This window comes from Acinonyx jubatus, chromosome B1 (genome assembly GCF_027475565.1).
Source record: "Acinonyx jubatus isolate Ajub_Pintada_27869175 chromosome B1, VMU_Ajub_asm_v1.0, whole genome shotgun sequence".
In the NCBI taxonomy this organism is placed as follows: Eukaryota; Metazoa; Chordata; class Mammalia; order Carnivora; family Felidae; genus Acinonyx; species Acinonyx jubatus.
In genome coordinates, this window is record NC_069382.1 from 176,806,654 (window position 1) to 176,950,832 (window position 144,179).

The following is a 144,179-nucleotide window of genomic DNA, read 5'->3' on the forward strand; positions in this document are numbered from 1 at the left end:
ACTCTTAGAGTCACCAAGAAATGGAAAAGAAATCATGACATTCTTAAGGGTCAAGTCTATCTTGAACTGCTTTTAAAAAATGTAAAATTTTTTTTTTTTGCTTTTAACTTGAAAACTTGAAGACCTCAGTTAAAGATGTAAGGGTTATTTTATAAATGTAGAATAATAAGCCATAATGATGATGTGCAGAGTAACTAAAACACACATTACCCTGCACAAGAAGGAATTCACAGCGGAACAAATGGGAACGTTATAATTTTAGAATGATCAAATGCATGCACCTTTAAAGTAATTTATTTCAAAAAGAAATTTATTTTGCTATATTTTCTCAATAGGTGAAAGCTTTAGATTTTTAGGAAGAATGCATAGTGTATTTTTTGTTATGTTTTCTCTTTATTTTCAGCAAAGCCTTTTTGTTTTAACACTCATTTAAATAAATTTATCCTCTTTTGTATGTTTTCATTAATTCTTGCTCTAATTCTTCAATCAGTCATCCACTGTAAATAAATAATATTGAGTACCTTTACTATATGCTAGACACCGGGATAAGTACTTGAGATACAATGTTTAATATGATGGGCATGATGTCTACTCTCCAGAATAATGATTTAAATAAGAAATCAGAATGTAATGTGATCGGGACTATGATGAAGAAAGTTCCAAGTGTGGTGAACTACATAAGAGAAAACTCTAATACAAACTTGAATATATGTGGGTGGAGATAATGGGGATGGAAAGGGGTCTGGGGTCGAATGCTTCCTGGAGTTAACACTTTCAGTGAGATTTAAAGACAGATATGAAAGCTGGAGGGAATAGTGTTCCAGATTTAGGAGAAAAAAAAAATGTGGAAAGGCCCAAAGGTAAATGAGAGCAAAGAGGCAAGTGGTAAGAAGAATGAAATTTAGAAGTTTATTAAAAATCAATTTGCACAGGGCCCTGTATGACATTTAATTGGCTTTGGATTTTATTCTGTGGTCAAGGGGCAGCTTTTAAGGTACTTCATTAAAGTCTTTCAATTAAATGTTTAATTGATTTTGTAAAAATTTTATATACCTATAAGTTATTTCAAGTTTTCGAAGTAGTTAATAGGAATTAGGTAGACTTTTGTTTTTGTTTGTGTTTTGTTTTAGCCATTTAAAATATTATTTAAAAATATATGACTTTGTATATAGCTTATAAAATATTAAGTGGATTAGATAACACAACTTCAAAAGAGATTTTGTTCTATTTTTATTTTGAAAGCTTTCTAACAGTAGGTCTTTGGGGACTGGAAGGACTAAAGTTGCTGTGCGTGTTCAATAATTACTAGGACATTTCAGGTCAGATCACTGATATATGTTTCCAAATACTATGTGCTAAATAGTGATACAAATTCTGACATATAATTCCAAGAGTACCAGGTGAACTTAGTTCACGATTTGATGTAGTCTATTGCATCAGTGATCAATCTAGAAGATAAAGCTGGCCTTTGGCAGGGATAGAACAGTCTGTTAGTTCGATTTGGGGGCCAGAGAATGTGCAAGCCTTAAAATATCCTTTATGGAAATGCTATGAAATCTGAAACACTTACTGCTGGTGTCCTTTTTTTTTTTTTTTTGAAAGTCAAATGGAAGTATCTTACCTATGTGGAAAAATGTATGACACCAGGATTGCTATTCCCATAACATACCTCCACTTGTAACATGTAACGGGTGGTGTCAGTTGAAAGCAAAACACGAGAAGTAACGAGGGAATCCTAAAATTCATGAAGGAGTTAGGAGGTCAACTTTAGAATATAGTATACTATAATGATATTTATCTCAGGGGTATTCATAAATCATATGTATTTTCAGCATCAGAGTAAGTTTAAATGCTACATTTATGTTAAATTCTGTGTCCAGGTAATTTCAAACATACAACTGAGAATCAAGGTTCATTAAATGTGGGAAGACTAGTCTTCCAGCTCTCCTGTTAGCAGAAGATTTTCAGAATGTTGTATCTGAAAGTAACAACCTCTGGAAAAATTAAGATAAAGCAATATTTGGAAGGGTTATTTAGGAGAAATGAAGAGTGTCATCTCTGAGGATTTGTGCGTCCTTTGACAAGATCTCCACCAAAAAAAGATTTGGAAAGAAAGTGATTGGTTTATTTTTCCTCAACCTATCTCCCATTTTGGTTTTTAAAGATCTGAATCAAAGCATACATTTGAAAAGAACTATTAGGATATTCATTGCTGAATCTGAATATTCTGCATATGTTCCATAGTTATTTAATAACTTTACTTTCACACGAGGGAAGGCCTATATCATCAAGTTCTGAAGCTTTGCAGTATTTTTTTAATTTTTTGAGAACAATGTGTGTGTGTATGCATATCTCAAACTTCTACAGACACACCAGCAGTTGTCTTGAGAAGAAATATGATGACCTAGAAAATATAGCTCTTTAAAAACCTGATTGACATTGCTTTCCTCTTTGATCTTGTTTTGAATTAATGGGACACTGTGGCAAAATCAAATTATAAAAAAAAATTGCTTACAATTAATTAAAATTGAAGAAATTAGAATGCCTGTTTCTGCTAGACACTGGTTCAATAACAACACATTTCCATGCTACTTAGGGTGGGGAGGAATTGAAACTGTCTACGAATGCTTTATTAAATGCTTATTAAGTACATAGATTGCCTTAGAGGGATTAGGCTATCATTAGTCCACCACACTGTAGAGTGTCTGATCCGAGTAGCTAGCCTGCTAAACAACAGCAAGGCCCAGAGTCCTTTGGGTTGATAAGGAAGGGCAGGGAATGGTATTTGAGTTATGGGGACTTCAGATGGCAAATCTCAAAACAGAAATGTAATAGATTTTGTTGGTGGAACTGTTATCAGTGGAGGGTATTGAAGACAGAGAAAGGGCAAGGAGGCAAATGTCACCTGCAGTGGCAACTGCCTATTGTTATTTTCTCTTTGTTTCGTGAAAGTACTTATTTACTCACGAATCAAGATCCAGTATTTCTCTTTGGAACAATCTGGGTTAATCCCATTAGCCTTTCCCAATCTGCTTTCTGTTACATACGCTTACTCTTTTTCATTCATCAGGATGTTCATTCATTTCATTTTCCCAATGCCAGCCGTCCATGGAGGGCTTACTGTGGAGGTAATGCAAACATTTACAGAAAAGCAGTTTTTCCTAGAACAAATTTCAATTTCATAATGTTGCCAAATAACTCTGTAGGGTGTAGAATTATTATTTATGCAGAATACTAAGCCTGACTCTATTTTCTGGTCCACAAGATAAAAACAAACAAACAAACAAACATGGATTCTTTGAATTTCAGACCCCTGGATATAGTCTAAGGGTTGGCATTTAGTTATGTTTAGAAAATAACTTTAATTAAGAAACAATTTCCAGCATTATAAAAATGTTTCCTTCAGTTTTTTCACAAGGCTTCTGGTTGATCCTGATTATGGTAATGAAAGACCAATTGATCAACTATTCTTTATTAGTATTTACTCATACTATTTTTGTGACCTTATCATCTTAATTAAAACTTTTTTAAAATTAAAAGCAGGACCAGGTCAGACCAGTAATTTCATTTAACAATTCTCTTTGTGACCAAATCAAAATAATGTTCTGTTATCATCTACAATAATCCTCTGCAACCTTTGAAACTGGGGACTTCATTCTACTTGGAACATTCCTTTCTATTAATTTCCATACACTAGCATGTATTTTTTACATATTCTTAAATTCCTTTCTAGTCTTCCTTTACCCATGTTTGACATAAAATTCAGTTATTCTTAATATTCTCTTATGAGCCCTATTCTAATATTTTCTTATGTTTTCTCTCTGTGGGTCTAACCTACTCTAGCTGCTTTTATTTGGCTGATATGTGTGTGCAGATGATGATGAATCACAAATTTTCATGCTTAATGCACTCCTGAACTTGTATATACAATTTATCGTTAAACATCTCCACTGAAAGACCTTATAATGACCTCAAACTGAACTTATCCAAAATCAAATGTATTTTCTCCCTGTTTTTCAACCCATCTTCTTCCATTATTCTCTATTTTGTCCTCTCAAATCCTCAGATGTTCCTTGATTTCTTTCTTTCTTTTTTTTCTTTTTTACCAAGGCATAATTAGCCCACAATGTTATATTAGTTTCAGGTGTACAACATATTGATTCGACAATTCTATACATAATACTACAATAAGTGTAGTCACCATCTGTCACCATACAAATGTTATTACTGTATTATCAGTTATGTTCTCTATGTTCTATTTTCAATTTCTGTGACTTATTGACTTTATATATGGAAGTTTGTATGTACTTAATCCCCTTTATTTCACCCACATCCCCACTTAACTCCCCTCTGACAGCCACCAGATGATTCTCTATATTTAAGTGTCTGTTTTTATTTGTTTCTTTGCTTGTTCATTTGTTTTGTTTTGTTGTTTAGATTCCACATTTAAATGAGATCATGTGGAATTTGTCTTTATCTTACTTATTTCACTTAGCACAACACCCTCTAGTTTCAACCATGTTGTTGCAAATGGCATGATCTCCATCTCTGTGACTAATATTCTATTATGTGTATTTGTGTGTGTGTTCACATGTGTATAAATATATACCCCACATTTTCTTTATTGATCTATTGATGAATATGTGTGTGTGTAAATATATGCACTACTTTTTCTTTATCAATTCATCTATTGATGGAAACAGGTTGCTTCCACATCTTGTCTATTGTAAATAATACTGCAATAAGCATAGGGAGGCACATGTCTTCTTGAATTATTGTTTTTGTTTTCTTTGGTTAAGCACCCAGTAGTGGTATTACTGAATCTTATGGTATTTCTATTTTTAATTTTGTGATGAAATTCTACAATTTTCCACAGTGGTTGGCACCAATTTACCTTCCCACCAATAGGACATAAGAGTTTCCTTTTATCCACATCCTTGCTAGCATTTGTTAGTTTTTGTCTTTTTGATACTAGCCATTCTTTTTGATGTGGGGTGATATCTCATTTTGGTTTTGATTTACATTTCCCTAATTATTAGTAATGTTGAACATCTTTCCACATGTCCATTGGTCATTTGTATGTCTCTGGGAAAAGGTCTATTCAGGTTCTCTGCCCCCTTTTGAATTGGATTCCTTACTTCTTTATTGTTGAGTTGTATAAGTTCTTTATATACTCTAGATATTAGTCCCTTATCAGATACATCATTTTCAAATGTCTTCTCCCATTCACCAGACTGTCTTTTGTTAATGGTTTTCTTTGTTGTGCAAAAGCTTTTTATTTTGGTATAGTGTCAAGAGTTTATTTTTGTTTTTTTTTTCCTTTGCCTCAAGAGACCTATGCATAAAAATGTTGCTAAAGGCAATGTTCAAGAGATTACTACCTATAATTTCTTTTAAGAAATTTATGGTTTCAGGTCTCACATATAAGTCTTTAATCCATTTTGAGTTTATTTTTATGTATGGTGCAAGAAAGTGGTCCAGCTTTATTCCTTTGCAAGTATCTGTCTAGTTTTCAGCACAGCAAAGGAAATAATCAATAGACAATGGGAGAAGATAAAGATGTGGTATGTGTGTTTACACACACACACACACACACACACACACACACACACACACACTGGACTATTACTCAGCCATAAAAAGTGAAATCTTGCCATTTGCAACAACATGGATAGAGTTAGAGTGTATTCTAAGCAAAATAAGTCAGAAAAAAATGAATACCATGTGATTTCTCTCATATGTGGAATTTAAGAAATAAAACAGATGAACATAGGAGTAAAAAGAGACAAAAAAAAGAGGTGAACCACAAAACAGACTATTTAACTGTAGAAAGCAAACTGAGGTTCGCTATTGGCTAAGTGGGGGGAGGGGCGGGAATGGTCTAAATGGGTGGTGGGTATTAAAGGGAGCCCTTGTTGGGAAGAGCACTGGGTGTTGTACGTAAGTGATGCATCACAAAATTTTAGTACTGAAACTAATATTACACTATATGTTAACAAAAACAATAATAAACTTAGTGTAAACTACCTCATAAAAAATAAAAAATAAATAAATTTGAATTAAAAAAGCATTGAATTAGGAACACCTGGATGGCTCAATCAGTAGTGCATCTGACTCTGGGTTTGGCTTCGGTCATGATCTCACAGTTCATGGGTTCAAGTCCCACATTAGGTTCCATGCTCTCAGCACAGAGCCTGATTTCGATTCTCTCTCTCTCTCTCTCTCTCTCTGCCCCTCTCCAACTCGCTCTTTCTCTCAAAATAAATAAAGTTAAAAAATTAAACAAAAACATTGAATCTGTAGATTGTTTTGGTAGAATGGACATTCAAATAATATTAATTATTACAATTCATGAACATGGTACACCTTTCTATTTATGTTGTTTTTAATTTCTTTAACTAGTAACTTAAAGTTTACAGAGTGCATGTTTTTCATCACTGTCGTGGATTCTGGGTCTAAAGTTCTCTCTTGTCTAGCAAGAGAGTGGGATGCAGGATGAAAAGCGAGAGATGGCTAATGCCTGGGAAAAGACAAGAGCCCCGAATAAGGGTCCTTGCCCCGTATTTATTAAGATCAGAAAGCTTACAAACATGATGGGTGTGCACAAAGAGACAAACTATGAACATTAACTTGGGGACGTGAGGGAAAAGGGGAATTTTGAAGATATACAGTGTTTGGGGTTTGGGTCAATGTAAAACAAAATCCTGGTGCTGGGCAGATGGGCAGATGGTTGTTAACGGGTAGACAGGAGGCGCTGTGTCTGTTTATCTTTGCTAGCCTAGGGGATGAGACATGGGAAATAACTTCACGGTTAATAGGGCACCTTTTCTTTTATTAACCATCTCCATTCTGGGCTGGTTTGCCTGCAGCACAGCAGTGAATAATCCAATTCACCAATTTACCTAACCTGGCCCTATCCTCCTGTGAAAGCAGCTTTTCTGCTGTAGTACTAAATTAGGGGTGCTTCCACCTTGAATATTTAGTCTTGTTCATTTCATATACAAGTATTGGGCACTTTTGCACCTGTTCCTATTTTAAGCCTTTGCCTCTCCCTCTCTATCCTGGGGGCTTTGCACCCCCTCTCTATTTTGGGGTGACTTTGCACCTCCCTATTCTCAGAGTGCCTTTGCACCCCCCTATTCTTGGGGTTCCAATCTGGTTTACCCAAATCGGGTGTGAGCATTTTATGACTTTGTATTTCTTTATGCCTTGTTAATCCATTGGTGTAAGCGGGAGGGATTCCTAAGCTTATCCCCCACACATCACCTTGGTTAAATTTATTCCTAGGTATTTTCTTTTTGGTGCGATTGTAAATAGAACTTCTTTCTTAATTTCTCTTTTTGCTACTTTGTTTTCAGTATACAGAAATGCAACAGATTTCTGTATATTAATTTCATATCCTGCAGCTACACTGAATTTATCAGTTCTAATAGATTTTTGGTGGAGCCTTTAGGGTGTTCTATATATCATATAATGTTATCTGTAAATAGTGACAGTTTTACTTTACTTTTGTTTATTGTTTTTTATTTATTTTTCTTTTCTAATTGCTGCATCTAGGAATTCTAGTACTATGTTGAATAAAAATGAGATTGGACATTCTTTTCTTGTTCCTGATCTTAGAGGGAAACCTTTCAGTTTCTCACCATTGAGTGTGATGTCAGCTGTGGATTTATCATTTGTAGCCTTTATTATGTTGATGTATGTTCCCTCTAAACTCACTATGTTGAGAGTTCTTATCATGAATAAATGTTGGATTTTCTCAAATACGTTTCCTGTGTGTACTGAGATAATTACATGTTTTTTTTATATTTAATTTTGTAAATATAACATATCACACTGGTTAATTTGCAAATATTGACCCCCCCCCATTACATCCTGGAATGAATCCTATTTGACTGTGAATTATTTTTTCAATATATTGTTGAATTTTCTTTGCTAATATTTTGTTGAAGATTTTTGCTTTGTTCATCAGAAATATCAGCCTTTAGTTTCTTTTTCTGTGGTGTCTGTATCAGGTTTTGGGATCAGGGAAATCATGACCTGTTAGAATGAATTTGTATGGAAAAGTTTTGGAATTTTTTGTAATGGTTTGAGAAGAGTAAGTATTAACTGTTCTTGGAATGTTTGGCCAAGTTTGCTCATGAAGTCATCTATTGTTTGTTGAGAGATTTTAAAAGATCAATTTCACTACTAGTGATCAGTCCGTTAACATTTTTATTTCTTCCTGATTCAGTTTCAGAAGATGGTATGTTTCTAGAAATTTATCAGTTTATTATAGGTTGTTCAATTTGTTAGCATTTAATTTTTCATAATATTCTCTTATAAAATTTTTCTAAAAATTTTTTATTCATTTTTGAGAGAGAGAGAGAGAGAGAGAGAGAGAGAGAGAGAGAGAGGGAGTGAGCGAACACACAAGCAGGGGAGGGACAGAGAAAGAGTGTGACACAGAATCCAAAGCAGGCTCCATGCTCTGAGCTGTCAGCCCAGAGCCCAATGCGGGGTTCAAACCCACAAACTGGGAGATGATGAACTGAGCTAATGTGGCATGCTTAACTGACTGAGCCACCCAGGTGCCCCGTAATATTTTTATAATCCTTTGTATTTTTGTGGTGTCTGTTATTTCTTCTCTTTCATTTCTGATTTTAAGTTCTGTCTCTCTTTCCCTCTCTTTTTTTTGATAAATCTAGCTAAAAGTTCCTCAATTTTGTTTAAATTTTCAAAAAACACCTCCTGGTTTTATTGATCTTTTCTATTTTTGTCTCGATTTCATTTATTTCTGCTTAATCTTTATTATTTCCATCCTTCTTCCAGTTTCATGTTTTTTTTTCCCCCTTATATAAGGTTCCTTTAGTGTAAGGTTATGTTGTTTATTTGAGGGTTTTTTGTTTTCTTTTGTTTTGTTTTTTGATATAGATCTGTATTGCTGTAAAGTTCCCTCTTAGAACTGGTTTGCTGCGTCCCAAAGATTTTGGACCATTATAGCTTTATTTTTATTTATGTACATGAAATTTTTTATTTCTTCTTTGTTTTCCTGGTTGACTCGTTCATTGTTTACCAACATGTTGTTTAGCTCTGTGTATTTGTGTTCTTTCCAGTTTTTTCTCGGAATTGCTTCCTAATTTCGTATCTTTTTTTTGTCAGAAAATGTGTCTCATATGGTTTCAATTTTATTTAATTTATTCAGACATGCTTTGTGACCTGGTGTGTGATCCATTCTAGAGAGTGTTGTATGTGAACTTGAAAAGAATGTGTATTATTCTGTTTTTGGATAGGATGTTCAGCACATATCTGTTAGTTCTATCGAGTCTAATGTAACCTTCAAGGCTATGTATATTGGATACATAGATATTTACAATTTTTATATATTTTTATTAGATTGATTCCTTTTATCATTATGCACTGCCCTTCTTTGTCTCTTGTACAGTCTTTGTTTTAAAGTCTATTTTATCTGATTTAAGTATTCCTACTGTGGCTTTTTCTTCACTTCCATTTGCATGGAATATCTTTTGATCCATCCCTTTACTTTCAGTTTCTGTGTGTTTTTAGGTGAAGTGAGTCTCTTGTAGGCAGAATATAGATGGGTCTTTTTTTTTTTTTTCTCATCTATTTATTCACCCTGTCTTTTGATTGGAGCATTGAGTTCAGTTACATTTAAAGTAATTACTGATAGGTGTACTTCGTGACATTTTGTTAATTGTTTTCTTGTTGTTTTGTAGTTCTTTTCTGTTTCTATTTCTCTTGCTCTCTTCCTTATGGTTTGATGACTTTCTTTAATGTTATGCTTGGATTCTTTTCTCTTTATTTTTTGTGTCTCCACTGTAGGTTTTTGATATGCGGTGACCACTAGGTTCATATGAAACATCTTATGTGTATAACAGCCTCTATTAAGCTGATGGTCATTTACGTCTGAACACATTCTAAATGCACTAAGATTTTACTCTTTCCTTTACATTTTATGTATATGTCATATTTTAAATATTTTTATTTTGTGTATCCCTTAACTAATTTTTGTATATGTAACTGATTTTACTATTTTTGTATTTTAATCTTCCTACTAGCCTTATAAGTGATTAATCTACTACTTTACTATATGTTTACTTTCACCTGTGAAACTTTTCCCCCATCATTTTCTTTTAGTTATGACCTTTTCTTTCCACTCAAAGAATTTTCTTTTTTTTTTAATTTTTTAACGTTTATTTATTTTTGAGACAGAGAGCATAAACGGGGGAGGGTCAGAGAGAGGGAGACACAGAATCTGAAACAGCCTCCAGGCTCTGAGCTGTCAGCACAGAGCCCGACGCGGGGCTTGAACTCATGGACCACGAGATCATGACCTGAGCTGAAGTCGGACGCTCAACCAACTGAGCCACCCAGGTGCCCCAGTTTTTTTTTTTTAATTTTTTTTAACGCTTACTTATTTTTGAGACAGAGCATGAACGGGGGAGGGCAAAGAATTTTCTTTAACATTTCTTGTAACGCTGGTTAGTGCTGATAAATTCCTTTTAACTCTGGGAAACTTTCATCTCTTTCTATTCTGAATTACAACCTTTCAGGATAAAGTATTCTTGGTTGTAGTCTTTTTTTTTTTTTTCTTTCACCACTTTGAATATACCATTCCACTCTCACCTGGCCTGCAAAGTTTCTGCTGAAAAATCCATCTGATAGCCTTATGGAGTTCTCAATTTACATAACTGTTTTCATTTCTCTTGTTGCTTTTAAAATTCTCTTTATCATTACTTTTTGACATTTTAATAATTAATGTGTCTTAGTGTGAATCTTCTTGGGTTAACCATGGTAGGGTCTCTCTGCATTTCCTGGACCTCGATGTCTCCTTCCCCAGATTAGGAAGGATTCTTCAATTTTTCTTACCCCTTATTTCTCTCTTCTTTTGGTGGATTTTTATAAAGTAAATCTTATTATTCTTGATAATGTCTCTGAGTTCCTATAACTTCTTCTCATTTTATATTTATTATTGTTCTTATTATTCAGCTTTGATCTTCCCATTACCCTGTCTTCCAGTTGGTTGATCTGTCTTTCCACATCCTCTAATCTGCTATCAATTCACTCTAGTATTTGTTTCATTTCAGTTATTGTCTTTAGCTCTGACTTGTTCTTTTAATGTTTTCTGTTTCTTTGTTGAGGTTCTCATGGAGGTCATCTACTCTTTTCTCAAGCCCAGCTAGGATCTTTATGACCATTACTGTGAATTCTTTAGTAGGCATATTGCTTATCTCTGTTTCATTTCACTTGATTCTTTTGTTCTGGTTTTGTCTTGTTCCTTTACTTGGGACCTATTCCTCTCTCTCCATTTTGTCTGTGTTTTGTTTCTGTGTACATCTCCTGTTCTTAAAAGCAGTGGCCTTGTGTAGAGGAGTTCCTGTGGTGCCCTGTGTCACAGTCCCCCGTGGCCACCAGTTACTCCACATGTGTCTCCCGTCTGGACTTCATGTGCCCTAATGATGTGGCTGCGCCCCCTTTGCCTTCAGCCCACGTGGCTGCAATGACCTGCTTTGCCTGCTGTGTGGACTAGGCAGGCGTTGTTTCTCGTGCTGTTGAGAGGCCTGTGTGAGGCCACCGTGAGCTCATAGGTGGGTAGAGTCATGGGTCAGACTAAATGTCTGCAGTTAGCCTCCCTGCCCCACTTTTCAGCTTTGCCAGATGTCAGGGCTTGCTCTCTGAGAAGCGGGCCGAAAAGACCGGCTGGTGGGGCTGCCCGCACACCGGTGTGAAGTGTTGTCTTTGCCTCCGGCCAGGGCAGGACTTACTTTGGGTCAGCCCTGGTCCCTGCCAGGGCTTTTTTCAGGCTATGGCAAGGCAGGGGCCACCTTGCAGGGATGCCTGCAGAAGCGGGCAGGTTGGGTGGGGCAGGTCCACAGAGGAACGGGGCGGGGCGGGGGGGAGGCCCACCACAGTGCTGGCAAAACACATGGAGAGCATTGGTCTTGACTTCTCAAAGTGTCTGGCTATCTAGGCTGGGGGGAGGAGAAAAGAAATGAGACCCACCAGCACGTTCGTTCCTTGAGAAATCTCTTGGAGATCACCTCTCCTGAAGTGCACCTTGTGAGGTTAGTAAATAAATCTTCACAGGTACCTCGTATGCTTTTTGAGTTCCTGCTCCTGTGCTGTGTCTCCCTGATTTATTTATTACGATGGCTTTTTTAAGGGCAAGGACTCAGTTTCCCATCACCCTCAGTCTCTCTCCGAGTCAGGCCTCTTGATTTTTGAAGTAGCTGGAGCTAAACTTTTAAAGTAGCTGGGGCTAAATTAGCCCCACTAATTTTAAAAGCTCCTGAAGGGAAGCCTCACTGGTTTCCACAGCCAGACGTTATGGGAGTTCATCTTTTCGGTGCAGGTCCTGGGTGTCCGGTGTGGGATCTGATCCTCTCACGTCTCTCTGCTTCTTTGCCCCTCTCATTAGCGATTGGTCTTGCCAGGGGTTAGGTTCCCAACTTCATCTCTACCCCCTCTTACCCTTAATGAGTAATTGTTCAAGGTCTATCCTGTCCTGTGTTCAGTTAGTTGCATGTCACTATTACATCAGTGTGTTTGTGGAATCAGGTGACCTCAGGATCCCCCCACACTACCATCTTCCCTGAACCAAAGAAAACTTCCTTGATTTATTTAGTTCCCTCTTCTATGCGTAACCTATTTTTATTTCTCAAATATGTTCACCTATTTTCTTTCAAAATCATCGTGTCACATGCTCTCTCTCGGGTTTATTTAATTTATTTTTGAGAGAGAGAGTGTGCGTGAGTGGGGGACAGTGGCAGAGGGAGAGAGAGTGTGTGAATCTCAAGCAGGCTCTATGCTCAGTGTGGAGCCTGACATGGGGCTTGTTCCCACAACCCTAGGATTATGACTTGAGCTGAAATCAAGAGTCAGTCAACACTTTACACCAACTGAAATACCCAGGTGCCTATCACCTGGGTTTTTACGTTTACTTGCTCAATAGTTTCCAAATTTGCCTTCCAATTTATTTATCTTGTTAAATATTAATTATTTTAATATTTGATCCTTTTAACTGCTTTAAAGATGTCGTTGGCCCTATCTGTTAGCTCTAACATGCCTGAATGGTCTTTGGTCTCTGCTTATATGTTCTGTTTTGCCTTCTGCCCTTCCCACCTACTTTAATGTTCAGCGAAACTGAAAGTGTTGCTATCTCATGCATAAGCATACCCTTGCTGACTTTGTAGACTTTGCCTGTGATTTTCCTCTAATTGGAACTTCTTTTCCATTTCTTAATATGGCTAACTCTCCTGAATCTTGAGGGTTTTTTTTAATTGTAATGTTTTTTTTTTTAAATAGGAAATTTATTGTCAGATTGGTTTCCATACAACACCCAGTGCTCATCCCAACAGGTGCCCTCCTCAATGCCCATCACCCACTTTCCCCTCCCTCCCACCCCCCCCCTCAACCCTCAGTTTAATCTTGAGGTTTTGATTTAGACAGTAAGACCTCTAGAAACCTGGACTGTTTCTCTTGGTACCTCCTAAGAAGCTCTCCAGAATTTTTTCCTGTATTAGCACTTTTTTTTCTCTGTATTAGCACTTATCTTATAATCTGGAAATTGCTTTCTTTTTAAATTCTGTTTTCCACTATACACTGTTGGAGGGTAAACACTCTGTCTTTTTCATTATTACAGTCACGAAAAGACAAACACGCTGTCCGTACAATAAATATGTGTTAAATAAATGCGGTCACTACAATCCATTACTGTAAAACTAAAACCCATAAATTCTGGCTAACACGGAGGGAATTTATGCAAAAATTAAGAAAAAAACAAAACCTTCTTCAGGGCCTATGGATGTAAAGATAGGAGAGCAAGCATGAGATAGAATTCAACCCCTGTTTCCTAACCCCCTGAAGTTAGGAAGAATTTGAGAGAGTACATTTCACACAACCACACACACAGTTCAGTCTGGCTGGTCTTGTCTAGGACTAGTCGAACGTGTGAGGATATCTATGCCCAGGGAGCATGAAGTACACAACTAATCGTGATAAAACAATGAAGGTAGTTGATGGGTCAGTCTAAGTTTTGAAATTGGCATTGAGTTGGGGTCATTATGAATTATTTATCTTTTGGAATCTCAGAGTTGATTTCATTGTTATTTCAGCTTACTTTTGGGGTCCCTTCTGTCTCTGGTTCCTACTAATAAGAATAATAATGTGAAATTTAAACAATGATCTTGAGTTTAGTTCAAAGGCTAACGATCCATTAACCCTCTTGAGGGAGAGTAATTTTTAGGATTTTTCCATGTTAGAAATCCTATGAATGAGAAGACAGTCAAATTAATATAAAATCATACTGAATAAGAGTGATCTGGAAGTCCAAGGACAGATGTCCTTAGAGAAAAACCATGTGAGGACCAGAATCAGAGGAAAAAAGGCTATATGAAACAGGCAGAGATTAGAGTTTATGTAGTTGCAAGCCAAGGAACACCAAGGATTGTTCTCTCAGCTTTCCACCTCGGATTTTTCTCTTTCCTAACTTCTTGCTTGCTAGAAACTGAAAGGCAAGCTTCTAAAATACATAGTGTTTTCTAGTCACCATCCCCATTTGCTCTCAAATCAACTTCCATCAGGTTTTTGCTGCTACCATTATAGTGAAACTGCTTTCTCAAGGTCACAAATGACCTTCATGTTATTTTTAGAAGTGAATTCTTTATCGTTGTCATCTTTTATCTCTTAGGAGCATTTTCCATAACCAATTACTGCTTTTGTTTCACCACCTAACTCAATGTACACTCTGAAATCTTACTCCCTGTCCCCTGCCTGTTAATAGGACATTGGGTTTTTTTCTCCTCTCTAATTCACTCGTATGGTGAATTTTTCCAGTCTCATGACTTGAAATATCAGCTATATCTTGATGACTCCCAAATGTATATTTTTCAATTCAGATATCTCTCTTGAACCCCGGACGTATGAACTGTTTGATATTTTCACTTGGCCATCTGTTACATAGCTCAACATATATCTGGACTCTCAGTTCCTTTTCTTTTCCCTTACTCCCCTTTTGGCCTGAAAGACAACCACATTAATAAGAAAACCAGAAAAATCATCTCACTCCTATTGCATTCATCCCAGGTCTTTTTTTCCCCCAATTCCTTATAATTGCTCAGGTCAAAGAACTTAAAGTCATTGGAGACTTTTCTATTTCTCTCACAATCCACATCTTATCTGACAGGCAATCATATTGAATTTATGTTTAAAGTATATCTCACATCTGACTCTGTCTTTTCCTTACTATCACCCTTTTTGGGGTCACCAACATCTCTCTCCTGTCCTACTTTAATAGCCTCCTAACTGGTTTTTCTCTCTTCACACCCTTTAGTCTGTTCTTAACAGAGTATCTAGAATGCTCCCAAAACAAATATGGGGCACCTGGGTGGCTCAGTTGGTTAAGCAACCGACTTTGGCTTGGGTCATGATCTCATGACCCGTGGGTTCGAGCCCCGCATCAGGCTCTGTGTTGACAGCTCAGAACCTGGAGCCTGTTTTGGATTCTGTGTCTCCCTCTCTCTCTGCCCCTCCCCTGTGCGCACACACACACACTCTCTCTCTCTCTCTCTCTCTCGCTCGCTTGCTCAAAAATAAATAAATATTAAAAAAAATTAAAAACAACAACAACAAAAACCAAATATAATCATGTTACTGCTTTGAACAAAACCCTAAAATTGTTCTTCATATTACTGAAAGAGAAATTCAAAGCCTTCACAGTGACTGACAAGGTAGTAGCTGATCTGGGCCTCCTCACCTCCTGTTCTTATCTTTTATTTCTCTCTGCTTTGCTGGTCCTGCTTCAACTGCACTTGTTTTTGCTCTTTTAGGATCTCTGCACCAGCTATTTCTGATGCGTGGCTTACATCCACACCTCCTTCAAATCTTGCCTCAAAATTCACCTTATCAAAGAGGCATATGCCTTACTTAAAATTGCACTGTTCTCCTCTCCCAGTTCCCTTTATCCTAATCTCTATATTTTTTCCTATCACCTCTATCCTTCTGATATGTTACATTATTCCTTTAGTTAGGGTATTTATTTCCTAATGTCTGATAGAATGTTTGCTCCATGGAACTAGAGATCCATGTCTGTTTTATTTACTTGCAGACTTCAAGTACCTAGATTTATGTTAGCACATGATAGATAGCCAATGTATACCTTTTGAATGAATTAATGAGCAAATGATCAGCAATATAGATTAGTAGTAGTCTCACAGTAAATGCCTGGGATAATGATATTTGTTCCTTGTTTTGCGTTTTACTTATGTATAAGGTAACAGAGAACAAAAGTTATTACAGTAGTCACCGTGGCTATTGTTTACAGTGCTTTCCTAGGTGCCTAGGCATTGTTTTACATAATTCAATTTGATGATACTTTTCTATGTCATTGCTATTTCGAAATGAGACAACTGAGGTTTGCAAGATTAAGCGAGTTGCTCAGGCTTGAACAGTTTGTGCCTTGGGAGAGTTCGGGGTCCTCACTAGATCTGAGTGAACGGAAATTCCACTCCAACCATTCTGTGCTATTAGCACTTTTTTTTTTAAATATATGAAATTTATTGTCAAATTGGTTTCCATACAATACCCAGTGCTCATCCCAAAAGATGCCCTCTTCAATACCCAGCACCCACCCTCCCCTCCCTCCCACCCCCCCATCAACCCTCAGTTTGTTCTCAGTTTTTAAGAGTCTCTTATTATTAGCACTTTTATAAACACTCGGAGAGCAGACAGGAAGTTGCTGTCTTTCCTCATGTACATAGGCTCTCTCATATGTATTTGAGTGTCATCTGTGTATGTACTGCTCATCCAGCCCTGAATGGGTTAGTCTTGATTTGTTAAAACTACCACCGATACTGTTGTTGTTTCTTTTCTATTGTCATCAACTTCTTTTTTAAAGCGATTGGTGGCACATTGAAAAATGCTAGGAGGAAAGGGCTCTGCAACTTAAGAATAGCACTTCAGAAATAAGAAATTTAATATTTCACAAAGGAAGGTACTGAAGGCACCAATTTCCTCAGGGCTTTAGTTGGACTCACAGAAGTGACAATGTGCTACTCTATAGTAGGTCTTGAGCTTTCTTCAGAATAGGCTTTTTCTATAGGTGGCCCAGAAATCATTGTGACCTTCACCTTAGGAGGGAGGGTTCACTAACTTTGACTTATTTACCTGGTTGGTGTTTGTTTGTTTGTTTGTTTTGTTTTTTAAATACATGTGTTGTTGTTACATGAAGCTGACTTTCTGCAATAATTTACTTTTCCATATATTGGCATGGCTTCTTTCTGAAATTCTTTGCCTATGAATGGTTGTAATCGTAAATCTTATGCATTTGGGCTCCAATTCATATTTGCATTCTATTGACAAACTTTTTTAAACAAAACTTAATGTTTATTTATTTTTGAGACAGAGAGAGAGACAGAGCGTGAGTAGGGGAGGAGCAGAGAGAGAGGGAGACACAGAATCGGAAGCAGGCTCCAGGCTCTGAGCTGTCAGCACAGAGCCCGACGTGGGGCTCGAACTCACTGACCGTGAGATCATGACCTAAGCCAAAGTTGGAAGCTCAACCGACTGAGCCACCCAGGTGCCCTGACAAAGTTTTTTTTCTTTTTTAATTCAAGTATAATTAACAGTGTTATATTAGTTTCAGATGTACAATATAATGATTCAACACTTCTACTAATAAACTTTTTAAAGTTGTGTCTACATGACTTCAACTCTTGGATAGGAATGAAAACCCTAGCATCAATCTGATAGAATGTCCTATATCTAAATCCCCTGAAGACCATGTGGAAGTTTCCAGCAGTGACACCAGAAGTAGCAGGAAATATTGGAGAAACTATATGCTCACCATAATTTAATTTCAAATGTTCACACTCTGAAGTTTTTTGATTAACAAATAATCACTTTTATAAGATGACATGTGCTAATTATAGCCTTCAAAAGTAAAGAAAAAATGAAAGCTCAGGTAGGGCACTGATGCGTTTGTTTTAAATTTGGAGAATATATACTTAAGGAACTCAGGTTGGGTAAATACGTGTTTACTTTTCATAGTGGAACTCTACATCAGTGGTGCATTGTGTCAGGATACTTGAGAAATCCTTACATTCTGTTTAATTTTTCAAATCTGAATTTACACCTTATTTCTGTGGGGAAAGGAAGGGGACACTTGAGGGTGAGGACGTGGATAAATGACATTTTTTCTCAAGACAACCAAAAGCTTAGGATAGTCGTTGAACTGTTTTGATTAACTTGAGGCTCAACTATCAAGAGCTGTAACTTTTTAATAAAAAAAATATTAGTAATTTAAAAAATATAGTCAAATCTTGTAAATATCTCAGGAAACTTGAATCCCAGATGCACATAGTGATTGGGCTCTAACATTGGGGACATTAAGATATAACTAACTTATCCTAACGGAAGTTATTATTTATTTAGCTAAGAATTTTGTTATTTAGAATAAGGTTATGTGGTTGGTAAAGTGTCATGTGTTGAATATCAGCCTAAAAATTGAAACCTCAAAATTTCCATTTCCATCTCCTTAGATATTTTGGTGCAGTTACAGGTTACAGGTTTTTGCTGGCCTTTTTTTTTTTTTTTTTTTTTTTTGGATCTCAGTCTAACCAGAAAGATCTGAGATATCTACATGAGAAATACAGTATCTTGTAAATCTTTTTCAACATCCCAGGAGAGTCTGCAACACGGAACAGAAAGCTCCAAGAAATGTGAGCTGTTCCAACCCAAAGAGAAAAGCAAACATTTAACTGAAGTGTGCATATACCAGCTGTGAAATTACTGGGGAGGAAATTTCATGTAGGATGACAAGTGGGAAATAAAGGTTGGGAAGGGGCACTGCAGAAGACTATTCCCACATATGGACTTGTAGTAAATCTGATCGCTGTAATTTTTAATTTACATATTGAATTGTTCATTAGAAAAGTGTAGGGGCTGAGAATTTGGACCCACAAATATAATTCCTTCATGTACATAAGACATTACTCTGCAACAATTTAAATGCTTTGCAACTAGTAGAAACTCATCTGGTAGTCATTAATATAACTTTTTAAATAATGACACACAGCAGCTTGTTACTATACTTAGGCAATTACAAAAGGCAGACTAGTTCCTGCTTATACAACAATATATTAATCAGATATACAATTTATTTTACCAAAGTCACTTTATTTGCATTGCAATTGTAGAGATATTTCTAGAGGAAATATTTCATATGATAATTTTAAAGCTGAATGAAACTTTAGACATGTTTCATAAAAATGGGAGCAGAGAACTAAAATCAGAAAAAAACACATATAAGTTAACTCCACCTAAGGAACCAAAGGGAATAAAATAGAAACATTCTATGTGCTATAAAATATCAACAAGATGACTAGGTAATAAGCAAATGGAAACAAATATGCACAGTTTTATTAAATAACGTCATGAACATTTTATAGATTATAGAATAAAAATAAAATTAGCTGCTAAAAAATCTATGCAATAATTTAACAATAGTAGGCACTATGAAATTTGTAAGGAGAAAACACACTTTTTTCAAAGATGTAAATAAACACTTGTTAGAGAAATAGAAGGGAATTTTGAATTTATAAAGATTTCATATCTTATTGGATTTATAAATTCAATAACATTCCATTGGCAAGCCCCGTGTGATTTTGTGGCGACTTGATTAAATCATTCTAGAGTTAATCTGGAAATGCCAATTGTTTCTATATTTGAAGGACACTTATGCTTCCACATATCAAAATATTTTTACAAAGATACAAAAACTTGAAGAGTATAGTAAAGACCAAGCATTGACCACAAATCAATATCTCAGACAGACAGGCGCACACACACACACACACACACACACACACACACACACACACAATTTATACACATAGACATACCTATATTTTCATTGAGTATAATGATGAATTTAGCCACCAAGTCAGCAGCGAAAGAAGGATTAGTTGGTCATTGATTCCTGGAGTTATAACAAACATCTTGAAAACATCAAATAATATTCATATTTCACTTTAAATGCAGATATAAACTGAATAAGCATTTACACTTAAATGTATATTTGGAAACAGAAATTGTAAACTAAAATGGCAATCACTCTTGGGGAACCTGGATGGCTCAGTCGGTTGAGCATCTGACCTCAGCTCAGGGCATGATCTCACAGTTAGCGGGTTCAAGCCCCTAATTGGGCTGTGTACTGACAGCTCAGAGCCTGGAGTCTGCTTCCGATTCTGTGTCCCTCTCTCTGCCTCTCCTCTGCTTGCAGTCTTCTTCTCTCTCAAAAATAAATAAACATTATTTTTTAAAAAATGTCTATTTTGTCATTTTGCAACATAAGCGTCCTTTCCAAGCTTAAAAGCAGTGAAAGAAAGCAGCAGAAGAGCAACAATAACAACAAAAAAACCAACAAGAGGCAAGTCTGACTTGAAATTAAAAATAAAAAAAATCATCAGTTGCATGATAAATAAGATAGAATGTCAAACAATAAAGCCAAGAAAAATATCTGCCCAAATAAACCAGGTCAGTGGTTGAAATTCTTCATAAATAAAATGTGATGATAGTTCAATAAGAAAAGCATAACAATTCCAATAGAAAAGGATCAAAGCTCACAGAATATTCATAGAAAGAAATGTTAATTTCTCTTTGAAATATAAACTTTTTGTTCTTAAACTTGAATGAGAAAAAATACAAATTATCATATCAAGAGAATAAAAGAAAATATAAAATGACTATTGATTTTTATTTATTCCAGTTTGACCCAGAAAATATACTGCTTTCTTACCCTTATATAAGATATTCACATTATTTCCTATTCAATGCTTATTCGCCAATAAAACACAATTGGTGAACTTCTCTAGTGAGCAGTAAGTTTCACTTCAGAAAACAAATACATTCTTTGTCGCATTAATAAACTTCAGTATTTTGCATAATGGGACTTATAAGACCTGTGACAGAAATTTCTATCACAATCAGCACAAGATTACTGTTGACTTGATTAAAGCAATATATCTGGATCATGTTTGCGTGTTAATTTATTACATTTGAAAACTTCAAATATATGTAAAATTTATATCGCTAATGAGTCATAAACACCTGTCAAAGAGACAGGTGTTAATCTGGGTCTGACTTCTTTTCAGGACACCGCATTAATATTCTTAACTATGCAGGATGAGAACAAAATGTTTGGGTTTACATAAAGCATAAATATGAAAATTATAACTACATTTTAATCAGCAACATTTTTGCACTGCAACATATGTCTCTGTGTACCTTTCAAACTATAAGAAGTTGGAAGTACATATATTCTCCTTCTAGTTATATACTCATTAAATATCGACCAGTCATGATAATTGTTTACATTTATGTTATACTTAGCATTAGGGATCTTTGCAATGATTGACCTCTAGAGTTAACTGTGTAGAATTCCTCCAATTTGCAGATGAAAATATTAAAGTTAACAGAAGTTCTGTGGTTTGTTCTAAATCCTAAGACTCTCAGGTGGTACAGCTAAAACTCAAGGCTCCTTATTCTTGGTTGGTGTTTGAGTCCTTAGACAACTTTAAATAAAAGGTTTTATTCAGCATTCTTTTCGCCCAGTGCCAGCCTTGGTACCAAGCAACTTAGCAGGATGGAATATTATTGAACTGCAAATTGGTCCAATTTTTCCCCATTATTCCTTAAATGTGCCAACACGCAGAGGAAAAACATTGCCATTGAGATTCTCCTGGTGATGCTCAAGAGCCTTTGTACAGACATTTATCCATATGTGTAAAGCACTATTTTTTACATCACTAAACTTTTCAAGGAGTTTTTGTTGCATACTAAATATTTGGTTGGCACAGTTTAGGTACAAAAGATAGTGATACACAATTCTCTGCATTCATAGATATCGAGCATTACTGAAGTCAGGCTTTAAGCCGTCATATACAGAACATTAACTACAATTATTCCAAAGGAGTATGGAGGAGAAATATAAGAAGCTATGAGAACATGCAATGAACAGACTAGTTTAACGTTTTGTAAAAACCTGAATATTGATTAGATATCAGTCAGGTAAATGGGATTTAGGGCTAGCGATACTGGGTAAAAGAAGAATTTTCTAGGCTGAGGAAAATGTTTGAAGGTCCTAAGGTGGGAGAGGGAACAGGGATGTCATGTAACTGAGAGACCAGTGTGGCTTGGGTATAATAAACAGAGGGAATTTATGACAAAATAATGCAAGATGCATAGTCAAGAGGAATGTCATTTCACTAATTGTACCCTTGAACATGGGTAGGAAAAAATTGTTTGAAAACAATTCAACCACTCTTTCAATACAAGACTTAGACTGAGTTATTCCATGATCTGGGAGGATCAACAACAAAGTTGACAGTTACCAAAAAGGATTCCAAGTGTGTACTGTGTTCTTTAAGGGCCATCTAATTCTAGATCAGATACTCTTAGATATTCTCAGAGACTCTTAAACAATAAAGTCTCTTTTACAGTAACAGTTGAGAGAAGAATCCATTGGATATTCCATTCTTGCTTTAGTAGAGATGAAACTTTGACAGTGTCCCAAGACTTTGGATATTACCACAGATTAATGTCAGTCTTAAATTACCTGGAGGTTGTCAAAATCTCCACCTGCCTTATGAAAATGCTATTGATTTCAAGTATTAGCTCAGCATTCTAATCTTCCTCCTGACAGCCCGGCTGTTACCTCCCTTGTTAGGTTATGAAATCCTTTCCTTCATACCCTAATTTAAGATTGAAAAAAAAAATTAGAATCCTATAGCAGCGCTTAATTTGAGAGGTTCTGTTCAATATCTCGGAATTACTTGTACATTGGCCACACACTAAAATATCACCCTGTCATATAGATGTTTTCTTCTGGACATCTAATTCCCCAAATACTCCCCGTGGTTCACAAGGTGAAACATTTATTATTTGAAAAGGAGAATGTCAAGTGAGATGTGTTTGTCAGCTGGCTTAAAGCTGTGACAAAGAGTGACTACTATTTTCCCCCACTTGACTTCTCATGTCCCATGGGGAGGGTGAGGTGACAGACCTTAAAGACATGCTATCTTGTGGCTTTTGTCTCATTCCTCAAGTCCTTTGGCTCTCCCTCATGTAACACATCAATAGTTTCCAAGTCCTTTAATATTTTAAAGGACTTAATATTTAGTTAGTGATGGATCAAGCTACTAAATTGGATCTTGGCAGGTAGAAGGATTGAATTCAGTCCAGATGAACAGTAACAGACTTGTTGCACTCCTGGAAAACAAACAAACAAACAAACAAAAAACAGACACAAACTGGGATAAATTGCATCCCTGGTCATGATCTCATTCAGTAAAGTATGTCATAATTTCACTGACTTTGTGACCATTGTTTTCCTTTTTAAAGGGATCATTCGCAACCTTTCTTTTCTAAGGTCATGTTGTTATTTAGAACTGAAATACATTTTTGTGCCATGATTGGTCTTTTGTGATAATGAGGGACATGTGTCAGAGATGATGTTAACTCTGCACTCAAGACCAGTGTTATCTGTAGAGCTACTTTCTCAACTGACCTGTATTTAATTACCTTTTTTTTTCCTTCCTCAAACTTCAGGCTACAAAGGAGTCTGTAAAGCTACAGTGTAGAACAACAACATAAATAATAGTGTTCATACCTATTAGTTTCCAGAAACTTGGATCAATTTTCTGGGCATGTTTATATATGTTTTTTCAATAACCACAGTGAAACTGTTTCCAAAAAAACGAGTCTGTTCCAATGGCTTCGTTTGGCCACTAATTTGCCCTCCTTATGGATGTGTTTACTGTTTAGCTACTCCTTTTCTAAGAAATTTTCTTTTCTCTTTCTTCCAAAACCATGCTTCTTAGTTTCCTCTATCACTCTGCGTTAATGCTTAGTTACTGGTGATTTTGTTATTGTTAATTTTTGTATAGCTATTCCTAATCTTTAATTACCATCATTATAACAATGGCTCCCCCAAATCTGTTTTTATCTTTCTCCTATGCTCAACTTTATTCACAACTGCTTTCTGTTTAGTCAGACCATGGATATCAATTTGCCTGAGTAAAGTTGTGATTATGCTTGTTTCATAAAAACACACTATTTGGATAATACAACGCACCAAACATCCAAAAGTCCACGTGTTCAGACTTGGCTGATGGTCTAGAGCCTACATTACCCATTAGGACAATGCAACAAAGATCCCACCGCTCCCACAACTGAGAAAATCCACTGTTCCTGACTTGCCGAAGGGGAAAAATAGAAGCTAAAAGCTATTTTTTAAAAATTTTTTTAATGTGTGTTTATTTTTGGGAGAGGGAGAGACAGAATGCGAGTGAGGGGGAGGGGCAGAAAAGAGAGAGACAGGGAATCTGAAGCAGGCTCCAGGCTCTGAGCTGTCAGCACAGAGTCTGATGCAGAGCTCAAACTCATGAACCACGAGATCATGACCTGAGTTGAAGTCCAGCACTTAACTGACTGAGCCACCCAGGCGCCCTGAAATCTTTTATTTTTTAATTGAAGTATAGTTGATACGCAATGTTACATTAGTTTCAGGTGTACAACATAGTGATTTGACAAATCTACTTATTATGCTGTGCTCAAAAGGGTAGCGATCATCTGTCACCATACAACACTATTACTATGCCTTTGACTGTATTCCCTATGCTGAGACTTTGATCCCTGTGACTTGTATGTTCCGTAACTGGAAGCCTGTAGTCCCCACTCCTTTTCACCCATGGTGCCCATCCCCCACCTCCTTCCCTCTGGCAACCACCAATTTGTTCTCTGTACTTTTGGGCTTGTTTCTGCTTTTGTTTGTTCATTTGTTTGTTTTTTAGGTTCCACATGTAAGTAAAATCATATGATATTTGTCATTTTTCCATGACTTATTTTGAAAACTGAATCTTGCTAAACACCCTTTCCAGAATGGGGTTCCCTGCACCACCCCTTATATTATAGGCTTCCAGACCCAAACGTCACATGATTGCTTCTGACTGACAGAGCCTAGACGTGAAGAAGGCTAAGCAAGGGCGGGTTTTTTTTTTTAATTTTTTTATTATGTTTGTTTATTTTGAGAGAGAGAGGGACAGAATGTGAGTGAGAGAGGGGCAGAGAGGGAGACGGAATCCGAAGCAGGCTCCAGGCTTTGAGCCAGCAGCACAGAGCCTGATGTGGGGCTCCATCTCATGAACGGTGAGACCATGACCTGAGGGTCAGCGCTCAACCGACTGAACCATCCAGGTGCTCCGCAAATGAATTTTAACTTCTACATTTGGAAGAGTCTTGAGGATATAACCTGTAATACTTCACAAGCATGTGAAAAGTACTTGCAAGCTGGGCGTTCAGCAATCACATCAGTTTATCATTAGAATAATTCCAAACTTGTGTGTCACAATACATAGAGAGAGGAGTAACTGGGGAAGTGTTCAAAGGGTGCTTTAAATTAGCTGTAAGTTTCATCTATTTTAAGCGTCTGAAAGCAACAGAAATAGGTGTAACATAAAACCAATAAGTACATAAGATGAACAAAGGAATTTGAGTTTCAATAAAGTCTCACCTCTTACCAGAGAATCAGGATCCAGTTTAAAGATGTGGATTTGAATTTTATATAACAATCACTTAATAATAAAACTGGTTTCTATTTTTATAAAAATAGAGAGAAAACCACAAACGATTTCACAGCATTGCTTCAAGAATTGATATATCAAATATGTAAGCATTTTGAAATTGCTCTTGGAGTGTTTGAATCTATGAAAAAAGAAGCCCTTTGGAATTGATGCTTTGACTATCTTAAGGTGAACTCTCCCCTTACCTCCTGCTGATAAGCCCCTTTGGCTTTTCCAATTGTTTTGCAAGTTGAAAGGGAGTTGACCTTTTTTTTTCTTTTGAAACTTTTGTTGTGAAATAAAGACAGTAAGTCAAATAATAATGTTAGATAATGATCATTAAAGTAACCATTGCTCGATGCCTATCCAATATCCATTTGCTCCTCTTTTCGTTGACAGAAACTGACTATTGCTTGGGATGGTTATGCACACAACTAAAAGAAAAGCATCTATTTTCCTACCTTCTCTTCCCTTAGGGTTGGTCATGTGACACAGCCTTGACCTATAATTTGAAGAGGGCTTTTATCCTACAGGCTCTCAATGTAGTTAAATGGGGGCAGTATAGCAAAGCAGATCTGGCTCCTTTTAAAGCTAACTCCCACTACAAAGCTTGGAAAATTGAGAGAAACTGATGGGTAAATGAAGGAGCAAAGAAACAGGCGTAAACTCTACAGTCTTATACTGTCTATATAGATAGGAACTAATATTAATGGGTAACTTTTATGAATCATAAGAGTTTTGTTATACTATTTTTGATTAATTAAATCTTAAGTCTCAAGCTCTAAGCTAATGCACTTTTCTCAGTTGAGAACATCAATTCCATATTCCAAACGTTTGTTCAATGCACAGACATTAAAAAATAAAGCTAACACTGCACTATATATTTTTGCATATCCTTTACAACAAATATTGGCAGCAACCAGTCAAGATCTGCAAACAGTAATGGCTTGGGGAATTTGCCAGTAGTTCTCAATATCAATTGTTGCTTTAATCTGGCTTAAACCATGATTTATTTTTCAGGTTTCAGCAGCCTCTAAATTATTACTCCATTAAGGCTGTAAAGTTAATCCCATGAACATACTTTTACAACCAATAAATATGCGACCTGGTGCATCATTTAGAGCATTACTAGAAGCTTTTTATATTGATACAGTAGCAAAGATATTCCATCACCATAAAGCAGTATCTCCCCAACATTTTTCGAAACTATTTAAAAACAAAGGGAGCATAGTGTCTGTTGCTGGAATGCACTGCGTGTAGTGCTTTATAAATTGTTTTCTCTCCAAACACACTCCATATTACTAAAGAATAAAAATCGTTCTTTTCTTAACTGAATTTGAATAACGCCAGTGCCATGGCACATACTTTTTCCAGTTTCAGTTTTACATGCTGCTGTTGAGCTGCATTAGAGTTCTATTTGATTTTTAAGAAAATCTATTTTGATGATAACTTCATCAAAATCTAAATGAACTATGAAATTTTAATATCTGAGTCCTCTTTCTCTACATTCATGTTCCATTTATACCTCTAAATATGCTGTTAAATTTACATACAGTTCTTAGCAGCAGTGGTTTTATTGCTTCAAGAGAAGTAGAAAACATAAAATAATGATGGCTGATAAGTTGCATATTATGGCAAAGTTACAGTAGAACTATATTTCATAATTTTAGGATCTCAACATAAAAGCAAAGCTTTGAAAAATATACAAAAGTATGATGAAGCTCATTTTCTGTTATATTTTGGGGAACAAATTCCCTATAATTTATTAAGTTAAGCTTGTTACCTTTGTTGTTGAAGTTATTTTTATTGGTGTTTCTTTCATTGATGTATCAGCTGCTGAGAGAGGTGTGCCAGAAATCAAGTATGATGATAAATGTGTCAGTTTCTCCTGGAAGTTCTATTAATATTTGCCTTACATATTTTGATGTTTTATTAGGTTCATAAAATTATAAAACTGTTCTATTTTCTAATGAATGTAACCTCTTCATTTGTATTCATATAATTCTAACTTTCTGATGCTAATATATTTACACTAGCTTTGTTAAAAAAATCTTTTGCATTATATTGTTTTAAATTACTTAACTTCAGTGTTTCTGTGAACATACATTTTCTAAGTATTTTGTTAGCAGTATCTACTTATATTAAAGCTGATTTACAAAAAAGAAAAATATGAATAGACCTAATATCTATATCTAAAGCCCCAATCCAGTTGAATTTGCTCACAAAACTATCCTAAAGAAAACTTCAGGCCATGATGGTTTCATAGATACATTCTATAAAATGTTTAAGGAAAGGGACGCTGGAGTGGCTCAGTCAGTTAAACGTCCAGCTTTGGCTCAGGTCACAATCTCACGGTTCTTGGATTTGAGCCCTGCATCCGGCTCTGTGCCGACAGCTCAGAGCCTGGAGCCTGCTTCAGATTCTGTGTCTCCCTTTCTCTTTGCCCCTCTCCCACTCGCGTTATGTCTCTCTCTCTCTCAAAGATAAATAAATATCAAAAAGAAAAGTTTAAGGAGAAAATAATACCAATCTTGTAAAAAAGTCTTTCAGAAAATTTAGGAGATGGGACCTTTTTTCTAATTTATTTTATAAATCTCATGTAATGATGCCCCAATCTGAAATTACAAACCCAGATATTTCTTGACATTATATGAAAATTACAAATCTGTGTTCCTCAATCACATATACAGAAAAATACCCAATAATATATATAAAAGAATAAATATATTATAAGAATATGGGATTTATCCCAGAAATGCAAAGTTCTTTCAATATTCATGAATCAAGGAATATAATTTACCATCTCAATATACTTTGCATCTCAATGGATGCATAAAAATTATTCTGAAAAATTTTACACCCTTTCCTGATCAAATATTCCAGCTAAACCAAAACTGATGAACTATTTCTGAATGTATAACGGACATTTTTTATGGACTGAATTGTGTTTTCCCTAAAATTCGTATATTGAAGCCTTGCTTGAAATGTGGCTGCATTTGAAGATAGGGCCATAGAGGGTAATTAAAGTTAAATTTAGCAGCCACAAGAGTGGAGCCCTAATTAGGTAGGAGTGGTGGTCTTATAAGAAGAGGAAGATCTGCCCCTCTCTCTCTCTCTCTCTCTCTCTCTGCACAAAGGAAAAGCCATTTGAGGACACAGCGAGAATATTGTTAGCAGCAAGTCAAGGAGAGAGGCACCACCAGGAACCAACCCTACTGGCACTTTGATCTTGAACTTCCAGCTTCCAGAACTGAGTAAATAAACATATGTTGCTTAAGCCATCCAGTCTCTGCTATGTTGTTATGGCAGACCAAGTCAACTAATACAACATTAGTTGTACAAACAAAACACAAATAAAAGTGTACAAGTAACCTCATACCAAATGGTAATATACTGAATATGTTCCCTCTAAAATCAGAAAAGGGAAGGGGTATTCATTCTTACCATCTTTGTTCATTATCATATTGAATGATTCAGCCAGTATAGTAAGGAGACAAAGAAAAAAAAGAATTAGGGATTGTTTTTATTTTTAGGCAGTATGAAAGTCTACATAAATTTTTCTAAATAATTCACTATAATACTAGAACTAAATTGCCAGAACTAAGTGAATTTAGCAAGAATGTGAGATACAAAGTCAACATACAAACTCAGCTGTGATTATGATAGCAACAAAAATTGGAAAAAGAAGAAGCAGAATGGTTTACAAATAGCATCTAAAACGGACACACTATAAAATATGATAGTGCTGAAATTAAAGGCCTAAATAAATGAATATATACATGTTATGGATGTCTCAATATTGTTGATGAAGTCTCAATATCGTTATCAGCTTTCCTCAAATTGATTTATAGATTAAAAAGATCCTATCAAAATTTCAGAAATATTTTTAATAAAAATGAATACATTCTAAATAAAAGTGAATTAATAATTCTAAAGAATATATATGGAAATGCAAAGGCCTAGAACATCCTAAACACTTTTGATAAAATGAAAAAGAAGCTGAGGTTTATATTACCTGATATTAAGACTTAGAGTTACATTAATGAAGGCAATATGGCATTTGTGTGAACATAGACAAATAGGTCTATGACAAATAGCTCACACCAAAAAATTAATTTCCAAAGGCTCATGGATCTACATATAAAAGCAAAAACTATAAAATTTATAGATTAAGTATAGGAGGAAAAGCCTTACAACCTTGGAATAGACCATTTCTTAGATTGTGCAAAAAGAAAAAAAAAGAAAAAAGACAGTAACCTTATTGTAAAAATAAAAATACATAGATATATTTCCAGTTTGTAGAAGCTTAATCTGGCTCAGCTCTTTCTCTGCAATGGGCATGATGGAAATATTTGCCTCATATGGAGAAACTCAGAGGACGCAAACTCACATCTGCCTTTGCCTGATTCTGGGCCCAGATCCAGCAATCCTACACCTTCAGTCCAGACTTGCTCCTCTGTATGTCTATTCCCCTTCACATCCACAGAAATACTATTTTGTTTTTGTGCAATGCTAATCCTATTTTCAGATACCTTAGCATTTGATGTTCGAATGGGAATCATAAAGCATGAGCTTACAAAGCCATCCTTGACTGGAAGTTTCAGCAGTATTCTTAGACAAATTACATGACAAATTTCTACCTGAAAAAAGAAGAAGGTGCACTCTTTCCCATGGATAAAAGCATGAAAGCCACTTAAGGCACAATGATACGGGTCCCAGGAGAGGCACGGAGGCAGTGATGTGAGGACTGTGTGTGCTTGCTAGGCTGCTTGGATGTAGCTGGATCAAGAGAGACATAAGGAGGAAGCAAAGACCATTTGTCAGTTTCATAGCTTGGTCCAAGGCGGTCTTTGGCCTTTTGGCCATTCAAGGCACTTTGCATGACTCAGAGGGTTGGACCACATTCCCCTCAGCTGCCACAACTTTAAACCCCGAATGGCAATGCAGGTTATAAATGAAAGAAAGCAAAACAATCCAAGACTAGTTAATTATTAAGCAGCACTTTACACAAATCCTTTTTAGTCACTCAGAAATTAATCCTGTTAAGTTTAAGGTGTTTGATTTCAGCCAAAAGGTAGGATTTCTTTTATGCCATCAGGGTAATCAGTTGAACAATTTTTGATAAAAACATATGGAAAATATACGCTTTCTCCCACTTCGACAAATAGGCGTGCTGTTTCTGCACACTGACAGCTTCAAACCAGAGCAAAGAAGTATCTCTTAAGCTTTACCGTGATCATAGGTTTTGGACAAGAATGCTTCTAAACAAGCACATTTCTGAAGCAGGCTAAAAATATTTCCACTTACTTACAATTAAATTTACATATCGTGGTGGAGACAAATGTTGCCAAATCACAAACTCATGCCTTTGTGTTGTTAAAAAAGCAGGTAATGAGACACATTTTGTACCTGGCTGGTCTGGGAGTAAATTACACTCTTTTGCTCCCCTTGTCATTTTCAGTCAAGCTAAAAATAATGACTGAAATGAGCAAGTAAGGAAAACTTGAAGGGGAAAGATTACAAGAGAACAACTCTGTGGCGATGGTGTTCTGGAGTGTTCTATACATGTCTGAGCAGTATGATTTTGATGTTCCTTTTGACGTTCCTCAATACTACTTTAAGAAACCCTTGGTATAAATCTTGGTGTGAGTATTGGATTTCTGAAGAAATAGGCTCAAATTTGCATTTGAACATCAAGAAAAATGTGATTTTAATAGTCTGTTTAGTGCTCTATGAGTAGTTATTGCACTAAATATCCCATTTCTTTGTTTTAATTTTTATATCTCAGAGTGTATTCATTTCCTATTGATATACTAATAAACTACCATAAACTTTGTGGCTTAAAAAACCTCACAGATTTCTTATTATCCTACAGTTCTGGGGGTCAGTAGTCAAGAAGGGGTTTGGCACAGCTCTCTATTGCTTCTAGAAGCTATAAAGAAGAGTCTATTCCCTTTCCTTTTTCAGCTTCTAGGAACGTGCTGCATTCTGTGACTTGTGTGCCAGCATTAGTTCAACCTCTGCTTATATATATATGTGTGTGTGTGTATATATATATATATGTGTGTGTGTGTGTGTGTGTATGTATATATACACGTGTATTCTATATAATACACGTGTATATATATGTGTGTATATATACACGTGTATTATTTATATATACACGTACATATATATACACACACATACATAAGCATATATACGTATATATACGTATATATATGTGTGTGTGTATATATATAGTGTATATATGTATATATATATGTGTGTATATATATTTTTTTAATAAACTTTATTGAGGCATAATTTCTATAGAGTAAGATCCCTTTTACTTGTACTGTTCAATGAGATTTCTCAAATGTATACACTCATGTAACCAGCACCACAATCCAGAGAAAATATTATCACCACAAAATGTCCCTTAGTCTCCCTTAAGGCAGTTCTGTCTTTCAGGCCCCAGGCAACCACTGATCTGAATCTTATTACTATAGACTAGTTTTACATTTACTTAATATAAATATAAATGGTATCGTAGAGTATGAATTCTTGCCTCATCATAATTGGCGTCCATCTACATTGCTGAGTCGATCAATAGCTCATTTGTTTTTATTGTTTTATAATATCCCCTAGTATACCTACCACAGTTTGTTTATCCATTTGGCTGTTGGTATACAATTGTCTTGTTTCTGATATTTTAGCTGTTGTGAACAGAGCTTTGTGAATGCTATTTTTTTGCACGTATAATCTTCTCTTTATTAAAGTACATTGGCATGCAATATTTTGTTAATTTCAGGCATACAACACAGTGATTCAACATTTATATACATTAGAAAGTAATCACCATGATAAATCTAGCTATAATCTGTCATAATACAAAGTTGTTACAGTATTATTACTTATATTCCTTATTAGTTATATCCCCTATGCTGTCCATTGCATTCCTTTTATTATGTATTTTATAACTGAAAGTTTAAACTTTTTAATCCCTTAGCCTTATTTTGCCTATCCCCCCCCCCCATTCCTCTGGCAACAATGCAGATTGTTTTCTGCATCTGTGAGTCCTTCTGTTTTGTTTTATTTGTTTGTTTATTTTTTTGGATTCCAGATATAAGTCAAATCATATGACATTTCTATTTCTCTGTATGACTTTTTTCACTTAGCATAATGTACTCTAAGTCCATCCATGTTGTTGCAAATGGCCACATTTCATTCTTTGTTTATAGCTGAATAATATTTCAATGTATATATTTATACCACATCTTTATCCATTTCATTCACTGATGAACATTTAGGTTGCTTCCATATCTTGGCTATTGTTAATAATGCTGCAATAAACACAGGAATATGGTTATCTTTTAGAATTAGTGTTTCTGTTTTCTTTGGGTAAATACCCAGCAGTGGAATTACCGGATCATATGGTAATTCTATTTTTAATCTTTTGAAGAACCTCTATGCTGTTTTTCACAGTGACTGCACAAGTTTGCATTCCTACCAACAGTGCATGACGTTTTCTTTTTCTCCACATTCTCACCAACACTTGTTTCTTGTGTTTTTGATTTTAGCCATTCTGACAGGCGTGAGGTGATATCTCATGGTTTTGATTTGCATTTCCCTGATGATGAGTGATGCTGAGCATCTTTTCATGTGTCTGTTGGCCATCTGTACATGTTCTTTGCATAAATGTCTACTAATTAGATTTTTTAATTAGATCACCCATTTTTAATTTAGGTTCTTTTTTAATATTGTGTCATGTGAGTTCTTTTATATTTTAGTTATTAACCCCATATGTTTATATAATTTGCAAATATCTTCTCTCAATCATTAAGTTGCCTTTTTGTTTTGCTAGTGGTTTCCTTCTGTGTGTGAACACGTTTTAGTTTGATATAGTCTTAATCTGTTTATTTTAGCTTTTGTTATCCTTGCCTGAGGAGATAGATCAGAAAAATATATATATATGTGTATAAATGTATATATATATATATATATAGAGAGAGAGAGAGAGAGAGAGAGAGAGAGAGAGAGAGAGCTCAGACAGATGTCTAAGAGCATACTGCTTTTGTTTTATTCTTGGGGTTTTATCACTTCTGTATTTACATTTAAGCCCTTAATCCATTTTGATTTATTTTTTGTATGGTGTAAGAAAGTGGTCCACGTTCATTTTTTTCCCCAGGAATAGTTGGCTAGTTTTTTCAGCACCATTTATTGAAGAGACTGTCGTTTCCCCTTTGTATATTCTTACCTCCTTTGTTAAATATTAACTGACTGTATAAGCATGCTTTTATTTTCACGTTTTGTTCTCATTTCTGTTTCTGATTTATAAAACACTAACATTTGACTTTGTTTGATATTTTTATTTTCCTTGTTCTTTTAGGTATAGAGTTTCATTGTTTATTTAGGTTCTTCTTGTTGTTTCTTGAGGTGGGTCCATATTGCCATAAACTTCCTTCTTAGAACTACTTTTGCTGCATCTCATTGATTTAGGACAGTTGTTTTCATTTTTATTTGTCTCAAAGTACTTTTTGTTTTCCTTTGATTTCTTCATTGATACATTGTTTATTTATCATATATAGTAACATGTTTAGCGTCCATGTGTTTGTGTATTTTCCAGCTTTCTTCTTGTAATGAGTTTTTAGTTGATGCTGTTGTGGTCAGAAAAGATACTTGATATGATTTTAATCTTCTTAAATCTGAGATTTGTTTGTGGCCTAACATATGCTCTATCTGGATAATATTTTCTGTGCACCTGAAAATAATGTATTTTCTGTAATTTTGGATGGAATGCTCTGTATATATTTCTTAAGTCCATCTGGTCTAATGCGTTGCTTAAGGGCAATCATTCCTTATTGATTTTCTGTCTGGGTGATTTATCTATTTATGCACATGGGATGTTACAGTCTCCTACTACCTTTTGTATTCCTAGTTCTCCCTTTATGTCTGTTAATATTTGCCTTTAGGTGCTCCTGTATTTGGTATATTGATATTTCCATTGTTATACCCTCTTTATGGATTGATCCCTTTATCATTATGTAATGCCCTCCTTTGTCTCCTGAAATAGCTTGTTTTAAAATCAACTTTGTGTGGGGGCGCCTGGATGGCTCAGTCAGTTAAGTGTTTGACTTTGGCTCAGGTCATGATCTCATGGTTCATGAGTTCAATCCCTGTGTCTAGCCTGTGCTGATAGCTTGGAGCCTGCTCTGGATTCTGTGTCTCCCTCTCTTTCTGTCCCTCCCCCACTCTCTCTCACTCTCAAACATAAATAAACATTAAGAAAAAAACTTTTTAAAAAATCAAGGTTTTTTTTTTTTCTGATACAAGTATTGTTGTCCTAGCTTTCGTTTCATTTCCATTGGCATGGTATATCTTTTTCCGTTGCTTCACGTTCATTCTGTATGCATCTTTCCATCTAAAGTGAACCTCTTGTAGGCAGCATATATAGGGTCTTGTTCTCTCCTTTCAGCCACCCTATGTCTTTTGATGTGTAATCCATTTACATTTAAAGTAATTACTGATAGGTGTGTACTTGTTTCCATTTTGTTGGTTATTTTAGAGCTGTGTTTGCACTTCTTCTCTGTCCCTTTCTTGTTCTCTTACCTCACGGTTCCCTTAGGGTTATGTTTGTTTTGCTTCCTATTTTTTTGTAGATCTAACATATATATTAGATTGTGGTTACCATCAAATTTCCATGTAACACCCTATGTATATAGCAGTCTATTTTAAGTTGATGTTTGCTTAAATTCAAGTGTATTCCAAAAGGACTACATATTCACTCCCCCCCCCACATATACATTTTATATTTTTGCATCATATTTTAGACCCTATTATTTGGTGAATCCCTTGACTAATTCTTGCAGGTCTAGATGATTTACTATTTCTGAATGTATGTGTGTATTTATTCATTTATTTATTTATTTAACATTTATTTATTTTTGAGAGCCAGAGAGAGCCAGAGTGTGAGCAGGGGAAGGGCTGAGAGGGAGACACAGAATCTGAAGCAGGCTCCAGGCTTGAGCTGTCAGCACAGAGCCTGACGCAGGGCTTGAACCCATGAATCATGAGATCATGGCCTGAGCTGAAGCAGGACGCTTAACCAACTGAGCCACCCAGGCACTCTGAATCTTTTAACTTTTGTACTATATAGGTGGTTGCTACCGTATGTTTAACTTTATCAGTGAGGTTTTCTTTTTCATAACTTTCTTATTTCTAGTTAAGGCTTTTTCTCTTCCATTTAAAGAAGTCTCTGACATTTCTTGTAAGGCTATTTGGTTATGATAAACTCCTGTAGCTTTTGCTTATCTGGGAAACTCCTTATCTCTCCAATTCTGAGTGATGTTCTTGCCACACAGAGTATTCTTGGTGGTAAATATTTTCCTCTCTGCACTTTGAATATTTTGTGCTGCTCCTTTCTGACCTGAAAAGTTTCTGCTGAAAAATCATCTGATAGTCTTTTACAGAGTTTCCCTTGTATGTAACTAATTGTTTCTCTTGCTGCTTCTAAGATTCTCTTTTTAACCCTTGCAACTTTGATTGTGATGTCTATTGGTGTGGGTTTCTTTGGGTTTACCGTACTTGGGACTCTGTGTGTGTACTAGACTTGGATGCCTGTTTTTTCACCAGTTTAGAAAAATTGTCCAGATATCATTTCTGTCCCTTTTTCTTTTCTCCTTCTGTATCCTCTGCAATTTGAATGTTAGTATGCTGATATTTTGAGAAACCCCTTAAACTATCTTCATTTTTGAAATCTTTCATTTCTTTTTTTCTGTTCTGATTGTGTGATCTTCAACAGCCTGTCTTCCACGTCGCTGATTTATCTATCTGCCTTATATAATCTGCTGTTGACTCCTTTTAGTGTATTTTTAATTTCAGTTATTGTATTCTTCAGCTCTGATTTTTTTTTTATTTTGTCTTTGTTGAAGTTCTCTTTGTGTTCATCTTCTCTTCTCCCAAGTTCACTGAATATCTTCATGACCATTATTTTGAATTCTATCGAGTGGGGTGCTTATCTCCATTTTTGTTTTGTTTTGTTTCGATTTCTTAGGTTTTGTCTTTTTCTTTCATTTGGAACATTTTCCTCTGTCTCTGCATTTTGCCTTTCTGTTTCTATATATTAGATAAATCAGTTGCATGTCCCCATCTTGAAGGAGTGGCTTTCTGCACACAAAACAAAACAAAACAAAACAAACCTCCCCTGGTCACCCAAGCCAGTTCCTTAGGGGTGTCACCTATGTGGTCTTTGTGTACCCTCCTGTTGTGGCTGGGTCACAACTGGTGCTGACTTGCTGGCATGCAGGGCTATCCCCCAGCACTACTGTAAGGCCTGGCTGCAACTGCTATGTGTTCACTGGTAAGCGGGTCTGGCTCCTGGCCCGTCTGGCTGGGACTATTGTAGGTGTTGTAGTGTTGCAAGGATTCTAGTCTGGGCCAGGTAATTGCTTGGGAGGGGTTCTGCTGTCAGTCTTGTGTGCTTGCAGGGTGGGATTCTTCTTGGATGGAATTTGGGCTGGGGTGAGTTTCGTAGGGTGGGTCACAGGATGCTAGGGCAGGGCAAACAGTGCTAGCACAGTGGATGGAGAGTGTTAGAAAGATGGCCACCAGCACTAGGCTACCTGGGTAAAAGGGAAGTAAAAAAAAATGTATATATCTAGATCTAGATCTATAGATCTATAGGTCTATAGATCTAGATCTGTAGATAGATAGATAGATATCTCTATACATAGAAATAGATATAGATCGATATAGATATGGTTACAGCCTACAAGTACTTCTTCCCCAGAGAACGATTCAATAGATCACTGTCCCTCTGGCCTATGCCCTAAAATTAGTCAATGGATCTCCTTTACATGAACATAGGTGCTTTTAAAACTGCTGCCTCTGCTCTGGTACGTGGAACAAGTGAAATGGCACGTATGACCTTTAAGCCCACATTCTCAGTTTCCTACTGCCCCCTTCTCTCCTGGACACAAGGCCATTGGTTTTCAAATCTTGATGTTATGGGTGCTTTTATTCCTGCTGCAGATCCCTTGGGCTGTGGAGTCCAATGTGGGGCTTAAGCCACTCATTCCTCAGAGAGGGCCTCTACAGCTGTGCTATCCTTCATGCCTATGAGTCACCTGACTGAATTGCCTCTCTGCCTCTCCTAGCTATCTTGATGTGGCTTTTTCTTTATATTCCCTGTTCTGCTACTCTTCACATCATTCTCAGAGATTGTTGTTCATATAAAGTTACTTATTTTGATGTGTCTTTGAGAGGAGTTGGGCTCAGGATCTTCCTACTCCGCCATCTTGATACCCAATCCCCCCAGTCTCTGCTTTTTTCATCACATTTCCTTCTTTGATTATGACTCTTCTGCCTCACTCTAATAAAGACCCTTGTTATTACATTGGACCACTTTGATGATCCAGAATAATCTTTCTGTCTCAAGATTTGTAACCTAATCTCCTCTGTAATGTCCTTTTTGCCATGTAATGTAACATCTTTATAGGTTTGGGGGCTCAGACATAACTTTTGTGGGGAGGATCTTTATTCTGTCTGCACCAAGAGGATTCAATATTAGAATATTTGTGAGCAGATATTTTTTTAAAATATTTTGTTTATTTTATAAAACTAATGAAGTATAGATACCTCAACAAAATGAAGGAAGCTTAAAAATAACCTCTAATTCTACCGTCTTGAGTTAACTATTATTAATTTTTTTAGAAAACTTTTCATATTACTTATTGGGCACATGTATATCCTTCTATATTTTATAAAATTGAAAAGAAATATTGCATATTTATTGTAATGTCTTTTTGACATAGTAATATTAAGAATATATATCTTTCATCTTAATAAACATTTGCCTTTATTTTTTTGCCAGTATTTTTTTATTTTTATTTTTTGCCATTATTTTTGCTGGACAAATATTGGCTCTTTTCTTGTCTCTACATTTAATCCTATAGTTTAGTGCTGAAGTTTTGCATTGGCATATACTTAAATCACTTTCTTAAGGCTAAATATCTAAACATACTATTGCTGTGTCAAATGTAGGATGTTTAATTTAACATTAAGCTGACTTAAAGTACTTATTTCTTCAAACCTTCCTATATATTGGTAACATGGTTCATTTTATCTTTACCAATTTGTTAGAAGAGAAGTATATCTGATTGTGGTTTTAACCTGGTCCGGTCATGACACAAACTGTTTGCAAGTGTTAACTTTAAAAAGGAAAAACAGAGAGAGAGAGAGGGAGGGCGGGGGGAGATTTACAAATAGAAAATTGTCATACAGGATAAGCAAGCTCTGGAAAAACTGTAGTCAAGTCCTGAGAATAAAAGAGAGAAATGCTCTTTTATAAAGGAAAGGGAGAATTTGGGAGGATTGTTATAAACAAAAGGTTCCTTGGAGTAAACTCTTAGTTTGAAGTACAGTGGCTTTTTGTTGACTGATTTCTGACCATCTCTCATTGACTGGCTGTTGCCAAGGGAGGAGAAAAAAACTTTGTTCCTCCTGTTGGGATAGTAAAGTAGTAGTTAAAGTAGAATGGACTTGCAAGGCATGTCTCTTCCTGTTGTGTTCTGCAATTGATGATGAGTGGTAGGATGTGAGAGCTCCCCCTGGTGGCTTCCTGGTTCCATTCTAAGCGAGGTTTCCTGTTATGGCCATCTAAGTCAAAAGTATCAGGAATTCCATCACAGGGACGAGGAGGTCAATTGTGTAATTCTAAGAGAAGAGGGGAGTTGGAAATCTCTATTCATTTATTCTTTCATTTATGACTTCATTCATTCATTTATTTTTTTTAGTCATCACAGTTAAGAATATGGGTAATATGGCAAGGAACAAGATCATCAAGTTATTATTCCCATTATTATACTCGTGTGTGTGTATGTGTGTCATAACCAATGAGCAAACATCTAAATGGATCAGATAATTTCATATAACAAAATGTGCTATAAAGCTGAGAAAGGAGGATGGTACAGAGCACATCTATTTGAAATGGGAATAGACTGACCATAAAGGAACCAGGTATGTGTACAGCTGGGGGCCAAATTTGGGGTAGGGAGATCTCCCTGAGTTAGGAGTGAGGGAACTGAAATGAGGTCAGTATGGCTAGAGTCTATTGCCTTGAGCTGGTTGGCACCAGAAATCCTCAGCACATAGTTGGAATCTTCCAGACCATGTTAAGATATGTATGTATGTATGTGTGTGTGTGTGTATACATATATGTATGTGTATATATATGTATGTATGTGTATATATGTATATACATATATATGTATGTATATATATGTGTATGAATATATATGTGTGTATATGTGTGTATGTGGGTATATATATATGTGTGTGTGTGTGTGTGTGTGTGTATACACACATATACATATTTTTTTCTCCCAGTTGCAATGAGAAGCCACTGTGGGATTTCAAGAAAAATGTATATGTTCTAAATTATGGTTAAAACAATTTGCCTTGACTGATATGTAGAAAATGGTATGCTATGTTTTCAAAGAAGAAATGGGAAGACCAATGAGGAAACCATTTCAAAGGGTTGCTGGATTGGTTTAGGGTGGCAGCACAGTGAGGAAGAAAACTAGCTGGATTGGGGATAGATTTTGGATCTATTTTGGTACTCCTCACTATACTATGGGTACCACACTAAGGATCAAAATAAGATTCTGTTGTTTCTTTTACAGGCTCCATATCCCCATCCCCAAGCTGAAATTGGTCTTGAGAATGCTTCTGACATTCATTTTAATGATATGGAAACAGCTACTCTCTGATGCAGTGGCAGTCAGAGAGGGCTGATAATGGAAGTTAGGACCGAATAATTAAACATGAAGAATAAAGGAAATCGTCCTGTACGATATTTTTAAGAAACCCACATTCATGGTTTGTTGCTCTATTTTGCCTGTTTTTTATCGGTGCCTGTAATAACCTCCAGCTTCTTTCATACGGAGGCTTTGTTTCCAGAATTCCAGTGTACAAACACGAAAAATTTATCTGGAAGTAACAACCCACTATCAGTCTCTAATATTTTAGCAAAAAGTAGATTAAAAGGATGACTAACTTTAAAATTAGAAGGGTCTTTAAAAGATCTTCAATATTGATGATTTCAGCTGAGTTTCCCAGAAGCAAACCTAAAAAAAATATGTGAAAGAGAAAAAAACAAAAGTTTAAGAAGTTTTCTTAGGAAAAAGCTTGTAGACAAATGAGAAGGAATGGAATCTGAACAAGTGTGCAATATTATGCCCACATACACAAAGACAATACTGAGCAAAACTCACACCTTATATGTCCCATGTAGAAACCAATAAAGCTAGAGTAGCCCCCCACCCCCCAATTCTCTCCTAGTTGTTAATCATTGTGACTGCCTGAGGGATACAGAACTGACTCTGACTATGGCAGACATATCCTAGGATGACTCTTTTGAGTCATGCTCCGTATCATTTCCTTTCCTTGGGTGTGGGCACAATGTGTGAATATGATGGATGAAGTTATGTTATATGACAAAGGTCAGGCATTTTGCAAATATCATCAGAGTTCCCGATTAACTTTAAATTAATCAAAATGGAGGCTGTCCTGGGTGTGCCTGACCTAATCAGGGAAGTCCTTTAAAAGAGAGTTGAAGCAGCAGCAGATGCTAGCTTATTCACCTTGAAGGAGCAAATTATCATATTATGAAGAGGGCCAAATGGTAAGGAATTAGGGGAAGCTTTTAGTGGCTAAGGATCTGACTCCTACAGCTGCAAGGAACTGAATTCAGTGAGATTGGAAAAAGACGTCGATATCAAATGACATTGCAGCCTCTTTCAACAGTCTTTTGAAACCCTGCCTTTTGAAAGAGTTGTGCTGTATCCAAACTCCGACCCATGAAAACTTTGAGATAATAAATGTGAGTTGTGTTAAGTTGCTAAGCTTATGATAATTTGTTAAACGACATAAAAGTCGACTGCATAAGTAAACTAATAACCCAGTCAAAAGATGAGCAAAAGATCTGAACAAACACATCATGGAAGAAGATACACAGTTGGATAATAACCATAAGAAAATATGTGCTCACCATCCTATGTCATTAAGAATTATAAATTAAAACAACAATGAGGTACCACTACAAACCTATTAAAATGATTAAAAACCAAAACACTGAAAACACCAGATACTGGCGAGGATGTGGGGCAACACAAACTTTCATACGTTGCTGATGGGAATGGAACATGGTGCAGCCACCTGGGAAGACAGCTTGGCTGTTCCTAACAAAGCTGAGCATACTCTTAATGTTAATGATCCGGCGATTGTAACTCTTGATATTTACCCAAATGAATTGAAAACGTATATCCACCAAAACCCTGCATCTTTATGTTTATACTGCTTTATTCATTTTTTTTTAAACTTAAGACGACAAGATGTTCTTTAGTAGGTGAATGGATAAATAAACTGGGTACATTCAGACAGTGGAATATTATCCAGTGCTAAAAAGAAATTAACGGGCCATGAAAAGACTTGGAGGAAAGTTAAGTGTGCATTGCTAAGTGCAAGAAGCCCATCTGAAAATGCCTCAAACTGTATGGTTCCAACTAAATGACTTTCTAGAAAAGACAAAACTGTAGAGACATAAAAACATCAGTGGGCTTGGAGGCAGGGAGAAAGGAAAGAATAAGTTGAACACAGGGGATTTCTAGTGCAGTGAAACTCTTCTATGATAGTGTGATGGTGGACACATATCCTTATACATTTGTCAAAACTCATAGAATGTACAAAATGGCAACCCCTCATGGGAAATATGAAGTGTAGTTAATAATGGATCAGTATTGGCTTATTAACTGTACAAATGCAGTACAGTAATGTAAGATGTTATTGGGGAAAAGTGGAAGATGTGGATGAGAAAGTGTGTGGGAACTCTGTAATTTCCACTCAATACCTATATACCCCTAAAATTGTGCAAAAAATTAAATTCAGTTAATTAAAAATATATAGTCGGGATTATTACATAAGCCATCCCGTTTCAAGATTCTTATATTTCTCTTTCACCAAATTTTATTGAGATCAACCTATCTCTGTAGCTTAATAGGTTCATTCTAAAGACATTCTATTATCATTATTATCAATATTCCCCCTTTCTGTGTGTATGTACGTGTGTGTGTGTGTGTGTGTGTGTTCACCCATATTAATGATAGAGTTCATATTCTTTCCCTGGTTTGGAGGAAGTGAAGCAAAATTTTCAATTGTGTTACTTTCACATTCTACTTGGTTTCTTCATGGTTAGCTTGAATGTTTTAATACTGCATGATTTGTTACAAAAATAATTTTGACAGTTATATTTGGACTTGAGGGAGGCTAGCTCCCATGGCTTCCAAAGCTCACTGCCTATTGCTAGCATTTCTCTTTTGTTCAATCTCCCCATTTTTGTAGTTTACTAAGAGCTGGTCTAAGTGACATTAAGGTAGGTACAGTCTGATACCAGCCACTGTGCTCCAGAGGTTGTTTTTTGGTTTTTGGTTTTTATACAAGGTCATCTCCTGGACCAGGATTCTCCTATTGTTACATAGTGCCATACAAATATTCAGTGTCTTAGAGTCAGAAACCTCTCCTGGATCTTTAGAGACTGCATGTAATTTATATTTTTGACCCAAAGTGTGAGTTTCATTCCTTTTTCATTTAGTATCGTAACAGATATGTTTCATAATGCCATTATATATGAATAAATATATATCAATACATATATGTATTTTTATGCATGTGATATATATTTATGTTTTCATGTATTTATACCTATGTTATATGTGTCTACATGTATGTTTGTGAGGTAGACAATAGATAAAACCTCTTCTGATAATCTATAAGTTTTAAAGCCCTTTTTTGGCTATAATAATTATGTCTATAACATTAAGTCCTATCATTCACCCTATACCTCAGTTTTTTTTCCACATCGGTATCCAAAGAGTATATCTGGAAGTGGTCCTTATGTCAGGTGCTCTCATTTCTTTGTTTTTTTTGCTTTCCATCTTCCGACTCTAATCTATAAAAGGGTAGAATATATTAGGCCATTCCTCTCTGCCCTCCTTTGTTATTTCCTCTCACCATTCTATTCCAACTGTCTAAATTGCTGCTTCGGGATTGAGGTGGGGAGACTACATTGTTCTCGCTGATGACCTTCCAACTCATCCTGTTGTCTCAGAGGAAACCAGACCCGACAATCGGAGAGCAGCTTCCCTGCACTGTGTTGAATCCATTCTTTTCCCAGAAAAGAAAGAGGTGAAAGGGGGTGGATGAATGTATATGTTCCTCGCTTTAGGTGGAGTATATCACCTGGCATAAATCTAGGTCACTGTCAACATTCAGGGATCAAAGAGCTCTTTTTTGACAGATCATCTTTTATTTCTTCTGTCTTGTAATTGGTCAGCTGCTCTAAGTCATGTTCTCACATTAATGATTCCAGCCTCTGCTCTAAGTCGATCCCTTTCATTCTTCTGTCACAGATAGGAAGTTGTTGAGAAAAAAAAAATAAAAAAATTGTGTCTTTTTACTCCCCTTTTTGATGTTGTGAAAATGGTCCCCAAATTGGATGCTTTTCAATTTTCTTCTGTTTTGTTTTTTTTTTTTTTTTTTAATCTCCTCCACTCTTTTTTTGTTCCCTTTTTGTTTCCATTTTGTTTTGGTGTTTTTCTCTCATTTCATCTTTAAAAGTCATTGATAGGTCTTTCAGAATGACTCTAGTTTTTAATGTGTGCTGTTCTCCTGATGGGGAAAGGCAAATGGAATCATGACCTCTTAGTTGAATTCTAAAATTCATTGTTTCTGGTACTTATATTTCAGACTTTATCTAATTTTATTACTTTGCTTTTTTAAACATAGTATATATTTATTTTTTTCAATTTTCAATTATTTTTTTTGTTTATTTCTGTTGGTCTCATGTAGAAGAGTAGAACAAATGTCCATTTATTACAACTTCAGTGGATAGCTCACAATAGAATATGCACTGGAATCCCCTTCACAACTTAAGTCAGAATGAGAGGAAGAACAATCCTAAAAAACAGAAGTTGCAAAAGAATTAGAAATTACAAAATTGTATACTAGTCCCCACCTCCTAAGATACATTTTTATCCATTCTTATCCCTTTTCCTATGTCCAATTGGCAAACCATTAGAATACATTCTGAATCAAACACCCTATCCCCTACCCCCCTCCCCAAAGGTAGATTAAAGTTGGATCTGTTCAGATACTCTTGTGCAAAGGTAACGAATATTGTTTGAACATACACTTTGCATCATGCACTATTCTACGTACTTTGTTTATGCAATGCAAATCTTAATCCTAGAATAACTGATTTTGTTAAACATGATTATCTTGGGACTTATGTGAGGATAACATACTGTGATGCAATTTGAACGATGGGAAAAGTGAATTTCAGCTTTGGTTCTGGCCAAATCACTTTTAATGCAAGCCATGTTGGAGGTGATCTAATTTTCAGAGAGTTTAAAGTTGCAATACCCATGTTCTGCAGCTGGTTAGAAATGGCCCCATGTTAAAAGGTATAAAATTATTAGGATAGGTCTGGGATTTTGTGTGTGTGTGTGTGTGTGTGTGTGTGTGTGTATGCGCTGGCAGCACATAGCTCAATGTAGGACTTAATCTCACAAACAGCAAGATCATGACCTAAACTGAAATCAAGAGTTGTTCATTTAACCAACTGAGCCACCAGGGTGTCCCTGTATTGTTTATTTTTATCAATCTGTTTATTGTTTTGCTTGTTACCCTAACAGAATACAATAGACAGGTAAGATTATACTTAAACTATGTAATATTTATTGTGTAATGAAAAGAATAATTTTGTACCAAGATGTCTGCGGATGGAAAATAAAATGTATCTCTGTACACAAACATGATATAAATTTTTATTTATAAAAGTAAATGGTCTGATAGACACCATGGAAAATATGGGGGGTCCAATGATGAGCAAAAATTAGCATAAAGCATGTGCCTTTAATTTAAATAAATGCAGAAAAAAATTTGAAATAGGAACTGTGGCCAATGCTAAGAAGGGCTCCATTTCCCAATTAACACATTCTAAACCATGTATTTGTCCGTTTGTTTATTATTTTTTTTCCTATTGCCTGCGCCAACCATATGGGAAGAAATTTGGTCTATTTTATTTACTGCTAGACATATTCCAACATAGAGCCTGGTTTCTGGCACATACTAGGTTCCCAATAATATCTGTTCAATGAATAAATGATAGTGAATTAAGACGGATTCGATGTGTTCAAGGAAGTTAGTAAAGACACCCCTGAGGCAGCTGGATTCTGAGGTCTGAGGAGTGGGTTGACGTTATTTGGAAGAAAAGAAGTTGGAAGACTGTCAGGCAGAAGGAAATGCTACATAAAAGCACTGTGTCAAGAGTAAGCATAGTGAATATGAACCACAAAATAAGGCTAGTTCTGACATGAAGGGAGGAGAAAAGTTTGGTGCTGGAGAGGAGGTAGGTGGGGAGGGATCTTCTGTAAGACCTTTGTGAGTAATGCTAATACAATCCATGTATTTTCTTAGAGTATTGAAAGCCATGAAATAAGTGTAGGCAGTGGACTGAAATAATCAGATGTGTACTTTAAAATGATACCTGTTCTTAATTACTCATCATGAAAGTGGCAGGGACACTTACAGAAGCATGGCTGAAGAAGAGAGGACCTAAAATAAACCTGAGATAATTTTAAGGTCTTTAAAGGTTTGAGGTCTGTTAAAGGAGCATGAGATAGTAAGGAAATCAGAAAGAAAAACCAGCAAGACAGGAGAAAAACGGTGTGATGGTAGCGTGGAAGGCAAGTGAGGAGAGTATTTTAAGGAAGGGAGGCCACAGTGTTCAATGCTATTGAAAGGTAAGTTGAGTTGTAGAATTAATCAAATATGCACTAGATATAAAGATACGGAGATTGTCCTTGATTTTAGCAAAAGGAAGTTAAATGACAACCTCTCTCTCTCTCTCTCTCTCTCTCTCTCTCTCTCTCTCTCTCTCTCTCTCACACACACACACACACACACACACACACACACACACACAAATTCTAAAGCTATTGGATAAGAATGATAATATGTAATTGAGTCCAGGAGGAAAAATGACTACTGCCAGCAGCCAAATTCAAAAGGCACCAAAAAGGCTTAAAACCTGAATGATAATCCTGAGCCAATAATAATAGTTTATAAAATAATGGTTTTTCTTGGAATTTAAAACTTAGGATTATAACAATTATACTGGGTGCAGGAGACATAGCTTTGAGTCTGTGCAAAGTGGGCAATTGGAACTAAGATTCTTTAACAAAGGCTGGGCCTTCAGATGACTATTCCTGTAGAGAAAAAAATAAATAAAGATTAAAACCCTGCTCTCCAGAAAAGAGAGACAGCAAGGTATTTTGCCTGTGTCGTCCTCTGACCTTGCTGGGAAAATGAACTCTAGCTGAGAATCAATAACCAGAGTTCGACTTTCATTCATATGAGTGGTTTGAATATTCACTTCTTTTGGAGTCTGGAAAACCCTTGGCCAAAAAGTACTGTTTAATATGACCACAAGCACCTTGGGACAACAGATAGCATCAATGCCAACACTTTTTTTGAGAAAAAACACTTGAATAAGGCTCTCAGAATGCTCACAAATTATGCTCATTCAAATATTACCTTGTAACTCCAAATTACACCACACATGAAAAAACACACTACAATGAAATAAAGCAAAACAACACTCTTGGGGGCAAAATATATTGAAATTATTAGATTATGAATTACATGAAAAATGTAATGAATTGAAAGAGGGAATTAAAAACATGAGAAGGGAACAATAGGAAAGCAAAATTAAGCACGGAACTTTAGAAAAGAACTACATAAAACTTACAGAAATTCAAAATATACATACAGTAAAATCCTGGTTTGTGAGCATAATTTGTTCCTAAAACATGCTTGTAATCTAAAACACTTGCGTATCACGGCATCTGGGGATCTCAGTGGTGGCTTGAGCGTTCAACTTCGGCTCAGGTCATGGTCTCCCAGTCTGTGAGATCGAGTCCAGCATCTGGCTCTGTCCTGACAGCTCAGAGCCTGAAGTCTGGATTCTGTCTCCCTCTCTTTCTGCCCCTTCCCTGCTCACACTCTGACTCTCTCTCTCTCTCTCTCTCTCTCTCTCTCTCTCAAAATTAAATAAACATTAAAAACTTTTTTTTAAAAGAAGCACTTTTATATCAAAACAGATTTCCCCATAAGAAATAATGGAAACTCAGATGATTCGTTCCACAACCCAAAAATATACCTATAAAATGATTACAATACTGTAATAAATATAAAATAAGGAAATACAAAATATAAAGAACAATAAACAAATTAACCTGCACTGACCTTTGAAAACTTCTGTAACTGGTGTGAGGGAGACAAGAGAGTAGGAGGGTTATTGTGTAGGATGACTTTCACTACCACGAATGGAATCACTGCTATCTATTGGCTCAATGGAAACTTTTTCTTTTCATGCAGCTTTAACAAGGAACCTATCCAATGACACTTGCTTTTGTCTCCTCTTGAGGATTTTGCAGAAATGTGACATTTCATTGTTGTTAACAGATTCATTGCTCGCACTGCCACAGCCTTATTCGGTAGTGCTTTTCTACAAAATTGTGCACTGTTTCCCACATTTTACATATCTCCCTCATCTCATTTGCAGTGAAGAATTCCTCCACTTTTTCTCCTCCCCCTCTGCAGATGAGATGCAGATGTAGACTTCTTATAAAATCTTGCAATTTCAGCCACTCTCATACCTCATTCATACTTCCCAATGATTTCCTTCTTGACTCCCACCGTAATCATCTCCATTTTCTTACTGCCTTTCTTTTCAACCTTTTTCTGCATGGGGGCCATTGTATATACTCGCACGGATCTTGACTACATGTACAGTGTTAATAAGCTCTTGTCCTATACTGTATTTAATGTAACTGGCAATAAGGCAGCAGAGGAAAGAGGCTATATCTGCAGGCAGCCTGACCTAGAATGAAGCAAAGCATTCCCACGCTTACTCTTGCATGGAAAAGCAAAGGACTGTCCATAGGTGCTGTGAAGTCACAAAAAATACACTAGTGCCTATTATGGGCATCTTCCAACATTCTGAAAAATCACTCATTTATGCCAAACACCGTGGCCTGAGACCGAGCATCTGAACATGGGAGACAAACACCCACAATCCCAGAGAGAGAGAGAGAGAGAGAGAGAGAGAGAGAGCGAGAAGAACCATTGGCTCAGTTGTGATCAAGTAACGTTTGGCATCATGTGCTACTTGTATCAAGATGTTGCTCATTTATCAAGTTAAAATGTGTTAGAAATGTTTGCTCATCTCACAGAACAAGTTACTTGCAATCCAAGGTTTTACTGTATTTCAATTAAAACCTCAATGAATGTATTAAAATTATAAATAGCTCAAGAGAGAATGGCTTTATGGTCTGAAATATGTCTAATATATATATGTAAGTATATATTATCATGACATTTACAAAGAAGAGAATAAAAAGGGGGTAGTTATACGTATGATAGGTAAAGCCAGAAAGTTTGATATGTTTAATTGGACTTCCGGAGAAAGAAAGCCAGGAGGTTTTATACAACCTACACATATAGAGGTCATTTATTAGAATTTTCTAGAATACATGAAAGAAATGCTCAGATTTAGGAAGCACAATAAAACACTAACATGATAAACAAATGCAACCTGCGTTTAAAAACCTTTTGGTAAAGTTTTAAATTCAGCTTAATAACAAAAAGATCTTAAATTCATCCAAAGTGCGACAAAAATTACCTATAAAGAAAAAAGCCGTGGGGTCACCTGCGTGGCTTAGTGTTATTAAGCCTCTGACTCACCATCTGCTTGGGTCCTGATCTCACGTTCTCTCTCTCTCTCTCTCTCTCTCTCTCTCTCTCTCTCTCTCTCTGCTTCTCCCCTGCTTGTTTTCTCTCTCCCTCTTTCATTTTCACTCTCTCTCTCTCTCTCCAAATAAATAACCATTAAAAAAAAAAAAGGAAAAGCAATGATACTAATACCAGACTTCTCCTGAGCCCCAACTGAATTTACAAAATTGTACAAAAGGTGAAACAGAAGACAATTTAAGTAACCATCAATGTATGATTTTTTTTTTTTTTACATAGGTAAACCATCATTCAGGAACAAGGGCAAAATTGAGATAAATTGTAGAAGTTGATAAGCAATGCATCCTCACCAGGAGAACTTCTAAATCATGTATTTCAAGAACAAATTAAATACAGAGCAAAAGACATTAATTTAGAAATGAAGCAAAATAAATAGTAAACATATACAGAAACATAAAAAAAGTTGAAATAAAACAGTATCTCCTCATAGGGTTATTTTAAGAATTAAAAATATGATAGTTTTAAAGTGTTTGAAATAGCACTATAAGCATGGTCAACATTTTATAATTGTTAAATAAGTAAAAAAAAGTATATATTGCTAACATGGAACTGACATATTTGACAGAAAAATGAATGTTTCTTTAGCAGCATTGGGTACTTTGTGATCATAGAAAAATACACTAAAATTATGTTAGTTTTGGAATGGTATATAAATATTGTCTTATTTCAGAATTTAGTGTGTTTAAATATAGTTAACCACTGAAATGTACAAATAAATCATTAGCTATCAAAAAGCATGTGTGGGAAATAGAAAAGTATCAATCAATTTAAAATACCAATCAAAATATCAAATTCAGTATCAAAAATCAAAATATCAAATATTTTGTAAAAGAGAAAAACTTAAGTCAGGGAGATTAGAAGAAAACCAAGGAATAAGATAAAGCTGTAAATTTATTTTAATATCTGACAAAATAGACTTTTGGCAAAAAGTATTATTTGGGATGATACTTTCAATTTATATGAGGACTATAGAGCAATTTTACTTTTTTTTTCTTTTTTTTTTTTCCCATGTAGTAACATAGTCAAAGATGTGTAAAGCAAAAGGAGCCCCTGGGGGGCTCAGTTGGTTAAATGTCAGACTCTTGATTTCAGCTCAGGTCATGATCTCAAAGTTGTGAGATCAAGCTCCACTTGGGCTCAGTACTGGACACAGAGCCTGCTTAAGATTCTCTCTCTTTCTGGGGCGCCTGGGTGGCTTGGTCGGTTAAGCATCTGACTTTGGCTCAGGTCATGATCTCACGGTTTGTGAGTTTGAGCCCCACGTCGGACTCTGTGCTGACAGCTCAGAGCCTGGAGCCTGCTTCAGATTCTGTGTCTCCATCTCTCTCTGCCCCTCCCCTGCTCATGTTCTGTCTCTCTCTGTCTCTCAATAATAAGTAGATGTTAAAAAAAATTAAAAAGATTCTCTCTCCTTCTTGGGCGCCTGGGTGGCTCAGTCAGTTAAGTCTGGGACTTCGGCTCAGGTCATTATCTCACAGTTTAAGCCCCACATCGGGCTCTGTGCTGACAGCTCAGAACCTGGAGCCTGCTTTGGATTCTGTGTCTCCTTCTCTTTCTCTGCCCCTCCCCTGTCCATGCTCGCTCGCTCTCTCTCTCTCTCTCTCTCTCCCTCCCTCCCTCCCTCCCTCTCTCCCCCTCTCCCCTTCTCCCTCTCTCTCCCTCTCTCTCTCTAAAAAAGGGGGGGAAGAAAAAAGTAACAGATGGTAGGGAGAATATAATAAATCTACCATTATACAGGGAGATGTCATAAGGTCTAATACCCAAACTTAATAAAAATATGACTAATTTGAAGAATACAGTTAAAACCTTGCACTTGTGAACATACATTGAACCCTGAAATCCAAAATTAAAGATCATATTTTCCACTCACACATAAAAATATATATGTGTAAAATTGACTTTAAACTATAGCACAATGTAATCAAATTTTAAATAATTAGTAGCAGCAACTGATACAAAATTACTACATTATTAAATTAGAATTAAAATATCACAAAAAGACAATTTTAAAATATTAAATATATTTGGAAATTAGGTAATACACCTACAAATAACCAATAGGTTAAAGAAGAAAACATACAAAATTTAAACATGAACAACGTAATAATGAAAGTATTCCACATTAAAATTGAGCTAAATGCTTAGTTACGAAAGATAGAAAGGCTAAAAATCAGTGACATAAGCATTCGTCTTAAAAACATTAGAGAAAAAAGGCAAAAATGAACCTGAAGAAAGAAAAAGGAAGGAAAAGCAAAATATATAGCCTGCTACAGCTCATGAAAAATGATATAGAAAAAATTAATAGTTCAATGGCCATTTAAAAGTCTTTAATCTGCTTGGTAAAAACACTAATCCACATGATTTTAGGAGAAAATTATACAAAATATTTAAAGCATGGATAATTCCAATTTGATACAAAGTCTTTAAGGAAAAATATAGTGGTATTTTAACAATACTGTATTTTAAATGATAGCTAAGAAACCATATTAAAATGGCTTGAAGAGTAAACGGAGGATATGGAAATATGAAGAATAAATACTAACGAAGCTTTTCAAAATTTCCAGGGAAGTAAAAGAGAGGGAAGTAACTTGAGGTGAGGTTTGAATGAGGATTTTTCTTAAGCTATGAGGAACATGAGTATATTGGAAAGTCATAAAAAATGAAGGAAATCTTGCCATTTCAGACAATGGTGATGGATGTTGACGGCGTTATGTTAAGTGAGATAAGTCAGAGAAAAATAATAACATATGATCCCATTTATATATCAAATATAAAAATCTAAAACACCACCCCACCCCATTCAAACTCAAAGGGAACACATCAGTGGTTGTCGGAGGCAGGGGAATGAAGGATGGGTAAAATGGGCAAACAGATAGAAACTTCCTATTATAGAAATAAACAGGACCTGGAGATTTAACGTACAATATGATGGCTGTAATTATAATACTTCATTGTATATTTGAAAGTTAGTAAGAGAGTAGATCTTAAAAGTTCTTATCATAAGAAGGAAAATTGTAGTTAGGCATGGTGACAGATGTTATTGTGTGGTAATCATTTCACAATACATACACATATCAAGTCGGTGCGTTCTATACCTGCATCTAACGCTATGCCAATGCTGTGTCAACTATACCTCAATTTAAAACAAAGAAGTAAATGCAGTGGAGAGTTGGGAATGTTCACATAGTTGGGAAAGTTTGAATGTTTGTGAAGTGTGGGCTGAGTGAGATATTCCTAGATTTATAATAGGATTCTTGGCTAGGATTGGAGCAGATGATGACAATGAACAGTGAGTGAATCAGCTCATTCTGTTTTATAATTTTCTGATTGGGCATCCCTTGACATCTGGGTTCCAGAAACAGAGAAAAATCAAACTTTGGATGCATTGTTATAAGTAACAAGATACATATTTAAACACTTTACAAAGTATCATATTACCAGTATGCATTTTTTTCAGTCAACAAATTCTGAGTGTTACCTTGAGTATTCTAAGATGATCTTGGAAATGCTGAGAACAGTTTCACCTCAGTAAAAGAATCCTCAGAGTCCTAATGCAAACTACATTATAGTATTCTTTTTTTAGTTAATCTATTTTTTTCATTGAAGTGTAATTAACACACATTATCCTATTAGTTTCAGCTGTACATCATGGCTTTGGTATTTTTATACATTATGAAATGATTCCCACAAAGACTAGTTACCATCTGTCACTGTACAGAGTTATTACAATATTATTGACTATATTTCCTGTGCTGTACATTATATCCCCATGATTTATTTCTTTTATAATTAGAAGATCATACCTTTCAAGCCACTTCAACTATTTTGTCCACCTCAACCCTTCCCTTCTCTGGTAACCAACAGTTTATTTCTTGTATATATGGGTCTGTTTCTGTTTTCTTTTGTTTGTTCATGTTTTGCTTTTTAGATTCCCCATTCAAATGAAATCATAGAGTATTTGTCTTTTTCTTTCTGACTTATTTCATTTAATATAATACCCCCTAGGGTCATCCATGTTGCTGCAAATGGCAAGATTTCATTCTTTTTTTATGGCTGAGTAATATTCCTGTGTGTGTGTGTGTGTGTGTGTGTGTGTGTGTGTGTGTGTGTCACATCTATATCTATTCACCTATAGATGGCTACTTAGGTTTCTTCTAGATCTTAGCTATTTTAAATAATGCTGCAGTAAACAGAGTCAAAGATGTGTAAAGCAAAAGGAGCCCCTGGGGGGCTCAGTTGGTTAAATGTCAGACTCTTGATTTCAGCTCAGGTCATGATCTCAAAGTTGTGAGATCAAGCTCCACTTGGGCTCAGTACTGGACACAGAGCCTGCTTAAGATTCTCTCTCTTTCTGGGGCGCCTGGGTGGCTTGGTCGGTTAAGCATCTGACTTTGGCTCAGGTCATGATCTCACGGTTTGTGAGTTTGAGCCCCACGTCTTCCAACTGGTGTTTTATATACTTCAGATAAAACCCAGAAGTGGAATTGCTGGACTGTGTGGTGGTTCTATTTTTTTTATTTTTTTCATTTTTTAATTTTTTTTTTTTAGGAATCTCCATACTATATTCCCTAGTAACTGTACCAATTTGCATTCCACCAACAGCAGCCAAGGGTTCCTTGTTTTCCACATCCTCACCAGAACTTTTTGTTTTTTTGGATAATAACCAATCTAACTGATGTGAGATGATGTCTCATTATGGTTTTGATTTGCATTTCCCTGATGATTAGTGATGTTAAGCATCTTTTCATGTGCCTGTTGGCCATTTGCATAACTGGAAAAATATCTATTCAATATATCCATTTTCAACCATGTTTTTTTTTTTTTTTAAATATGAAGTTGTAAAAGTTCTTATAGAAGAAGAGGGAAAAAGAGAGGGGAGCAAACCATAAAAGACTGTTAACTATAGAGAAAAAACTGAAGAGGAAGTGGGCAGGGATGGGCTAGATGGGTGATGGTTATTAAGGAGGGCACTTGTGATGAGCACTGGGTATTACATGTAAGTGATGAATCACTTAATTCTAATTCAAAAAACCAATATTTTACCATATGTTAACGAACTAGAATTTAAATAAAATATTGAAAAAAAAAGTTATGTAAGTTCTTTATATATTGACCCCTTATAGAATGTATGATTTGCAAATATTTTCCCTCATTTAGCAGATTTTTTCATTTTTGTTTTGTTGAAGATTTTTCTTAACTGTGCAGAAGCTTTTTAGTTTATTGTAATCCTATTTGTTTATTTTAGCTTTTCTTGTCCTTGCCTGAGGAGACTGATCGCCCCGCCCCGCCCACCGCTCACACACACAAAAAAAGATTTCTTAGACTGATGTCAAGAGCCTCATATATGTTTTCTTCTAGGATTTTTATGGTTTTGGGTTTTACAGGTAAGTCTTTTATGCATTTTAAATTTTTTTTTGTATACAGTGTAAAGCAGTGATTCGATTTTATTTTTGCGTGTATTTTGTTCAGTTTTCCCAACACCATTTATTGAAGAGACTGTCATGTCCACACTGTGTATTCTTTTTCACAGATCAATTGACCATGTATGTCTGGGTTTCTTTCTGGGCTCTCTAATACATTCCATTGATCTATGTGTCTGTTTTTGTGTCGGTTCTATACTGTCTTGATTACTATATGTTTATAGTTTGAAATCAGGGAAGGTGGTAGTTCCAGTTCGTTCTGTCTCACTATTGTTTTAGCTGTTTGGAACCCTTCATGGTTCCATAAATACTTTAGGATTCTTTGTTCTAGTTCTGTGAAAAATGCCAGTGGTATTTTGATGGGGATTGCATTAAATCTGTATATTGCCGTGGCTAGTATGGAGATTTCAACAGTAGTATTTGATCCATGAGCACAGACTATATTTTTATTTATTTGGTTTTGTCTTCAATTTATTTCATAAATGTTATACGGTTTTCAGAGTATAGGCCTTTTACCTTCTTTGTTAAATTTACTCCTAGGTTTTTGTTGTTATTATTGATGCAATTGGAAATGGGATTTTTTTCTTAATTTCTCTTTCGAAAAGCTTTTATTTAGTTTATAGAAGCACAACATCATTACTTTGTGTCCTGGGATGCAATAATATTAGAAGTATTCATTCCCCTACAATATTTTGGAATAATTTGAGAAGGATAGGCAAAGCATTCTATAAATGGTTGGTAGAATTCACCTGTGAAATTGTTTGGCCCTGGATGTTTGTTTCTTGCAAGTTTCCAAATTATTGATTCAGTGTCATTACTTGTACTTAGTCTATTCAGATTTTCTATTCCTTTGTGATTCAATCTTGGAATTTGGTATATATCAATGAATTTATCCATTTCTTTTAGGTTTTTCTACTTGTTCATTTGTAGCTATTTGCACTAATCTCCTATGATCTTTAGTATTTCTGTGATGTCAGTCATAACTTCTCTTTTATTTCTGACATTATTTATTTAGATCCTCTCTCCTTTTTTCTTGATGAGTCTGGCTAGGGGATTATTGATTTTGTTTGTCTTCTCAAAGAACCAACTTTTAGTTTCAATTAGTCTTTTCTATTTTGTTAGTCTCTACATTATTGATTTTCTCTCTTATCTTTATTATTTCTTTCCTTCCACTAAATTTGAGCTTTGTTTGTTCTTCCTTTTCTTCTTCCTTTTAGTGTAAAGTTAGATTGCTTACTTGGGATTTTTTTATGAGGTAGTCCTGTATTGCTATGAACTGTCCTCTTATAAATGCTTTTGCTGAATGCCATAGATTTTTGGAAAGTTTTGTTTCCATTTTCATTTGTATTAAGGTATTTGTTATTTACTTTTTTAAATTTTATTTTTTATTTTTTAAAATTTACATCCAAATTAACATATAGTGCAACAATGATTTCAAGAGTAGATTCCTTAATGCCCCTTAGCCATTTAGCCCATCCCCCCTCCCACAACCCCTCCAGTAGCCCTCAGTTTGTTCTCCATATTTATGAGTCTCTTTTGTTTTTCCCCCTCCCTGTTTTTATATTATTTTAGTTTCCCTTCCCTTATGTTCAACTGTTTTATCTCATAAAGCTAAGTGAAATTAGTCAAAGAAAGACAAAAATCATATGACTTCACTCATATATTACTTCTTTTTTGATTTCTTGTTGACTCATTGGTTGGTTAGTAACATGTTTAACCTCCGCATGTTTGTGTGTTTTTTCCCCCAGTTTCCTTATTGTAATTGATTTCTAGTTTCATACTATTATTGTGGGAAAAGATGTTTGATACTATTTCAGTCTTCTTGAATTTACTGAAACTTGTTTTGTGGCCTAACATGTGATCTATCCTGGAGAATATCCTATGTGTACTTGTTAAAAAAAGTATATTATGGAGTTTTGGATGAAATTTTCTGTGTATATAATGCACATCTGGTCTAATTAAGCCAAAGGCACAGAAAGATTAAGTAATTTCCAGATATCACCCAGTTGGTGAATAGCAGAAGTAGAATGGGAATCTAGGAAACCTAGCTTCAGCATGTTAATCTTAAAACTACCCTAAAAACTCTAACTCTGTTGTGAGATCATAGCCCCAATGGAGTGATATATTATAAGTTAATTTTAACCCTTGCTAATTGGTTGTAATGACAACTTGGATGGGAGAAGTAAGTGATAGAAATAATAGTTTGTGTGTGGAAAGATGAGGATTTTTAGCAAAACAGTTGTCTATTGAAGCTAAAATAAAGTATATCCAGTAGGAACCATATTCACTGGTATCTAGAAACAAGAGAATCTGACAACCATCACCTGATGTTTTCCTTCATTATCTTGTATTTCTCTCTATTCCTTTCATATCTTTGAGAAAGAGTGAAAAAGAGTGTAGTCTTGTCTTAAGAGAATTAAGTAGAATAATTTGTATCTACATTTTGGGGTGTAAAAAACTGAGGAAAACCTGTCTACGATAATAATATAAGATGGGCCAAGGTGGTTAGCACAGATGTATTAGTCAGCAACAGTTCACAGCAGAGGTAATAGAAAACAACCTATTGGAATATAAATTCGTTCTAGGGCTTCATCCTTGAAATACTTTGGATATGTTCAAATACCATGTGTCTCCATCAAAATAAAGTACCTACTTCTTTAAAAGCACCTTCCCTTAGTCTATTAAACTGTTTATCAGTCTGCTATTTTTTCTCTCAATCTCTTTCTCTCTAACCATCCATCCATTCTATCAACTCCTGTTAGAATTTACAGTTTCTACAAAGCAGTTATTGCCTTCCATTTCTCTTTATTTCTTCAGTATCTTGCATAATTCCAATCATGTTGTAGAGTGTTTATAAATATTTGTTGAATGCCCAAAGACCCCACAAATGCTTTAGAATCACAATTTTATGGGGCTCCACCTTCTTTCATCCCAAAACAAATCTGCTTGAGACCCTTATCTAATGGACCTTCCACAGTACCAGTTGCCCTTTGCGTGGCTTCCATTTTCTTAACTACCAGATCTTTTGGCTAATTTGGCCCCTGTACAGTATAATGCCCTCCTTACATCCAGGAATCAATTCATTCTCTTACTCTGCTTTTTTTGTTTGTTTGTTTGTTTTTACCCCATCCAGATGTATGACACAGAACAGTGAATGGTAGAAACCAAGACGCAACCCAACTTTGAATTCTTCATCTTTTATTTATTAATGTCCTCATGTCTGTTTTGCAGCTCAAACATGATTTCCCTTTAGGACTGGGAGATTGCACATATTACTTTATTCCCTATTTTATTCTTTATTCTATACTTTAATTGTTCTCAATTATTATCTATCCTTCAAGGGTAGATAATAATTGGTTTAATAATTGGTTAATAAAAGGTTTAACTCCCATCTAATCTATGCAATACTCCATGTACAATTAAACATCCCGTGATCAATTCTTTCTCAGAATTCCTTAAGTTCACCCAAACTGCCCCTTTAAAAAATGTATATATTTATCATATAATGCCTTATATCATTAGTTAATTTTTACATGTAAAGATATCCTATCTTTCCAACATTATTAGAATTTGCCTTAGAGCATAATAGTTAGCATAATGTCTTGAAAAAACTACTTAGTTTTGCTTAGCAAAATTCAGTAGGTATTAAGGATATAGTGATCTGCTCCTTAATAGGTTATTATTTTATTCAAAATGTATTTTCCAAGGGAAAATATTAGATTTTATAAAAATGTATTAATCAAATTTCTATATATAGTCATTCACCACACTTACAAAGTTTGCAATTTTATTAAGTTTGTTAACTTCCTAAGGAAATACACAACCATTTTGTGTTTAGTCAAGCACTTAGAAAAAAGATTTTGGAAGATTTTTAATGATGATAATGCAGTTTGATGAAATAATAAGCATGTATATTTAGCTCTGTGAATGATAGTATTGATTGAATAGTAAATGGACTGCCCATATTATGTTTCGGATATAGACTTATATATTACAAGCCCAAATGTGCATGTAGAGATTGTTCTGTGTTGAAGACTGGGAAATAAGCTAATTAACCCCTAGCCTCATCAAACTGTGATAGAGAAAGTATGTCTCTATAGCTGGGGAGAAAAAAAAGAATTCCCAGCCATAATGCTCTTTCTTTAGTATAAAATGTGCACTAATAGGATGCATTGAGTTACTGACTGTTTCTATGAAGAGTCTCTATCCTTTCAAATGCAAATGTTTCAGAATCAGTCAGGTTCCCAGCACATAGATTTAAAACCAAGTCATTCTTCACTGTGGGCTAACATAATTGTACAATTGAGGCATTATATATTTATACATATAATGGGTACAATTCAAGCAGCTGCCTGCTGAAGTTAGTGGAAGTCTGTCTTTTAAGAAGAGAATGTGAAATACATACATACACACACACACACACACACACGTATATATATATAATTTTTCATTTTCTTTTTTAAATTCAATTCCTGACTAGCCTCATTCTGTGTTTTCCCTCCATAACTTGACTTTAATTCCTTTAGTTTAAACATTACACCATCATTATTTTAATTTGCATATTTATTATTTTAGGGGAGTAAGAAAGTGTGACAATTATACACATGCATCTGAAAATGCAAATCTTACCATTGCAACTAGGGTGAAACTTTTTACGTTATAAAGTTGTATGCATACCATTAAAGATAATAGATTTTAGAATAAAAAAAACTTACGTTTTTATCCTCATTTCTCTGCTTACTAGATATTTGTCATTGCATAGGTTAGGTAACTTCGTAGCTCAGTTTCCTCACCTCTAAAATGACACCTTTCTTGCTAAGGACTTGTCACATGGTAAGTACTCAAAAATTTAGTTCAATTCCATTAGTTTTGTTGTTGTCTCCTAGCATGTTATCTGAGATTATTAACAGTGCAATGTTTGATGAATAATGCATAAGATTTCCCTATAAGTTCATTATGGGGTTATCCACAGAGAATCACCTGCCAGCCATACTCCCCTTAGAAGTGCACAGAAGTATCTTCATCCTTTACTATGAAAGCAGCTCTGAATGGATTATCTTCTAAAGGCAGTCCATCAAATTGAGTACTTTAGGTTAGAGCAATTCAATATTTTATCAAATCAGAAAAAAATTTTTGTCCTTTAATGAGGTGTTAAGCTCCTGGGGGACCACCTAATAAACAGCATCTCTTTTCCTCACCTTGGTTCTGAGCAATTTGAGAAATAAAACAAAGGAGTGTCACAGAGTCCTATGTATCGCCTTTACTATTGATATGTCTAGGGAAGAGGAGCCAACTCAGTGTAAGAGATAGATGGGCCTATTATATGAGACTTAGATCTAGAGAGATTTTTTCAGTCAATTCCAGGTGAAGTGGAGCTGGAACAGCCTCTTACTGTAGCAATGGCAGTAAGAGAACAAGAGGAAGAAAGACAAAAGTATTAGGTAGGTGGAGAAAGATTTAGGGGAAAAAAATCCCTCTTCATGGAAACTTGGGATGGAGTAAAAGGTTGCAATCTAACAGTAAGCTGATTATTTTCCTCCAATCCAAAGCTCTGATTCATACTTGGAGAGTTCATAGTGCCTTAATGTGTCAAAGGGGCAAACAATGAAATTAACTTTCCTTTAGCAAGGCTTTAGATTCTGCATTACAATGTAGGTTGTCAAATAAATTTCCAGAATTCTGTTCAGGGTGAAGTCCTCCAGAAGGTATTTTGGTGATTGAAGGGTCATGTGCAAAGAGAAATAATCAAAAGATATTTGAATGTCACTATTTGGTTCCCATTATTGAACCCCCTGTGCCAGACATTGCGTTAGATGCTAATATTATCTCAATCCTTAGCACAACCCTGAAGACTAAGTATATCGATGCAATTTTATAAAGGAGAATAAGGTACAGAGAGATAAAGTAATTTGATAATCATTTATAGGTGGTAAATAGTACAACCAAGACCTCAGGTCTCACTAACTTCAAATCTTGTTCTTCCATTTCACTTTGATATCTCATGAATATATTATTTACAAACTGTGATTGGAAACAACATAAATTGACTACTGTTATCTTAAGTAGGAGAGAATGGTAGACAAGCAATGTCTTGCAAAACAAATTTTAGATTTGGAAATCTTAGAACAATCAAAGCAGCTCTGCAGGGTTAAGAACAGGAAGTACAGGGAGCATCTTTTAGTACAAGGAGCATGACCAGACTGCCCTGTGTCTACCATTATCTCCAGATGATGAAGGAGCATAAGGCAAGTGACACTGCCTCCTCCCAGGTGGGATATGTGTGATATTCCTCAGGTATTCCTGGCTGCCCAAGAACAAAGGAAAGGAAAAACAACAACAACAACAACAACCAAAAACAAATGGTTAACTGATAGAGATCACAGTCATGCAGGACAAGAGTCTCAGTAAATTATAAGAAAAAGGCAATCTTATCAATACCTTAATCTCCATAAACCTATAGGCTCAGTTTTCTGGAGCCCCAATGTCACCCCCTCTCCATACCAATGTGGGGAACAAAGACAAGAAGGAAATGGTAGGTAAAATTAAATTTCTTTATAATCTCAGCCCATTGACAAATACTTGAGGTGAATACAGAGTAGACTAGTCCTCCAGGAGTTCCCTACTGTCTTAATGTTAATGCCTTACTAGAGCAAAAACAACCTTAGCTTGACAATAACAAGACTCTGGTATCTTATGAGTCCTCTTTAGTATATGGAAATCTTTCTGGAGTCCTCCCTTTTGCCTTTACTTCCCCCAACTCCACAGTATATAATCAATCACTCTCCACAACCCCAGTAGGGCTCTTGCTGCCCATGCCTCCTGTCCCTGTGCTTTAATAAAATCACCTTTTTGCATCCAAGGCATCTCAAGATTTCTTTTTTGGCGGTTGGATCTGGACCTCCAGTACTCCAAAAATCCTATCACAGACACGACTTCTGAATATGGCTAGTTCTTGGGAGAAACTGCTTTTGCCAGGCTAGCAAAAGATCTTTTCATCTGGGTTGGAGGATAGCTACTCCATACAATTTTTCTTTATATGTATTTAATTACTTTACTTTCTTTACATACATTTAACTTACTAAGCTTATGACAACTCTGACGTAGTGCCCCCATTCACAGCAAGGGGAACTAAGACCTATAGAGGCTGAGTAACTTGCTCAAGTTTATATTCTAATAAGATTCGGATGCCACCTGTCCCAGGGCCCATGCACTTAACAACACACTAAGTTCCCTCTCAGATGTAGAGAAGACAAAGGGCTGACAATTTCATAAATTGGTACGCAATGAATAGATATGTAATAAGTAGATTCACTGAGGCTCCCACTTATTAAAATGATATTTTCAGAACTTTATACTCATCACTGTATTTCCATCTACATTATCTTATTGAATGCAGCAAACTTATGAGATAGATTGGCAAAATTATGACTGTAAAAGAAAAAAAAAAGGAAAATCTATATTATCTGCTTCTGCTCATTCAATGAATAACAACCTGCACTGTAATAAAAATGGCATGATTTGAGCTCAGTACTCCTGGTTGCCTACAAATAGCCACTCCTTTCTGTTGTGTAGAAATGTATTTTTGACCCCTGTGAGCTTAGCCAAATATATGTAAAGACATCAGTATTTTGGCAAGTTAAAAGATAACAGAGCTTTAAAAAAACTTATGTGTGTTGGTATTACAAAAAGGAGACATGTTATTTAAATGCATGCAGGAGATCTCCAAATAATGTTTACCTTAAGTTTGAGCAATTCTGGAACAAAATGATCTCTATGTATCTTACGCTTTCAGTATTTTCTGTTTACTCTTGGCTCTCATAATTTTATCTGGGTAAAAATTTCTTCTTCTTCAATTAATGTTGAGATATACCTACCAGTATTTCTTGTTTTCAAAATTAAATCCCCTTTGCTGCCACTTTTTAAAATTGTCTCTGTGGTGGGTATTTTAATAGGTAATGAAATTCATGGAGCTATGGTCTCAAGTCATAAAAAATTGTTTACTCTAACATATCATTTGTCAGACTAAGAATAAAGATATGATTCTGTCTCCTTAGTACCCCTGGGTGCTTGTTATTGGCCACAAAGATTTTCAATAATAAGGCAAGGCTCTCTTCTCTGCCTCTAAGAATTTTCTGGTTCCTTGGTTTCACAGTTTTACTTCATGTTTGTTGCTAATGTTACTCTGACTTTATTATTATTATTTTTGGTTCTAATTCTCTGACTTTGGAAATGACTTTGGAGAGCTATTAGTGGTAAAGTAAAAGACAACCCTAAAATATTGAAGTAAGAAATTATGGAATGGAATTCTTTGGTTCTTAGTTATATGATTTTGGAAAAATCACTTTACTGAAGGCTGTCAATAAAATGACAATTATGCAAAAATGCATGGATGTGGAGAATGGAATGTGAAATCTTTTCATTTAGTAGTCAAATACAAATCTGAAACTCAGAGTAGGAAGGGGAAATGGTGGGTATATTAGACTCTGGAATCCTAGGGTCTTTTTTTAAAGTTTTTTTTTTAACAACTTTATTGAGATATAACTGATACACAAAGAACTGCATGTGTTTAATGTGCACAATTTGGGGAGTCTGGGTATATGCAAACACCCATGATACCATAACCAGAATCAAATTAATAGATAATTCAACATTTCCCCAAGTTTCCTTGTGGTTTTTTTTAGGTTTTATTGTTTGTTTTTGTTTTTCTTTTGTCGAAAGAAACTTGAACATAAAACTTACCTTCTTAACAAGTTTTGAAGCACATAATACTGTATTGTTAACTATAACCACCATGTTTTTCAGCAGATCTCTAGAATTTATTCATTTTGCATAAGTTGAACTTTTTACCTAGTGAACAACAATTCCCCTTATCCCCCACTCCTTATGCCCTGGACTTACTCTTCTGTTCTCTGGTTTTATACATTTTACCATTTTAGATAACTCATAAAAGTGGAATCATGCAGTGTTTGTTCTTCTGTGACTGGCTTATTTCATTCAACATAATGTTCTCCAAGTTCATCCATGTTGTTGCAAGTAGCAGGATATCCTTTGTAAAATGGTGAATAATATCCTATTGTATGTATATACCCCATGGTCCTTATCCATTCATCTGTCAGTGAACACTAGGGTTTTTTCCACATCTTGGCTGTTGTGAATACTACTGCAATGAAAACAGTAGTGCAAATATCTTTGAGATCCTGATTCAATTCTTTTGGATATACACCTAGAGGCGGGATTGCTGGATCATATGATTTTTCTATTTTGAATCTTTGGAGGAATCTCTATACTGTTTCCCATAGTGGCTGCACCATTTTATATTCTCACGAACAGTGTACAAATGTTCCCTTTTCTTTACATAGTCTCCACCACTTGTCATCTTTTTTTGCAAAAGGCTGGTGACATACTGACTGACTTGAAGGAGCAGCAGGTTTTTATGCATAATTTTTTTCTTTTTGCTACATCTAAAGTATTCCTTTTTCTCCAGAGCTGTTAAGGGCAAATGATCATATGTAGAATGACAAGCCGCAACTCTCATTCAATCTTAATCCTGCAGAGATTCTCACTTCTACCATTTGTTTTTTATATGTTACTAAGGGTCAGTTGAACTTATATAGAACATCAGTTTTTGTACATTTTATCAAATTTATTTAGGAGATAATCAATATGGCAATCACCATATTCTTATAATTCTGAATTTTGTTCCCCTTCTTTCCAGTTATAATATGTGGATTGAATATTCTTGACAAGTCCTAAGAATCTTTTCATCTCAGTCTGCCCAAAACTATGATGTGTCTTTGCAACAATTTTCGCTACTGTTGCTCTAATGATTTGCAATGTTATTCTTTTTAAATTCTGCCATCTAAAAATTGATTGGATCTCCTGTCTATAAAATTGTCTAACCTGCTTTTGATTCAAGAACACACTCCCCTAGGGATGCCTGGATGGCTCGGTCTGTTAAACATCCACTTCTTGATATTGGCTCAGGTCACGATCTCACTGTTCTTGAGTTCAAGCCCCACATTTGGGCTCCATGCTGACAACAGGGATCCTGCCTGGGATTCTCTCTCTCTGTCTGCCCCTCCTCTCCCCATCTCTCTCAAAATAAATAAATAAACTTAAAAAAAAGTCAAGAACACACTTCCCTAAAGTTTCTTCAGTGACAGTTTAGAAATAGACTAGTATTTTTGTGGAACCATTGCGTTACTGTTTCACTTCCTTTCCCTCACAATTACCTTATTCTAGAAAAAAAATCCCCTAGTAACCACTGGATATTATAGCAATCTTTAAAATGAAGGATTTGGGGCATCTGTGTGGCTCAGTCGGTTAAGCATCTGACTTCGCCTGGGGTCATCATCTCGCGCTCCAGAGTCTGAGCTCCGCATCAGGCTCTGTGTTATCAGCCTGGAGCCTGTTTTGCATTCTGTGTCTCCTTCTCTCTCTCTGCCCTCTCTCCTTTGCTGTGGTATGTCTTTCTCTCTCTCAACAATAAATAAACACTAACAATTTTTTTAAATGAAAGATTAGTCTCTGTATTATATCACTACATTACAAGATTCGCATGTACTGAGAGCTCAATTTCTATAAACAGCTCCAAGGAGAAGTTACTCAAGTGTTCCTAAGTAGTATTACTTACTGTTGAGTTAGGTTATAAGGTACAGTCCTATACTTTATATGAATGTCTGGCTAAAAAATAAGTGTGCATATATATATATATATATATACACACACACACACATATATGTATTTTTATACATATACAGTTATATGTATATATATATTCTAGTTATATGTAAGCTATAACTATATAGTTTATATATATAAAACTATATATAATTATATATATAATACATTTAAATACATATAATAATAGAATAATTATACATATAATGATTTAAATGCTTTCCTTCTCCCTAAATTCATATGCTAAATCTATCATCCCAGAAATGGTTGTACAGGCATACCTCAGAACACATTGCAAGTGTGGTTCAAGACAACTACAGGAAAGCAAATACTGCAATACAGCAAGTCAGTGAATGTTTTTACTTCCTAGTCCATATAAAAATTACGTTCCCACTGTAGTACAGTCTATCACATGCGCAGTATTATGTCTAAAAATCAATGTATGTACCTTGACTTAAAAATAGTTTGTAAAATACCTTATTGATAAAAAAATGCTAACCATCATCGTAGCTTTCGGCGGGTCATACGCTTTTTCCTTGTGGAGAGTTTTGCTCAATGTTTAATGGTTGCTGACTGACCAGGAAAGTGGTTTCTGAAGGTTGGAGTGTCTTAAAATTAGACAATAGTGAAGTTTGCTTCATCAATTGACATTTCCTGTCAAGAGTGATTTATTTGCAGCATGCAGTGCTGTTTGATAACATTTTACCACAGAATTTATTTTTATATTTAGAGTCAATCTTCTCCAGCTCCACCTCCTGCTTAATCAATTAAGTTTATCTGATATTCTTAATCTTTTGCTGTCATTTCAATAATCTTTATAGCATCATCACCAGGAGTAGATTCATCCGAAGAAACCACTTTCTTTGCTCATGTGTAAGAAACAGATCCTCATTCTTTCAAGTTTGATCATGGGAAGGCAGTAATTCAGTCCCATCTTTGGGCTCCATTTCTAAGTCTAGTTCTTACTATTTCCACCACATTTGTAGTTACTTCCTCCACTGAAGGCTCAAACCCCTCGAAGTCGTTCATGAAGGTTGGAATCCACTTCTTCCAAACTCTTGTTAATGTTGATATTTTGACCTCTCCCTGCGAATCACAAATGTTTTTAGTGGCATCTACAATGTTGAATGCTTGCCAGAAGGTTTTCAATCTACTTTCCCAGGCACATTGGAGGACTCACAATCTATGGCAGCTACAGCCTAACAAAATGTACTTCTTAAATAATAGAACTTGAAAATTGAAGTGACTTCTTGATTAATGGCTTCAGAATGGATGTTGGTGTTAGTGGGCATGAAAATATTAATTCTGTTGCCCATCTTCATCAGAGTTCTTGGGTGACCAGGTACATTGTAAATAACAAGTTACAATTTTATTTATTTATTTATTTATTTATTTATTTATTTATTTTTTAATGTTTATTTATTTTTGAGACAGAGAGAGACAGAGCATGAACGGGGGAGAGTCAGAGAGAGACGGAGACACAGAATCTGAAATAGGCTCCAGGCTCTGAGCTGTCAGCACAGAGCCTGACGCGGGGCTCGAACTCATGGACAGTGAGATCGTGACCTGAACCAAAGTCGGATGCTTAACCAACTGAGCCACCCAGGCACCCCAAGAAGTTAAAATTTTAAAGGAATCTTTGTTTTTCTTGTTTTTTGTTTTTTTGTGTTTTTTTTTTTTTTTTTTCCTGAGCAGCAGTTCTCAACAGTGGGCTTAAAATATTCAGCAAACTACGTTGTAAATGGATGTGCTGTCATCCAGGATTTATTGTTGCATTTGTAGACAACAGAGTAGATTTTATCTCATTCTTCTTTTTTTTTTTTAAATGTCTATTTTTGAGAGAGACAGAGCATTATCGGGGAGGGGCAGAAAGAGAGAGAGAGAGAGAGAGAGAGAGAGAGAGAGACAGACGGACAGACAGAATCTGAAGCAGGCTCCAGGCTCTGAGCTGTCAGCACAGAGCTTGATGTGGGGCTCGAACTCACGAACTGTGAGATCATGACCTGAGCTGAAGTCGAGTATAGTCGCCTGCATGAATTCTCTTAGCTAGATCTTCCAGATAACTTGCTGTGGCTTCTACATTAGGGTTTGCCATTTTGCCTCGTACTCTGATGTCAGTTGTTTTTTTTTTTTTTTTTTTTTTTTTTCCTTAAACCTCAGCTTCCAACTTCTGTTCCTCACCTCTTTCAGCCTTCATAGAGTTATGGAAAGTTAGGGCCTTGCTCTGGTTTAGGCTTCGGCTTAAGGGGATGTTGTGGCTGGTTTGATCTTCCATGTGGGCCACTAAAACTTTCTCCATCTCAGCAATGAGGCTCTTTCACCTTCTATCATCTGTGTGACTCTGGAGTAGAGTTCCTTCAGTCGCGTTCAGAACTTGGTTAATGATTTGGCCCAAAAGACCTAGATTTTGGCATAGCTAGTCTTTTGACCTGCCTTCTTCACTAAGCTTAATTATTTTTAGGTTTCAATTTAAATGAGAGGTATGTGACTCCTCTTTTCACTTGCAAACTTAGAGGCTATACTGGAGGGGTATTAATTGGCCTAACATCAATATCGCTGTGTCTCAGGGAATAGGCTGGCCTAAGGAGAAAATATCGAAAGGAAACTGCCAGTCACTGGAAAAGTCAGAACGCACACAAAGTTTATTAAGTTTGTCTTATGTGTACATGGTTCGTGACACCTCAAAACAATTAAAGAGTAATATCAAAATCACCCATCCCAGATTATTATAAAAATAGAATAATAATGAAAAGTTTGAAATATTGAGAGAATTACAACACAGAGACACAAAATATGACACAGAGGCAAGGAGTGAGTAAACGCTTATGGAAAACGGTGCTAATAGATTTGGTCAGTGTTGGTTTGCCACAAATCTTTAATCTGTAAAGCACAATAGAGCCAAATGCAATAAAAGGAAGCATGCCTGTATTTGGAGACAGGGACTTTAAGAAGTCATGTAGATAAAATGAGATTATAAGGATGGGCGCCTGGTCCAATAGGATCAGTGTCCTCATAAGAAGAGATACTAGTCTGTTCATTTTCTTCCTCTCTTTCTCTCACTCACTCACTCTCACTCCACCCTGCCCCATCACGTGTGCATAAAGAAGAGGTTGTGTGCATGCGGTGAGAAGACAACCACCTAGAAGCCCAAAGGGGGCTTCAGAATAAAACCTCTCTCGCTAAAACCCTGTTCTTGGATATACCAGCCACCAGAGCTATGAAAAATTAATGTCTTTTTTTTTTAAGTTTTTATTTAAATTCCCGTTAGCCACCATACAATGCAATATTCGTTTCCGGGGTACGATATTGTGATTCAGCACCTCATACATCATCTGGTGCTCATCACAGCAAGTATATCCCCTAACCCCCCTCACCTCCTTAACCTACCCCTCCACCCCACTGTGAAAAATAAATTTCTGTTGTTCAAGCCACCAAGTCGCTCTGTGATACTGTGTTATGGCAGCCCGAGTAGACTAATACGATATACTCTATACCTATATGTTTACATGTATGTAAACGTACACATATAGAATTTTCAGATATTCAAAATGTTATAAGTCAAGGAATATCATCTAAAAGTAATTCCCCCTTGGGGCACCTGGGTGGCTCATTTGGTTGAGCATCTGACTCTTGATTTCAGCTCAGGAAATGATCCCAGGGTTGTGAGAGCAAGGCTCACACCAAGCTCTGAGCTCAACATGGCGATTCTCTCCCTCCTTTCCGTCTGCCCCTTTTCCCCACTCACGCGTGCGCTCTCTCTCTCTCTCTCTCTCTCTCTCAAATAAAAAGAAAAATATTAAAAAGTAATTACCCTTTTCCCACACCACCTACTCTATTTCCCTGCCTAAAGAGAGTGACCAATCTTATATGTCTTTTGTAAACTCTTTTAGCTTTTTCTGAAGTACACCTCTGTGTCTTTTTAAAATTGTTGCCACTGTAAAATCAAGTGATGTCAATTAGTATTTTCAGAGTAACATCAAATTCCAAGGAAAGATATTCAATAGATCTTTAGAACAGCATTGATTAAAATAGTAAGTGTATTTTCATAATAAAGTAAAGGTTACAAAACTCATTGTTTTATACTCACAGAGGAATTATAAGGACATTATTCAATTAAGTTCAATATCAATTATATTTTGATTTATGTTGAGAGAAATGCGAGTGAAGTTAATAAGTATTGAAATTAGGTTGGGGGGCACCTTGCTGGCCAGTCAGTAAAGCATGTGACTCTTAATCTCGAGGTTGTGACTTCAAGCCCCACGTTGGGTGTAGAGATTACTGAAAAATAATCCTTTAAAAAATTAGGTTGGAATGAATCTGCTGAAGGCCTTTTCTCAAGTTCAAAGGAAGGAATAGTCAACGATTATCTCTAGGGGATGGGTGGAATGTATATTTTATAGTAAAAAGAAAAAGTAAAATTATCTATCAGAAGCCATTCTAGAATATTCCCTGTTTATACATAAAGTATTATGTCATGTTTGGTCTAGATAGACTAGCATAATTAGTGGACAAAAAAACCTTATGTTTCTCAGCATAAATACCCAATGTCATAGTTTAATTGTACTGTCCCCTTGCTCCATTAACCATCTAATATAAAACATAAGCACAGTTAGTTAGGGAGTTGGAAAGAGGTAAAATAGGAGTATGAGAATAGAAAGTGGCGATTTAAGGAAATTCTGATCATCTTCAGCTAATAAAGTTCAGTTTATTTAATGTCAAGTATTGTGCCAGTAGCAGAACCAGCTCCTATCATTCTGTTAGCAGAGGGGGCATATATTAAATTGCAACATGGTCATTATAATTACAATTAGCTGAGATGTACAAGAGGTAGGAACAGTAGACCGAGTGGTGCATTCTGAGCCATAATTAACCTAGGTTCTCAGCGAGGAGTAGGAAAATGTATATCTCTGGGTTCTGAAACCCTCTGTTCACCTGGAAGTTGGTAGTAGGTAGCAAGAAGGAGACAGCGACTCCAAGACTCGTTATATGGGCATAGCAATGGGATGGAAATCTGTGTGTAAAGGAGAAAAGCACCGTCTGTCTCTAAATAGATTAATTGATCCAATAGTCTAGTGGTTAGTTTCCTTTGAATACAAAGATGGATATAGGTAGATTTCTTGATTTATAGATTCATAATGAATTTGAAATCCTACACGAGTGCTTATAGCACTCTACTAACAAGACTTTTTAAAAAATGTAAACATAAAGCCATTAAATAAAAGGCAGGTCAATCAAGCCAACAAACCCCAGGGTTAGATCCCATTCACATTGGGTTCCCGTCATGGCTGCACTGACTTGAACAGCTGTGGATTCCTAAACAAGTGCCTTAATCCTTCTGTGTCTGAATATCTCCATCTGTGAGAATGATACAGTCACACCTGTCCATATCTAATTTGGTAATCTTAAGTGGCTCCTACAGTCTGATGGAGTCAATTTTCTCAGCATAGGATGTGGTGCATGAAATCGTTTAGTTTGGTATTTTGAGGTTTAACAGTTTGAATATTTTAGCACTTTAATTACAAGATTTAAAAATACCTCCCACATGTTTTCATTTTACTATAGACTATTAAAAACTCAGTTAATTACTAAATATATCGGTTAGAGACAATCTGTTCTTCATTTCTACTTAACCTTTCACCTTTCGGGACAGGATCTATAAACACATTATAGACTTTTACAGTTCAATTGGACACTTCAAACAGCAAAGTCATTTACCATCAAGATAATTATGTTTTCATAGAATTTAAAAATTAATTAGGTTGAGGGATGTCTATGTCTACATCTTATTTTTAATGAAATGTTTATGTGTATATGTATATATATATATATATTTACATATATTGATGAATAATTATGTCTGTACAGATGTGTGTGCTTCTTACATATTTCTTATTTATTTACCAGAGGAAAATTTAAAATTGTAACCTTAAATTTCCTTAACCTAGCATCTGTATATCGGATAAAAATCTTTTGGAAAAGCACCAAATTGTTATTTTTTAAAAATTTAAATAAATAAAAAATAAAAAATAACGAAGAGGTTTATTATTCTCCAAAAAAAAAAAAAAAAAGAATACAGAATACCAAAATGTTATGTTATGGGCTCTTTTCAATGATCTTAAAAATAGAAAAAAAAATACATACATATGTAAATTTTAAATAATTTTGTGTCTTCAGTGATGAGAGGAAAACTTTGGATTCAACAGCATTTTTTTTAATGTTTATTTATTGTTGAGACAGAGAGAGACAGAGCATGAATGGGGGAGGATCAGAGAGAGCGAGGCACAGAATCTGAAGCAGGCTCCAGGCTCTGAGCTGTCAGCACAGAGCCTGACGCAGGGCTCGAACTCACGGACCGCGAGATCATGACCTGAACCGAAGTTGGACGCTTAACCAACTGAGCCACCCAGGCGCCCCTAAACAGCATTTTTAAGATTGTACTATAAAGATATGTATTGTATAGGTAGAAATATATGTATATATATTTGTATATGTGCATGTACATATGTATATATATACATATATGTGTGTATATACATATATATGTGTGTATATATATATACTACATACATATATATATATAGTATAATACATGATTGTAATGAAAATTTTTAAACATCAGAATGAAATACCCAGGAAATTTTCAGATACAGCCTTCAAAAATTCTTTCATTTATTCAGCATATATGCTAGGACTTATGAATAATATTTTTATCAAAAAAAATGCCAGTACCTACTAAAATCTCTTCTAGACTTTTGGCATTGTCTGACTTTTGATATATAAAGACAAAATGATAAAAATAAAGGAGGAAAACTTCTAAGCATGGTTAAAATCTAAAACCCTGACAAAACTGGCAAGCAAAGTGAACTCTCAGTTATCGCTGTTCGGAATGCAAAATGGTGCAGTTTGGAAGACGATTTGCTAGTTTCTTATAAAAAATAAACACACTCTTTATGGCCCAGCATTCGCACTCTGTGGTATTTAACCAACTGAATTGAAAATGTATGTCCACGTGGAAACCTGAACATGAATGTTTAGTGGCCATATTCACAATTGTCAAACGTTGAAAGCAGCCAAGATGTCCTTCAATATGTAAACGAATAAACAAGCTGTTTATTCCAGCCATGGAATGGAATATTATTCAACACAAAAAATGAATTATCAACCCACAAAAAGACAAGGTGGTGCTCTAAATGCATATTGCTAAGTAAAAGAAGCCAATCTGAAAAGAGTACCTACTGTGTGATTCCAAATATATGACATTCTGGAAAAGGCAAAACTATGAGGACAGTAAAAATATCAATGGTTCCCAGAGTTTAGTGGGAGAGAGGGATAAATAGGTAGAGAATAGGAGATTTTTAAGGTATTGAAACTATTCTATATGATACTGTAATGGTGCATACATATCATTCTACATTTGCCAAAACCACAGAGTAAACTTTAATGTAAATGATGAACTCTAATAATATATTAATATTGACTTATTAATTGTAACATTTATCACAGGAGTGCATGATATTATTAAGATATGTAAATGGGGAGAGGTAGTATATGAAAGAGATAGTATATGAGAACTCTATTTTTGTGCTTGGTTTTTCCATAAACCTAAAAATGCTAAAAAATAAAGGCCATTGGTTTAAAATACAGTGAATATTATAGTATCAACTCTATTTTCATGTGTGGTTCAGCATTTCAACAATAAAGAAACCAGTCCATAAAAATAGTGCTGCATGATGAGAGATTGGTTTTTCTCCCCTTACTTACTTATGATGGATGCTGACATGATACTTACCTATTGCTGAGGACATGAGAATTTCCTCATGTGTATTAGCTCTAGGGTTTTCATGGATGGCCTTTATCAGGTTGATACAATTACATCCTGGTCCTACTTAGCTGACTGTTTTTACTGTGAAAGAGTGTTAGATTTTGTAAAATGTCTTTCCTGTGTGTATTGGAATTAGTGTGTGTATGTGTGTGTGTGTGTGTATGTGTGTGTTTACCGTTTTCCATTAATATGATTTATAGATTAAATTTCAGATTATAAACCAATTTTGTAATCCTGGGACAAATCCCAGTAGGTTGTCATGTATGATCCTTTTTATATGATGCTGCATTCAGTGGGGTAACTTTTTTTAATTAGGTTTTTTTTTTAATTTTCATTCCAGTAAAGTTAACATACAGTGTTCTATTATACGTGTACAATACAGTGATTCAACAATTCTATACATTACTCAGTGCTCATAATGATAAGTGAAATCTTTAATCTCCCATAAACTTTCACCCATCTTCCCATCCGCCTCCCCTCTGGTACTCATCAATTTGTTTTCTATAGTTAAGAGTCTGTTTCAGTGTGCCTGGGTGGCTGAGTGGGTTAAGCATCCGATTCTTGATTTTGGCTCAGGTCATGATCTCATGAATCATGAGATCCAGCCCTGCCTCTCTGGCTCTGTGCTGACAGCAACGAGCCTACTTGAGATTCTCTCTCTGTCTGTTGCTCTCTCTCTCTCTCAATACATAAATAAACATTTTTAAAAACAAGAATCTGTTTCTTGGTTTGCCTCTCCTCTCTTGCTTTTTCTCCCTTTGTTTGTTTTGTTTCTTCCACATATGAGTAAAATCACATGGTATTTGTCTTCCTCTGACTGGTTTATTTTGCTTGTTTAGAATTATATTCTAGCACCATCCATATCTTTGCAAATGACAAAATTTCATTCTTTTTATGGTTAAATAATATTCCTGTGTTGGGGAGGGGTATGTACCACATCTTCCTTCTTCATTCATCTTTTGATGGACACTTGGGCTGTTTTCATAATTTGAAGATTGTAAATAATGCCACAATAAACAGGGATGCATATACCTTTTAATTAGTGTTTTTGTATTCTTTGGGTAAAAACCTAGTAATGCAATTGATGGATCCCAGGGTAGTTTTATCTATCTATCTATCTATCTATCTATCTATCTATCTCTATCTATCTATCTATCTATCTATCTATCTATCTATCTATCTATCTATTTTTAGGTTAGTTTTACTTTTAAATTTTTGAAGCCCATACAGTTTTCCCCAGTGGCTGCACCAGTTTGCATTCCCACCAACACTGCACTTGTTTCTTGTGTTTTTGATTTGAGCCATTCTGACAGGTGTGAGGTGATAGCTCATTGTAGTTTTCATTTGCATTTTCCTGATAATGAGTGATGTTGAGCACCTTTTCAAGTGTCTGTTGGCCATCCATATGTCTTCTTTGGAGAAATGTCTGTTCATGATAAATTTTACCCAGAAAGTTAAAATCCATATTTCTAAAGGATATTGGTCTGAATTTTTATTTTATTGTGATGGCTTTGGTTTTCTTGTCGGCATATAACTGGTCTCACAGAATAAGATGTAACGTGTTTTTTTCCTGTTCTATATTTTTGAACAGTTGGTGAATGGTTGGTATTGAATATTTTATGAAAATTTGGTAGAATTAACCAGTGTAGCCATCTGGACCTGGATTATTCATTTATTTATCTGGGAAGTTTTTAAATTATTATTATAAATTTAATTACTTTACTTGTTACAGATCTATTTAGATTTCCTATTTCTTGGGGCAGTTTTACTATTGTGTTTTCGTAGAAATTTCATATTTCATCTAAGTTATCTACTTTGTTGGCATACATGAATTTATATTCCTTTCTAATCCTTATAATTCTTTTATAATCTTTTATGGTATGCTTGTATTTTTTCCTTCCTGATGTTTGCAGTTTGAAACTTCTGGGTTTTTTCTTAGTGTGCCTATTTTTTTAATGTTTGTAGATCCTTTCAAAGATGGTTTCAAAAAACCATCTTGTATATTCATTGATTTTCTCTATTGTTTTGCTATTCACAATGTCATTAATTTCTGTTCTATTTTGTATTTCCTTCCTTTTGATTCCTATAAGTTTAGTTTGCTTTTCTTTTTATAATGGTTATAGGTGAAAGTTTAAGGTATTGGTTTGAAATCTTTTTTTAATTTTATTTTTGAGAGAGAGAGAGAGGAGAGAGAGAGAGAGCGAGCACGAGCAGGGAAGGGGCAGAGAGAGAGAGAGGGAGTCACATAATCCAAAGCAGGCTCCAGGCTCTGTGCTATCAGCACAGAGCCCCACACAGGGCTCAAACCCAGAAACCGTGAGATCATGACCTGAGTCGAAGTCTGATGCTTAACTGGCTGAACCACCCAGGGGCCCAATGAAATCTTTTTTTTTTAATGGAGGCTTTTGAAACTGTAAATTTTCCTCTCAGCCACATCCCATAAGTTTTGGCACGTTGTGTTTTTATTTTTATTTATCTCTGTGTATTTTATAATATCCTGTGTAATTCTTTCTTTGTTATAATTATTATTTAGGAGTGTTCTGTTTAATTTGCTAATATTTATCAATTTTCTAAATTTCCTTAATTTCTAATCATATTTTATTATAACTAAAGAATATACTTTCTTTTATTTAAATCTTTTAAATGTATTGAAGTTTGTTTCAATAGCTTCATACTTGCCTAGTATGTGGTCTATTTCGACTATGATTCAGCCACACATGACAAGAATATGTGCTAAGCTGTTTTGGATGAATTATTTTGCAGATATTTGAAAGGTCTACTTGGTTCATAATTTTGTGGATCCTTGTTGATCATCTACCCATTTGTTCTGTCCATTATTCCAAGTGGGATATTGATTACTGTTTGGAATTATCCTTCCCCTTTAAATTGTATCAGCTTTGTTTCATGTATTTGGAAACCAGTTGGTTAGGTATATTTATATTTAAAATTATTTCCATCTGGGGCACCTGGGTGGCTCAGTTAGTTAAGCATCCAACTGTTGGTTTCGGCTCTGGTGACAATCTCACAATTCATGAGTTCAATCCCACACTGGGCTCTGTGCTGACAGTGAAGATCCTGTTTGGGATTGTCTCTCTCTCTGTCTCTCTCTCTGCTGCTCTCATGCATGAGTTCTCTCTCTTTGTCTCTCTCTCTCTCTCTCTTTCTCGCTCTCAAATAAATTTGAAAAAACTATTTCTGTCTGAAGGATTGAACTTTTTATTATAAATGTTTTTCTTTATATTAACTTTTGTTTTAAATTCTATTTTGTCTGATATTACTACAGCTACTCCAACTTTATGGCAACTGTTGGCATATTATATCTTTTGCCATCCTTTTATATTAAAATTATTTTAAACTTTACACATGAAATGTGTCTTTTTCATGCAGCTTAATTGCGTTTTGTTTTTTATCCAGGCCAATGATCTCTGCCTTTTGATTGAGTTTTTAAATTTATGCACGTCTAATATTGATGTGCTTGAATTTTATGTCTGTCATTTGTCATTTTTTCCTTCTTTTCCTTCTTTAATGCTGTCTTTTGCTTTAGGTAAATTTTTAATGCAACATTTAAATTCCTTCAATATTTTTTCAGTTTTTTTTTTATTTTCTTACTGCTTGCACTAAGGTTTATTATGTTAGTGCAGATGCATCAGAAACTCCTTTGAATGTATAGATACTAACAATTTCAGTGACATTTAGAAACGTAGGGATTTAGAGACCCCAGTATAACTCTGTTCCCTCTTCCTGTCTTTGTGCTGTAACTAGTATGCCTATTACATCTGTTTCATATAAGCCCCAAAGTATATTCTTGTAATTAACACTTTACAGAATGTTATTTTTTTAAAGAAGCTGAAAGAACAAACGAGAACAAGTATATATTTGTAGTTTATATTTGTCGACCTCAAAGGGCCGTGGACCTGGGGCTGTGAAGGAACTGAGAAAAAGAGAGGACAGCCTAGCGAGGCACCGGGGACCCCGAGCCCACAGCCCGAGGCTCAGAGGTTTATTGTACATCTTCTTATATACGTTTTCAGGAAAAACAGGTCAGCGATGATTAACAACAGAAGCCTAACAAAGCATGTCAACAATGTACATCTGATTCAGCTATTGTATGTATCTCGTGTGTGAGAGCAGTCTTGCAGATACATATGTTCCGAGAAGAATCTTTACAATAGAAGCAAAGACAAAGAAGGGAGTGAATGCACTGTGCTGTATACAGCTGGCTTCTTTTGAGCAAAACATCCCTATCTGCGTACTAAAGAACAGACCACATTTTCCAAGGGCAATGCACTCAAGTCCTTTCGGGTTATTTTTAACCTTAGGATCTTGGAGCCTGAATGAATATGCGCCCATGGTCATTGTGGTGTTCTGTTTCCCACATATATTTACTTTCCTATTTACAATTTCTTATTTGCTTCAGTTATTCCTGTAGATTTGTTACCATCTGACGCCAGTTTCTTAATCCTATACAGTTTTGCTCCACCTTTGTCCTTTGTTTTATTTTCAAATATATTATATTTTTATATGTCACAGGCCCAGTAAGACAATTATATGCATATTGTTTTGGGATATTTATTTTTAAATCAGTTCAGAAGAGAAGCAATATACCACGGTACAGTCTTTTACAGTTACCTTCATAATTATCTCTGCTAATTCTCTTTTGTGTCTGGCTTAAATTACTGTATGGGGTCCCTTGCTCTCAATCTGAAATGCTTCCTCCAGTAATGTTTTGAAAGTCGTTCTGCTAACATGGATTCCCTCACTCGTTGTTAATCTGGGAATTTTAATTTCACCTTCAATTTATTTTATTAAAAAAGTTTTTAATGTGTATTTATTTTTGAGAGAGAGACACAGAGACAGAGACAGAACGTGAGCAGGCAAGGGGGAGAGAGAGAGAGAGAGAGACAGGGAGACAGAATCCGAAGCAGGCTCCAGGCTCCAAGCTGTCAGCACAGAGCCTAATGTGGGGCTTAGACTCACAAACCAGAGATCATGAACTGAGCTGAAGTCTGACAACCAACTGAGCCACCCAGGCAACCCTCACGTTCAATTTTAAAAGACCATTTATTGCATATAAGATTCTTTGTTGACAATTTTTTTTCCCCAACTGTAAATATATTATCTCACTGCTGTTGGTCCTTTTTCTAATGAGAAGTCTGCTGTGAATTTTGTCTGAGTTCCTCTGTATGTGAGCAGTCACTATTCTCTTGCTGCTTTGCAGATTTTCTCCTGTTATCTCTTTGTATGTAACCTTCTTGGGGTTCATTAGGCTGCTTGAATGTGTAGACTAATGTTTTTCATTTTGGGGAGTATTTGATAGTTATTTCTTAAAGTATTTTTTTCTGCTCCTTTGCTTCTCTAATCCTGCAATTGCATGTATGTTTGTGCAAGTAATGTGGCCTGCATTTCTCTAAGATTTGCTCATTTTTCCCCTCTGTTTTTCCCCTCTCTGTTCTTCAGATTGCATGGTCTCTATCAATTTTCAAATTTGCTGATTCTTTTGTCTGCCGGCTCAAATCTACTTTTGAACCCCTGTAGTGACTTTTTCTTTCTGTTTATTGTAATTTTCATCTCCATAATTTATTTGCTTTCTAAATATATACATATATCTGCATATATGTATATGCAGATATTTCTCCTTATTGATATTCTCTAGTTGACACGCGTTATTACTAGAACTCCCTTTAATTCAAAAGCATTGTTTCCCTTAGTTAATTAAATACATTTATAATAGCACCTTTAAAGTTTTTATATGTGAAATTTATCCCCTGGGATCTCTCAAAGACAATTTCTCTTGTATCTTTTTGTCTGATTGAATATGGGTCACATTTTCCTGTTTCTTTATGTGTCTTGTAATTATTGTTTACAGTTGGACATTGGAGATAATATATTATTTCAAGTCTGGATATTGATTCCCATTCTGGGGCTTCAATTTGTTGTCATTTGCTTGCTTGTTTTGGCTTGTGTTGGGTAGATTTGTTCAGTGCAGTCTATTTTCCCTGCAATGTGTAGCCTCAGGTCTCACTTCACAGAGGGCACTGCCTTTGGAATGCATACGATCACTCTAACCACCTCTCCCCACCCCCATCTCAAAGGAAAGGGGAGATTTTAACTGAGCTCTGTTTATTTCTTTCCCTGATTTTTTCCCATGAAGCTTCTGACAGTAATAAATTTAAATTTTTCAATAAATATGCCCTCTGGTTTCTCAAAAGTATCATGGTATGAGACAGTCCCATTTGATTGCAAAATAAAATAAATTCCCGAGCTGATAATAGAATGCTTTTGTGTCTTATATAGGTAAAGAAAAGAAATAATACTTAAGCAAAATCAATTTATTTATTCTGATCTGGCTGTACCTAGTATAAAAAGTTTTATGGTCCCGTATATAATTGTATGTATTGTATTCAATTTATAAAAGGCTTTTATTATCTTTGAGTGTCCTAACTTTCCTTTTTTTTGATGCTTATGAAAGATTGTCAAGTAAAAGATCACGTTACTAAAAATATAATGTCATTTATTGTGTGTGTGTGTGTGTGCATGTGTGATCCCACCGTCATTTTGTTTACATAGTTAAATTATTGTTATCCATCTGAGTGAAAGGACAGCACCTAGGAGTACCCTACAACCCAATATATAAGGATAATTGGCATCTAGACCTGGAGGTGCATGATCTAAATTCATATTGCTATTTTAACAAGAAGTATGTGGGTAGATGAGTAGACACAAGGTTTTAAAAGTATGAAGCCAAAAACTCTTGTTTGGAAAACTTCTTCAAATGTCATGGCTCATATGTGAAATTTGAGAGATTCTTTTTCCCTCAAATTCCTTGTATTAATGATTTGCAAAGCTGAAACTTTCTAAACTGTCATTAACAATAATAAAGATATTTCTACCAGCCATATTGAAAGAAAATGGAATTACCTTTCAATTGTATCTGTAGAAAATTAAATTACAAAAGCTGTTTTCATATAAAAAGATGATCAAAAATATGAAGCCAAGATTATAGGAAAAGAAAACAGTTGTGCTGGACAGTTAATTGACAAATATGGTAGGTTTTCTGTCTGGATTTTTGTACTGTTTGTGGAATTTTCAGATTTCTAAAATAAGCAATGTGTTATATTTTCTTATCCTTAATTAGTATTTGCTTAGGTAATTGTAATGTTATATTATTGTTTCTTAAGCAACCAAAACAGAAAAAAATTCAGAGACTACAGAACTAGGATCTGTCCCGTGTAAGCCTGTTGTAATTTTGGAATAGGTTAGTAATGTTTTTAACAGGAAAAAGATAACACAGCAGATTATAATACCTAGTTTTCTGTAAGTTATGAACTCTAGAAAAATTGCTCATCACATCATCATGGAAGTCCATTTTGTTTTATGTGGTGAAGATAAGCCTGGCCTCCGCATAACACTAGTTTGCCTGACTTTGATATTTATAGTCAAAGTAAAGATAAAAATAATGCACTTTATACATTGATTTTTGCTGATACATTATCAGAAAGACAAATAATCCTAAGGCCCTTACAAAATATAATTATATATTGGCAGCTCGATTTTAATAATTTAGTATATCATGCGTATTTTATTCTACAACTGAGTTATCTACTTAAATGAGATATTAATTACATGTATAATATTATGGTTATTTTGAAATGTAAAATAATACCTTCTTTAAAAGAGGTGTTTGAACACACCTAGTTTAAAAGAAACTAGTAGCTCATTTTATATTTTTCATTAGAAATTCCAACTTTTTTGTTAGAAACTATGTTAACATATGTTTATTTTTTCATATGGATCAGACTTTTTTTTCGAATTTTATTTATTTTTTAAAAATTTTTTTTAACGTTTATTTATTTTTGACACAGAGAGAGACAGAGCATGAACGGGGGAGGGTCAGAGAGAGAGGGAGACACAGAATCTGAAACAGGCTCCAGGCTCTGAGCTGTAGCACAGAGCCCGACACGGGGCTCGAACTCATGGACCGCGAGATCATGACCTGAGCTGAAGTCGGACGCTCAACCTACTGAGCCACCCAGGTGCCCCAAATTTTATTTATTTTTATAGTAATGCCTACACTCATTGTGGGGCTTGAGCTTTTATAATTCTGACATCCAGAATCCCATGCTCTAGAGCAGGTATTTGTATTTTTTTGTCTGACATTTTTTTACACAGCATCATACCCTCTAGGTATACCCATGTTGTCACAAATGGTAAGACCTCATTCTTTTTTGTGACTGAGTAATATTCCATTATATGTGTTTGTGTATATGCCTTATGTGTCTATCCTTAAGAAATATATCATTTAAAAATATCTTCTCCCATTCACCTGGTTGTCTTTTCATTTTGTTGACCCTTTCCTTTGGTGTGCAAAATCCTTTTATTTTGGCATAGTGTCAATAGTTTATTTTTGCTTTTGTTTCCCTTGCCTGAGGAGACCTATCCATACATATGTTGCTAAGGGCCCTGCCCAAGAGCCTATCATCTATGGCTTAAGAGTTTTATGGTTTCAGGTCTCACATATAGGTCTTTTATTAATTTTGAGGTTTTTTTTTTTTTAAAGAAAGTTTTATTCTTTGCATGTAGGCTGCCTAGTTTTTTCATCACCATTTACTAAAAAGATTGCCTTTCCCCATTCTTGCCTCCTTTGTTATAGATTAATTGACTGTATATGCCTGTGTTTATTTCTAGATCCTCTGTTCTGTCCCAGTGTTGTATGTATCTCTTTTTTGCCAGTACTGTTTGGTGTATAGTTTGAAATCAAAAAGCATGATATTTCCAGCTTTTTTTTTTTTTTTATCATTGCTTTGTCTATTGGGGTCTTTTGTGCTTTCATAGAAATTTTAAGATTATCTTTCTTGTTCTGTAAAAAATGCTCTTGGTATTTTGATAGAGATTGCTTTATGTAATATGGACATTTCAACAACATAAATTTTTCTCCATGAGCACAGTGGTTGTCTATAATTTCTTTCATCAACATCTCTTTTTTTAAGTTTATTTATTTATTTGGAGAGGCAGCGAGAGACAAGCATGAGTGTATGAGCAGGGAGGGACAAAGAGAGGGGACAGAGAATCCCAAGCAGACTCTGTGCTGTCAGGACAGAGCTCCTCACCAGGCTCAATATCACCAACCGTGATCATGATCTGAGCCAAAATCAAGAGTCTGGTGTTTAACTGACTGAGCCATCCGTGTGCCATTTTTTCATAAACATCTTCTAGTTTTTAGAGTACAGGTCTTATACTTCAATGACTAAATCTGTTTCCAGGTATTCTCTTTGATGCAGTTGCATAGGTATCATTTTCTGAATTTCTCTTTCTGACAGTTTGTTATTAGTGTATAAAAATGCAACAAAATTCAGCATATTAATTTTGTATCCTGTGATTTTGCTGAATTCATTTATTCTAATCCATTTTTGGTGGAGTTTTTAAGGTTTTCTTTTTATTGATCTATTTATCTATCTATATCATCTTTCAATCTATCTAGTAGTATGTCATCTGCAAAAAAAATGACACATTTGCTTTGTCATTTCTGATTTGGTTGCCTTTTATTTCCTGCGTAATTGCTGTAGCTAAGACTTCCAGTACGATGGTAATTAAAAGTGGTGAGAGTGAGCCTCCTTATCTTGTTTCTGATCATAGAAGAATAGCATTCAGTTGCTCAGTATGCTTTTAGTTTTGGGTTTGTCACATATGACTTTTGTTATGTTGAGGTATGTTCCCTTTATACCCACTTTGTGGAGAGTTTTGATCATAAATGGATATTGAAACTTTTCACATGCTTTTTCTGTACCTATTGAGATGATCACATGATTTTTATCCCTCATGTTGTTAATGTGGTGTATCCTATCGATTAACTTGCAGATAGTGAGCTATATGGTCCCTGGAATTAATCCTACTTGATCTTGCTGTATGATTATTTAAATATATTATTGAATTTGGCTTGCTAATTTTTGTTGAGGCGTTTTCAGTCTATGTTCTTGAAAGGTATTGACCTATAATTTACTTTTATTTGGTAATTTTTGTTTTTTGTGTCGGGGTAATGCTGACCTTGTAGAATGAATTTGCAATCATTACTTTCTGTTTGTTTTTTTGGAATAGTTTGAGAAGTGTAGATATTTTATGTCCTGTAAATGTTAGAATTCACCTGTGAAGGCATCTGGTCCTGTTTATTTGTTGGAAGTTTGTGATTTAAGATTTTAAGATTTTTCTATTTGTTCCTGATTTAGTCTTGAAAGATTTTATGTTTCTAGGAATTTAGCTATTTCTTCTGTTTTCCCATTTTTTTGGTGTGTAATTTTTTGTTATTTTCATATTATCCTTTGTATTTCTATGCCATTTGTAACTCCTTTCATTTCTTATTTTATTTTCCCTCTCCCCACTTTTTTGTGAGTCACATTAAAGATTTATCAATTTTGTTTATCTTTTCTAAGAACCAGCTCTTAGTTTTACTTATCTTTTCAATGTTTTTAGGCTTTATTTCATTTATCTCTGCTCTAATCTTATTTTCTCCTACTAACTTCAGGCTTTGTTCATTTAGGTAGAAGGTTAAATTGTCTATTTGAGATTTTTCTTGTCTCTTGAGGTAGGCCTATATCACTATAAACTTCCCTCTTAGAACTGTTTTTCTGCATCCCATAGATTTTGGACTAGTGTGTTTCATTTTCATTTGTCTTAGGTATTTTTTGATTTCCTCTTTTATTTCTTTATTGATCGTATTGGTAGTTTAGTAGCATGTTGTTTAGCCTGCATGTGTTTGTTTGTTTTAAATATCTTTTTGTAATTGATTTCAAGTTTTATACCATTTGACTGAAAAAGATGCTTGGTATGATTTCCATCTTCTTGAATTAATTGAGATCTGTTTTGTGCTCTAACATGATCTATCCAGGGGAATGTTTCATGTGCATTTGAACATATGGATTCTGCTCTTTTTCTGTGGAATGAACTTATATCTAAGTCGTATGTATATTTGAATGCCATGGTTCCTTACTGATAATCTCTCTAGGTGATCTATCCATTTATATAAGCGGAGCATTGACGTCCCTTACTATTATAGTATTACTGTCAATTTTCCATTCATGTTGGTTAATTTTTGCTTTATTTATTTAGGTGCTTCTAGGTTGGGAGCATAGATATTTAAATTTGTTATATCCTCTTGTTGGATTGATTTCTTTGTCATGCAGTGCCCTTCTTTGTCTCTTGTTACAGTTTTTGTTTATGTGTCTCTTTTGTCTAATATAAGTATTGCTACCCCACCCTGTTAGATCATGTGCACCAAGAACACTTTAAAATAAGCTCTGTCTTGGGACACCTGGGTGGCTCAGTCGGTTAAGCATCCGACTCTTGGTTTTGGCCCACGTCACGATCTCATGGTTTTGTGACTTCAGGCCCTGTGTTGGACTCTGTGCTGGCAGCACAGAGCCTGCTTGAGATTCTCTGTCTCCCTTTCTCTCTTCCCCTCCCCACATGCACTGTCTCTGTGTCTCTCAAAATAAATTAATAAACTTAAAAAAAAAAAAAGTTCTGTCTTGTGTCATGTGACACATCCACAGGCAAAATTCCTGCTTATCTTAGGAAACACTCTCCATCTAAGGTTAGAAAAACCTGAGGTTTGATGAATAAAATAAAATGGTTTAAAATATTTATTATTCACCATAATCAGAAACAGAAGGAGAGAGGAAGAATAAACATGTTGTTTTTGGAGCCAGTTAAATCAGATATGAGTCCTGGCTACATTACTTCCTAGCTGTGTGATTTTAGACAAATTACTTAACCAGGAATGTCTCTATCTCTCAAATAGATAAAAAATTGGATTTAACTTTAAGAGTTGTCATGAGTATAGATCCTTATCTCTGGAATGCAAAAGCTCTCAAATAAAAAAAAATACTTTAACTTATTTGGTGACAAAGACTTTATTTACTGTAAATACTATGGCTATTCACATGTTTTATAACTGAAGCATCAGTGTTTGATTACAGGATAGTACTCCCTTCCTCTTTGTTAAGCTGGTATTCTGGATCATTACACATGTATGCACACACACACACACACACACACACACAAACACACACACCCCTTTCTAAACTCTAAAATTTTAAAACTCCAAAGACCCCAGGAATTTTGAATAAATAAATACATATGTGGCCTTTAGCAGTTTGGAATAAATTATTGTAGACTTGCAATAATCAAATTAATAATAGTAAGTTATTTGTTAAAAAGCTTGAAAGATAGTAATTATAATTGCTCATCAAGCTCTTACTCTAGGCCAGACTCTTCTTATGACAGGATCACAGTTTCCATACACATTCTGAGTAGATATGAGTATAAAGACTGGGATAGTCTTAAGATTGCATAGGGAGAAAAATCCAACATTTCTTTATTTGCACCTAAATTACAAAGCTTTTTGGACACAGACTCTTACAATTCTGGAAATAAAAATGTATAAATCTTTGTGCTGGTGAAATGGAAACACTCAGGCTAGTGTGATTTATTTTATTTTTTACTTGAAAATGCATGCATACTGAGTTACCCTCTTTTTTTTCCCTTTTAAATATATAATTTTCTTGGCTCAATTACAGTGATGAAAATAATATGGAAAAATAACTTCCCCTCAAAGCAATTCTATTAATCATATTCCGACTCCAAAATGTTATAAAGAGAGTGTATCACAATTTTGGAGGCATCTACTAACTTTTTGAGCAAGGGGAAGCGTATCAGTGTCTCTGCTAGTTTGCTGCAGCTATAAATATTAATATCTATTTTAGCAACTTCTTGCTATAGTAAGCAGGCACACAATTACCTTAAGACTATCTTAAACCATCATCGCCTTTAGTACACTTATTATTTCACATTTTGCATTTTAAGACTACATCTTCATATTCAAATATTATTTTATTTTTTTAAATAAAATTTATTGTCAAGTTAGCTAACATACAGTGTATACAGGGTGCTCTTGGTTTTGAAGTAGGTTCCTGCAATTTGTCACTTACATACAACACCAGTGCTGATCCCAATAAGTGCCCCTCTCAATGCCCATCACTCATTTCCCCCTCTCCCTGTGTCCTCTCCATCAACCCTCAGGTTTTTTTTTTTCTTTTTTTTTCTGTGTTTAAGACTCTCTTATGGTTTGCCCCCCACTCTGTTTGAAACAATTTTTTCTCCTTCCCTTCTGCCATGGTCTTCTGTTAAGTCTCTCAAATTCCACATGTGAGTGAAAACATGATCTCTGTCTTTCTCTGACTGATTAATTTCACTTAGCATAATACCCTCCAGTTCCATCCACATTGCTGCAAATGGCAAGATTTCATTCTTTCTCATTGCGAAGTAGTATTCCATTATACATGTATACCACATCTTCTTTATCCATTCATCAGTTGATGGACATTTGGGCTCTTTCCATAATTTGGCTATTGTTGATAGCTCTGCTATAAGCATTGGGGTACATGTGCCCCTATGAATTTGGGGGAGACCTCCACACTGTTTTCCAGAGTGGCTGCACCAGTTTGCATTCCCACCAACAGTGCAAGAGGGTTCCCATTTCTCCACATCCTGGCCAACATCTGTTTTTTTCTGAGATGTTAATTTTAGCCACTCTGACCTGTGTGAGGTGGTATCTTAATGTGCTTTTGATTTGTATTCCCTGATGAGGAGCTATGTTGAGCATTTTTCATGTGTCTGTTGGCCATCTGGATGTCTTTTTTGGAAAAGTGTGTATTCGTGTCTTTTCATTTCTTAAGTGGATTATTTGTTTCCTGGGTGTTGAGTATGGTAAGTTCTTCATCGATTTTGGATACTAACCCTTTATCCGATAGGTCATTAGCAAATGTCTTCCTATTCTATCAGTTGCCTTTTAGTTTTGTTGGTTGTCTCCTTTGCTGTGCAGAAGGTTTTTATCTTTATAAGGTCCCAATCATTAATTTTTGCTTTTATTTCCCTTGTTTTGGAGACGTGTTGAGTAAAACGTTCCTGCTGCTGAGGTCAAAGAGGTTGTTGCCTGTTTTTTCTTCTAGGGTTTTGATGGTTTCCTGTCTCACATTTAGGTCTTTCATCCATTTTGAGTTTATTTTTGTGTATGGTGAAATAAATTGGTCCAGTTTCGTTCTTCTGCATGTTGCTGTTCAGTTTTCCCAGCACCATTTGCTAAAGAGGCTGTGTTTTTTCCAATGAATACTCTTTCCTGCTTTGTCAAAGATCAGTTGGCCATATATTTGTGAGTCTAATTCTGGGTTCTCTATTCCATTCCATTGGTCTATGTGTCTGTTTTTGTGCCAATACCATACTGTCTTGATGATTACAGCTTTGTAGTACAAACCAAAGTCTGGGATTGTGATGCCTCCTGCTTTGCTTTTCTTTCTCAACATAACTTTGGCTCTTCTGGGTCTTTTGTGGTTCCATACAAATTGTAAGATTGCTCTAGCTCTGAGAAGAATACTGGTATACTTTTGATTGAGATTGCATTGAATGTATACATTGCTTTGGGTAGTATCAATTTTTTAACAATACTGGTTCTTCCAATCTATGAGCATGGAATGTTTTTTTTTTTCATTACTTTGTGTCTTCTTCAATTTATTTCATAAGTTTTCTGTAGTTTTCAGCATACAGATCTTTTACCTCCTTGGCTCGATTTATTCCTATGTATTTTATGGTTCGTGCTGTCATTATCAATGGGATTGGTTCCTTGATTTCTCTTGCTGTTGCTTCATTATTGATGTATAGACATGTAATGGATTTCTGTACATTGATTTTATATCCTGAGGCTCTGCTGAATTCATGTATCAGTTCTAGTTCTTCTTTGGCAGAATCTTTCCGGTTATCCATGAAGAGTATCATGTCATCTGCGAAAGGTGAAAGTTTGACTCCTTTGCCAAGTTGGATGCCTTTTATTTCATTTTGTTGTCTGATTGCTAAGCACTAATACTTCCAACACTATTAAACAACGGTGGTGAGAGTGGACATCCCTGTCATATTCCTGAGCTCAGCGGGAAAGCTCTCAGTTTTTTCCCATTGAGGATGATATTAACTGTGGGCCTTTCATATATGGCTCTTACGATGTTATGGTATATTTCATCTATCCCAACTTTCTTGATGAATTTTATGAAAAAGGATGCTGTGTGGAGTGCCTGGGTGGCTCAGTCAGCTAAGCATCCCACTTCGACTCAGGTCATGATCTTTCAGTTCATGGGTTCAATCCCCGTGTTGGTCAGTGTGCTGATAGCTCAGAGCCTGGGGGTGCACTTCAGATTCTGTGTCTCACTCTCTCTCTCTCTGCCCCTCCCCCGCTCATGCTCTGTCTTTCTCTCCTTCAAAAATAAAATAAATAAACATTAAAAAAAGGAAAGATAATGTATTTTTGTCAGGTGCTTTTTCTGCATCTATTGACAGGGTCATATGGTTCTTATCCTTTCTTCTATTATTAATGTGATGTATCACATTGATTGATTTGAGAATATTGAGCCAACACTGCAGCCCAGGAATGAATCCCACTTGATCATGGTGAATAATTCTTTTAATATACTGTTGAATTAGATTTGCTAGTATCGTGTTGAAAATTTTTGCATCCATGTTCACCAAGTATATTGGCCTCTAATTCTCCTTTTTAGTGGGGTCTCTGCCTGGTTTGGAAGTCAAGGTAATGCTGGCTTCATAAAATGGGTCCAGAAGCTTTCCTTCCATTTCTAATTTTTGGAACAGCTTGAGAAGAATAGGTATTAACTAGGCTTTAAATGTCTGGTAGAATTCCCCTGAGAAGCCATCTGGCCCAGGACTCTTATTTTTTGGGAGATTTTTGATGACTGATTCAATTTCTTCACTGGTTATGGGTCTGTTCAAATTTTCTATTATCTTCCCGTTGGAGTTTCAGTAGTGTGTGGGTGTCTAGGAATTTGTCTATTTCTTCCAGATTGTGCAGGTGTTTGCCTTATAATTTTTCCTAGTATCCTCTAATAATTGTTGATTTTCAGTGGTGTTAGTTGTGATCTCTCCTCTTTCTCATTTTATCTATTTGGGTTTTCTTTCTTTTTGAGAAGTCTGGTTGGGGGGTATCAATTTGGTTTGTTCTTTCAAAAAACCAGCTCTTCAATGAATCTTCATTGATCTGTTATACTTTTTTTTTTTTTTTTAGGATTCTGTATTTATTTCTGCTCTAATCTTTATTACTTTTATTCTTCTGGCTTTGGGGTTTCTTTGCTGTTCTGCTTCTAGTTCCTTTAGGTGGGATGTTAGTTTCTGTGTTTGGGATATTTCTTGTTTCTTGAGATAGGCCTGGATTGCAATGTATTTTCCTCTTAGGACTGCCTTTGCTGCATGCATCCCAAAGGGTTTGGACTGTCATCTTTCTATTTGTCAGTTGCTTCCGTATGCTTTTAAATTTCTTCCTTAATGGCCTGCTTGACCAATTCATTCTTTAGTAGGATGTTTTTTAACCTCCATGCATTTGGAGGCTTTCCAAATATTTTTCTTGTGGTTGATTTCAAGTTTCATAGCAGTGAGGTCTGAAAATATTCATGGTATGATCTCAATCATTTTACATTCTTTTGAGGGCTGTTTTGTGACCCAGCATGTGATCTGTTTTGGAGAATGTCCCATGGGCCCTCAAGAAGAATGTGTATTCTGCTGCTTTTGGATGAAAAGTTCTGAATATATCTGTCAAGTCCATGTGGTCCAGTGTTTCATTCAAGGCCCTTGTTTCTTTGATTTTCTGCCTAGATGATCTGTCCATTGTTGTAAGTGGAGTATTAAAGTCACCTACGATTACCTTATTGTTATCAATAAGATTGCTTATGTTTGTGATTAATTGATTTATATATTTGCATTGTTCAAGGTGGGGGCATAAACATTTACAATTGTAGCTCTTCTTGATACATAGACCCTTAGTTATGATTTAATGCCCTTCTTCATCTTTTGTTACAGTCTGGTTTAAAAACTAGTTTGTCTGATATAACTGTGGCTACTCCATCATCCTTTTGACTTCCAGTAGCATGATAGCTCTCCATCCCAACAGTTTCAATCTGCAGATGTCCTCAGGTGTAAAATGAGCATATAGATGGATCTTGGCTTTTTACCCATTATGATACCCTATGTCTTTTGATTGGGGCATTTAGCCCATTTACATTCAGAGTAATATTGAAAGATATGATTTAGTGTCATTGCTTTATCTGTAAGTTTCATGCTTGTGGTGATGTCTTTGGTCCTTTGCAGTCTTTGCGGGATTCCACTCACAGATTCCCCCTTAAGATTTCATGCAGGGCTGGTTTAGTGGTAATGAACTACTTCAGTTTTTGTTTTTCTGGGGAAGTCTTTATCTCTCCTTCTATTCAGAATGACAGCCTTGCTGGATAAAGGATTCTTGGCTGTATATTTTTCCTATTCAGCACATTGATTATTTCCTGCCAGTCCCTTCTGGCCTAACACATTTCAGTGGGCAGGTCTTCTAATACCCTTATGTGTCCACCATTGTAGGTTAAGGTCCATTTGTCTCTAGCTGCTTTCAGAATTCCCTCTTTATCTTTGTATTTTTCCAGTTTCACTTTGATATGCTGTGGTGATGACCTTCTCTTGTTGATTCTGAAGGGAGTTTCCTGTGCCTCCTGGACTTCGACATTTGCTTCCTTTACTATATTAGAGAAGTTCTCAGCTATAATTTGTTCAAATAAACCTTCTTCCCCTTTCTTTCTCTTTTCGTCTTCTGGAATTCCTATGATATGGATATTATTATGTTTCATTGAATCACTTAGGTCTCTAATTCTCCCCTCATGGCCTTGTATTTTCATATTTCTCTTTTTTTTCAGTTTCATCCTTTTCCATAATTTTATCTTCTATTTCACTTATCCTCCTCTCTGCTTCCTCCAGCCTCGCTGTCATTGCATCCAGTTTATTTTGCATCTCATTTACAACATTTCTTAATTTATTATGACTATTTCTTAGGTTCTTAATCTCTGCAGCAATAGATACTCTACTGTCTTCTATGCTTTTTCAGGCAGGCTATTAGTCTTATGACTATTATTCTAAATTTTTGATCAGATATATTGTTTATATCTGTTTTGAACAGTTCTCTGGCTGTCATTTCTTCCTGGAATTTGTTTTGAGGAGAATTCTTCCATTTCATCATTTTGGCTAGTTTTCTGTTCTTTTCTTGCTTTAATAGCTTGTTTTGTGTCCTGCACCTGCAAGTACTACTATATTAAAAAGGGGTCAGGCACTCTCCAGGGCCTGGCCCTGCAGGCCCCTGTGTTTTGGGGGTGTGTTGCATGCTCTCTGTTATTGTGACTCTGGTTGTTTTATCTTCCTACTCATAGTGGGGGGGGGGGTTAGGACCTTTCACCAGGTGTGTATTGATTTGTTCATTGAAGTAACCTGTTGTCAGATGATGCCTTGAAATTGGTGACTGTGCTCGTCTTGAGGAGGGGTGCTCTGGTTCTGTCAGTGTCAATCCTGCTCCAGCAGATACACAGTTGCCAGGCAGGGAGGGACAGGGTTTGGTGTAAGCAGGTCCCACCTCTCCTGGGGGCCCACTGTCCTGTTCCCTGAAGTCCCACCATGTTGGTGATGGAGAGAAAGATCGTGACACCCCAGTCTCTCCTCCCTGGACCAAGTGGCCCAAAACACTGTTCCATCAGTCCTTGCAGTGCTGCAGAGACAAGAGTTGGATGGTTTGTCTAGCTCCACAGTCTCATGTGCCACCTGGGCACTTGGCTGTGATCGAACCCTGATGTCTTAAAGGATCGTGCTCCACACACCCAGTTCCAGGATAGCACTACTCGGCCTAGCCAATAAGGGGCCTCTGCTGGTGCCTGCAGTGTCTTTTGTCCTTGGAGCAGCAATATACCTTTTTCCACAGCCATCAAGAGAGGCTCTCTCAATGCGCCACTGAGCTTCCCCAACCCCAGACCTCTGCAGTCCAGAGAAAGTCGCACCAACCCTGGATCATCACTGCTAAGGCTGTTTGTAATTTAGAGACTGAGTCTCTCCGCCTTTTTCTGCTCCCCAGTCTGTGATCCAGAGAGGTTTTTCTCTTATCCAAATACAATCCCGCACTTCCTCAGCCTCTCTTTCTTTCTTTTTGTCTCTCCACCTAAGAAGTTCCCCTTCGGTCTGTGCATATGCTGCCCATTTTATCTCTCCCAATTTGCAAGCACACACCTCTGTCCCTCCAAGCTGTCCTGTGGGCCCCTGGAGATGTTTCTGTCACTCTGTGGCCCAGATTCATGAAATTCCAAGTCTTTTGTGCTCAATACTACTGTGTTTGAGGGACAAGGGAACTTTGCCCCTCCCCCCACTTCTCCACCATGTTGACTCTTCTCCCAAACATTCTTTTTAATAAAAAGGAATTGAGGTATATTTTCATGTTGAGAATCCAACTTTGAGGAATATAGAAGACAGAAAATTACTTATAACCAAGATATAGTATTTGTTAAACATTTCAAACTGGATGCAAGATGCATTAGTTATAATTAATAGTGTACCTCTGGTATAGCACCATTCATTCCTTTTGCAAAAAGAAGTCATCTTTGTGTGATGTGGTAAAAGGTTGTTTGTTATACCTAATTGAAGGATACAGATTTCAAGCTGTGTGTAGGTGATACATGAAATTTTCACTCCTGCTGATGAGCACACTGACTGCTGTGTAATTCTTTAAATTGATTCAATCAAACCCATGCTGTTTGTGCTTTTAATTGATTGAATTAAAACAGCATTTTAAACTTTTAATCATTCCATTAGACAGGGTTTTTTTTTTTTTTTTTCTTGTTTATGCTCAAGGTGTATTGTGGCTTTTTAACTTGTGAAATCAAACCAAAGCGCCGGGTGGCACTCCAATTTATTTAGTAACAATGATAGACTATAGCATTATCACAAATAAAAAAGGGCGCTCCTATTTTTGAGGTACATATTGCAACTTTCCAGAAGGAGCTTCCTCTGCCTCTTTCCAACTACACAGATTGTCTGGTTTCATGGCTCCCTGAAGCAGCGAGATTCCTACTGCAGGCACAGAAATCCTGGCTGATCAAAAACACCCACAATAGATATGCAATTAAACTTAGGGACCATGTAAACATATATAGGATGCTTTGGCATGGAACTAAAGCCTCACGTTCTCATCTCAAACCACATGCCAAATGCGTGGCAGGGGGCGGGTACGGTCCATAGTGGTGGTAACACATAGGTGCCTTGTCTATAAAGAATTCAAGAACTATAGTCAAACTCTAAACAGTACCCTTCGTTATTCTATGACCATGCACCAGTGAATATAAATATTAGTGATAAAATATATCTCCTAAAAATATTTTTCTAGGGCTCAGTTCTAAGTAATTGTTGTGGTTATTGTGAATTTTAATAATATATACACAAGCATAAAAGTAACCTTCTCTTACTTAATATTCCATGATCCCTGTGAGTTAATTCAGAGAACCTCCAGTTATTCAATTGGCTCATGACCCATTTGGACTGAGTACACACATTTATTCAAAGACTCAGGAACTAGTCTGATCCTAGCTGTGGATCATTCATGGTTACCTTGAGTACCATTCTTGTTTCCAGCCCCTGTGCTAGCTACTCCACATCCCTGTGTTTAAATAGCAGCAACAGAATAAATTATGATATCGCAGTGAATATAGTTATAAAGAAATAGGACTTTGTTTATTCAGTTCTCTCATTCCAGGTGACCCCTTGAAGTTTTTATTTGTGTTTAAATTTTGACTCAGAGAAACAGTACAAAACATAGGATACAGTGTTTTTGTGTGTTTTTATTGAAGTACAGTTGAGATACAATATTAGTTTCAGGTGTACAATGTAGTGGTTGTACAAGTGTGTATATTATGTTATCCTCACCACAAGTGTAGAGCCATCTGTCACCATACAACACTACTATAGTACCATTGCCTATATTACCTACACTGTGTCTTTTATCCCTGTGTCATTCATTTTATAACTGAAGCCTGGATTTCCCACTCTCCTTCCCTCTTTTTCCCATCCCCAAACCCCTAGCCTCTGGCGAACATCAGTTTTTTCTCTGTATTTATGGGTCTGTTTCTGCTTTGTGTTTGTTTGTTCATTTGTTTTGATTTTTAGATTTCATATATAAGTGCAATCATATGGTATTTATCTTTGTCTGAGTTATTTCATTTCACATAATATCCTCTAGGTCCATCCATGTTGTCAAAAATGGTAAGATCAAATCCTTTTTTATGGCTGAGTACTATTTTGTGTGTGTGTGTATGTTATGCATTCATCTATTGATGGACACTTGGGTTGCTTCCATATCTTGACTATTACAAACAATGCTGCCAAGTAAACATAGGGTGTATATATCTTATCAAACTAGTGCTTTTGTTTTCTTTGCATAAATACTGGATCACAGGGTATTTCTAGTTTTAATGTTTTCAGGAACATTTATGCTGTTTTCCACAGTGATTACATAAGGTGTAGTAATTTTGTTTGATAAGTCAAATTGTAGTTCATGCATGAAATATTTCATTAAATTTGAAAATAACTTTCAAAATGAGATTTATCTTTTTAAATTAATTGTTCAATTAATGAATCAAGAAAATAATTGTCATTGATTAGTATCTTAATAAAAATATTTTTTCATATGGTAAATGGACTTTCAAAAATGATCTTCTCTAGATGTCAAGGACTCTATGTACATGGTCTCAAGACTGGAAATTAATAGAAAATGTTACTTAGAAAATACCACTTTCAAAAAAAAAAAATTTCAGGATCAGGGCTTCTGGGTGCCTCAATTGGTTGAGTGTCCAACTTCAGCCCAGGTCATGATCTCATGGTTCATGGGTTCTAGCCCACATCAGGCTCTGTGCTGGAACCTGGACAGCTCAGAGCCTGGAGACTTCTTCGGATCCTGTGTCTCCCTCTCTCTCTGCCCTTGTGTCACTCACCCTCTGACTCTCTCTCTCAAAAATAAATAAACATTAAATTTGTTTTTAAATCTCCGTGCCAATTAAATTCAAATATTACATTTTAATAATTATATCTCACACAATGGTGGAATCTCAAAAGAATTAAACACAACATTGTGAAAAATAAAATGCATATTTAATAGACAAGAAGTGACAGAATATCTTAATTACTATTTGCGATAAGGCAAATAGTCGATTAACACATATTTTGTTTATTATATGTATCATATACTCTATTCTTCTTGTAAAATGTGCTAGAGAAAATGTGAAGAAAATCATTAGAGAAAATACATTCATAGTGCTATACGAGGAGTAACACAGTTCAAACCCATGTTGTTCAAGGGTCAACAGCACTAAGAGTCTTGAGCTTCTCAAACATATTTCGCTATTTTTATTGCTGTTGCAGATATCTCCAAAGCACCTTCTCAGTTTCAAAAAGATATTTAAACATAATGGTTGCAAAGTCTATGAGGAAATAATACAATCGACACCAGCCTCATGTTTGCTGATATCTATCTACTGACAGGAAAACTACTGGAGACAACTTGGCACATTCAAATTTATATTTTTATGATATAAAAATAAAACTTGTGGAGAGAGGGCAACAATATTTTATAAGCCTTAAACCAGGAGGAAGAAAGGAAATACTGGCAACAACACTTGGTTTAAAATAGTAGTTGCTATGACTACTTAAATTCTCTCTTAAGGTGACGTCCTTTTCTTTCATGAATTTTTTTTAGTTTAGTTGCCCTAACAACAGTACTCACTTAAGCAGCAAGTTTAATGAATTTGTTTTTGTTTACAAGGAAGCTTCTCTCTCTTATATTCTACATATTCTTCCAGCCATGAATAAACTGACATGAAGTACAGGCGTTAAAAAAGATTTGAAATAGACTATATTTTAGAATAAACAGCAGCAAACATATGATGGATGCCATCATCTCCTTTTCCTAGGAGGAAACTGAATGGAGTTTTTAAAAACTTGAAACTGCTGAAAGATACTTAAAAAGTCATGGAATATTATTTGATTAAGAAGTAATTCTTGGGTTGGATTTCACATACTTTCACGCATTTGTTTTTAAAACTTAAGATCAACTTTACAGCAGCAGCTTTGAAAATTGACATACATTTTGTTTTTACAACTTCAAGTACTGGATGCATTTAATTCTATTGTCTCAAGTAGACTTTATACTACTAGTCAAGAAACAAAACAATCTTCCCCATTAACTATTATACTTGGGGATTTAGCAGCTCAATGTACTTCATATCTTCACTGAATATATTGGTGTATGTATACATATATTTATTAATCAGTTACATGCAAGAACATTCAAAAGCCTGCAGTTGGAACTCTAAATAGACACAACTGTTTATGACTACAGTTTGCAATATGCAGGATAATGAATTCAAAGCAATTCTAATGCTAGGATTTTCCTCTTAGGAAAGTGTTCCTCACAGTATCATGTATGCAATAGAAAACTCTGAAAATAAAACAATTGCCTGTCAATTGAGGATTGGTTAAATACATTGCATACCTCTATACAGTGGAATATTATATAACAAATCCTTTATTGACATCATTACTGACATTTCATTATTAATGAAAATATATTAGTTCCATGTTATTTAATGAAAAAGCTAGGTTAATACAAATGTTTAGCATATGTCCACACGTATGTTAAAAAGGGACTGTATAGGTATATTTATGAACATTTGTTGAATTAGAAAATACAAACAGGTCAATATTTTAGTTTTTATGATGGTGAGTTTAAATTTATATTGTAGTTATGTTCTATATTAATAAATAAATCTTATAATCAGACTTAAAGGTAAAATTATTTAAATTTGACAACATACCCAGGTATTTTAAGTTTCAAAATATTTGGTTGGAAAACATATCTAAGGCCAAATGTTCTTTTTTTTACCAAGGAAATGATTTTTTAAAAAAGCAAAACAATATACATTTCTTGTATTGGCAGGCTATCAAAGTTTATGTCCTGAATCCATTTATTATAAATATTAGGGCAAATAAATGGAAAGTGAATATATAATTTAGTTCACTAGAATTTAGCAAAGGGGTAAAATGTTTTTAAAAAGCCATAAAATTTAATAACAGCCATGCTATCAATAGGCTACTAATACCACTACAAACTACACAAGAAGAAAAGATTATATAAAACATTTATGCGTTCAACCTAAACCCCTTTGAAAGTATTCTTTCCTTTTTTTTCTTGATAATGTTTGTTCTTGCCCTACTTTATTTAGCATTGAGCATTTGCAATTAGAACATAAATGATATCTATTCCATAGGGGGATTCCAGAAAGGGAGCATGTAAGTTTATGTAACGGAGCATGTAAGTTATCAAGCAAAACAGTCTCTCACCCATGTCTCTCTTCCAGCGAATTCTAAGTTGTTCTAGGTCAAGAAGTGCTTCACATACTTCTTTGTGACTCCAGATCTAAGGCACTGCTAGATACACAGTAAGTTTTCTCTATCTGCTCTGAGTAATGTGTAGGTGAAGAAATAGATATATAAGCAAAGATTTTTTTGAATATCACAACTGTGGAGTGAGATACACTATGAAGGACACAGCATATGGAGATGAGAATGTATGTAGTTTAGAGAAGGCTTTATCTTTTAATAAGTCAATCACATTTGCTTCTTAAATTCATCCCCTGATTCTGCATCAAGGGTATTCTTTTTTATTGTTCCGTGTCCAGTCTGGGACGCCACCAGTAATAACAGTTGGAAAAAGACTTGGAAAGGAATCAAAGAATTGGCATGAAATTAATTAAATTTACTTATGATGAGAATTGGAGAAAAGGAGGGAAGAGGAATTATAGACCTTGAAAGAGAGAAGGCTGGACGTTAGCTAATTAATGGTCTTTATGTGTTTAAACACTGGAATTAGGAAAATAGTTCTTTGTCCTTAGTAGAAAAGAGTGTGAGTAATGTTAATTAAAATGGCATTTTAAAAGATATGAAAATGTTAGCATTCCATAAATAAAAGATGGTGGTGAACTTGAAGGATTTATAAAACAAAGGTATTCAAAGATGTTATTAATATCTGCTTTTTTCCCCCTCCTCCCATCTTGTTGCACAGATTTCACAAATAACTGCCAAGTCTTGGTTTCTATGTTAGGAAAAAAAAAAAACATTTTAAATCAGTCTTTATTTGGCAACTATATATACCCAGAATTGTGCCATCTGATGAAAGAAATTAAATTAAATTAAAATATCTTGTTAATAATATAGCTTTGGGATTAATTTATAAGAATGTGTTCTTTTAGTTTGACAAGGAAAATGTTAATGGTTCCTGGTCAATTGAATTCGTAAGGTGAGAGGCAATTTAGCAAAAAGTTAGATCTGGTTGTCCTATTTCTTAGCTGTGTAACCTTGGTAAAATGATTTAACTTCTCTGTTCCTGAGTTTCCTCATCTGTAAAATGAGAAACATTGTCATACCTACTCCAGAGTGATACATATAAATATCTTAGAATGTTGTTTGGGACAGGTCAAGTCCACTGTCTACACTTGGTAGTGATTTGTATGACTCTATTTCAGGCTTCCCTCTAAATACATTGTATATCTAATTTCCTGTACCTTATTCTTATATTACAAATGAGGGAATCAAAGCTAAGGCTGCTTAAATGACACGGGTAGTCACAGGAACATTAGGGTAACAGTAGAATCTGAATTCAAGTCTTAAAACTTCACTCTTTACTTTTATAATAATCATTTATCTGATAATAGAATAAAAGATTTTTATGATGTATAAAGATTAAACAATGTGCCTTCTATACAGTGCTCTGAATCACTCAGAGGAGTATGGAATTATTACCAGGTAGAACTTCTTATATCTACAATTCCTTCGCATCTACATTTTAAGTCTTTCCTTGGTAAGCATTCATTTCTTTTAGAGGTTCTAGAAAACAAAGTTTAAAAGGAATGCTACTTTTCGAAATGATTACATCTGTTTTCCTATGAAACATACTAACCCACTCCTACATACGTTCTAGAAAATCAGTTTGCCAATTGATCACAATAATCTCTGCTCTAAGCTGTCAAATAACTGACCAAGTTAAACTTTTAATACGGCCATGACTGCCGTGTTACCAGTGGAGTAGAGCAGATCAAAGTTACATCACCAAGCTTGGAATATTAATTAAATTTTTAGTAAGCAGTTATGACTTGATGACTGAGGAAAGTATTTCCTTATCTGCTGATATTTTGAAGAGGAAAAGAGATAAAGAGCAGATATTTGGGTAGACCTTTCCATTTAAATCTTTTCTTCTTTTCTTTTCTTTCCTTTTCTTTTCTTTTCTTCTTTCTTTCTTTCTTTCTTTCTTTCTTTCTTTCTTTCTTTCTTTCTTTCACTGCAAAGCATACATCATTGTGATTTAAGTAAAGATACATGATTATCTGAAATGATACTGGAATTTTTCTTGGAGTAAATTAAGGTTCCAATCCAGGCAAATTAAAGGAAGAAAGTAAGTTCCACAACTTTACTCTTTATCATGAGTTACCTCCTTTATCAAAAGTTGGTTTAAGTAAGGCACATAGTTAGGTGGTCAGTAGGGTTGGTAAATGTGATTGAATTACACATTTTGGTCCTATGGACTAGTTTAGTCATGTGATTTATATAAGTAGTGTGTGTGTGTGCGCGTGTGTGAGTGTGTGTGTATAAAATAAAATTCACAGTAGGTTCCACAGGAATGGGCTGGGAAGATGTTTTTGTACATTTCTTTGTTTTTTAGTCTAAACTGTTCACTGATAACAATGTACACATTTTAAGCAATAGGGCCAGCCACTTGGAAGGGTAACATTGATTGATTGACAAATGACTCAGTAACTGACAGAATGATTTCTCCTCCATTCTTTGCCTACAATTGTTAACATTTGTGCCCACACATACATTTGATTATGCCATACGTATTATTTTATGTCCTTTTTTCAATTAATGGACTATCATAAGGATTATTCTATTCTAATATATAGAGTTCTACCTAATTATGTTCAAATTCAAACAATATTCCTTATTCTAACCTAACAATTTATTCAAATGCAGTTGTCCTTTATTAATGAACACTCCAGTGGCTTTTTTTTTTTTGGTCATGGTAGACAATGTGGCAATAAAGTCCTGGTACATGTCATGTTATCGAGAAATAGTAACATTTTTGCTCGGACCCATTTGGACCATGTTGGGACCAGACTTTTAATCCCTTAGAAATCCTGCAAAACAAATGAATTAATGTCAGTCTCACTCCCTTCTCTTTAGCACAGGGTCCATGAAGGAGAACTCTGCAGTAGCCACACGCACAGGACAAGTCGGAATACAGGGAAATACTTTGAAGAAAGTTGCATGTTGATAAAGGGTTATGGATATTGAAGCAGACTATTATTTTACTTAAAGCTCTTCAATGTTAACACTTTTCCCTTTGGTAGCAAAATAAGGTGCATAGGGGAATACTCAAATAATATATTTTTTAAGAATATAGACATAAAATGCATGAATGTGTGAACTACACAAGCTACAAAAATCCCATTAATATTCTGAGAAACAATCGTGCTTTCAAGTTGCAACGGCGAGGTGTGATAAAAACTACATAAAATAGGCAGTCTGAATCAAAACGTTAAATTCTCTGGGTTTCTGTTTTCATGTGAAAATAAAATGAGGTGATCACGTTAGTGCCAAGAATAGTATCAGGGATAGATTAGGCACTTGGTAAATATTTATTAGTGAATGTCTAGAGTACTACAAGATGCGGTGTTGAAAGAGTGAGAAACCCCAAAACCAGATACTTACAAACTACTAGCTCTTACTATAATAGCATATTATCGTGAGTTAGCTATTTGTAGTAGTCGTGATAATTACTGTCCATCCGCTATTTCTCTATAATAACAATATAGACATGATTCAAAATGCACAGTAATCAAGCTTCTGATCTCAATGGGTGTTCTTACTGAGTAATTGAAATGCAACGTTTTAAAGAAAGAATCTTATACACTCTTGGCACTGTGCCTCAAACAATAGACATATAAAGTAAAACATATGGTCCTGGCCTCAAAATTTTATTTGTACTTCTCTCTTACGATAGTACATCCACGCCTACAATTCTCTGACTTCATGAAAACGTTGTAGCTCACTTTTTTTTTTGACCTGTCCCAACACGTGTCTTCATTTGCTTCCTTATGCAGCCTGAATTCCATGGCTCATTATGATTATTCCTTCCTTTCCAACATCATCCGTTCAGTATTTTCTTTCATGTTGTATTATCTACCCTTGGCAAAACTCACCCCTAGTTTAAGAACTTGTTTCTCCGCTTCTAAAGGGAAGCAGCAGGAAGCTCTTGCAATAAATTAAATTCATGAAGCTGACAGGCTCTACTGAAAGTTAGTGAATATCAACTCCAAATGGAATCTTATTCTCACTCACCTCAGTCTTGTATTTGTCTTCCTTATTCCCCTCTCCTCACACATGGTTTTGCTGAACATGTATTGACAAGTCAGAAGATACAGATTAGAGTTTCTCTGGCTTCCCATCACCAATCTAGGGTCCAAATTTCATCTGTACCCACCTATTCCTTCTTCCCTCATCTCACAATAGCCCCTATCTTGCAAAATATCAAAGCCTTCAGTTAAGCTTTAAAGTCATCCTAGCTCTTGGGGTGCCTGGGTGGCTCAGTTGTTTGTGTCCAACTCTTGATTTCTGCTAAGGTCATGATCTCACGGTTTCATGAGTTCGAGCCCTGCCTTGGGCTCTGCGCTGACTGTGCGGAGCCTGTTTGAGATTCTTCCTCTCTCTCTGCACTGCTAACCCCACTCACTCTGTCTCTCTCAAATAAATAAATAAGCGTAAAAAAAAAAAAAGTATTCCTAGATCTTAAAGTGTGGTCCAGTAACTAACAGCAATAACATCACCTGAGCGACAACTTGATTTGGATTGGTACAATGGTTTATATCATGCCTTACATCAACATATTTAGTAGATTTTAAACTGACATGGTCTGTTGTGGGAATAAAAATATAAGACCACTGCCCTTGAGGTTGTCAGACTTCAAAATAAATAACAAAAAAAAAAAAAAAGGTAAAGAAAACACTCAACTAGTGGTTTATGACCTTGTTTCTTTGTATTTTAAATCAGAGGATTGTATTAGATCATTTTCTAATTCCCCAGCGTTTAGGTTTTTTTCTGATCTGAAGCCCTGGAATTCTGAATGACTAAAAAGCAGCATGCAAATTATTGATCTAAGGTGTAAGCTCCAGGAAGCTGGGTACTTTTCTGTTTGATTTGCTGGTGTATCCGCACCACCTAAAGCAGTGCCTTATGGATAGTGATCATTATGTAGTTACAAATGAAACTCTGCAAGAGATAGTTTAATAAAAAAACAAACAAAAGCCCCCCAAAACAAGCTTTGAGGTGTACCTTTAGATTTGTAAAAAAAGAGTGTTGGTGAGGATAATCCTTTCTATTTCTCTACGGATGTCTCTCCCTTAGTTAAGTATGACAAATTTTTTCAACATTTTTACCCATCTATATTTTCCTAAAACACCAAGGGAGGAGTAATAATTTTTCCTAATTATTTAAACAGTGACGTTCTTGGCCGTGTTCCTCTATTCAGTTGGGCTTACGAGTGATAGGTCAATATTCATGCATTGTCAAGATGTAATGACTTGAGCTCTCTATTACTTTAGTTTTGTTTTTTCTCTGGACCTGCCTGAGCCCACGCATTGTAAATTCTTGCAATTTGAGTTTTCCTGTGAGTGGAACACTAGGTAGGATTTATTTCAGCATGATAACCTCTTTCTACCTCACATGGGTACATACAGTGAGATTGGTTTTTGAATTCCTGGATGTATGCAGTGTAGAATGTGAGACAGAGGTAGGAGTACAAGGAGTGTTCTGCCATCCAGAAGTTTGCAGGGAACTCTGCACATTGACTATTTACCTGGTGATGCTAATTACACAAATATTTTTATTAGCATTTTGTTCCCTGTTTGAATTTTCTAACAGGTTAGAATCCAGAGAGGAAGAGTGAGTGATGGGTTCCCAGAACTTGCAACAAGTTTTTTTTTTCTTTCTTTTTTTTTTTTTTTTTATGTCTGTACTCATTTGGGAGACATAGCCATGAAACATACTCACTCTATTTCTACATATGAGTACACTGGAAGCATTCAAGTTGCTATGTGAATTCTCTTTCTAACTTAGATATGTATAGATTTATTCTCTTTTGATTTGAGAAGAAGGTTATCACAAGGGCATTGCTTTCAAGGATGTTTTTCTCTCAAAAATATTCCTCTATTTTATTATCCCCTTCTCTAAAGGTATATAGAAAACACAGCTTACTGATCATTTAGGGCATCGGCATTGAGAGAGGAGAGTATGGAACCAACTTCTATTCTCAAGCTACTTCTCTGTACTGTCATTTCACTGACTTCACTGATAGTGACCAGTGTTGGGTTTAATATTAGGTAGGCTTCTAAAATGGAGCAGAAAGAACTTAAGGGCTAGGAATGAAAATGTGTGGGGAAAAAAATAAAATGCAAGAATAGAGTCTTTGGATTCTACAGCATGAGTTCCAATGACCTGGGAATAATATTTAAAATGAAAAATAATATCAAGGAAACATCTACAGACAGATTAGTTTTGACTTCACTTAGTTGTGAATGCAATGAATGAAGGGACACCAAGGACACCTGAGTGGCTCAGTGGGTTAAGCATCTGATTCTTGATTTCAGTTCGGGTCATGATCTTGAGGTTCATGAGATCAAGCCCCACCTTGGGCTCTGTGCTGACAGTGTGGCACCTGCTTGGGATTCTTTCTCTCCCTCTCTCCCTGTCCCTCGCCTGTTCATGGGCACATGTTCACCTGGTCTCACTCTTTCTCTCTCAAAATACATAGACATTTTAAAAAAGAAAGGGGCACCATTCCTCTTATGCTTTTATTACAACAGAGAAATCCCTCTTTAAGAAAAAAAATGCCTGTATCCTTTGTAATGGGTACATAAGAAAAACTAATACCCTTGAGTTTGCATGTAACTTTGACGTGACAAAGTGTACAGGCACTTGGCCAAGTCTGAATGACAATAAGAAGCTCAGTATTTCCACATATGTTATCAAGGTAGGCTGACTTATTAGTCATGAACTTCATGCAACAGAGGAAAGAAAATGCTTAAATCATAAAGGGAAGGTCAGTGAAGTAAATCAAAGCAATGTGTTCTTGATATTATCAATGTGTTTAGGACAATACCAAAATGTTACACTTAAAAGTATGTATATATGAAGAGCTCCAACAAAATGAATAATGCAAGTAGCCAGAAACAGGCTCGATGATTAGCAATGACCCAGTGACTTTATTTTTTTTTAATGTAATTTTAAGTTTGTGACATTTGGTGAGAGTCTTGTGGTCCAACAAGCATCTGAGCTGTGGATGACAGAATTTAAGGCAGGCGAGGGAATTGCTATAATAAAGCCTCATCATTTGGCATACAGTAAAAGTAAACATGAAGAAACTTCATTAAAAATTCTGTACTCCCAATCTGTACACAGCAGAGAGCAAAAGCTCAACCTAGGAATAGACAACTGGTTCCCACTGTGGATCAAAATGGGACATTAAACAAACAATAATGAAACACCAACAATGGCAACGGCAGAGAAAGTAATGTGATGATTGTTCAATAATGTGATAATGCTTATAAAAATAAACATTAATAAAAACCCACACATGTTTACTAAATTAATAGTAGGAGAGAAAGCTATGTGAATCTCAGCAAAATCATATTGTTTGTCTCGATGGTGCCTAAAGAGTTGCAAATAAAAATAGATTCCATATATGCATGCTCTCTCGTACATATGTCTGTGATCATTTTCAAAGAGGATTCTACTGACTTTGGAATATTGAAGGGTTTGACAAGAAACGGGCTGAGGCAAATAGGAACTGAAGTTTTTAAGGAAAGATCACGAAGAAAGATAAGAGTAAAGCTGACAAACACCGAACTGTAACCCAGAAATTTGTGCCATCTTGCAAGCATTATTTCTTGGTTTGTGTGGCATGACAGCAGAGACAAGCTTTGCTACATTGGACAGTCTGGATATCATGGTCTAGTTTTCTCAAAGGTAGTAGTAATAAGCATGGGCTTTGAATTGTGAAAGGGTAACTGCTAGCTAGTGAGGAAAATACAATTTTAAGGAGAAATAAATCCGTTCACCAAGGCACTACTTGCTCAAGAAACTCACTCTCCAAGTGGATGGAGCATTCGTTATTTTATGCACAGCGCCTGTTACTAACATCCTCTCTCTCTCTCTCTGTCTTTCTCTGTTTCTCTCTATCTATATCTATCTATCTACCTATCTATCTGTCTATCTATCTATCTATCTATCTAATCTATCTGCCTTGGCTACAATTCCCAATTTTATTGAGGGAATTACCTCTCTGTTAGTGTGTGTGATGTTGGAAGGCTGTGAATTAAATACCTGCCATACACCTTAATCAAAGACTGAGAACCTGATGTAAGCGTGTTAGACATGCAGAATCTTGGGCCCCACTCTTCCTCTACTGGGTCAAAATCTACATTTTAATAAGAGTAGAGTACTCTGCTCTAGAGTAGACCAATGTATCCTATTTCCTACGTCCTATAACAAATATGGAGTTCAGGCAGAGATAACCTCATTATCTTTAGAGGGGTGTAGGTTTGCTTCAACTTCTCTCTCTCTCTGCCTATCTATCTGCTATGACCATTTTTCAAAAGCAGGATAAAGCTCCACTCAAAATCGGTTTCAGGTTTTGAGACTGATGATGCCACACTCACACATTACCTGCACACACCAAGAGGGTGTAAAAAGATTTATTAATCACATAATGAAAATTTCTGGGGAGCAGGGAAGCTCCAAATTAGGTCCAGAAATGGCTTGAAATTTCAGAAAAAGAAGACTACCTTGTTTTTCTGCTCATTTATTGTGGTAAGGGGATGGTGGCAGAGTGGGTTCCTAAGCAAGGAAGGAGCTTGCATGACTGGAAACTTACATGACAGCCGAAGGAGTGAGCGTATGTGCTTTTATCTTGCAGCGTTCTCAGATGTGAAACAGAAGGGGAAAAGGTAGTGATGAGGCTTAAAAGCTGTCAAACAAGTGTCAGAAAACGGAGTCAGGCTCTTTATTGCAACTCACTTCTGATGTTCAGGGACTACAGTTTATCCTTTTTTATTTAATTAAATTTCAAGCTGTTTAAGTAAACCATGATGCTTTATGAGGACAGTGGCCTGAAGCTGGTAAGAGAGGTGAAACTTCTGCCAATCCCCTTGTGCAAGAGCCCAGCATTGTGTTTCTAATTATGAAAAGTGAAGTGGTCCCCTTGGTCACTGTTATTGGTCTCTAGGACTCCAAAAGGGATAAGGAGTGTCTTGATAAGACCTTGCATTGTGCCTCTTACGGGTACTGGTGAGGTCAGAGTTCTTTATTCCAAAAATATAATCTTGTATAAGTAATGGCTATTGCTGTCGTGGGATTGATCAAACAGCCAGACCATATACATTGGCTCAAGAGTCTATAAAAATATGCAGATAGAGCCGATCGTAGGCCACGGTGACCTGCCTGAAGTGCATCTAGTTGTTCTAGACCTTGAGCCCTGTCCTCCATCACAGCATACTAAATAAGGGATGAAAAGAAGATTCCACTGACACATGAGATATTGGCCGTTATGTAAAGTACAGACTATTGTTCACTTTCTTGGACTCTTCAGGAGCAAAGGAGTCTAAGGAAGGGATGATCTCCTCCAGTACTGTGATATCTGGCAAGAGACTGAAGCCACCTCCTCTTGCAGGTGGGCTATGCCTGAGTGTCCAGGTTTGGGTCTATCCTGTAGCAAAGAGGCTTGGGTGGCCATGCCAAGCTTGCAGGGAAGACATGATGGTCAAGTAAGTATGGAGGGTCACAGGCTGAGGGCCTATGAGAACCTCTGTTTCCAGGGGAACCCGGTATGTGGCAAGCAATTGTTGCTCTAATGGCATATAATGTGGAGCTAAGGAGCACAGTGACATGTGCCAGTAACCTAAGAACCACCTATGGTCATCATGGTTGCCCTGAAACTCCAGAACATGAAAGAAGATTACTAAAGTCCCTACAGCGAGGGAGTCTCTTAATGGTACCAAAAGAAATGCTTGTTGCATTTTAATTTAGACAGAGTCTAGAGCAATTTGTTGGAATGAGCCCCATTCAGGATGACACAGTTTGCAGAAACATTATACATGGGTTTGAATAAAATCTGTAAATGAGGAATACATTGCATTCAGAAACCCAAACCTAAAAGTTGGGGGAGCTGAGAGGGTCAAAAGCTGTTTTTCTATAGTGCCAGGGATGGGGTGGGCCCCTGGTTTACCAAATCATTTCAGGAAATTAACGGAGGTGGCACAGCCTTGAGCTATGTGTGGGGAATGGTTTGTGAGTTATGTATATCCTCAATGAATGTGTCCAATGAATCCCATATTGTTAGTGTGATATCACACCTGTATTCCCGAGGAAAGTTAAACGTGGTTACGATTTTTCCCACGAAGTCTGTGCGCAGTGTCTGGCTGTTGAGTTACTCTATGAACAACCTTGCTTCCTTTCTTCCTTGGGTGTTCTTGAATGACTTAGTTGGGGGAGGTGGGAAAATGAATACGAGATTGAGGGAGCGATATACTGGATTTCTGCTAGTCTGGACATGTAAGAAAATGCAAGTAAGCTATATAAATGTATGTACAAATTTGAGGTACAGTTAGTTGATAAAGTACATAAATGTTTGTCTAATCTTCCCTTCTATAGTGTAAATTGTACAAAGAGGGTCAGTAGCTTACCAGAATGCCATATTTGGCATTCAAAATACTTGTCAAGAAATAAAGTTATAAATGTTAAATGAGAACACTTTAGGAAGTGAGTTCTAAATTTACTTTTGTATCATTAGATCACTTAGATCTTGCTAATCTTATAAAAAGTTTATTTTCCATAATATGATGATCCTACTTAATCATCTTCTTCACTAAAATGAAAACTGAAGAGAAAGTACCTAGGAAATAAAAATAATATTTCTATTATATAAATCCTATATATTATTATTTTATATATTTATTACATATTATTTTATATATTTTAATATATATGATATGTATTATATGTTATATGTAATATATATCATATATAATATAAATATTTATGTAAAATATTTATACATCATATATTATTTAAAGTGAAAACAATACTGCAACAATAAAACAAACTATGGCTGTTTTCTGTGCAGATGTATAGAATTTTGCATAAGCCTCATCCTCATGATGGTAGAAAAAAATCACTCAGATAATTCTTTGCTTACATGTAAACTCATCCTTTTATTTGCCATCTTCTCTTTTCTTCATTCTTTACTATACAATTAGGATTAGTGTAGTTGTCTCTCTGTTAGAGAGCCTAGCAGGAAAGTGAGAAACACTTTGTAAACAGATTTTCTTCTTTGTCTACTTTGGCTAAGATATCTAATATTATATTTTTGTCTTCCAAGTTTTAGTTCTGAGATGATATACCTGCTTGTCCTACAAGATGGGAGCTATTTCAAGTAAACTTTTCTTGTATTTTTTTGAATGAACCTTTGCTACAGAAGACATTTTAAATATACCAGATGTGCTCTGCTGTCTTTGCACTGACTTTCAGCTGCCTTGAGAAAGTCCTTGTTCTCAGCTTCAAATTTATCTTCATCTGTATGTATATGACTTTCTCCCATTTTCAAAGGAGAGGAAAATACCCATTTTATTTGTCAAAGATGATGACTTCACCTCTACACAGACCCTGCCATTTTTAGCTTCCTCAGCAATAATACTTCAATAATTATCACCATTCTTTGCTGAGTTTACCATTTCTCACCGTGTTGGACATTTCTCCTCAGCAAACATATTCGATCACTTATGCTTTAAAAATAAAAGTCAAAAGGGTACTTGAATCCCATTTACCTCCCCAGATGTGGTCTATGTTAGCCAATGAGACAATTTACCTTTATTCAGATCTTCTCCTTCCAGGAATGTTCTACGGTTACTAATGAGATATGATGTACCTTATTTTAGAGCATGAGCTTGTAGGAGTCATTTCTCTCACATATAACAGGTGATGACCCAGAAGACAGGCATTTGTCAGCCTAAGTTCCTTAATAGTGATAATGTTGAGTAGATATCCTTGAGATGATCCTTGATGTGAAATGCAAATAATGTGGTGTGAGTAGGAAAAAATAAAAACCCTTTAATTTAAAGCTATGAGATTTGGAGTTTAGTGTTTACCAAAGCATAAATTATCTTATCCTGCCTAATATAGAAGTTGATTCCTAGAATTTGGGTGGTAGCATAATAAAAACCTAAAATATAAGAGAATTTCTCACTGTCCGTATGGTCAGCAAGGAGAAAATTGTTATTTTAAGGCTGCAAAGATAGGAATACATATTGTGTAGTAGCAAAATTTCTGGTAAAATATTGTTGGTAGTAATTTAGATGGTAGACCATGCATCTAGTAGATGTGAATTGTTACAGGAAAAGGTTGACAGAAAGAAGTACAGGGTACTTGTTACTGTTTAGTATATTTAGCAAGGTATTACAAGAAAAGTAGAGCTCACAATGAATCCGTCAGTCTTCAAGAACAAACAGAAGGGAATAAACATTTCTAAAAATGTAGAGCCTTGTAATAGTAAAAAGACAACTGTTTTATACATGAAATAGTAGGAAAAAATTAAAGAAACTTTGGAGGAACAAATAAAAAGTAGATTTAAGCTGAGCCTTGCAGTACATAATCTTCAACTGATTAAATTGCCTCCCGGTGAAAACTAAATTAAGGAAATGACCATGACAGACATATTTAACACTACCTGGATTAAACTGAATCAGAAAAATGATGCAAATGAAGAAACTGACATCCAGTAAATATTTTCAAATGGACAGAATTTGTCGGGAAAGAGACAAAGGATGTGCACCTGCCAAACCTGTTGAGCTCCAGGTTTTTGGGAAGTCAAGGTATTGAGCGAGAGGGTGCACAGGAGAAATACGGTGCACATGAAATGAAGTCTTGAAAGGAAAGGTGATTGTGAATGTTGACATATACAAATGAAACTGAGTAGAATCAAATTGTTGAGAATTAACTAGGCTTTTAAAAAGAATCTACTGTCAAAAACACAACCAGCTTGAACCATCAGTGTCCATTGTCGTTTGAGACTTGAAACAATTCTTGGCCCCAAATATCTATGGATAGAAGGTAATCAGAGAACAGTTTGCAGCATCCAAGGACAGCCTGTCCCCTGATGTCCATTTCAAGTGTGGCAAAGGAAGATAGTGGACAAGAATAACTGGTTTCTGATTTGCCTTGTGTTCTTCCATTTTCTAAAAATGAATGTTTAGTGTGATTATTCAGGCTCTGTCCTCTCAATGTTTATTGGGATGTGTTTGTAGGGGCAGATAGCACATATTTCTAAATTCGTAGATCTCTAAAACAGGAATAGCTACAGCCATGGTTTATCTAATGCTGCCGTCCATCCTTCTAAAAGAAAAACCTTTTACCGAGGAAACTGGGACTTTTAGTTTGATGCCATGATTGAGTGGGATTTACAGCTGAGGTGAGTAAACCCTGTTTTCAGGAAGGAGAGTGAAGAGAATATTTGGTGACCAGAATAGATGGCAGTAGTTTTTATACTTTTCATGAATATTCCAGTCTTCCTCAATCTGAGAAGAGAGTAAAATGGACTCCCACCCTCTTGCATGAAGGCATGGACATGAGGCTTTCTTTGGCTATGATATGTGAGCAGAAGTTTTCAAGATTCAGTGTGCAGCTGTCTGTATTTCTTTTCCCTCCCTGCCACAATAACCACAAATTTTAAAGGCTCTGTTTGCTTGGATTCTGAGGAAGGACAGTGTGGACCAGAATCCTCTGCTGGCCTGAGATGCGCATAGAGCCTAAGCAAGATAGAAAGTTCTAGTGTTTTAAGCAGTGGGATATTAAAATTATTTGTTAAAGCTGTACAATTGAAAATCTTCTATTAGATTACTTATATTGTGTCTTTTCTTCCCTTTCATGTTTTGAGAATGTAATTCCAGATTTTTCACCATTTTTTTTTGGTCCCACAGTGGTTGCATCCACAACAGTAAAACTGGCCCATTGAGTTCCCCAAAAACTAATGGAGGTATTTTTTCATATCTTATTAACATAACGGTAGCAGGATTTTATCAAAACTGTTTGACATAAAACTCTTTCTTTCCTTCCCTAGACTCTCTGACACCATTGTGTTATCATTTCAGGTTTTCTCTTAGGTCCTTTATAAATTTTCTCCTCTATTTCACATTCCTCAAAATTAAGCATTCACAAAGGTTCTAAAACTTTTTCCTTTCTACTTGCTTCCCTCTGGGAGAAGCATTGACCTTCAATGATGCCAACAGTTGGAAATGTTTGGGTAACTCCTGAATTAGTATCTCTAGTCCGGATCAATTTGTTGAGTTCCAGAAATTATGACCACTGTCCTGTGAACATCACCACCTGACAGTATATATCCACTGGGTTGTCATCCTTACAAAGTTCTAAATACCCATGACTTTTTTCTCTCTACCGCACACAGCCATATGGTTACTAAGTGCTGGTTATTCTAACTCTTGAATGTAAACAATCACCATTATTTCTCTCTTTTCCCATTGCCACTTTTAGTCTAGTCTTTAATTATTTCTCCCTTGATTTTTCAAACAGCTGCCTTACTGATTTTTTTTTTTTTGTCATGCAGTTTGAGTCCTGCACTGTGGCCCAAGTGATCTTTCTAATGTAAAAGTTGGCACAAGTCACTCTTCTTGAATTTCTTCAAAGGCTCCCTCTTTTGCAAATAAGATTAAATCCATTCTCCTTACTGTACTTATAAAAATCCCTTATGTCTGTTTTAATTCCTTATCAGATTTCATCTGTTCACATTTTCCTCTTGTAACATATACTCAATTCAGACTAAACTGTTTGTAATTCTCTAAGCCATGCCTTCTTATTTTGCTACTCTTAAAATGTGCTTTTTCTGCTAGTTGACATTGTTTTTCCTCACCTGAAAGTAACCTTCTTATGACCCAAGTAACAAAATGGTTTTTCCTCTCTGTTTTCCTCCATTATAATCTGCAAATCCTTACGACCTCATTGATCCTCCTGTGTTGCCGTCATCTGTAATTTTTTGCTGATTTCTGCCAACCTACTATAAAGTCTGACTGTAGAGACTGCTGTTTATATTCCTGGTATCCAGGATACCAAGTAGTAAGTACTCAGCATTCATTTATTTATAAAAATAGAATAGGATTCCTTGATGTGGAGGCTTTCACTATATTCAGACCTACTCAGAATTAAAGCTATATATTCATTCAATTGATTAACAAATATATAGTTATCCATCTTTTGGGTAATTTTTTGATACAAAATGCCTGAAATATTCAGTTTTGGAATAATTTGGCTCTGAAGAAAAAAAAAATATTTCTTTATATATTATTCCTGCCTAGTTTTATTCCCTTAATGTGCATGCTATAGAAATTAGCCTCATAAACATAGTCTCTGGAAGTCATTTCTTCTTAGTTTTCTCCAGCATGATCCCAAATGAGACTTCTCACTATTCTCTATAATCTTATTCCAATTTATTAAAATGATCTCTGTTCAGTCAAAAGAACATGACATTCTAGGCCCATAAGTTTGATAAAGTATCTCTATGTAACAGGCCAGAAAAAAGTTTCTTGATAATTTTCTCTTCATACTTTAAAAAGCTTTTTTGAAGAGGAATAATGTTCATCTCACTTCATTCTGCTTTCTTTCTTACCTACCTCCCAGAAAGCAAAATGTGGTTAACCTGACAATACTTAAGACCATGAATAAATTTATTTCAACACCTCTAATAGATGGGTTATTAATAGCTATAAATAACTTAGGTAAACTTTGTTATTGTCTTGTAACCATAGTAAATATAGTTCTTGGTAAACAGGGATGGCCATTTGCATTTCAAATGTGCATATTCTGAACTGTTCATGAAAAATGCTTGTATAGTTTATGCTTTGATGGACTGATTGGTCAAATTAAAGTACAATGTTTTTACTACCTATAGAGTACAACAAAATGAAAGCAATTCATTGATATAAACTATCTTTAATTATAAAATTTGACCCTAAAACCCAGCACATAATTAAAATAGTGACATCAAGTGGACTTTGGAAGAGATAATTATTTCTTAAGAATGTTTTAAAATAAATTGCATATTAAAATCCTTTTAAATGCTATAAACACCACAAAACAATACAATGAAATATATTAAACGTGCAGACACGTGGATGTGCAAGCACCCCATTTAAGATGTTGCTCACTATGAGGGTGACATGTGGTTGGCTTTAGTAAAAAGAAAAAAAAATAATAGCAACCAATAAGTAACTAAAAAAATAAACCAGTATTGGTTTTGAAGGTCAGCTGTCAGCACCGCCAAAAGTAAACTATGAACAAGCAGCACTTAATACTTTCTTTTTTCTCTCTTTTCTTGGCTTAAGAAAAAAATAATTAGAACAGATTTTTTTTTTCTAAGCATAAGCACTAGTAATACAGAACTTGCACGGTGCATGGAACAAGCTCTTTCAGCGGCATGTTTTATTATTTTTCCCTAAGCCACAGATGTTAGCTGTTTTCACATCAAAATAATGATGTTAGTCATGAGTTTCTTGGAAAAGCGTTTTTAAAAAGATTTTGCGCAGATGAGATGGGAGATGTGTGCCTCAGAACAAATGAAAAGAGTCATGTTTCCAGTGGAATATCAGGAGCAGGAAAAAAATTTGGCAGTAGCCTTTGAACAGATATTTTAAGTGCCTACTGAAAAGTTGGTAGAGAAAGACTGACGATTATAAACTAACCTGTGAGCAGTGGAGTATCGGAAGGCCAAAAAGAACCCGAAAATGACAAACTTTTTAGGAAACAAGAATCCAAAGAGGAACATTCAAGAGAATAATATGAGCTGTATTCACATACCTTATACTTTTCTGTTTAAATGTATTTCACATTTTAAGAAATGCTTTATAAAATCTAACGCTCTAGGGGCGCCTGGGTGGCTCAGTCAGTTAAGCATCCAGCTTTGGCTTAGGTCATGATCTTACCGTTCATTGGTTTGAGCCCCGCATCTGGCTCTGCGCTGACAGCCCAGAGCCTGGAGCCTGCTTCCGATTCTGTGTCTCCCTCTCTCCCGCCCCCCCCCCCCCTTGCTCTCTCCCTCTCTCTTTCTTTTAAAAATAAAAATAAACATTAAAAAATTGTTAAAAATTAAAATCTAAAGCCCTATAATTTTAGTCAATGTAACTTCAATTGTGCAATCACTACTCACTTCAAAAATAAGAACAATGCTAGCTCCCAGAAACCCCTCTAACTTTTTTTTCTCTAAAAGTAATTGCTATCCTGAATTGTGTCCAGGGATTGAGCCTGTTTTACAACTTAAACATGCGTGCGAGTGGGCACACACACACACACACACACACACACACACACACACATTGGGAGTACACTATTTGCATTTATGTGTGTGTATTCCACCCCCCCCCAACATAAAGTCTAATTTAACCATGTTTTTGTGGTTGCAACAGAATCTTCTTTGATGTATGACATTCTATTTTATAACTACATTAAAATCAATCCATTCTGCTTTTGCTAGACGTGTTCGTTGCTCTTAGATTTTAAGTAATAGAAATAATAGTGTTATAAACACAACTTGATGTGTCCTATGATGCAAATATGAGAATTCCTGGTTCCTAGAGAATGTTTACATTCCATTCCAATCTATTAGATCCTGACCTTTTTTTTTTTTCTCAAAATCTTAAACCAAATGACAAAATGACACTCCCACAGTCGTGCTGCAGAATTCTAGTTGTTTAGAATCATCCTTACCATTTGTGGGTGATGAAAATCACTTTAATTGTAGCCATTTTGGTGAGCAATATTTGATCGCATTGGTGCTATTTTGTATTTCCCTTATCACTAATAATGTTATATACCATTTCACATGCTTGTTTACTGTTTGAACATTTTCTGTTACCCGTTGAAGGGGTTTCTTATCTCTCTCTCTCTTTTTTTTTTCTTTCTTGAATTGGCTTTTTCTATTGCTATGTGGAATTCTATGTTCCAACTGGAGTTTTTCTTTGGTAATCAGTATTACAGTATCTTCCATCAATTTATGGATTGCTTTCTCAGTGGTGTCTTTTAACATTTCTTTCTTGTATTTCTCTCATGTTTTGTTATTAAATTTATACTGATTTCCTGAAATGAATTATGGATGTCTCCCACTTTTTTTTAATCTGGAAATATTTAAGATTGCTGCACATTATTCTACCATGTTTGGAGTAACTCACAGAAGTTATCTGGGCCAGGAACTCTCTTTCGACTAAATTTTAAGTTACAGATTTAATTTCTCTCATCGATGTAGGAGAATTCGGATTTCTGTTTATCTTCTATTAAGACGTAATTGACATATAACATTGTATAACCTTAAGGTGTACAACATGATGATTTGGTATATTTAATTGCAATATGGTGGCCAGCGTAATGTTAGCTAATACCTCTATCAAGTCACATAATGATCATTTCTTTTTTTTGGACTGATAACAGCGAAGACTTAGTCATTCAGGAACCTTGAAGTTTATAATACAGTATTGCTGACTATAATCACCATGCCTGCACCTTAGATCTCCAGCATTTATTTATTGACTAGTTGCTCATTTCTATCCTTAAATATCTCCCAAACTCCCCTACTCTCTAGCTCCTGGCAATCACTTTTTTATGCTCTTTCTGTAAATGTGACTTTTTTTTTTTTTTTTAGATTCCACGTATAAATGGCATCTTGAAGTATTTGAAGGCATAATGCCTCCAAGGTCCATCTCTGTTGTTTGCATAGCAAGATCTCCTTTTTACTCATGGCTGAATAATTTTTCGTTGTATGTATATGTAAAACTTTCTTTATCCATTCACCTATTCACAGGCACTTAGGTTGTTTCTATAGCCTAGCTTTTGTGGACAAAGCTTCAGCAAACATTGAAGGGAAGATATCTTTCAATATCCTGTTTTCATTCTCTTTGGATACATATCCAGAAATGGGGTTGCTGGATCATATGGTAGTCCTATTTATACTTTTTTGATAAATTACCATGCTGTTTTCCACAGTGGCTGGGCCAATTTGCATTCCCATCAACAGTGCACAAGGGCTCCCTTTTTTCCACATCCTTATCAACACTTACTATCTCTTCTTCATGCTGCTCGCCATTCTAGCAGGTGTGAGGTGACAAAACATCTCATGGTTTTGACTGGCATTTCCCTGATGTTTGATGATGTTGAGCATCTTGTCATGTATCTCTTGGCTGGTTAGCTGTCTTCTTTGGAAAAATGTCTATTAAGTTCCTGTGCCCGTCTTTAAAACTGGGTTGTTTGTGTTTTTTGAATTTTAAGTTGTATGAGGTTATGCTTTTAAAAACCTTTGTCCATTTTATCTGTAATTTCAAGTTAATTTTTTAATGTTGATTACTTTTCCTTTTATATCTTTACCATATCTCTAGAATCTGAAGTGATTTTTTTCATTCATAGGAGTACTTTGTAATTAATTTTATTAGCCATGTTGGGGTTTTTCCTAAATATTTCTTACTGACAACCAGTTATTAGCTCTATTGATTTTTTTTCCTATTGTTTCCTGTTTCCTATGTCATTGATTTTTGTTCTTATCAAACCCTCCTCTTTCTAGTTCATTAAGAGGAATACTTAAATCCTTGATTTTCAGTCTTCTAATGTATGTGTTTATGGCGATAAATTTCATTCAAAACACAGCTTTAACTTCATAACACACATTTTGATGGAATGTATTTTCATCATCATTTAGTACAGAAACTTTCTTCTTTGTTATTTTGGTTTTGATTTATCAACTATTTAGCAGTGTATTGCTTTATTTTCAAGCATTCTTAGATAGTTTAGCCATCATTTTTGTTCATTTGTTTCTAGCTTAATTCTGTAGGCAGAAAACAAGCTGAATAATTTCAGTCATTTAAAATGTGTTGGTACTTGCTTTATGGCATAATAAATGTTCAATTTGGAAAATTTTCCATGTGCACATATAAAGAATGTGGGTGAAGTATTCTATGAATCTCAATTCAACCAAATTTGTTAATCATGCTGTTCAAATATGTAGCTCTTTTCTGATGTTTTTTGTCTGCTCGCTTCATTATTTACTGAGGAAATTTTGCTTAAATTTTCATTTGACTACAGTCTTGTCTACTTACCCTTTATGATATGTCAGCGTTGAAATATTCTGAAGCTATGTTTTTATGTGTATACAAATTTAGGATATATATATATATATATTTATGTTTTACATTTTATATATATTTTATAAATATACACATTTTATATTTTGTGTATACTTTATATATTTATGTATATAAATATTTCCTATTGAATGAACTTCTGTATCATTATGCAATATTCATTTACATTGACAGAAATAAGTCTTGCCTTTAACTCTAGTTTTCTGAATGATTATAACTATACCAGCTTTCCTTTGATTACCATTTTCATATTATATATTTCAGCATACTTTTACACTCAAATTTTTACATGTCATATTTAATGTGTGCCTATTACAAGAATCATATACTTAACTTTTGCTCTTGTATGCAGACTGATCTTTTTTGCTTTTTACTTGGACTATTGTGTTTATTTCCTTTTAATGTTTAAGTGTTTTTCCAGATGATTATAAATCTGTTATCTAACTTTTTTACCAATTTTTTAAATATTTCTTTTTACTTTTTACCTCTCTATTAGCTTTCTAGGTATGAATTATTTTATTATTCTTTTAGTGGTTACTGTGGATATTACAAAATGATTCCTTGAATACTTTTTTTGCTGATATATACAGTCCATACAACATTAACCCTATTCTAAATTTATATTATTATCATATTTAAATTGTATATTTATGTATTAATTTATTTTTTCAATGTATGAAATTTATGGTCAAATTGATTTCCATACAACCCCCAGTGCTCATCCCAAAAGGTGCCCTCCTCAATACCCATCACCCACGCCCCCTCCCTCCCACCCCCATCAACCCTCAGTTTGTTCACAGTTTTTAAGACTCTCTTATGCTTTGGCTCTCTCCCACTCTAACCTCTTTTTTTTTCCTTCCCCTCCTTTTCTGTTAAGTTTCTCAGGATACACATAAGAGTGAAAACATATGGTATCTGTCTTTCTCTGTATGGCTTATTTCACTTAGGATAACACTCTCCAGTTCTATCCACGTTGCTACAAAGGGCCATATTTCATTCTTTCTCATTGCCACGTACTACTCCATTGTGTGTATAAACCATAATTTCTTTATCCATTCATCAGTTGATGGACATTTAGGCTCTTTCCCTAATTTGGCTATTGTTGAGAGTGCTGCTAGAAACATTGGGGTAAAGTGCCCCTATGCATCAGTACTCCTGTATCCCTTGGGTAAATTCCTAGCAGTACTACTGCTGGGTCATAGGGTAGGTCTATTTTTAATTTTCTGAGGAACCTCCAGACTGTTTTCCAGAGTGGCTGCACCAGGTTGCATTCCCACCAACAGTGCAAGAGGGTTCCCGTTTCTCCACATCCTCTCCAGCATATATAGTCTCCTGATTTGTTCATTTTGGCCACTCTGACTGGCATGAGGTGATATCTGAGTGCGGTTTTGATTTGTATTTCCCTGATGAGGAGCGACGTTGAGCATCTTTTCATGTGCCTGTTGGCCATCGGATGTCTTCTTTACAGAAGTGTCTATTTATGTTTTATTCCCATTTCTTCACTGGGTTATTTGTTTTTCGGGTGTGGAGTTTGGTGAATTCTTTATAGATTTTGGATACTAGCCCTTTGTCCGATATGTCATTTGCAAATATCTTTTCCCATTCTGTTGGTTGCCTTTCAGTTTTGTTGATTGTTTCCTTTGCTGTGCAGAAGCTTTTTATCTTCATGAGGTCCCAGCAGTTCATTTTTGCTTTTAATTCCCTTGCCTTTGGGGATGTGTCAAGTAAGAAATTGCTATGGCTGAGGTCAGAGAGGTCTCTTCCTGCTTTCTCCTCTAGGGTTTTGATGGTTTCCTGTCTCACATTCAGGTCCTTTATCCATTTTGAGTTTATTTTTGTGAATGGTGTCAGAAAGCTGTCTAGTTTCAACCTTCTGCAGGTTGCTGTCCAGTTCTCCCAGCACCATTTGTTAAAGAGACTGTCTTTTTTCCATTGGATATTCTTTCCCGCTTTGTCAAAGATTAGTTGGCCATACATTTGTGGGTCTAGTTCTGGGGTTTCTATTCTATTCCATTGGTCTATGTGTCTGTTTTTGTGCCAATACCATGCTGTCTTGATGATTACAGCTTTGTAGTAGAGGCTAAAGTCTGGGATTGTGATGCCTCCTGCTTTGGTCTTCTTCAAAATTACTTTGGCTATTCGGGGCCTTTTGTTGTTTCATATGAATTTTAGGATTGCTTGTTCTAGCTTCGAGAAGAATGCTGGTGCAATTTTGATTGGGATTGCATTGAATGTGTAGATAGCTTTGGGTAGTATTGACATTTTGACAATATTTATTCTTCCAATCCATGAGCACGGAATGTTTTTCCATTTCTTTATATCTTCTTCAATTTCCTTCATAAGCTTTCTATAGTTTTCAGCATACAGATCTTTTACATCTTTGGCTAGATTTATCCATAGTTATTTTATGCTACTTGGTGCAATTGTGAATGGGATCAGTTTCTTTATTTGTCTTTCTGTTCCTTCATTATTAGTGTATAAGAATGCAACTGATTTCTGTACATTGATTTTGTATCCTGCGACTTTGCTAAATTCATGTATCAGTTCTAGCAGACTTTTGGTGGAGTCTATCGGATTTTCCATGTATAATATCATGTCATCTGCAAAAAGTGAAAGCTTAACTTCATCTTTGCCAATTTTGATGTCTTTGATTTCCTTTTGTTGTCTGATTGCTGATGCTAGAACTTCCAACACTATGTTGAACAACAGCGGTGAGAGTGGACATCCCTGTCGTGTTCCTGATCTCAGGGAAAAAGCTCTCAGTTTTTCCCCATGGAGGTTGATGTTAGGTGTGAGCTTTTCATAAATGGCTTTTATGATGTTTAAGTATGTTCCTTCTATCCCAACTTTCTCCAGGGTTTTTATTAAGAAAGGGTGATGAATTTTGTCAAAAGCTTTTTCTGCATCGATTGACAGGATCATATGGTTCTATCCTTTTATTAATGTGATGTATCACGTTGATTGATTTGCGAATGTTGAACCAGCCCTGCAGTCCAGGAATGAATACCACTTGATCATGGTGAATACTTCTTTTTATATGCTGTTGAATTCAATTTGCTAGTATCTTATTGAGAATTTCTGCATCCATATTCATCAGGGATATGGGCCTGTAGTTCTCTTTTTTTACTGTGTCTCTGTCTGGTTTAGGAATCAAAGTAATACTAGCTTCATAGAATGAGTCTGGAAGTTTTCCTTCCCTTTCTATGTTTTGGAATAGCTTGAGAAGGATAGGTATTATCTCTGCTGGAAACGTCTGGTAGAACTCCCCTGTGAAGCCATCTGGTCCTGGACTCTTATTTGTTGGGAGATTTTTGATAACTGATTTAATTTCTTTGCTGGTTATGGGTCTGTTCAAGCTTTCTATTTCCTCCTGATTCAGTTTTGGAAGTGTGTGGTGTTTAGGAATTTGTCCATTTCTTCCAGGTTGTCCAATTTGTTGGCATATAATTTTTCATAGTATTCCCTGATAATTGCTTGTATTTCTGAGGGATTGGTTGTACTAATTCCATTTTCATTCATGATTATATCTATTTGGGTCATCTCCCTTTTGTTTTTGAGAAGCCTGGCTAGAGGTTTATCAATTTTGTTTATTTTTTCAAAAAACCAACTCTTGGTTTCATTGATCTGCTCTACAGTTTTTTTTTAGATTCTATATTGTTTATTTCTGCTCTGATCTTTATTATTTCTCTTGTTCTGCTGGGTTTGGGGTGTCTTTGCTGTTATGCATCTATTTCCTTTAGGTGTGCTGTTAGATTTTGTATTTGGGATTTTTCTTGTTTCTTGAGATAGTCCTGGATTGTACTGTATTTTCCTCTCAGGAATGTCTTTGCTGCATCCCAAAGCATTTGGATTGTTGTATTTTCATTTTCGTGTGTTTCCATATGTTTTTTTTTAATTTTTTTTAACGTTTATTTATTTTTGGGACAGAGAGAGACAGAGCATGAACGGGGGAGGGGCAGAGAGAGAGGGAGACACAGAATCGGAAACAGGCTCCAGGCTCTGAGCCATCAGCCCAGAGCCTGACGTGGGGCTCGAACTCACGGACCGCGAGATCGTGACCTGAGCTGAAGTCGGACACTTAACCGACTGCGCCACCCAGGTGCCCCTCTATATGTTTTTTAATATCTTCTCTAATTGCCTGGTTGACCCATTCATTCTTTAGTAGGGTGTTCTTTAACCTCCATGCTTTTGGAGGTTTTCCAGACTTTTTCCTGTGGTTGATTTCAAGCTTCATAGCATTGTGGTCTGAAAGTATGCATGGTATGATCTCAATTCTTGTATACTTATGAAGGGCTGTTTTGTGACCCAGTATGTGATCTATCTTGGAGAATGTTCCATGTTCACTCAAGAAGAAAGTATATTCTGTTGCTTTGGGATGCAGAGTTCTAAATATATCTGTCAAGTTCATCTGGTCCAATGTATCATTCAGGGCCCTTGTTTCTTTATTGAGGGTGTGTCTAGATGATTTATGCATTTCTGTAAGTGGAGTGTTAAAGTCCCCTGCAATGACCACATTCTTATCAATAAGGTTGCTTATGTTTGTGAGTAATTGTTTTATACATTTGGGGGCTCCCATATTCGGCACATAGACATTTATAATTGTTAGCTCTTCCTGATGGATAGACCCTGTAATTATTATATAATGCCCTTCTTCGTCTCTTGTTACAGCCTTTAATTTAAAGTCTAGTTTGTCTGATATAAATATGGCTACTCCAGCTTTCTTTTGACTTCCAGTAGCATGATAAATAGTTCTCCATCCCCTCACTCTCAATCTGAAGGTGTCCTCAAGTCTAAAATGAGTCTCTTGTAGACAGCAAATAGATGGGTCTTGTTTTTTTATCCATTCTGATACCTATTTCTTTTGGTTGGCACATTTAGTCCATTTATGTTCAGTGTTATTATAGAAAAATATGGGTTTAGAGTCATTTTGATATCTGTAGGTTTCATGCTTGTAGCGATTTCTGATACTTCGTCTCACAGGATCCTCCTTAGGATCTCTTGTAGGGCTGGTTTAGTGGTGACGAATTCCTTCAGTTTTTGTTTGTTTGGGAAGACCTTTATCTCTCCTTCTATTCTAAATGACATATTTGCTGGATAGAGGATTCTCGGCTGCATATTTTTTCTGTTCATCACATTGAAGATTTCCTGCCATTCCTTTCTGGCCTGCCAAGTTTCAGTAGAGAGATCTGTCACAAGTCTTATCAGTCTCCCTTTATATGTTAGAGCATGTTTATCCCTAGCTGCTTTCAGAATTTTCCCTTTATCCTTGTATTTTGCCAGTTTCACTATGATATGTCGTGCAGAAGATTGATTCAAGTTCCGTCTGAAGGGAGTTCTCTGTGCCTCTTGGATTTCAATGCCTTTTCCCTTCCCCAGATCAGGGAAGTTCTCAGCTATTATTTCTTCAAGTACACCTTCAGCAACTTTCCCTCTCTCTTCCTCCTCTGGAATACGAATCATGGGTATATTATTTCTCTTTAGTGCATCACTTAGTTCTCTAATTTTCCCCTCCTACTCCTGGATTTTTTTATCTCTCTTTTTCTCAGCTTTCTCTTTTTCCATAATTGTATCTTCTAGTTCACCTATTCTCTCCTCTGCCTCTTAAATCCGAGCTGTGGTTGCCTCCATTTTATTTTGCAACTCATTGATAGCATTTTTAGCTCCTCCTGACTGTTCCTTAGTCCCTTGATCTCTCTAGCAATAGATTCTCTGCTGTCCCCTATACTGTTTTCAAGCCCAGTGATTAATTTTATGACTATTATTCTAAATTCACTTTCTGTTATATTGTTTAAATCCTTTTTTGATCAGTTCGTTAGCTGTCGTTATTTCCTGGAGATTCTTTTGAGGGGAATTCTTCCATTTTGTCATTTTGGAGATTTCCTGGAGTGGTGCGGAACTGCGGGGCACTTCCCCCGTGCTGTCTTGAATAACTTGCCTTGGTGGATGGGGCCACAGTCAGACCTGATGTCTGCCCCCAGCCCACCGCGGGGCCACAGTCAGACTGGTGTGTGCCTTCTCTTCCCCTCTCCTAGGGGCGGGATTCACTGTGGAATGGCGTGGCCCATCTGGGCTACTTGCACACTGCCAGGCTTGTGGTGCTGGGGATCTGGCGTATTAGCTGTGGTGGATAGGCAGGGTGCACCGGGGCAGGAGGGGCAGGCTCAGCTTGCTTATCCTTCAGTGATCAGCTTCAGGAGGGGCCCTGCAGCACCGGGAGGGAGTCAGACCCGCCGCTGGAGGTATGGATCCGCAGAAGTACAGCCTTGGGTGTTTGCGTGGTGCAAGCAAGTTCCCTGTCAGGAACCATTCCCTTTGGGATTTTGGCTTGGGGATGGGTGAGGGAGGTGGCACTGGCGAGTGCCTTTGTTCCCCGCCAAGCTGAACTCTGTCATCCAGGCTCAACAACTCTCCCTCCTGTTGTCCTCCAGCCCTCCCGCTCTCCCAGCAGAGCTGTTAGCTTATAACCTTCCAGATGTTAAGTCCCGCTTGCTGTCGGAACATACTCCCTCCGGCCCCTCCACCTTTGCAAGCCAGACTCGGGGCCTCTGCTTTGCCGGTGGGCTGCCCCTCCACCCTGGCTCCCTCCCGCCAGTCCATGTAGTGCGCACTGCCTCTCTGCCCTTCCTACCCTCTTCCATGGACCTCTCGTCTACACTTGGCTCCAGAGAATCTGTTCTGCTAGTCTTCTGGTGGTTTTCTGGGTTATTTAGACAGGTGTGGGTGGAATCTAAGTGATCAGTAGGATGCAGTGAGCCCAGCGTCCTCCTATGCCACCATCCTCCCCCTACGGCTCTATCATATTTAAATTTTAAATATTTTTCCCAAACACATAAAAAAATTTCCTATTATAAATTTAGATAGTCAATATTTATTTACATGCATCCAAATAATTGAATATTCTATTGCATTTCATTACTTCGCATATTACCTCACATCCTTTGGGATCACTTTTCTTCTACATGAAGAACAACTTTCCTACTTCCTATCTTTTGTGTGTTTGTCTTTGAGTGTTTTTTGGTTTTTGTTTATCTGGAAATTTATTCAGTTAACCTTATGTTTGAAGAATACTTTTGTTGGGTGTACAAATTTAGACTAATAGTTTCCTGAAGCAATTAAAAATGTCACCCAATGTCATCTGGCTTCCATGATTTCTGTTGAGAAATCCATTTTAAGTCTCTTATTATTCATTTGAAGGCAGTATGTTTAAAACACAAAACAAACAAGCAAACAAAAAACACCTCTTTTTGGACATGGTTTTTAGTAATTTTGTTGTGATTTTTCCCATTATGGTTTGCTTTATATTTATTCACTTGAGAGTTCTGGAAGGTATAAAGAATATTTTCCATCTTTCTTTTTATACTTCTCCCCCACAATTTATGATTATAGTCAACAATGATGAAATTTATATTATGTGCCAGGTTCTGGGTTAACATGTTACTTCAGTTTCCTCATATAAGACTCAAAAAACCCTACAGTTTCTACTATTAACAATTCCAGAAGAAGAAAATGAAAACTTAAGTAATTAGGTCAAGGTCAAATTTTGAAGTTATAGAACAAAGACTAGAATTAGCTTGTTTTATACCAGAGCCCATGTGGTGTGATAGTAAGAATGCCCAAAATATATTTGGAAAAAAAAGTTAATAATGTGGTACTTTTAACTCCATAAAATGACGTGAGCTAGAAATACTTGAGGTATGTGACAAATTGGAAAAAGCTTTTTATTATTATAAATGTGGGTTTTAACGTTGGCTTTGACATTAACAGTCTCCAAGAACTTGTTTAGGATGACAATTTGGGGCCCAAGGCATCATTTTTAAATAAGGGTTTTGGATAAGTTGTCCTATTGATTCTTTCAGGTTAGAAAATTTTATGAAAATAATTTGATTTTAAGCAACTTTTTAAAATAAAAAGACTGTGTGCTTACACAAAATCCACTATGAGTATACATCTAATCATACATCCAGAGATGTGCAAAGTAAAGACTGCTGTGAAAATTTTCTTATTAAAAAATTCCCTCTTCGGATTCCTAAACATTATTGTTGGCCTTTTCAGGAATCTGTCTGAGCTTTTTATATTTTGTTAGAAATGAGGTGCCTAAAATTGAATCCAGTTTTTACAGTGCAATACAACAAAATTGGATAGCAAGTGTCTATTATTATCTTGCAACTTCATGTTACAGTACACTTTGATACTTAATCCAAAATCACAGAAGTCCTTCATAGCACCTTAGAAAATGTATGTATAATTCTATATATGCTTTGATTTTAAACATTCTTTAAGAGTTTATTTTTTACAAAGTGTTTTATTTCTATTTATCACCCAATAAATTTATTTAGCAGCATCAAAATTTAAATATATTTCTTTTGTTTTTTCTTAAATGGTATCTATCTTGAAATTCACTTGTAAAAATGTACTTTTCTGCATTCTTAACAGTAATTGTATTAGCATTATTTAGGTTTCATAACTTTTCATTTTTTCTTTTGAAAATAAATCATGTTGTCTTGACATGCTGCTGAGCAAATCTTATTTCAGCTAAACATTGCTTTTAGACTAGGGAATACAGTGTTGTTGTTTATATTCTAAAATGCAGCAGTAGTAAAAATCAACATAGCATAGCAGTGTTGTCCTAAGAGCAAACGGCTGGTTGTGCTGAAATGCTTCTTGGAATTCAGCAATGTCTTTAATTTTCTTGTGCAAAGTGCTAAATAAAAACAATAAGCAGATTGAAATTATGTATGCATGATTTAAGTGAAAGCATAATGATTCATTTTTTCTCAGAAAAAGTACAGAAATAGTATGCTTCAATTTGATATTATTGCTGGTGAAGTTTAAGAGCTCAAAGACTATTTTGATGACTTTCCAGCTCTAACAACTGTCCATATTTGGGAAATGAATATATTAAGGATGGATTTGGAACTCATATCACTAGAACACCTTTAATATTTTAGTTTATCTCATAATAAATTATTTGCATAAATAATATTTTATTATAGAGGACTCTAAACTTTGTTTCAAGAGTATTTTAAATGAGAGATAACTGTTAATTCCTTATTATATTTTTTTCAAATGGGAATAATGAAGAAGTTATCTATTAAATGTTAGATGCATAGAAATGCATTATCAGCAATTTTGAAACATGTTCCTCAATTTAGTTAAGCAGTTAAGTTTTCAAGCAGATAGCACCATATAGCTACTGAGAGACCATTTTATTGCTGGAGCAAATGGGCAACCATCCTATCATTATTCTACAAATAATAAGGGCTATCTAAAGCCTCATTTGGTTCTAAACTTTAAGCAATGTGTGTCTCACAGCCTACCTGCATAATCATTGAGCGTAGGAGATCTTACCATTAAAATCCAGTGCCAGGGAAAGTAGCCACAGTAGGTTTAAAACATGGGGCGGATCTGTGTCTAGACTGTCAGTTTCTAATTAGGATCCTGAGTAGAAGAATCTTTTCATAAAAATGTCAATTAAACAATAGTTTGGAAAATGAACAGTAAAGCAATGGAGCTGTAATTTTACTAGTTCAAATACACAGTAGTAATTTCCCCCCATAGATCTACAGTGATAGTAAATTTTAGTTATGACCAGCTCAGATCCCTAGTTTGTGCATTCTGTCAGCCAATTAGATTCTGATTTATGAGGAAGTGATTCTGAGTAACTCCATTGCCCGACAACACTAGCCTTCAAAATACCCTGCATTCTCTAACTAGTAATTATTTATAAAATAAAGTTTTTTTCTTAGAAAAACAGCAGTTATTTTTTCTCATGTTTAGTTTAAATAAGATGATGAATAATATAAAGATGTATGCTTCTCATTCCATTTCGTTACAAAACTAATATTAATATGATAACAAAAATTGAGTGATACTGTGTATTTCATTAAAAGTATATGTTCCCATTGTCTTCATTTAATCCTCTCAATTCCAGTGACTTAGCCATTATTCATATTTGAAAAAAAAAGAATAAATTTTGTTAGTAGGACATGTCTGGAGGAATTCTGTATATGCCTCGGCAGATTCTCCAAATATTAGCAATATACATGTTAGCCTTATCTTCCCTCTTCTCTTTTTCTCTTTCTCTTGGTACATTTACACTGATATCCCTATACATGGACAGATACATATAATTGTTTTCTGAAGAATTTGAGGATCAGTTGCACCCAATGCTCCTTTAATTCTAAATGTTCAGTACGGTTTTCTTAAAAAAAACATTTTCTTATATGACCATAGTACAATAATCAAAGTCAGAAAATTAATATTACTTCAATACTGTTCTCCAATGTATAGACTATATTCAGATTTTGCCAACTGTCCCAATGGTGTCTTCCATAGAAAAGGAAAATTCTAGACTATATGTTGCATTCAGTTATCATGTTCCTTTAGTCTTTCATCTGGAACAGTTTCTCAGTCATCCTTTGTGTTTCATTCTGTAGGCTACAGGTCAGTAATTTTGGAAGAAGTTTTTCCTGGTTGGGCTGCTGTTTCTTCCTGATTAAATTTAGGTTATGTACATTTGGCAGGAAATCCACAGAAGTGATGTTGTGTTCTTCTCAGTGCATCCTATCAAGAGGTACATGATACCACCTTTTCCAATTATTGGTGATGCTGTCATCCCATGATTAAGGAGGGGTCTGCCAGATTTCCCCACCGTCTTTTTGTAACTATTACTATTTCATGGAGATTATCTCTGAATCTATGTAAAAATCTTGTTATTTCTAACATCTTTCATGTACTAGTTTTAGTATCCATTGGTGATTTTTGTCTAAAACAATGATTATTTCAGTAGTTTCCAGAAGATGATATTCTGTTTTAATCATTACTTTTACATTTACTATTTCACATTTTATTGCAAAGAAAATCTTACCTTATTACTTCCTTTCTTCATCCCCCTTTTCTTCCCTTTCTTCCTTTATCTCTCCCCTCTCCCTTCCCCCCATCTCCCTATTCTCTCCCTCCTCTGCCTTCCTCCTTTCCTTCCTCTTTTCTCATTCTAAAATTATCCTAACCCTATGGAAAGTTAAATAATTGAACTATATGCCTAAAATATACGAAACTAATTTTCTGCTACAATTTATTTAGTGCACGCACACAGAGTTGAAAAGTTGTTTTAATTTCAAGACCTTAACATCCATTTGCTTAAGAAGTTATGCATGAGGTGAAATCCTGGGGGTACACATATACAACAAGTAAAAACATGCTTTACTTCTCTATACTGAACAACTGAGACAAAGTGAAAAAGTAGGTCAGGGATGAGGAACAGCCAGAGAAAGACTGTAAGAACAATTTTATTTCCCAACACTGTAGCCCTCTTACAAATACATAAATCGCCACTTTAATGCTGAGTCATACGTTGTCCAAGGCATGTGAATTAGTTAATCAATATTTATTAAATGTATTAGGTACTGAGAATATACAGCTGAATAGAACACACATGACTTGCCTCAGGAAACTTAAAGATTATAAGGACACATATTAAATAAATATTTACAAAAAATATTAAGTGATAACAAATAAAGGACTGTGAAGGGAAGAAGCATTGAGATCTATTTGAGAATTCACCCTGGTCTGGTATGACAAGGAAGTTTTCTTTCCGGAAGTGAAACATTAGAAACAAGTAGAAGTTAAATAGAAAATTTTTAAAAGAGAGATTCAGGTTTAGGAAAGACTTGCTCAGAGTGAGCAAGGGGAATGCGTAGCAAAGTGAGATGGATGCATTAAGCAGGTAGGAAATGAGTTTTTAAAGTGAAATGAGTTATTAAAAGGGTTTAAATGAAGGCAATGATCTGATTTGTTTGGTGATTAAAAAAAATATGATGATAGCAGCAGTGTTTTCTCCGAAGCAAGTGTGGGGCTGCTGGAATAATTTAACTGAGAAATGCTGGTGGCACCGGGTTTGTGTTGGTGAAAGATTGGAAAGTTGATAGGACATAGTAGTTCATTAACCGAGTGGTAAGAGTGGTCAACGAAGATGCCTAAGTTGTTGTTTTTCTTTCTTTTTTTTTTTTTTTTCAGAATGTGATAATGCATTTCCAGAGAGAAATCTCCAAAATCAGAATGTTGGGGACAAAGTCTATGAGTTTAATTTGAGAAGCCTTAGACACAGTCATAAATCTGGAGTAAAAGAAAGGTCTGACCTGGGAATATGGGGCAGAGGATCATAGCACTTCAATTTAGAACATAGACATTAGATTTAAATGAAAGAGATTATTGGGAAAACAAATGGCTGGGTGATGTCTGGAAGTGTTGAATCCCTAAATTCTACACCTGAAACTAGTATTACACTGCATGTTAACTGGGAAAAAATAAAAGAAAGAAAATAAACACTACAAATAAAATACAACAAACAAAAAACACTAATAAATATGTATAAGTAAGAGTGGAGTGAAAGAGAGGTAGTCTTTAAAGGAAAGGTAAAGTAAAGGAGGACAACCAATTGCTAAGTGGGGTGAACGTACGGCACAATATTCTCCTAGTGTACTTAATCTTTCTATTCCCTATAGAAGGTTTACTATCTCCTCCCATTGCCACTTACCTTACAGTGCCCTCCAAAAATATAGTTGACTGAAACACAAGACAAAATATTTTAAAAAGAAAAAAATATTTTAAAAATTATACCAGCAAAAATAGGGAAACACAAAATGAGTAACTAAAGTAAAAAAAAAAAAAGTCAGATGTAAGAAATATAATTGTCTACACATCACCCCTGAATACACTAATTCTTTCATTAAAAATAGGGGGTTACCCCCCTGTGCTCTGGTGGGACTGCCCTTCTTAGTCAAGCTTGCCTCAGTCCCAGCAAGGCAGGCTTCTCTCCCAGAAGAACAGCATAGGCCTCTGCCCACACCATGTGTCAAAAGCCCGCAGTTTTAAAGGTCGGCTGACTTGTCTGGGATAGAGCCAGGAGGGTATGGCACTACTCCTGGAGAGAAGAGATGCCAACAACTGCAGGGCAGACAGCGAGGAAACAGCAATCTGAAACAAAACAAAACAAAACAAAACAAAAACAAAAACAAAAACAAAAAAAAGAAAAGCAAAAAGCAAAACCTTTGACATACAGCGGGTAGATTATTTGCTATTCTAAGAGGGCTTCCCTGAGAGGCAACATTCAGGGAGATGCCTCTCATGGGACAAAAAAGCTGGTTGGAACTATTGCCCTCCCATGCCCCTTAGCATAAACACAAAGCCACCTGAGGGAAGCAGCTGACACCCCCCCCCCCCCCGCCCCAGCACTGGCTGCCTCACTTGCTTACACCGAGTCCCAATCCCTGTCATCTGGTGGGACTGACTTGCTCAGTCACACTTGCCTCAGTCCAATGTGGCTTCTCAAATTAAACTCATAGACTTTGTCCCCAACATTCTCATTTTGGAGATTTCTCTCTGGAAATGCATTATCACATTCTGAAAAAAAAAAAGAAAAACAACAACTTAGGCATCTTTGTTGACCACTCTTACCACTCAGTTAAAGAACTACTATGTCCTATCAACTTTCCAAGGCTTTGGAAGCCTCCCCCAAAGTCCAGCACAAGTCTCTCCCCATACCACGTCTCTCAACCGGAGAGTTCTACAGTGCCTCAGTTCTGGTTGAGTCGTTGTCAGCTCTCATTTCACAGGCAGATCAGAGCACACCTCCTTAAAGCTCACCACATTCAGGCCAGGGGCCAAACATTACCCACAGCGGGCATGGAGAGCCTCTGCAGATTAGTGGCTTGATGGTTAAAGCAGTCAAAACACAACAGCATAGTATATGAGCACACATCAGAGATACACCCTGCAGTGCCGGATCCTGGGCACTATGGGACCTCTTCTTCACATGGTCATTAATTTCAGAAGCAGGAGACATAACTGGCTTTGCTAACACAGAGAAGAAGGCAGAGACAGACAAAATGCCAAGATAGAGGAATTCATCCCAAATGAAAGAACAAGATAAGGTCATAGCAAGAGATTTAAGCAAAACAGATACAAGTAACATGCATGATGGACAATTTTAAGCAACAATAGTTAGGATACTCACTGGACTTGAGAAAAGTAGATATCAGTGAGACCCTTACAAGAGAGATTAAAGAGTTAAAAATTGTAAGTCGGAGATGAAGAATGCAATAAATGAGATTAGAAACAGACCTGATGCCATGAATAGCAGGCTGGAAGGAGCACAGGAATGAATTAGTGACCTGGAAGGCAAAATAATGAACCAAAGAAAGAAAGAAGAATTATGGAACACAAGAATAGATTTAGGGCACTCAGTGTATGCATCAAATGTAATAACATTCATATTATAGGAGTCCCTGAAGAATAAGAGAGAGAAAAGGGGGCAGAAAATTTATTTGAGGAAGTAATAGCTGAAAAGTTCCCTAATCTGGGGAAGGAAAAAAAATCTAGGAGGCACTGTGAACTCCCATTGAAATCAACAAAAGCAGGACAACACCGAGACGTACTGTAAGTAAATCTGTAAAATATAGTCATAAAGGAAAAACCTTAAAATCAGAGAGACAAAAGACGTCCTTAATTTATAAGGGAAAGTCCGTAAGGTTAGCTGGAGATTTCTCAAAAGAAACACGGTAAGCCAGAAGGGAGTGACATGATGTATTCAGAGAGGAGAATGGGAAAAATCTGCAGCCAAGAATAGTCTATCCAGCAGGGTTACCATTCAGAATAGAAGGGGAAAGAGATTTTTCCAGCCAACAAAAACTCAAGGAGATTGTGACCACTAAATCAGCCCTGCAAGAAATATTAAAGAGGATCCTTTCAATGTAAAGGAGAGAACAAAAGTGACAAAGGCAAGAAAGGATCAGAGAAAATCTCCACTGACAACAAAACAAGTAATAAAATGGCAATAAATACATATCTATCAATAATTGCTTTGAATGTAGATGGACCAAATGCTCCAATCAAAAGACATAGGGTGTAAGAATGAAAAAAAAAAAAAAACAAACAAAAAACAAGAACTATCTGCTCATTTTACAATGACTGATTTTAGATATACAGACACCTGCAGATTGAACATGAGAGGTTAGAGAAACATTTATCAAGCAAATCGATGTCAAAGGAAAATCAGAGTAGCAATACTTATATCAGACAAACTAGAGTTTTCTGTTACTGCATTGTTTATATCCCGCTTTGGTATCAGGGTAATACTGGCCTCATGGAATGATTTTGAATGTGTTCCCTCTATTCCCATTTTTGTATGGTTTTCATAAAGATTGTCATTAATTATTATTTTTTAATGTTTGGTAAAATTCACCAGAGAACCCATGTGATCTTGGCCTTTTCTGTGCTGGGATGTTTTTGATTTCTAATTCAACTTTCATTCTTGTTATTGGTCTAAGAAGATTTCCTATTTCTTGGATTCAAGATTCATGATTTACTTGTAAGCTGTGCATTTTTAGGAATTATCTGGGATTTTTCCTAAATTATCTGATTTGTTAGTATATAATTGTTTATAGTAATCTGGTATAACAATATTTCTGTGGCTATCTTTTCCATTTCTCATTTTGGTTTTTGAGTTTTCTCTCTTTTCTTTGCTAAGGTTGTTAAAAGCATTGCCAATTTTATTTCTTTTTAGAAAAACTGGTCATTACTTTCAATGTTATTGTTATTGTGGTCTCTTTTATTTACTTCTGCTTTTGTTATTTCCTTTACTAAAATTCAGCTAAGTTTCTTCTTTGTCTAGTTTATTGTAGTGCTGTTTATTTGAACGTTTTTTTCTTAATACAAGCATCTATAGCATAAATTTCATTCTAACATGCTTTTGATGGATCCCATAGGTTTTGGAATATTGTGTATTTTTTACTTTTTGAGATATATTTTTATTTGCTATTTTATTTCTTATTTGACCCATTGCTTGTGTAGTATTGTGTTGTTTAATATTTCATATTAAATATTTAATATTTACATCATAGATTTTCCAGCTTTGTTTTATTGTTCATCTTTAAGTTTTGTACCATTGTGTTTGGAAAATATACTTGGTATGATTTCAGTCTTCTTCTTTTTTTTTTAATGTTTATTTTTGAGAGTGAGGGAGAGAGAGAGGGAGACAGAATCGGAAGCAGGCTCCAGGCTCTGAGCTGTCAGCACAGAGCCTGACGCGGGGCTCAAACTCACAAACCGTGAGATCATGACCTGAGCTGAAGTCAGAGGCTTAACTGACTGAGCCACCCAGGTACTCCCAATTTCAGTCTTCTTAAGTGTGTAATATTTGTTATGTCTCTTTTTATGTGATTTAAAAGGGATTCTTTTGTGTGTGTACTTGAAGAAAGTGTGTATGCTATTTTACTCGGATGCAGTGTTTTATAATATCTTTTAAAACCATTATTCTGAAGTATGCTTCAAGTAAAAAATGTTCTTGTTGAAAAACATAATTATTGTAACTGAAGGTATTCGTTTAAAATAAAGCATATCAGAGGGGAAGTGAGTGGGGGGGGATGGTTGAACTATGTGAAGGGGCTTAAGAGTACACTTATAATGAGCACTGAGTAATGATGTATAGACTTGTTGAATCACTATATTATACACCTGGAACTAATATAATACTATATGTTAATTATAATGGAATTAAAATGAAAAGCTTAATTAAAAAAAGAAGACAATAGGAGCGCCTGGTCCCTGTTAAGCATCCAACTTCAACTCAGGTCATAATCCCACAGTTTGTGGGTTCAAGCCCTGCATCTGGCTCTGTGCTGACTGCTTCAGATTCTGTGTCTCCCTCTCTTTCTATGCTCCTCCCCACTCACACTCTGTCTCTCTCCCTCAAAAATGAGTAAATGTTAAAAAAAAAATTAAAGAAAGACAACAACCATTAAAAATATAGGTGGTTACATCGGTCAAAATGTATTACTGAGGTACCTGATTTTAACATACCAACAAAAAGAAAAAATAGTGTAAAAAGATAAAGGAGATTAAAGGAAATAAAATGAGCAAGAAGATCCGGGCCAAAATACACATAGTAATAATGAGCTGGAAATATATTTAGAGTAGAATTTAAGGCTGAAGTATTGAGAACAGATAAGATTATTTTTTGATGATTCAAAACTACACAGATGATAAAAGACTTAAATATACACCAAACAACAGCTAAATATATAAAACAAAACTAGTAAATGTAAGGAAAACTAAAAATTAAAATGAGAATTGTAGATTTCAATAATCTCCTAAACTTTCATTGATGCAAAACACAATAACACACACACAAAAATGCAATGAAGAGAATCAACTTAATAGGAATACATAGAATTATAGATATCTCATATAATTTTTTTATATCAGGAAAATTTACAAAAGGTTCATGTATTGAAACTCACAAATTCATTAAATGACTCTTCACAAAATTCTATAAATCTGAACATTTTTAGGTTCCATATTTTTAGTCATCATCCAAAACAGTAGAACTAAATAATATGATTAAAAAACAAAGCAAACAAAAAACGTCTAACTACTTTTGAAATTAGAAACATAGATCTAGAATAACATTTGGAACTGCAAGAAAATCCAATGTGAAATTTAAAAGAACATCTAGAAAGCAATAAATATAAAAACACTTTATATCAAAATCTACAAGATTAATCTGATTCACTAAGAACTATATAGTCTTAAATACCCCCATTATTATTAAATAAAAAATAAAATAAAGGCCTAAATTGAAAAGTCATTCTCACTCACTTGCCTCCGATATGCTCCCTTGAATAGAAAAGGAAGATATGGATTTTTTTAAAAAATGAGTGCCTAAATTTAAAATTTTTGCTTTATTTAACAATTAGACAATGAACAATATAATTGAACAACATAAAGCAAAATAAAATAGAAATATGGATATAATGAAGAGGAAATAAATGTTAATAAAAAGAATAGTAGTCAAAACACATAAATTCAGAACTCCTATTTTTTAAAGTCTAATTAAATTTACTAGGGGCACCTGGGTGTCTCATTCAGTTAAGCGTCTGACTTTGACTCTGATCCTGATCTCATGGTTGGTGAGTTCAGCCCTATGTCAGGCTCTTTGCTGACAGCTCAGAGCCTGCAGCCTGCTTTGGATTCTGTGTCTCCCTCTCTCTCTGCCCCTCCTCTGCTCACAATCTCTCTCTCTCTGTCTCAAAAAAAAAAAAAAAAAAAAAAATATATATATAATTACATTTACTAAATGGATAGAAAGGTGAAGTTTTATATGAATGGGAATTTTTTAAAAAATAAGAAAATACAGGCACAACTCAGATATATTGCAGGGTCAGTTCCAGACCAGGATAATAAATGAATATCACAATGAAGTCAAATGAATTTTTTCATTTCCCAGTGCATTTAAAGTTATGTTTACACTATACTATAGTCTATTTTTATACAATAGTATGTTCAAAAATGCACATGTTAATTTTTAAAATACTGCTAAAAATGCTAACCATTATCTGAGCTTTCAGTAAACATTAATATTTTTGCTGGTGGAGGGTCTTGCCTCACTATAGATGGCTACTGACTGCTTAGAGTTTTGGTGGTTGCCGAAGGTTGGGGTGTCTGTAGCAAGTTGTTAAAGTAAGACAATGAAGTGTATATCGATTGAGTCTTCCTTTCATGAACAATTTCTCTGTAGCATGCAGTGTTATTTGATAACATTCCAATCTTCTCAACTCCTGCTGCTTGTTTTTTATCAATTGAATTTATATAATTTCTAAGTCCTTTTTTTGCCATTTCAACAATCATCATGGTGTCTTCATGAGGAGTAGCTTTTATCTCAGGAAACTACTTTCTTTGCTCATCCGTAAGAAACAACTCATCTGTTCAAATTTTATCACGAGATTGCAGCAATTCAGTCACATCTTTAGGCTCCACTTCTAATTCTAGTTCTTTTGCTATTACTGCCACATCTGCAGTTACTTTTTCCGCTGAAGTCTTGAATCACTCCAAGCCATCCATGAACGCTGGAATCAGCTTCTCCAAACTCCACTTAATGTTGATACTTTGACCTCTGCCCATGAATCACAAATATTAATGGTGTTCTAAATGGTGAATCCTTTCCAGGTTTTCAATTGACTTTGCCCAGATCTATCAGAGAAGTCACTATCTATGGCATTTGCAGTCTCATCAAATGTATTTCTTAAATAATTTGGCTTGAAAGTTGAAATGAACCGGGGTTTCAGAATGAATGTCATGTCAGCAGCAGATTTGAAAACAGCATTAATCCTGTCGTCCATCTCCATCAGAGCGCTTGGGTAAGCAGGTGCACATTGTCAATGAGCAGTCATATTTTGAAAAGAATATTTTTCCCTGAGCAGTAGATCTTAACAATGGGTTTAACAATTTCAGTAAACCATGATGTAAACAGATGTGCTGTCATCCAAGTTTTGTTCTTCCATTTATAGAGTACAGGCAGAGTAGATTTAGCATCATTCTTAAGGGCCCAAGGATTTTCAGAATGGTAAATATGCATTAGCTTCAGTTTAGTCACTAGCTGTGTTAGCTTCTAACAGAAGAAATCAGCCTGTCCTCTGAACATTTGAAGCCAGGCATTGACTTCTTTCTTCGTGTGAAAGTCCTAGATGGCATCTTCTTCCAATAAAAGGCTGTGTTGTTTACATTGAAAATCTACTGTTTTATGTAGCCACCTTTTGTTGAATTATCTTAGTTAGATCTTCTGGATAACATTCTGCAGCTTCTATATCAGCACTTACTACTTCACCCTTTACTTTTTGTTATGGAGATGGTTCCTTCCTTTAAATCTCATGGATCAAACTCTGCTAGCTTCAAACTTTTTATCTGCAGCTCAGCCTTTACAGAATTGAAGAAAGTTAGAGCCTTGCTGTGAATTAGGATTTGACTTAAGTGAATGTTGTGGCCGGTTTGATCTTCTATCGAGACCACTCAAACCTCTTCATTTCAGCAGTAAGTAAGGCTCTTTTGCTCTCTTATCATTTACGTCACTGGAGTAGCATTTTTAATTTCCTTCAAGTATCTTTTCTTTGCATTCACAACTTGGGGCACTGTTTTGTATAAGAGAGCTAGTTTTTAGCCAATCTCAGCTGTTGACATGGCTTTCTCACTAAATTTAATCTAGCTTTCAATTTAAAATGATATGTGCAATTCTTTCCTTCCCTTGAATACCTAGAGACCATGGTAGGGTCATTCAGTGCCCTAAGTTCAATATCTCTGTGTCCTAGGAAACAGGCCTAAGGTGAGGGAAAGATGGGCATGAATGGAGCAGTCAGAACATACCCAACATTTAAGCCATCTTAAATGGGCATGATTTCTGGTGCCCCCAAACTAGTACGTTTTTAGTAACATCAAAGACCATAGATCACCATTAAAAAAATAGTAACAATGAACGTTTTGAAATATTGAGAAAATTATCAAAATGTGATACAGAACACGAAATGAGCAAATGCTATTGGAAAAAAAAAATGGTGCCAACTAACTTCCTTAATGCAGGATTGCCACCGCCTTTATTTTATGGGGAAAAATGGAATATCTGTGAGCACAATGAAAGTGCAATAAAATGAGGCATTCCTGGATATAAAGGAAACTGAAAGCATTAAACATGATCTCCTATTAAATTTTATAGAACACATGTAGAAAAATTCGAGGACCGGTATGATTTCTAACAAATAAAAATTACTAAAATTAATCCAAAAGGCAGACATTTTAAAACTGAAATAAAATAGAAGACAATATGTACTTAAAAGCTACTGTATTGAAAAGAGGGACCTACACTAAGTTTTAGCTAACCCTCAGATAACTTGATTCCAATTTTACTTAAACTATTTCAAGCTGTAAAGGGAAACAAAGAATTCTCCACTTAATTTTATGAAGCCAGCCTGATTTACATTCCCTATCTCAAAAGGAAATGAGAAAATAGAAATTATTTATGAATATAAAAACAAATATCCTAAATAAAAAATAAAATTTTAACAAACAGAAGCAAGTAATGCATAAAAATATAATGTCTAATTACTAAGCAATGTTTATTCCATTAATCAAAGTGTAATTCAGCATACAAAATTTATCACATTTTTTTTCCTTCACACATTCAAAAATGTGGGAAAGATATAAATTCCACTGGTATATTCCAATAAGGCATTTGGTAATATGAAAATTCATTCTCCATGAACAGTATGGGCACAACATACATAGAAGAAAAAAATGAAATAAAACTATTTGCCAAAATAATTGAGTAAACATTTCCTAAATGGACAAAATTCTAAACTTACACTTACTTAAAATAAGGAAGTCAACTGGAGCCCAACGCTCTCCATAGTATGCAACATTTTCTTGAGATTTTAGCAAATACGGGAACATGGAATATTTTACTAATCAATATAATTTTTAGAAAAATAAATTGTTTCCTTGTGATGGTATGATTTATAACTATAGCCACCATTTTCCCTTCTAAACTATTAAAATAAATAAGATAACTGGATAAAGTGACTTGATGTAAAATATTTATTAGTTTCAAGTGTACAATAGTTTAATGGTTTTATATAATATGAAATGATACCCGTGATAAAACTAGTTATCATCTGTCACCATACAAAATTACTAATATTATTGACTATATACTAATATATTACATCCCCATGACTCATTTATTTTCCAATGGAAATATGTACCTCATAATCCCCTTCGCCTATATTTTCTGTCCCCCTAATCACTCCTGTCCTCTAGTAGCCAATAGTTTGTTTCCCATATCTATGAATCTGTTTCTGTTTTGTTCATTTGTTTTTAGATAGCACACCTAAGTGAAATCATACAGTATTTGTCTTTTTATGTCTGACTTATTTTGCTTAGCATAATATACTCTTGATCCATTTTGTTGTCCCAAATGGCAAGATTTCATTTTTTTAATGGCAGAGTAATGTTTCATGTGTTACATATATATATATATATATATATATATATATATATATATATGTGTGTGTATATATGTGTATATATGTATATATATACATGTATATATATGTATATATGTATATATGTGTGTGTATATATATAATGCAGATATTATATATATAATATATATATAATATTCTTTATTTTTCATCTATTAATGGACACGTAGATTGTTTCAATATCTTACCTATTGTAAATAATGCTGTGATGAACATAGGTATGCATATATCCCTTTGGATTGATGTTTTCTTTCCTTCAAATACCCAGAAATGGAATTTTTAGATTGCATGGCTACTTAATTTTAAACTTTTTGAGAGCCCTCCATACTGGTTCACAGAGTAATTTCATCAAGTTACATTCCCACCAACAGTACACGTGTCCCCTTTTCTCCACATCCTTTCCAATTCTTATATTTTTATGGGTTTTTTTTGTTTGTTTTGTTTTTTATACTAGCTAAATGACAGGTAGGAGGGGATATTTTATTGTGGTTTTAGTTTGCATTTCCCTGATTGGTCATGTTAAGCATCTTTTCATGGTCATTTTGGACATCTGTATGTTTTCTTTGGAAAAATGTCTATTCAACTGCTCTACCCATTTTTTAATTGGTTTGTTTTTTGATATAAAGTTGTATAAGTTCTTGGGGCGCCTGGGTGGCTCAGTCGGTTAAGCGGCTGACTTCGGCTCAGGTCATGATCTCACACTCCGTGAGTTCGAGCCCCGCGTCGGGTTCTGTGCTGACCGCTCAGAGCCTGGAGCCTGTTTCAGATTCTGTGTCTCCCTCTCTCTCTGACCCTCCCCCGTTCATGCTCTGTCTCTCTCTGTCTCAAAAATAAATAAACGTTAAAAAAAAATTAAAAAAAAATAAAGTTGTATAAGTTCTTTATATATTTTAGATGTTAATCCCTTATTGGATAGTATCACTTGCAAGTATCTTCTCCCACTCAGTGGGTTGCCTTTTCATTATGTTGTTAGTTTCCTTTGCTGTGCAAAACTTTTTACTTTGATGTAATCCAATTTGTTATTTTAGCTTTCATTGCCTTGAGGAGACTGGTCCAAAAAAAAGAAAATACAGCTAAGGTCAATGTCAAAGATGTACTATTTATGTTTCCTTCTAGGAGTTTCATAGTTTCAGGTCTTATGTGCAAATATTTAATCCATTTTGAATTAATTCTGTATGTGGTTCAGTTTCATTCTTTTACATATAGTTGTCCAGTTTTCCCAAAACCAGACTGTAAGCAGACTGTATTTTTTTCATTGTATATTCTTGCCACCTTTGTCCTACATTAATTGACCATGTATGTGTGGGTTTATTTCTAGGCTGTCTATTCTATTCATCCATGTAGCTTTCTCTTGCCAGTAACATACTGTTCTGGTTACTATGGCTCTGTAGTATAATCTGAAATCAATGAGAATGATATCTCCAGATTGTCCTTTCGCAAGTTTGCTTTGGCGATGTCGTATGTATGTATGTATGTGTGTATGTATGTATGTATTTGTTTATTTATTTTTGAGAGAGAGCATGAGCGAGGGAGGAGAAGGCAGAGAGGGGGACAGAGGATCTGAAGTTGACTCTGCACTGACAGCAGTGAGCCTGATATGGGGATTGAATTTACGAACCATAGATCATGACCTGAACCGAAGTCAGATACTCAACCAAATGAGCCACCCAGGTGCCTCATCTTTTTTAATTACATACAAATTTTAGGATTAGTTGTATAGTTCTGTAAGAAAATGCCATGATATTTTGATGGGGCTGACACTGAATCTATATATTGCTTTGGGTAATATGGTTTTAATATTAATTATTCCAATCAATAAGCCTTGGAATACCTTTCAATTTGTTAGTGTCATTTTCAATTTCTTCCATCAATGTCATAGTTTTCAGAGTACAGGTCTTTCACCTCCTTGGTTAAATTGAATCCTAGATAGTTTACTTTATTAATGTGATTATAAATTGAACTATTTTCTCAATTTCTTTTTCTGATAGCTTATATTAGTATAGAGAGACCCAACCAATTTCTAATTATTGATTTTTATCCGGTGACTTTTCTGAAGTCATGTACTAGTTCTAATAAATTTTTTGGTGGAGTGTTTAGGGTTTTATCTATATATTATCATGTCAGCCGTAAATAGTGACCATTTTACTTCTTTCTTTCTGGTATGGATGACTCTTATTTTTCCTTGCACAACTGCTGTGGCTAAGATTTCTAAATTTATGTTGAATAAAAGTGAGAGTCGGCATCCTTTTCTTGTTCCTGATCTTAGAAGAAAAGCTTCCAAGTTTTCATCATTGAATATGATGTTAGCTGTGATTATGTCATATGTGACCTTTGTTATGTTGAGGTAGTAGGTTCCCTCTATATCTACTTTGTTGAGGATTTTTTATTAAATGTTGAATTTTATCAAATGCCTTTTCTGCATCCATTGAGATAATTATATGACTTGAATCCTTCATCTTGGTAATGTAATGTATAATTTTGATTGATTTGTGGATGGTGACACATCCATGCATCACTTGAATCCCACTTAATCATTGTATATTATCCTTTTAATGTACTGTTGAATTTGATTTGCTAATTTTTGTTGAGGATTTTTACGTTTATGTTCATCAGGATAACCGGCCTTCAGTTTTCTTTATTGTGCTATATGTGTCTAGTTGAAGTCTCAGGTAATGCTGACCTCATGAATTAGTTTGGAAATATTCTTCCCTCTTCAATTTTTTTTTGTAAATATTTAAGAAAGATAGGTAGTAACTCTTTTAAATATTTTGTAAAATTCACCTGTGAAGCCACCTGGTCATGAGCTTCTCTTATTGGAGGATTTTTATTTTATTTATTTCTTTTTAAAAATTTAAATCCAAAGTAGTTAAAATATAATGTAATAATGATTTCGGGAATAGAATTTAGTGGTTCATCACTTACATATAACACCCAGTGCTCATCCCAGCAAGTGCCCCCTTAATGCCCATCACCCATTTTGCCCATTCCCCCACCTAACACCCCTCCAGCAGCCATCAATTTGTTCTCTGTATTTAAGAGCCCCTTAAGGTTTGCCTCCCTCTCTGTTTTCATCTTATTTTTGCTTCCCTTCTGCTATGTTCATCTGTTTTGTTTCTTAAATTGCACGCATGTCTGAAATCACAATTGCCTTTCTTTTACTGACTTACTTTACTTAGCATAATACACCCCAGTTCCATCCACATTGTTGCGAATGACAAGATTTCATCATGTTTGATCACCGAGTACTATTCTATGTAAATATATAAGCCACATTTTCCTCATCCACTCATCAGTCGATGGACATTTGAGCTCTTTCCATTATACGGCTATTGCCAATAGTGCTGCTAAAAACATTGGCATGCATGTATCCCTTCAAATCAGCAATTTTGTATCCATTGGATAAATACCTAGTAATGCAATTGCTGTGTCCTGGGGTACTTCTATTTTTAATTGTTTGAGGAATTTCCATACTGTTTCCAGAGTGGCTGGGCCAGTTCGCATGTATTCCTACCAGCAGCGCAAAAGGGCCCCCCTTTCCTCGCGTCCTCACCAACATCTGTTGTTTCCTGAGCCGTTAATTGTAGCCAGGTGTGAATTGTAGCCAGGTGTGAAGTGGTATCCTGGAGGATTTTTTAAATTACTAATTTGAATTAATTTGTAAGCAGTCTCTTCAGACTTCCAATTTTGTGCGTGTGATTTAGGCTTAGAAGGTTGTACATTTCAAGAACTGTATCAATTCCAGGTTTTCAGTGTGTCGGGGTATAATTATTGGTAGTAGTCTCATGATTATTTTCATTGCGATGATATCAATTATGCTTTCTCTTTCATTTCTGATTTTATTTGTTTGAGTCCTCTGTTTTTCTTGATGAATCTGGCTAGAGGTTTATCATTATTTTAGTACTTATTTCCATTGATTCGGGGCTTTGCTTCATTTTCTTTTTTTCAAGTTCCCTTAGGTGTAGAGTTAGATGGGTTGTTTGAGATTTTTCTTGTTTTTTGAAGGTGCGCCTGTGATGCTATGAATTTCTATCTTAGAACAGATTTTGCCGCATCGCAATGATTTTGGACCATTGTGTTTTATTTTCATTTGTCTCAAGGTATTTGTTAGTTCCTCGTTGATTTTTCATAGACTCATTGGCTGTTTAGCTTTCACGTTTGTTTGTTTTTTTTCCCCAATATTCTTCTCATAATTAAGTTCTACTTTCATACCATTGTGCTCAGAAGATATGCTTCATATGATTTCAGCTATCTTGAATATTGACACATGTTTTATAGCCTAACATGTAATCTATCCCGGAGAGTATTCTGTGCGCACTTGAGGAGAATGTGTATTCTGCTGGTTTGGGATAGAATGATCTCTCTCTATCTTTTAAAGCCGTTTGGTCTAACGTGTCGTTTAAGGCCAATGTTTCCTTACTGATTTTCTGTCGGATGTTCTATCCATTGATGTAAGTGGAGTATTAAATTCCCTTTCTATAACTGTATTACTGTCAACTTTTCCCTTTATATCTGTTAATGTATTCTCTAAATGTTTAGACTGGGAACATAATGTATGTAACTGTTATATATATTTTTTAATTGACCCTTTTATCATTATACAATATTCCTTTTTGTCTTTTGTCACAGTCTTTGTTTTTAAA